Source organism: Lathamus discolor, chromosome 5 (assembly GCF_037157495.1).
Source record: "Lathamus discolor isolate bLatDis1 chromosome 5, bLatDis1.hap1, whole genome shotgun sequence".
Classification (NCBI taxonomy): Eukaryota; Metazoa; Chordata; class Aves; order Psittaciformes; family Psittacidae; genus Lathamus; species Lathamus discolor.
This window is the reverse complement of record NC_088888.1, coordinates 40111817-40255995: the sequence shown is the minus strand read 5'-3', so window position 1 is coordinate 40255995 and position 144179 is coordinate 40111817. Positions and strand designations below refer to the sequence as shown.

At 43.9% G+C, this 144179-nt stretch overlaps 3 protein-coding genes across 4 annotated transcripts in view; 2 read left to right on the top strand and 1 right to left on the bottom strand.

Moving 5' to 3' along the window:
• The window catches only part of STX11 (syntaxin 11), a 13748-nt gene extending 2269 nt beyond the window's left edge, over window positions 1–11479 (bottom strand). Inside the window, exons 1-4 of one of the 2 annotated variants that reach the window (XM_065679084.1) lie at window positions 11342–11479; window positions 4606–4809; window positions 4402–4493; window positions 1–1089 (exon numbers count right to left, since the gene is read on the bottom strand). The exon at window positions 1–1089 is cut by the window's left edge and continues 2269 nt beyond it. In XM_065679084.1, coding sequence (XP_065535156.1) covers window positions 218–1084 — 867 coding nt within the window. In that variant the 5' untranslated portion in view covers window positions 1085–1089; window positions 4402–4493; window positions 4606–4809; window positions 11342–11479 and the 3' untranslated portion in view covers window positions 1–217. The remainder of the gene's footprint in view (window positions 1090–4401; window positions 4494–4605; window positions 4810–11341) is intronic. The other variant, XM_065679083.1, reaches the window with a different exon arrangement.
• Window positions 11480–33734: 22255 nt separating this feature from the next.
• Window positions 33735–34415, top strand: SF3B5 (splicing factor 3b subunit 5). The gene has a single exon (XM_065680487.1). It carries the CDS (start codon window positions 33785–33787, stop codon window positions 34043–34045), a length of 261 nt encoding a protein of 86 aa, XP_065536559.1. The 5' UTR covers window positions 33735–33784; the 3' UTR covers window positions 34046–34415.
• A 20203-nt stretch (window positions 34416–54618) lies between these two features.
• On the top strand, window positions 54619–116074 carry FNDC1 (fibronectin type III domain containing 1). Its single transcript, XM_065680486.1, has 20 exons — window positions 54619–54736; window positions 76411–76623; window positions 78252–78350; window positions 79769–79883; window positions 80424–80611; window positions 81228–81335; window positions 84613–84801; window positions 85616–87982; window positions 89069–89184; window positions 90853–90964; window positions 91898–92278; window positions 96942–97007; window positions 97678–97839; window positions 99802–100032; window positions 101420–101528; window positions 108570–108649; window positions 111311–111340; window positions 112805–112966; window positions 114004–114126; window positions 115592–116074. Exons 1-20 carry the CDS (start codon window positions 54640–54642, stop codon window positions 115705–115707), a joined length of 5064 nt encoding a protein of 1687 aa, XP_065536558.1. The 5' UTR covers window positions 54619–54639; the 3' UTR covers window positions 115708–116074.
• The last annotated feature ends 28105 nt before the right edge of the window (window positions 116075–144179 follow it).

Below are 144179 nucleotides of genomic sequence, written 5' to 3'. Positions count from 1 at the left end.
TACACTTCAATTAAAAACAGATTAAAAATAGTTTTATCAACATTTCTAGAGGCCTCAAATCGAACAGCCTTCAGCACATTTAGTTAAAAAATGATGAACAAATTCAACGGCAAAATAGACCCCCATTTCTAGGGGTTGTCGTTAGAAAAAAGTCACTGGAATGAATGCCTGATTTTGAAGACATTCAGGTCAGTCTGTGATAGCTTAAGTGGGGCAGTCATCTTCTGCAGCAGGATAAGCAGCAGCAGAGGATTGTTCTGAGGGGGTGTTTTCTTCTGTATTCCAAAGCTTTTTTCACTTGCTCTTTAGCTTCTCCTACATAGTCCTCGACATTTTGCATATTTATCTCAATGACATCGAAGGTGTCCGACTGTTCCTCCACTAGTAGGGCCACCTGCAGAAAGAGCTCATGAACTTCCTTGATGCGACCTTCTAACTTCACAAGCTCCTTATGACGTGTCTCTATCTCATTCAAGGCTGAGCGAGCCCCCTTAACTTCTGACAAGAGATTCTCAGAGAAGACATCCCACTTGCCTTGCTCAATCATCTCCTCAATCTGGTTGCTAGAAACATCTTTGCCCATTATCTCTAGCTGCCGCTGAATTCGAATCTTGCAGTTCTCTCGTTGGTTCATCTCTGCTGCATTGTATTCAAACATGGCTCCCTGAAATGAGTGCATGAGGTCTACGTAGTGGTTCTTTGCTACCCTGGCAATAACAGACATAGCCCCATATTTTGTTACTGCATCTTCACAGAAATCTCTCATTATGTGAAGTTTCCTGTGGATGCTTTCTCCACGGGCCTTAATGTCTCTGGCAATGCAATTAGTATCTCGTTTGATGCTACTAAGACGGCGCATGGAAGTAAGAAAGCGGTTGTTTTGCTTTCTGAGCCGCTTCACATCCTCTTTTAGATAGTCATTTTCTGTCCGGATGTTCTGTATGTCGTTATGGAGAATTTCCAAGGCATAATCAGTCTCATAAAGCAGAACATCGTGGGGTGAATTTTCATCATCCTCACTTTCAGTAAACTGTTGGTTGTGTAACCTGGCTAACTCATGCAGCTCGTTTAGCCGGTCCTTCATCCTGCCTGTAAATAGAGGAAGAGAAGGAAAGAAGTTTAAAGTAAATAAAATATTGGTTTACAAGTGTTAAAAGTTCAAAACTAATAACAACATCATAGAATACTTTGAGCTGGAAAGGACCAGTAAGGATCACAGATAACATAAGTACATCAAAGGTAACCCAAAATATCTATTTTTAATTTGTTCATTGTATGTTTTACACTGATGGATCTCAGATACAAAACACTGGTGCTAGAACCCTCTTCAACGTTTGGTTGATACGCTGGAGGGAAGGGATGCCATCCAGAGGGACCTTGACATGCTTGTGAGGTGGGCTGATGCCAACCTTATGAAGTTCAACCATGACAAGTGCAAGGTCCTACACCTGGGTCAGGGCAATCCCAGGCACAGCTACAGACTGGGCAGAGAAGAGATTCAGAGCAGCCCTGCAGAGAAGGACTTGGGGGTGCTGGTCCATGAGAAAATGAACATGAGTCGGCAGTGTGCGCTCGCAGCCCAGAAAGCCAACCGTATCCTGGGCTGCATCAAAAGGAGCGTGACCAGCAGGTCGAAGGAGGTGATCCTGCCCCTCTGCTCTGCTCTTGTGAGACCTCACCTGGAGTATTGTGTGCAGTTCTGGTGTCCTCAACATAAAAAGGACATGGAACTGCTGGAACAAGTCCAGAGGAGGGCCACGAGGATGATCAGGGGACTGGAGCACCTCCCGTATGAAGATAGGTTGAGGAAGTTGGGGCTGTTCAGCCTGGAGAAGAGAAGGCTGCATGGAGACCTCATAGCAGCCTTCCAGTATCTGAAGGGGGTCTATAGGGATGCTGGGGAGGGACTCTTTATTAGGGACTGTAGTGACAGGACAAGGGGTAACGGGTTAAAACTTAAACAGGGGAAGTTTAAATTGGATATAAGGAGGAAATTCTTTCCTGTTAGGGTGGTGAGACACTGGAATGGGTTGCCCAGGGAGGTTGTGAGTGCTCCATCCCTGGCAGTGTTCAAGGCCAGGTTGGATGAATCTTTGTGTGGGATGGTTTAGTGTGAGGTGTCCCTGCCCATGGCAGGGGGGTTGGAACTAGATGATCTCCAGGTCCTTCCCAACCCTATTCTATGATTCTCTGATTCTATGATTCTAGGAGCTACAACACTTAGAATCAAAAAAAGTTCAAGAGATAAGACAACAAATCCTGACGACAAATCCAAAAGTTCGATTAGACAGTCCTCCCCCGCTGCAAATGCTAGTCTTTCACTTGGAGAGAAAAACAAACTCTTGAACAAATGATAGAAAGCCTTCAGCTGTCAGTACGTGTAGATGTGTTATTAACTGAATACTTCCCACCGCTCCTCATTAGAGAAGTCACCTCTAGATCTTGACCCTTCATTATATCAACTGCCCCAAATGTCACAGGTCCTCTGTCATTCTAAGCTTGCTTTTCCTGAGGAAAGACTAGGAAGCCTCTCAGAGCCAGAAATGGCATTTATGGGTAGCATTGGGAAAAAAGAAGTTTTGAGAAATGGTGTGAAAGTATTAAGGTAGGATAAATAAATAAATAAAATAAAATAGAATAAAAGAAAATAAATAAATAAATGAAGAAATAAAGCACAGGCACATTTAGGGCCTCCAGATGCAACCTCTGACCATAGCGTACCAAGCATCAGACAAAACAACACAGTGCTAGCAGCATTTTGTAAGCAAAACCATCCACCCAACCCTTATTTTTTGTATGATGGTAACATCCTACTGGAGGAATAAAGTAACACCATTGTTACAGATCAGGATCTGTTTTCTATGCATTTGCTTCACATCTACTTAACTACAAATTTCATTAAAAAAAACATAGAATAAGTAATCTGCACAGACCAGTTACGTAGTAACAAAGCATAAGTCTCATTTAAGTATGTTTAAGCTGGAAACTTCCCATCACAAAAGCTGTATCTCCCATGACCCGTTTAAATTAGTAAGAAAGAGAACCATGTTAAGAATCAACACCAAACAGGACATCTCTAGATCTCTGTGTCTGCAGGATTCATTTTTGTTTTTTACAGGAATTAAAGGATCTTCACAGCATTTACAAACATGCTACCGCAATGAACAACACATCCCTTCATCGAATCAGCAGTTATTCCCAGGTTCAGAAGAGCCACATGTCTACATGCCCGTGAGAATAGGCCTAGATCTAATGTGAATTAAAACTGCAAGTTTATAATCAGTTTCATAGGACTGTTCAATGTGTTAAAGATGTTAGGGAGGAGAGGGGAAAGATTCCATCACAGGTACAGCCCCCTGGGCTCATATAGTTCATTGTGGGGTATATGCTGGTCTTGAGAAGCATCCAGATTAGGATCACATTTACATTGAAGCAAACAAGTGAATTTCAACTTAAACCATTTCTTTTACAAGCAATGTTAATCAATAAAGTCCATTAATATCCTGACAGAATAGCCTTCATTCAGGAATCTACACATGTAATATAATTGAATTTAAAACATAAGCCGCATGGATTCAACTCACAATGCTCATCTGACTGCATTCATGACTCTTACTGGCTTCCCTAAAGCTGACAGTCCTACTTCTAGCCTCATCTTTGAACTGCCGTGTGCTGTGTTCAGCAATTTATTCTTTTTGTGTTTAGCATTTACATTTAACATCACACAATGTTTTTTATGACTTGAAAATGACAGTCCACAGCAGCAAGGTGCCATTTGTGTAAACTAACTCGTGTGTGCAGGACTGTGTTGCCTTTGTGCTTACCATTCCCTGAACTTGAGAAAAACTGTATTTCATCAGCCTTCCACAGAGAGCAGACTGACAGCTGGCTCAACAATAATTACATTTTATTGTTTGTGCTTGAAAAACACAAACAGAAAAACGCACTAGGAGCTGCCATGTAATAAACTCACGATTTTGTAGGAATAGGTCTACCCTTCCTTCTCTCTACCCTGAAAAGTATAAACTGCAACTTGCCTTTCTCACCCGCAATTATGTAAGGGTGATGGATTAAAAATATAGGAAGAAATGGAGAAGGAAACACATGGTAATTCACAAGAAGAAGATACTAATGCTGTAGTGTTCATGTGTATACTAATTCTGCAGTATCTTTATGAAAACAATGCTTTTTTTTTAATACAACATGAAAGGTTAAAAAGTCAAGCATTAAAAGAAAAGTAAGGAGCTGCGATGTGTGGCCTCAGACCATGGTGTTGCCTATACACAGGAAGATCATGCAGTTAAACACTGGCCTATGTCCTTTCACTTCCATCAAGTCTCTGCCTACAGTCTGTGTGTGCTGAGTAAAACTTGTACAACATAAAGGGATAATCTCACTTACTGTATTACTACTGTGAATTTCCTCAGGGATTTTTCCTGTGAAATCTCTGGAAAGCTCCATAAGCTCATAACAGTCTTTTGGGGGAGGCAGACCTAGGAACCCCATCCACAGACACAGGTTTCAGCCCAGAGTGATTAAGGACATTGTCACTTTTGATGAGTTATGATGCCCACTTGAGGCACCTGAAGCACAGCTTTTTCGTACCTGGTACTTTCAGAAGTCAGCTCCTTCTGACTTTGGTCACTGCTGCAACCCTTGGGGACTTCACTGAGTAAGATGGTAAAGTAACAAGCTGGACATCAGTGAATGAACACATGGATCGAGGCCACGTGTGAGAAGCTTGTCTCCAATGATATGTACAGCATCACCCACAACTTCAGTGACCAGTAGATCCAGTAGAATCCAATTCTAAATGTGAATAGAAGAGTCAGATTATAGTTGCACTGAGAATCTTCCACTTGGAGTTTCCCGGTTTCTACGTGCTTAGCTCTAAAAGCTCCAGTATTTGGAACTACATACCAAAGCTCACATTCAAGGTAGTCAACATTAGGATTTTTTAACTCTGCACTGAGGACCTGTACCCATCAGGGTAATGGCTCCTAACCAAAGGATGCCACCTCCTCAAGCCTGACTTCAGAGTCCTGCAAAATCAGGGACTTTTGGACATCTTCTTTTATTCCCCCCAAGTCCTGTTGTTCTCTATTTCTAAAGTGCACCGCTTAGCCAGCTTCCCACTTCACCTTCACAGTTTCAAGATGCTTTTCCTTATCTGCATACATTTCCTGGACAGGATGAAGGACAAAAAAAAGACAACTTTCTGCCTGTACTTCAGCTTCATATTAGGCCACAAACACCACAAATTGCAGAGGACACAATTCAACAGGTATTGAGCTTTGTGCCATAGCATGCTCAATTACTCTGTGGGTTAGCATTTGCAATATTTAGCAAAAAAAATCTGTGAGGTTCAAGAAAATGTTTAGATTTCAACTTTCTTGAGCACCTTTAGCTCAAGGAACACAGTAAATTTATTTGGGACACTTGCAAACTGCTGCTTTGAGAAACTCATAATTTGGCGAAATTGTAGGAGTTTTACATAAGAAAAACAGCAGGCTCAAATGCAGTGCCACCACAGAGGTCTTTCCCCACTTGAAATTCCCATTTCAAACATAGGGGAACCAGAGTTTCCCAAGAGAGGACAGTAACTTCCAAGCATTCCTTTGATAGTTTCAGGGACAAAACTGACACTAAAGAGCTGAAACAAATGCACAAACAAGCATGGGAAAGGAGGGGGGAACAGATACCTGAAAAATTTCAGCTTAATGGATCAGCATTTATAAAGGCTGACCTCCTTTATCAGATGCTGTTGTTACTCAGGAAAGTTTACATCTGCTTACACGTTGATAGCATTGCTTGCCATTAAAACAGCAATGTATCAATATCTAGTGCATTACTAGTTGTTAAGGATAATCTCAGCACTAATTCTTTAAAATGAGCAACAATCTCCCTTTTCATATAGGGCCTGGCGCAGCAGTATAAATTGGGCTCCCAGGCTAGAAAGCAGCTCTGCAGAGAAGGACGTTGGTGTGCCGGTGGACATCGAGTTGAACATGAGTAAGCAATGCGCCCTTGTGGCAATGCAGGCCAACAGCATCCTGGGCTGGAGCAGCAAGAGTGATGGAGGGAAGTGACCCCTTCCATCTGACACCTGAGAGACCACATCTGGAGTGCTGTGTGGGTGCCGGGGCTCCCCAGCACAAGAGACATGGACGCACTGGGGTGAGCCCAGGGGAGGACACCAAGGTGGTCAGAGGTGCTGAAGCACTTGATGTATGAGGAGAGGCTGAGACAGCTGGGAACGTTCAGCCTGGAAAACAGGAAGCTTAAAGGAGATCTTGTTGCACCAATTGTCCGATGCAAGGGAAGACCCTTCATGGAGATGTACAGCGACATCACAAGAGGCAACAGACCCAAGTGAAAACAAGGGAAAAGCCAGCCACATAGTAGGGGAAAAAAAAGGAAGAAAAAAAACCCTCCTAAACTTTCAGAAACACTGGAAAAGGTGCCAGGAGAAGTTTTGGAATCTGCATACTTAAAGATACTCAAAACTCTACTGGACATGACCCTCACCAACCTGAACTACCTGTGTGTGTTTTGAGGGGGGCTGGATTATACAACATTCAAAAGTCAAGTCCAGATTGTTCTTGTACTCAGCTTTAAGTCAAAAGTTGGTGAATTTGACCATGAGTGCTAAATATTTAGCACTTACTTCTTTAACACAGGTTTATTTAAGATACAGCTAACACATTAGAATATCAAAACACCAACTACTCTGTATTTGGAATAACAGCCCCAAGAGTGTAAATACCTTAATGCTAAGAGTGTGTGTTTTAATAGATTAGCTGCTAGTTTGATTTTCTTCTAAAATACTGTGCATATTCAAACTGGAACATATCCTTCCATGTTTGTATTTTTGAGCTAGCTAAATTTATCCTTGTAAAAACCAGGTTCCTTCTGCAGTCCATCATGGTGTGTACACCCAAACACACACTCTCACACACAGGAAATACAGGCTAGGTAATGACTGTAGAGGTTACAACTTTAAAGCCAGACACGCACCAAGTACATACAGTCAGCTGAGGACGTGTTCAGTACTCTTCGTGTTGGCATGCTGCTTCTTGGTATCAATTACCATAATGACTAGCTTTCCCATGATGCATGAGAAAGACATGAGCTGTCCTGTTGCAGTAAGACTGCAGCCCATACAACTCTGTGTGATACAGGATTTCAGATGGGAAAGGAAAATCTGGCTCTGAAAATCTGTACCTGTGCATATACATAAAACCCCTTTCTGTTAGCCCAACACACATACCAATAGGAGTCCTGCAGAGCATACTTGCATTGCTGTGCTAATCAACATAGAAATAACATAAAGATGAAGAGTTATTTCTATAGAAACAAAAGAGTTGCACCTCTTTATTTCAGCTTTAACATTTGTATATCTTATCCACACCTCAGTTTGGGGACAAACGGTGAGATAAAGCTGCAGTTTCAGCATGTCATCCAAATTTCATTACTGGAAAGGAAGTCAGTTTATGTCTTTTCTATTTACAGCACTCATAAAAGGCAGCTGCTAGTTAACACCAGCTTGTGGATTACCAGAAGTCTAGTCAGTAATCATTCTGATCCTTGAGTAGGGCTTTACAAGATGAAGCTTTCACTTCAGTTGAAGTGGCCTATCTGAGGAACAACAGATACTTCAAAAGAAGCCAGCTAAAAATAATTTATCATCTCAGTAATTCTCTTGCTCAGAAGGAAGAAGTTCTTTTGTGCTCCACTACAAACCCACATGGCTCATCCTGTCTCTGAATGACATGTGCCCTTGGTTGGATAACACACAATAGATGTGACCCAAGAAACAAGTGGTGAACAACTGGGAAATAACCAGCTCCTAAGCAGAATTACTTCATTGCCGAGTGTGCATCAGCACATTCCAGTAACTTCCCATACTGCCTGCAGAGGATGCAGTATTGACGGAAATCCATTCAGATGGACTAGCTAAGTCAAACACACTCCATTACAAAGAAATAGTGTGCTGCTGTGGCAGCAAAAATTCAAATCATATATAGGTAAAAGAAGTGTTAAATGCAGCTGGAACCATTAATTTAAGAGTTGGAATCTCAGATTTAATCATAATTTTCTAGTATCTTTCTGTTTTGGAAACAGTGCTTAGACCAGATTTAATTATTTCGCCTGCTCTCTGTTGTCCAGTAACAGATTTGGTAATATTAATTAACGTGGAAAACAGACTATTGTTTAAAATAGGTTTTCCTCTTTCTACAAGAGCTTCTAATTGGCTCACAGCAGAATTCTAGTCATCTCTTCATACTAAATTCCCTGATTTCCCAATCATGCCCATCATTGGTGGAACAGCAGGCTTGAATTTCTCAAATTTCTTTTTTCTTTTCATCTATAGGAGCTTAGGGAAACACCAAAAATGATAATCTAATTATTAGGACAGATTCCCTTCTGGAGCTGTTTTCAGCTCATATCTGTATATAAACTCCAACGTTTAGAACTATGACAGAGATCAGCATTTCAAAATCTTGTTGCAGCTACACTGAAAGGAACTTATCTTCTCTGGAGTTTCTTGGATTGGGCAATGTTTAAAAATAGACAAAATATATTCAGGACTGAAAATACATCAGTTAACACAAGGCACCAGTTACAAAGCTACAGAAATACAGCAAGAAGCTGCAAATGTATTTGAAGACTAATAGACACTACCCACTTCATGTTGTTGTCAAGGACTGCATACAGCAGGATACCTCCTCTATACTTTCAGTCACCCTAGTGAGAAATGTATGCAGTTGCAAATGCCTTACGGCAGGTTTCTTTTTCCAAAAGCTTACATGAAGTGTCCACTTCTCTATTTGTGCCGGAACAAGTTATTTATTCTTTGCAGGCTATTTCTGCAGTTGCCAGAATCTCCACTACTCCAGTGGTTCCTTTCCTACTTTAAAGGCTAGGAAAGGCCTAAAGGGAAAAAATTAGCATTCAAATAGTTTGTTGCCTCTAACTTAAAGTTATGAGGTAATAATTGCTTGAATATTGATAGCTTTGAAGGTTCTTCTTTGACTTCATTCAGTTTCTTTACCAGTACTCAATCTCTTCCATATAAAGCAACTCTCAATTTTTTGTATGACAGCATATTACAAATTCAAGGATCTAAGGTGCATCTTGTACTTCCCAGATGTATTCAATGCGGTTAACCATCTTGGTGCTTTCCATAGACTGGTCATCAGGTTTTGCAGACATCAGTATCAAAACTAGGCAGTACTAGGGCAGCAGACAAAAAACTTTCTCCACCTTCACTAGATGGCCCACTGAAAAGTGTTAAGTCTTCACTTGCGTTGTTTGAACCCTTCCCGAAACTGGGAACTCTCTCCAGCAGTCATCATACTTCTGTGTACAAACGGAAGTTAAGGACAGGAAAGGCTAACGCACACCCCAAAGTTAGCCACTTCCTTTTCATAAGGATGCTAAAACCAGAATATATAGTTATATATTCTGTTATGTTATATATATAACATACAGTTAGCAACTGCAGACATTGAAAACCTGCTAAATCCTTGGAATCCTTGAGACCTGTGAGCTGACTCCAATCAGCTTTAATGTGCACAGCTTGCCAAAAACCAGAACACCATTACAAAAAAGTATCTGAACGTACACGGGATTGTATTTTACTCAGAGGGGAGAAAACCAATCCCACATCACTCTTTATTCAGTGTTTTCCAGTACATGCAGTGTGCTTTAGGCTGAGTACTGCAGCATGCCCATCCTTCCTGACATAGGGAACACTAAGGTCTTCAGGTAAAAATGACCTGGAGGCTAGGGGAGCAAAAACTGTACCTCTATGGTTTGGCAAACGGTTAAGAGAGAACCATGCCACTAACATAAACAGTGAGACAGCCATCCATGTATTTCTTGGCAATTACTACAGCTTGGGATCATTACAAGTCACTGTGCAAGGAAATCACACGATGCACTCATAGGCAGTGCTGTCACTAGAGTGCTGTGAGTACATACATTATCTAATTAATTACCTCAGCTTCCCTGAAATACATTGGCTCAGCAAAATAGTTCAGTACATACCACACTTATGTAACTACTATTGCTACCACACAGTGGTATTTATAAGTGATTAAGACATTACGCTGGCATCCAGGTAGAAATATGAGGCTGCATGTGATCATCGGTCAGAAGCAACACGTTCTACAGACATTTTTAAATCAGTACAACAGCATTACTTTTCAAAATACACAAGCTTGTAATGCAGTGTTAATATCTGAGATTAAATGCTCTTTAAAAAATCCCTTTAACATTAAATAGAGGATGTTTTATTGGTATTTGTTCATGTGGGCCAGTACACATGAGGCTCAGTTCTGGATCCTGCTGCAAAATCTACACAACTGTAACTGGACCAAAATAGTTTCAGTCAGGAAATAACCCCACAGCCACACATTCATACCCACAGCTCAGCCCCAAGACATGTCAGGCGCTGGCAGGCTTTATGGCAATTACTTGACATACTTTGCAGCTCATGGGTGTTTATAGGCCTATTCAAGGTACCAGGCAATTTGAGACAATATATAGATTAGGGACACACCGGCCAGTGGTACTCAGAGAATGTGATCCTGACTGGGCATATACAAAGCTCAAGCAAGTTTTATTCTTGCTTTCAAAAATAAGTGATTTGACGCTAACACATCTATGGCACAGAGGGAAGGTGTAGCAGGAAAAGCTGCAGAGTTCAACACTGTCTGGGCTTCTGTAAATGTTTTCCAGGAATAGTCTTGGCAATTAACATGTTAACTGTCACAGCAGATAAAGCAAAAGCTGCACACATGATAAGCCTTCTGAAGTTAAGAGATGTGACATCTTTCCTTCTTGATAAACTACAGAAATATGGTCTAGATGAGAAGTGCTGAACACTTTGTGTGATAGGCCAGATGAGATACTAAGATGCTCGAACACAGTCAGCAGTAGCAATCAAAACAGATGAAGAAACTGCAGAACTGCAGTGCTCCCCTCACACAGAGTTCCCCCACTCCCCAAGAGAGGTTCCCAAGAGACAGCCCTAGGCAGGAGCAGTGCTGCTGCTCTCTGTGAATGATGCTTCTCACTGGAGATGGCTCACATGGAGAGCAAGTTTTGGGGGCAGCCCAAAATGCAAGTGGAACCAGAAATGGCTTCTCTGCAAAACTGCAAACAGGTGGTAACTCCACATTTGGTGCTGAGATGAGCTTATTTGCTCAAATTAACACTGCCTCAGTAATTTCTGAGCAGGCGCTGTTACCCCTGCACTACAGGGATGACCAAAGAGTCAAAGCAAATTGGGGGGACAAGTAAAAGATAATGGAAAATGTATCTATTCCAGCACCTTCATGTTTGACACAGCAGTTGTCTTCTCACTGTCAGAACTGCTTTTGCATATGCCAGCATTGTGATGGGTTTCTGTCACACTCAGAGGCTATCCGTATTTCCATTAGTAACTTGGAGAGTGGAACCAAACATGAGCCTTTACAGTCTCCACGTGACACTGGACTGGAAAGGAGCAGAATAGAGCATTTGCTGTCAGAGGGGAGGATAAATTATATTGGCAAGCAAGAAAAATACCAACAAAAAAATAAAAGGAAATTCAATAGAGATGAGCCTGGTACAGTTCATTTAGAAGAAATTATTCACATAGATTTATGTAGTAGGGAACACCTAGTTCCTGGTAGCAGGAAAGCATTGGTGGGGTTATAGCTGACTGCAAGCCAAAAAGCAAGTTCACAATACAGTGCCACTGTAAAAAATGAAACATGTCTTATATGAGAGATGGCATGGGAAGGACTGGTTTTACTGTGCTTGGCATAGGTAAGGCCTCAGTTGGAATACTACATCCTGTACCTGTTATCAGACTGGGAAAGTAGGAGGATAGTGGGCATTGTTCCCAAATGGTTTAGAAAATACAACCCTGGAGGAAAGGGAGTTGAAGGAATTATGTTCATTTCATGCAGAAGACCAGGGAGAGAGACACAGCACTCCAATGTATAAAGGATTTATCTTTTATAAAAAGAGAAGTGATCAGTTTGTTCTCTGTGTTGGCACTGGAAACATGAAGTCATCCATTTGTTTCACCCAAGATCTATGTTGAGCTAGCTGCTCCCAGTCTCACTGTGTCCAGCACAGTGTATGTGTGAGCACAGGTGAGCACAGGCCCACTGCCTATGCTGGGGAGCAATGTGGATGACTCTTTTCACCCAGCAGATTCTCTTCCCTCTCTATTAATATTATCTACATCACGACAGCTAACATTTTTCCTTTTGGAGCAGACCTTGGTTACTGTTATAATGGAAGGTGTCAGTCAGGAAGCCTAACCCCACAGCACCCAAAATCTCCATGACTGTGATATAATACGCAGTTGTGTGTTCCACAGCATCATGTTTATCTGCAATGCCCAGATGACAGTTATCACATTATCCCCATTTTAGTGTCTCAAGAGATATTATGCACCATGCTTCATGAAGATCTCTTAAGAGGACAGAGGCTCACTTGCAGCTTTAGTCTCAGCCAAAACACCAGATACATTTGCCATATGACCTATTGTGCAATTTCAGTTTCAGAGCAGTGACCATACAAGGCAGCCAATTTAAAAACCAAGATGAGAAAAAGGCAATCAGAAGTGTTGGGCATCTAAACCATCCTTTCTTAAGGATGATCTTTAGTCTGTTTGCCTGTTAAACCTTTGATTAATAAAACAAAAAGCTATGGTAATCTTGTAGTCTCGCCACTTGAATACAAAAAAATCATTTAAATAGCAAGTAATACCACTGGTAAGAAAGCAGAATCCTTCAAATTGCATTCTCCTCTTACAAAGTCATATATTGCCATTTTGACACCTGACAGCTTAAAAAAATGGTTCCTAAAATACCACCTAAAGAACAGGAACAAGAAGTGTGAATGTCCGTTTTAGGCCAGTGTTACTGTTCTAGTCATTTCCTTTCCTGGTATCACACAGTTACATACAGTTATCTCAGACATACACAAGTACGAATTCTTGGCAGGAAAGGAAATGAGTATCAGTTAATAGGAAGCAATCAAAGAATGGCTACTTTTGCACCCACTCGCAGGTCTGGCCATGATGATGCCCAAGAAGGGGTAAAAGCTATTATATTTTGCTTATAAACCCGAATTTCTTCAAAATCTGCTCCAGAGCTATTCATAACCATGTATGAGCGCTATTAATGAAACGTTAATACTCGCTAAGCCAGACAAACGAGGCAGATAGAAATGTAGATGCCTGTTGGGACTAGATGAGGAGACTCATATTTGAAGGTACCTCTGGTTTTCCCCCATCCTGCAAAACTCCAGCCACCGCTTTCGCCTCTTTGGAGGGACCAGAGCTACCCGACGGCACACAAAGTGCCTCTGGACCCAAAAGGGCGAGCCCCATCCCCTGCCGCCGGGCTTCAGGCTTCCCCTCTCGACTCATACGGGGCAGTTTCCTTTCCTCTTACGCAAAACCGAGGTGCAAGGCGCTCCGAAAGCCCCGCGGCTCCTCCCTCCTCGCCGGCTGCGCTGGGCCGGCTGCCGAGCCCTGGCCGCGGACCGGGAGTTGCCCCGACAGCAGGGGAACGGGTGGGCTGCCCACCACTGCCGGAGCCCGGCCCGGAGCTGCCCTCGCTCCGTCCCGCAGCAGCTGCGGGAGAGTCGGTGCCCGCGAACTCCAGGGACGCTGAGCGGCGCTCGGGGGCACGGCAGGGCTCCTGTCGCGGGAGACAACACCGGCGTGCCCGGGCGGAGGGAGCCCAGCACGACCCCGAGGAAAGCGCCATCTCGCCCTCCCCGGCCCCGCAGGTACTTACCCTGGGCAGGGCAGGGCAGTGCAGTGCAGTGAAGTGCAGCGCAGCGCAGCCCGGCCGCCCCGTCCCGGCTCCCCGCTCTACTCCTGGCACTCGGGGCAGAGCAGCGCCCGCGCCGTCGGGGCAAGCGCTAGTCCCCGCGCAAAGTCCTGCCCCCACCGCTCTGCTCGCCCTCCTATTGGCTGCGAGAGGAGGAGTTATTTGCATAGCGGAGCCCCGCCCCGGCCGTCGAGGAGGATGGAGGGGCTGTACACCGTGCCCCCTTCCTCCTCCTCTTCCTCCCTCGTCTCGTCGGGCGGCGCTCCGCTCGCACAGCTTCCTACCGGGGCGTAGGGGGGGAAGGTCCGCCCCGTGTGTGCTGGGAAGCGTGAGTGCAACGGGGTTGCCCCGTTTCTTTGACGCCGTCCCCACGGACGCCCCTGCCTTGTCTTGCCCCGCCTGGCTGCCAGGGGGTGAGAGGACGGCCTGGGGATGCAGTGAGACACGGGGCGGGCAAGGAGCTAAACCCGAGGGGGAGTGCAAGAGGAGGGGGCAGGGGCACATCCTGTCCCGTCCCGTTCTCCCGTCGTCCTGGTCCCCGGCCCGGCCCGGCGCCCCTAGCTGTTTGGTGCAGCAACGTCTGTCCAGTCCTGCTGGCTCCAGACGTGCGTGATGAAATAGGGCGTTAAAGGACGTCCTGGGAACGTAATTCAAACAAATCGCTGCGGTTCATTGTGGGCAAGAGAAGGTGTGCTCTTTGCACAGTACTTCAGGGTAGGGGTCAAATTTAGCCCATATTTGGGTGATAGCTTTGACCATTGCTGGAAAAAAACCACCTTACCCATCACAAACAAAACAACATAAAACAAAAACTTAAGCAATAAGTAAATACTTGCGTTAACAATCATCAGTTAAAAATATACCTAGAGAGTGGCTCTTTCTCCTTGAAAAATCCAAGACTGTACTGCAGGGTTCTTTCTTCCATGTGGAGTCTTTGCTGGGATTTTTCTCTTACACCTTGATGCTGGTGCTGAATTTAAAACTACCTGAAAGCATTGAATGATGGGTGGGTTTTGTCTTCACTTCCAAGCTGCTGCTTTGTGAGACCAGCTGTGGCATCTGCAGGTGGCCTCCTCTTTGCCAGTGAAGCACAGAAAGAAAATGGTCCTTTGGTGGTGGTAATGCAAGTGGAGCTGAAAATAAAGCTGCATGTTAATGTCACTTTGAAGGTAATCAAAGGTATAGGCTGCTTTGTATGGCATGGAACAATAATCACAAGTTAACCTGCTGTTGTTGCAGCACAGGCAGAACTATGGGTGCATCGATTAATATGTCTGACGATCCAGTAAAGAGCAAAGTGCTTGTATAGGAACATCTGGTATTGTCCCTATAGCTTGTGAGGAGGGTACAGAAGACCAAACTGATGAGCAGCAAGTCTTCTCCGCTTCAGGAGAGACTTTAGGTACAGTTTCATAGAATCATAGGGCAGTTTGGGTTGGAAGGGAGCTTCAAAGCTCATCTTGCCCAACGCCCCTGCAACGAGCAGGGACATCTTCAACTAGATCAGGTTGCCCAGAACCCAGCCTGGCCTTGAATGTCTCCAGAGATGGTGTGCATCCACCACCTCTCTGAGCACCCTGTGCCAGTATTTTACCACCCCCATTGTAAAAAGTTTCTTCCTCATGTCCAGACTGAATCTCCCCTCTTTCAGTTTAAAACCATCACCCCTTGTCCTATTGCAACAGGCCCTGCTAAAAAGTCTCTCCTCGTCTTTCTTACAGGCTTTCTTAAAAAGAACTGAAAGGCCACAATAAGGTGTCCCTGGAACAAGCCCAATCCTCTTCAGCTTTAGCAGCTGAGTAGCAAGCAAGGCAGCAATATTGTTAAGTTATAAACCTCCTAAGAGATGAAATAGAGAGTGAGAAGACTTTACTATTTCTATAAATGTTGTCACCTTAGATTAGACAGAGTTAAAGAAGATTGAAAACTTTCAGGGACAGGCAGCTAATCAAGCTGTATGAATGGGTAGCTAAAAATTGACACTTGGCAAACAAGACCCCTGAAGTGCTTGAGAATACTATGTTACCAGATCCTAAAAAGGGTGTCCATTTGCATAGTGTTATAAGAAACAGCCACTTTAGTCATATGAAAAGATTTTTGTGTCACCATACATACGAAAGACACTTGTTTTGGATTATTCTGCTCATTTCAGTCACTTTTGAAATAACGTGAACAGTGTAGATTGATAATGAAAACGCTTAGACAGAGAAAAGTGATTTGCCTGTAAAAGAGATTTAGATTTTTCAGCCTTGTCATTTCATCCTCCCCTGACTCCTGAGAAGCATTACATGCAAAGCTACACCAGTAACAAAGTCATTTTTTTGTTTCACTTTGTACTATCTCTCATTCTAAATGAGACATTTGTCATTTACCAGTGAAAGGAAATACTCCCTTTTTTTACCATAGATAATGGCAGAATTCATTAGTGTAGGGATCACACACGCCAATAATTTTTTTTAAAGGAGTTTAGGCAACATAATGGACAATACATCTGGAGACAGGAAACCTCCCATTTAGTTCCTTTCTTGTCTGAAGAGCTGAGGTTTTTTTTACCTTAAAGACTTCTAATCCTGACCTAGATGTGATGGCTGTCGATAAGCCACATTTTACTTCCAGTTTCCTCATCTCTAGGAAAAGGAAAGGCATAATTACTTTCAGTACTCATAAATGTGTAGTGAAAAATAATATATAAACAATTTGGAGTCTCGTATATGTTAAAATACTTTGAGGATGTGTAGTATTTCAAGGCAAATCCACAGAGCAGAGGGACTGTTCACGCCAGGGAAACCTCTCGTCCCTCTGCAATGGTGCATGATGCTTCTAACCACATTGCTTACCAGGATAATCACGATGTGAGAGTCAAAACAAGAAACTGAACTTGTCTCAAACACCGCTTGCATTCGGCCATGAAAGCTTTGCAAGAATAACTGTGAATGGAGCAAAGAACAAGGATGATAGCTTTTGATATCATGAAGGCAGGACCATTCTGAGCTCCCTGTTCGAGGCTGATAAGTTTCCACAGGACTGTGAAACACACTTAGCAGACTTGTATAACTTAAGCTGACCGAGTATGTGCAAAAGGTGCATGAGCAATAACGACCACCAGGAGGACCCTAGTGGGACTTCTTTGGAACTGTGCATGTGTTCACTAAACTACGCCAATCATCATTAGAGTACCGTCTCTCTACGGTTTGTATGTGAGTTATCAATAATGCCCCAAAGAACATGAGCATAAAAGGACAGGGCAGAGAGGTCAGAGCTGAGCTCCCACCACTGGCAGTACCCTGGGTGAAGAGGATCAATGGGACGTCACTGGATCCATAGGTGGTGACTATCTGCTTGCAACTCCTTTTATCGTTCTCTCTCTCTTTCTTTCCCTGCTTTTTCTCCAGGAAAAAACACTTGAGTTTATTAAAGAGTTTCAGCATCTGGCCTTGTCTGTGCCTTAATTGCAACTGGGTGACAAATATATTGCCTCTGACGAGGTCGAGTCACTTATGTCCTCTGACGATGTCGAGACATACAGGATAGCCTGACTGAGGTTCTTCCAAAGACCAAGAAATGAGAAATTACATAGAGGCAGATTTCTCTTTGCTGCTACCACTTACCAACATCTTAGGGCATCTGGGAGTTCTGGGGAAGAGCAGTTTCACCAGGACACTTACACTTGCACTTTTAATTCCACATGCTAATCTACTACACAGAAATACCCGTGTTTGTCTTGATTTTACCCATCTGTACAGCACAGTTTGCATCCATAACACCTGTACTAATTTCAAGTATGGAATTATAGTTTTGTCAGTGTATAATAACTGACACCTGTGAAACTTTCAGCTAAGAATAGAGCAAATTGCTACTAGCTCAGTTCTGTATCACACAGACACTTCTCAGACACATAGAAAATCCATGTACGCTTTTCCGTGTACAAACAAGCCTCTTTTAAGAGGGCTGATGTGATCTAGCTCATGTTGATTCAATTAAATTACCATTTCCTGGTCCTGGACAAATAACTTTTTTCTCTTTAACCTTATGGGTCAGCAAGTGCCCCTGATATTACATGATTTACCAATTTCCAAGTTGAGTGGAGAGACACACTGAGAGACTGATGCTAGGAAATTCTTTCACTATATTCATTTACCAGGGAAACTGAGTCTCCAGCTGCAGTACTTCCACCTTGAATAAGGTCCATCAAACACTCCTGCTCTGAGTTTTCACATTTCCTCGTAGCCTTTGACAAAAGCTACTGACATTACAAAACAGCTTTGTCACTAAATGTTGCTGATATAAAGAGATCCTCCTTGGTTGCATGAGGAACAGACTGCTGAAAAGGATTCAGAAGCCAAGTGTCTCCACAGCTAGCTAAATCCACCTTAATTCTTTGCTGAAGCCTGCACAGTTATGTGGATTTACAAGGGATAACATAGAGCTCTACATATTGAGCCTTGCAAATGTTTGTCTTCTTGCTTTCCTATTCTCCCCCTCATTAGGAAGGAAGAAGGCTGTTGGAAAAGGATGGAGTGCTGAAAGCTGTACAGATGTAATTGCTATGGAGTTGGAGTATGCCTGTGCTAGGGCCCTCTCGCTTGCTTATTTGGGAAAGGATTCTTCTCCAATTATGCCTGAAAGGCATGCGAAGCCAGCCCTGGGTGTAATGCCCATGAATTCCTTGTGAACCACAACTTGGCACCCATATGCAGCTTTGAAGGTTCATTACCCATTCATGAGTTCTTAAAGAGCTGCAAATCTAGTTACAGTCATAATAGATGCCAGATTGGATGTACAGGAAATAGCCCTGGGACTTCTGTTGACTCAGGAGATGGCAGCAGGTGCCAGCATGTTTTATTAAGCTTAAGTTCCTGATAAATGAACAAATTGAAAATATTTTCACATGGCTTCCCATGGATGTAAACAAGCATAGTTAGCTGGAGCCAGTGCAACAATACCGGGAGATGAAGGCTTGGTTGATTATCAAGCAAGCCACTGGATTTCTCTGCTGCTGTCACAGCTTGTGAATGCAAAAGTACAGCCCATATGCATAACATGACAAGGATCCTGTCACATTAGCTGGCCTAATGAAAAGTATTGTCTACTTCTATACTTCAGTAAGGATGTATATTCTAACTCCTGTTATCAGAGAGGAGTGAGGCAGCTCTTTGTACATTTGCATGCCCATCAATTAAGAGCAGTTAGCCTTTACACTATAGGGAGCACTTTGTAACCCAGCAGTCAAGAAGGATCAAAAAGCCAGGCAAGGAAGACACATAGCAGGTGCTCAGATTTGGGTATAGTCCTAGTAACAGTAGATTCTAGGGACAGGTACATATTGCCAAAAACTGCATGCCTTGTTTTTGCCTAATTGCTACTCTCTGAGCGGAAAATGGCCAGGCTGTACATCAGGTGTGAAGAGAGAAGTACCTTCCCTGGGGGGTTAGTACATCAAGGCAATTAAAAGCCTTAGAAGGCTTAGAACGGTGTGGTAAAGAATAAACAGACCTTCACAAAAAGAGTTACTGGAAAATGAGATAATTTCCATATCTTTTTGGAGCATCCTTTTCAAATTACTAGCCATTCAGAGAAAAGGTATTGTTTTCTAAAACCCACCGAGTTTTGATGAAATGGAACAACTCCATCTTAGAATCACATGAACATAAATTTTACACAGCCATGTTGATGGATCACCTTATTCATGCTGCCAGGGCTTTTCAACAATATAACATTATTCATCCAGAAAGGAGTGGGGATCCTGCACAAGCTGCACAGCATCTTTCTGTGCCACAGGGACTACCTTCCTCTGAAGGCATGCTGCACAAGTGAAAACCTTTCAGGTGGCTTTGTGGCTAGATCTAAATCCTTTGTAGTAGGCTTACCCAAGGGTAGCATGGGAGTGATGTGTTACAAACCTAAGAAGAAAAAGAGGAGCTTTTTTGTTAGCTGAAGGTGAGGGAAGAATTATTTGGGGTCATTAAGCTGGGAATACACAGCCAGGGAGCAATACATTTCACAGCATGACCAATTGCTGCTTCAAGTCCTCTGTGAATGGCAAGGCAGATGGTATATAGGCAAGTGACACATTAACAGCATGGCAGATTTCCATGTAATGAAACAAAGTCATTATTAATGTTTGCATTTTAAAGGGCAGTACTTTAGCTAGAAATAAAGCTAAAAATTAATGGTATATGTCAAAGTAGAGGAGTATTTGTCAAACAACTTTCAAAACTTATATGAGAAAAGTGAAGGCTTATATTTTATCTTTAAAACCTGCTGTCAACTATGGCAAGTATCCCAGGATTCTGGCAGGCAGCTTCAAAACTCATAGTTAAGAAGTGCAAAAGTAGAAAGTACCAGGGCCACTGAATTGCCACACAGTAGTGCCATAGCGGCCCACAGGTCTCCTCTCATCTACCACATCCAGGGAGTATCTCTGTTACATGAAGCATCTATACATGCAAGTGAGTAAGGGAGAAGGGCAACTTAATACCTTCACCATTTTCATACAGCTACCAGCTTTTGAGGGATGCAGCTGCCTTGGTGGTTGGTTACCCCAAGATCAAACCTGACCGTATTTTCATGTGAAGCTACTGTTAACTTCCAGTTTATTGACTGTGCATTAGTCAGGATGGAACTGGACATGGGCACTGTTACACAGATCCCTTCTGGATCTTTGAAAGCATCGGATGCTGGCCTTTTCATTAGCTCAGTTCATAGCCAAGTGAGCAAACTGATGGGGAAGTCCCAATAGATAAAACAAAAGCAGAGCACACAGCCTTTATGCCAGTGTATCAACCTAGAGAATTATTTGGTCTAAAAAATGTGGGGTTTTTTTTTATTTTTATACAGAGATATATATACACACACATGTTTATAAACACACATGTACTTTACAAGTAGCATCTTTGTGCATGTTGTGTGTTACTATGGCAGATAAGAAAGACTGCAATATGCATATATACTCAGTTCTTATTTCTCCCTTGTACTTTAAGCTTCAGCAGTGCAACCTGTCCTGGCTGTGCCTCTATGTTAAGCTGGATAAGTATCTGCTAGGAATAATTCAGGTACGTCCAATTTTAAATTGAGGTGGGTAATGGATTAGATGACTTCCCAAACCTTATAGCCTCATTTTCTAAATCTTATTAAAACATGTTAAGATGTACTTCAGTATTTATAAAAATACAAAATATTAAAATGCACTAAAGTGTAAGGCTACAGCTTCAGATGGGGTAAGTCAGTTCTCTGAAATGCAAGTCAAATGTTGAAAGTTTGTATTTCTTATTAAGCTAATAAGCAGTTACTATGTTAGGGTGAGATTTTGAGAGATTGTGGAAAATCTATTATCAATATATTTTGAGAATACTGAAAGGAAAATCAGGTTGCTGTGCTTTTAACCCTGAGAAGTGAATTCACATATCTTTTTACTGAAAGACAACTGTTTCTGGGAAGATACATCATCAAATACAAGAGCAGAAAACAGTGTTACACACTCTAAAGCTACATGGCTTTGAACTGTTGGTTTTTCTGCAAACCTGGTCCTGATAATGGCAGTGTTACACATGTATTGGTAAGAAGGATATTAAATACAGTTTCTGTCTTGCAGAAGAAATTTTTACAACACGATAAATAAAAGAAAACCCAACTAGCATATAATTATGCAAGAGAAGACTTTACATAAATAATAATTTAAAATACACTTCACATTTAATATTAACTCTACAGCATATACAATCACGGCAAATACCAACTTAGTGTGAGTTTAAAATCAAGTATAACTTAACAAAATAATTCAACAACAGGTAAGCAAAATTAATCACCTGAAATATTCAACAGCAAGATTGTCTGAAGTTCACCAATAATCAGTACTTAGGATGCATCCAGAGAAGTGAATCTATGCCTCATTTCCATTCCAAATAACACACCAAATACCTGCATATCAAATTTCATATGCTCACTACCTGAAGATGACAGGAGATTGACACATCAATTTGCGATGAAAAGTATTTCTATTATATGACATGGCAAGAAAATTTTCCAAGTGATGTTTGAAATCTTGACACATTTGCAGCTTCAGTGACAGTTAAATTAATTACGTGTAAGATAACCCTTCTTTGATGAGACTTGCTCACCCTTCATTCCCCAAGGCAGTCAGGTCACCTGCTCAATTGATGCTGTGCAGTCCCATCCTTTAAACCCTATAGACAACAGATTCCCACCATCTCCATCTCCACACACCTTGGAATATACATTTTTCTAAAGATTATTCCATTACCTATATGGCTGTATTCCTCTGTCTCCCTTTGACTGGATTCTTCACATAGGATTTAGCTCCTTATTGGTCACACGTCATAATTATTCTTGAAATTCAAAATCACAGCCAATTTGTGGGACTACTGTGGGTTGGGAGAAGATATGGATGTGAGGTTTGGAAACCTTACTAATGTTCTTTCTGCTGCCTTACACTTTTTCACTCATGGGAAAGAACAAGCAGATAAATAATGCTCCTTATTGCTGTAGAGCTGTATGACCCAGAAAGTAAGTTATAGGTATAGGAAGAGTTCTTGCTCCTTTTCCTTTCCTTTTGTAAACAATGTTGACAGTTTGGGGATTCCCAGTGTAAGGAGGATGTAGATGAACTTGAGAAGTCAAGCACAGAGTCACCAAGATGGTCAGAGGGTTTGAGTGTGTGTGAGGACCTGTGAGGAGAGGCTGAAGGAACTGGGCTTGTTTATCCCAGAGAAGAAAAGATTTAGGAGACTTAACAGACTGCAGGAGATGAGTGAGACAACCCAGGTGTATGGCAGGAGAATGAGAAATGGTGCTCATAAATTGAAGTTCCAGTAGGATATAAAGGAAAATTCACCGCTATGAGGGAAATGAAGCATTGGAACAGAAGATTGCCGGAAGTTGTGGAATCTCTATTCTTTGAGATTTTGAAGACCTGGCTGGACAAAGCCCAGACATAGCTGGTCAGAAGTCTGCTTTGAGCAGAAGGTTAGACAAAACAACTCCCTTCAGCCTCTTCCAATCTATGATTCTGATGTAATCCAAAATCAGCAGGTGGAGAGGACAGATCTTTGTGTTAAAAAGTATCTCTGTATAGACAGCCCTTAAATCCCACACCGCACCTCAGTGCAAGAGCCACCAGACTCACCATCTAGTGCCCATTACTGCGTGAACAGAGTCTAAGATAGATTTGTTAGCTGCTATGGAAAAGGCAGCTCTTCATTAGTCAACATTCTTATTGCAACACACCTACATTTCATTTTAATCTTGGCTACCAAGCTAATGAATTTATCTTCCAAAGGTTTGTTGTTTCTAATGATACATATCTGCAGTTCGACTTTCTTGTAGCTTTCTTTGAGAACAACTCTGTCTTTGTTCAGGTGTCTGGGTAGAGCAATCTACCTTCTCTGACTGTCAGTGCAAGACAAAACACACTTTCCTGGCACCAGCTTATGGTCTGACAGTGTATATTGCCAAACTGATCCAGGATTAGTAGGTGCTGAGATGTATCCAGGCTGTTATGACTTGGTCAAAGAATTTTATCAGGCAGTTTAACAGTTTAACAAGTGTTTGCAATGTATTACAAGTCATAAGACAGATTGATTAGATGCAAACAAGCATTCTCCAAATTCTCTTACACACCCAACAATATGTCCATCAGCCTTCAAACCTTCAAATCTTTCTACATGGAAATATTCAGTTTTATTCCCTGAAGATGAAAGGAGATAGACATGCAGTTGTTGAACGACAGCATTTCACTTGCAAGATGATTATCCGAGTAATGTTAGAAACCCTGTCATACTCATGGCTTTGGTAACAAATTAAGCTGATGGACTAAGCTAGGTTTTTAATTTATGTGACAACAGTGATAATACTGCATTACATTTATAATCTCTGTTCCACTTCAGGCTCTCTAAACCAATTTGCGAGCAATTACTTTAAAAATACTGCTATGTGTATTGTTACCCATGTATTATAGATGGGAAAGAAATCACAGCAAGTGTCAAAATGCCTACAGGTGTACAGGAAGCCTTGATCTAACTGGAAGTTGCATCCAAATCCCCTGAGTGCTAGTCCTCTCCTTTCCTGAAAAGATTACATGCCTTTTCATGTCTCTGCCTTCTTCTCACAGATATTTTGTTTCTCTTAAGGCTTATGCCTCTAGACAGCCATCTTTCTACTTCATTTCCTTAAATAATTTCTTAGGTGTGAATGCTATATAGTTGGCATAGAAAATATTGTATGCTACTTAATAAGAATTCCTATGCCAGTTAAATTTAATTGCCAAATTGAGTGAAGTCAATAGAAGTTTGACCATGGCATCAAGTGAGACAGGCCAGTATTTAAAATACAGGAAGCGTGAAATGGAGGACAGGCAATAGGCTCTTTCGGTACTGGTATAGAGGAGAGTCAAAACATAATGAGCATGTGTCCAGCTGAGTGAATAGAACGTGTCTGTGTGCCCTTTAGCCAATGCCCTTAAAGCAAGAACCAGAAAGCAAAATGAGATTAATTATACAAATGCTCTGGCTGCTGGCTTTGGCAGTTACAACGTGTTTTTGATGAAAGGCTTCCCAGATCCTAGAGACAAGCCCACACTAGTGCCCGGAATTCAGATACTCACACAACTGCAAATCACAACCAGACTTGTGATTGCCCCAGCTTCCCAATGAGCCGATCCCAAAATCCCAACTCTGATGTCCCAAACCTGAGAGAAGTAAAGGTTTACATCCAGATACTGGTGTAGCAATCCAAACCCAGTACTACCACACATCTGTAAGACATGCTTTACATCAGCATACCTTCATTAAAGTGCCTTTCTTAGAAAAAACCCGACTACCAAAGGTCTATGACCAAATTTTGTTTCTATCACAAACCATTGATAATATTCATAAGAAAAGTGTAAAAAAGAGGTTGAAGGTGACCCTTGTCTTGAGACAGCTGCCTAATACCCAGTAGCTGTGGGATTTCTGAGATGAAGTTTGCATTCAAGCATCCAAGCAAGCTGAAAAGATACTGTCAGAGCCAACGTACAAGCTGTTGTTTGTAGGGAGCATATTGGTAGAAGTAGTTTAAAAGTGTATTTAGATGTGTCCCCCACCCCACAGCTCTGGATCATCCTGGGCAAACAGTTTCACTTTGATTTGGGTAAGAAAGTGAAAATTTCCAGATTTACTATAAAAGTGGTAGAACTCATTGGAGATAAACACATGACTATTTCTGCATACAAATAAAAATGCAGGTCTCAGAGGAGCTCCACTGTGCACTGTGTGAGAAGGGCAAGAAATGTGTCAGCACGAGTGTGGGCTCAGCTCAGACTCTGCTCAATGACGTAGGAGGACACAGAAACTTAGCTGGCAACAACATTTTCCAAAGGGTTAATTTACCAAAGCAAACCATTCTGGTCATAAACAAGTCGCACCTAGAGATGATGTACTGAGCTGAGTCAGTGGAAAATCTCTGGGGAGGCCCAGCTGGGCAATGGGAACAGTGCAGCCCCAGAAAGGAGCCTGCTCTACCACCAGCTAAGAACAGTGTTCTGGCAGGGGATTTCACTGCTGCCTGTGCCAGTGTACCCATCTATTGGATTAGGCTGGTATTTTCCTTTCTTAGTACAGCCATCAAGAGTTAGTGCTTGTAAGATGGTATACAGTTCTCAGAAGAAAGACTATTGCACTTCCTAATATGGTTTATAAAGGAAACAGTGACATCCATAAAGTAGACAACTGCCATTAACACTATTTTCCTCTAGATTTATAGACACCTTTTTCTTAAAGCACAGTTACATTCTTCTGTTTCTTTGGCTGACAGAGCACCAGACAAATTACTCTCTCTCAGTGCAAAGTTTTTTCTACTTCCTCTTGAGCATCAGCTCTTCCAAGTTAAAAGGACATTTTTTTTCCTACCACAAACATCAGTCAAATCAATGCACCTACATCTGCATGAAAATGTTTGATTATGATTTCTATGCCACTGTTTTGGGATTCTACATGTACACAAAAGATCCACCTTCTTTCCTGACCCTAACCTACCATTTAAATTAGTTTATTGTGAAGTTCTTTAAATAGGGTAATAATAATGTCTTAAAAAAGGTGTCCCTGCCCATTGTAGGAAGGGTTGTAACTAGATGATCTTAAGGTCCTTTCCGACCCTAACGATTCTATGATTCTGTGGTTCTAAAAGCACAGATGCTGTTTTTTTGACTTAAGCTCCATGCGAGGGTCTCTTAGGATAGTAATGATGACTGGTTTTACTAGTGAAGGAGAGCACAAATTTTATTTGTTTATTTTTCTACTGTGTGAAGGAAGAAACACTTGGCCAGAACTGAACACCAGAGTGCTGCAGAAGGGGAGATTCCATAGGTACCACTGAAATGATTCAAACTGTAATTAACTATCCCTGCTATCCCAAAATACAGGTGCATATGCATTTGGGAATGAGATGAGTATCAAATTGCAAATTGAGTCACTTGACAAGCTTGTTTTACCCTTCCAATTATGCAAGCAAGTTTGTGACTCAGGATCTATACAAGTCTGTTCTCTGACAAGACAAATCAGTTCTGCAGCTGGGCCAGTCAGAGCAGCCCTTTTCACAGTGATAAATTCAGCAGGCAGCCATGGTATGGAAAAGATTGTGAAGCCTTTATTCCGTGTGCAGCTACCTATATGAGACAGAGTAAATACATTTTAAAGAAAAATAATCTTCAGGTCATCATTACACAAGGAACTAATTAAATGGGGGAGAGAAGAGGTGTCATGGGATTACAGTGATTGGTGTTCATGGTTCTTTAACTAAAAGAGATTATTTTCTTTCCCATAGCATTTTCTGTTACTACTGTTGTTCCTTGCTCATAAAAATCGTCCAGCAACTCGCTGTAATTGCAATTGTAGTTCATAATTAATTTCTTTAATTGTCTCTGATTTTATTTTTTTTTATGGTTGCAAAGAATTTCTTACATGTTAGAGTGTGACAAGGTTGGAGGTGCTATGCCAGTTACAGGCAGTCACAGACTCATGCACACATTGGCATGGGAATCTCTGCCCCAGCCTGTTCCGGAAACAGACATATTTTGCTGGCACATCTTGAACTAACTATAATCTTTCCTTACCCTTCAGGCTTGATTCTCTTGAAGTGCCAAGTATGAATGACTGTTGCAAATAGTCTTGGCACTTGAAATACCTAACCCTTAACACCTACTGGCAGAATGTCTAGCCTGCATTCACAATGAAAGTGAAGAACCCACTGGATAGATTGCACTTCCCTCTCTCGACCTGTAAGAAATATATCCATTAGTCCTGGATATATATATAAAAATAAATATTCAATATATATATTTTTATATATATATTTTAAAAAAATATATATATAAATATATATTATAATATAATATATATATTATATATATATATATTCAAAACCAGGTACCTTTACACTCATGCCCAGGGGTGAATCTTACAAACAGCCACCTTAGTTGATATTATAATAATCCTATCGTGAGGCCATAAATGAGGCCCCACTCTGTGAACTGCAGCGCAAGCGCTGTAAGAGAATGCCTTAACCAAGAAGAGCTCATCATTAAGTTATACAAGTCTGAAAAAGGTATGGAAAATGGAACAGAGAATTATGGTTCGCAAATGTTTTTATTTGGTTTTTCCAAAACATCAAAAATGGGTTTCAGTACACAGCTATATGTGAATACTGAATTGCATGTTCTTTACAACAGCTATTCTGAGAGATCCATAACCATCTTCTACGTGATTTACGCACATCCTGTTGGGGCTCTAGGTCACAACCCCAGCACCAGCGGTTTTCACAATGACTGATGCTTTTCTTAAAGCCTCTGTCCCTGCAACCATTTGAGCATGTGAACATTTCAGCTTTAGTTTTCTAAAACTAAATGCCTTCAAACATCATAGAATACTTTCAATCATTTATGGAGAAAAGCAAATATGAACTACCTGAAATATAGAATCTCAAAATGAAAGAAAAAAAAGAAAGAAAAAAAGAAAAAAAACTCCACCATTTTAAAAGCTTCCAGGTTTGGGTGATTTCTGAGAGCTCAGCCTTGACTTTGTCCAGCCGGTTTTTGGATTTTGTGCAGTTCAATGCCTCTTAATCTTTGAAGGTTGATGAGGAGGTGGGAAGAAATATTACAACCTAAACCAGATAACATGTTTCTGCTGTACTCCTTGCATAAGTTTGCTTTCCAAAATCAACAATTCTTTTTCAAGCTCTCAAATCCCATGCCAGAATGCAGAGATGGGGTGGCTATTACCATATATTACTGACATTGCCCAATCCTGACTATAAATACCTTGCTTCCAGTGACTTATTCCTTGCCAAGTCACCACACTCTGGGTTTACTTTTTATTTTGAGGATCTGTTAAATTAAACAATTTTCAGCTTTTAACAAACAAGATATTCCCAAGAATGAAACCATCAATCAAGAAGACATTTATCATAAGTTATCAAGAGCTGTGCCTTGAACATATGAAATTCTCTATGGTGCTTGGTGTTGTTAAAAATTATGTTCTCTCTGCCTCAAACATAATAAACAACAATACTTTGATAAAGCTGAAAGTGAGATACATTGCATAGCCCTATTATTGAAAGCTTTGCTTTTACAGTAAATGCAAGAGGCTTATGTACATTTCTTATTTCAAATGAGGAATTTTTGTAATGCAAGTTGAGAAAGAAGTGGTTAACTGACAGTTACTGGTCTGCCTTTTCCTAGAGATGCATGGAAGGGACAGTTTTATTCTTCTTTTTGCAGTTATGCTAATTTCCTAAATATCTGTTGCTGCCCCTTCTCTCCTCTGCTGTCTGCCCCATGAGCAACCCACAGCCTGAAATTTCATAACATGAATTAGTACAACATGCACCAAATAGATGGGTTGATGACCCCTTGATATCAGTGGCTTCATGCTTCTCCTGCTTTTATTTTTTACTTTTGCATTAACAGATGAGCTTTGCCCTTGTGCAGAATACAGACAATAGATTTTTGTCGAGATAAGGATGATGTCCTCCGTGCTTACTGCAGAGCAGGAGGTGAAATGATGGATACTTGTGCACGTGTGTGTAGGGAGGAAGCTGGAGGGGAAAGGCTGGTTACAAATAGGCTTCCTTGTACAGAATGTTTTTGAGTACTGTTCTGAAGAAATCAGTATTTTTAAAACATGATATTTACGTGGCAGATAAAAAAAGAAACAGCTGCATTAAGCAGCTACAAGAGTCACACTTAAAAAAAGGAAAGTCACCTCCTCTGTTCTTAACTTTTCCTGCACACAGAAAGAAGACAGTAATATGATATACTGAGCTACTCAGTGGTCAAATCAATTTCTTCTAATTTAAGCTCATGTACATTTCTGATATCTTCTCTGGAGCCTATTTAAAGATGTATCTTTCATCATTGCTACTTTTGTATATCTTACTGAACATAATTAATAGCTGTATTAGCTGTGTCAGTTTATCTGGGGTGGATGAAGGAAAGACACCCAAAGAAAAGTGTGGGTAGAGTACAGCTGCATCTTGGATAGTCCTGTAGTCTTTCCAAGTTTTGTGGTGTTTACTATTATGACTTAATTTTATTTCAAAATGCATTAAAAGAACAAACCCTTCCCACTGCAAAAAAAAAAAAAAAAATGCGTGTAGACACAAGCAATTTTAATTCACCTGGCAGACTATTATTAGCTGCATTTTTAGCCTGAAGCAGTAACTCACCCCATTAGTGGAGGGGGTTTTGAAGTTATGGCTTAGGAATAGCCCTCTAAACAGCAAGCAAGACCTGCCTTTCCCAGACCTCCACTGTGCTCTCAGTAAAGGTGCTCCATTTTCTCCATCTGCACCACATTTCTCAGATCATCACATTATTTTGAGTCTTATCTGTAAATGCTGTGCTAGTGACCCCTACTGTGGCTCTACTTTTAAGGCACTCTTACACCACACTACAAGATTGTCAATGGCATGTAAATTAAGCTAATTAAATTGTGCTGCATACCTAAGGCACATAGCTGTTATTCAAATGTATACAGAAGAAGTAATGTGTCATGCTAATATTCACAAGCAAGTGATGGAGTGTGAAGTTACTAGACTGAAGCTTTGGGCTACAAGAGGTGTTCCTCTTGTAGCAGGGGACCATTAGGTCACAGATCTACTAGGGTATAACACATGGTCAATTAACCTTATCAGTACCTTTATGTTTTCACTCTGCCATAATGCAACAATGGTGTACTACAGGATACATTATTTTAGAAGTACTTTAGGGAGTTTCAATAAAGCTTAGTGCATAACCCTGGTGTCATACCATGCAGCAAAACCAAAACAAAAATATCCTAAAACCGCTGAAACTGACATTAAAAATGCAACCTTTTATTTTTCATGAACTGCAAATCACTTATCACAACAGACCCCTATCCTAAGTTGTGACACACCATAACACATCTAAGCCTAAGCATGGCACTGTCCCATACTAAACTGATTCCTGCCTTGAACCTCAGGCCAAGATAATTTTTCAGCAGTGAATATATCCAGTTGCAGTCTTACCATAAAATAATATGATTCCCTTTGCCTGATAGGAACACTGATGAAAACAGCTTGAAGTGTATGCTTTCAATGGTATGATACACAGTATTGTTTCTTTTCCTATTTTTTATTCCATGTTCTTATCTGATAGCTTTGGCAAGAATTAGCCACACAACCCTAAAAGAAGATTTCAGATGTTTGAGTATTTACACATTATAAAAACAAAGCAACAGCAAAACCTAGTTTCTAGTAGTGGAAGAGAGTTTAAACCATGCTTGCTGGGAATGTTTTTCCTCTATCTCAGAAGCAGCCCCAAAGGCTGCAAGTGGTTGCAGTCCAAAGGCATATTCTTATACTGGAGCAGAATCACAGTTCTGACTGCAAGGAAAATGAACTAGTGTAGCTTATGCAAAACCAAGTGGAGAAAGAGACCTGCTTATGAAAAAAGTTTTTCACAAGAGTTTTATTTGCGCTCTGATTCTGTATTGGTGGGAGAAATCAGTATAGTGAAGAATAGAGGAATTTCTAAAAAAAAACCCGAAAACCAAACCCAAACAAAAAAAACCTCTTTTATCATCTCTTTGGGTGTGTGCTGGATTTGTCTATTAAAATCTTTGCATCGCCTTGTCTGTGGGGTATTTATGTCTTCACTCTTTCACCCGAAGGGTCAGCAGGAAATTTACAAACTCTGTTATATGTTGCCGTGGACAGCCACCGTCACTCCGCCTTTGTTGGCCCAGCGGCCGCCTCTACCCTCTTTCTCTACATTTTGGAGAAGCCACCAACTACTCCCGTTTTACGGAAGCCTACTACTCCCGTTTTAGGGAAGAATTTACGCAGGTCCAACACTGACATCCAGTGGCCACTGCTGTTCAGGACACGCTCCCGGAGTCTGAACTATTTAAAACTTGGCTTGGAGGGAAGTGGTACGTACGGCATTACTCTTCAAATGTATTAATTCAGCACTTAAATCAATGCATTTAAGTGATTTCCATAAGTAAGAGTCGGTTGTTCCAGACAGTAATTATCAACATGACTTCAGAGACAAATAAAAAGTATTCTGATAATGATATTTAATGGTACTCAGTACAAAGATTTTGAAATATCCTTAAATGCTAAATTATTCAGGAATCCTAACTGCACAAGCATATTACCACTAAGTGATAATTCTCTCTATATATACCTACATCTGTGCATAATGCATACTTACTTACACTCTGCCTCTCCCCAGTCACTTAACATTCCTGAACTTGAAATGCAAGTGCCCAAGTGCAGGCATCCATTTTGCACTGATCTAACAAGAAAAACAAAGACCAGAAATAGATTTTATTTTTGTGTGGAAGGAGAGATGAAGATAAAGTGAACATAACTGAATATAATTCTTCAGAGCTAGTAGCTGAAACTTTGTATTTTTCAAGTGAAACCTGAAGTCAGGTAATTACTCGCAAATGTTCGCTGGTTGCCTGTTGGCTGGTAATTTTACTACCTATTTTTTCTTCCTATTATTGGTCAGTTTGTCTGGTACTCTGAACATCCGTCAAAAGTTATCATACTTCAAACCATCCCACTCTTTATAAAGATATCATTTAAAAAAGAAATTAAACCCTTCCCATGTTCAGATTATGCCTTTTTTTTTTTTTGTCTTTCTATATACCAGCATATACAGGAACTCCTGAGGAGTTGTGTGCATTGGTTTGGTTGGTTGTTTTTTGTCTCTTGGTCTCTCTGGAAGCAACCACAGAATGCAATTGCTTTATCCAGCTGTGTAAACTGCTTCCTGCTGAGTAAGCCTTGATAGCAATGACTCAACAGATCTTCTTAAACATAATAATAACAATAATAATAAATCATAGTTCTCGTTTAATTCTTTGCACTAACGGGTGAGGACAATTCAGGACATTGTTTTGACTTTGTTTTCTGTGGCCTTGGTTTTATAAGACCCTTTTAAACAAGGGGCTTAAAATCATCTGGGTTTTCACAGAAAATTTACGTGGGTTTCTTTTGACTACAGGGTGTTTACAAGGACAGGAAGAAACAGCTCAGTGTCCCGTTGGAAAATTTATGGCAATGTTTGTTTCCTATTTTAAAAGAAGTAGTTAAAAACATTACTATCATATGAAAGCGTGAATCATTTCATGCATTTTAAACTTAACATTATGTAAGCTCTGGAATAGAGCTGGAGAAGAAACACTATTCATTTAATGGATGATAAAATTTATTTCAAGCTCCACTTTCACCAAAGAAGATAGGCAACGCAATTTATAATTTCTGTGGGGTTCTTATCTGCTTATGAGTTTAACATTCACGTAAAATACTACCTGCCCTGACCAAAAATCTTTTTTAAGAGAAATACTTAATTGTGGCTTAAATCCCTTGACCCTGCTCAGTTGCAAAGCCTGCCTGGGGGAAAAGTAACTAAGAGCTCTGCACCACAAAGGAACAGAGATGGGAACTACAGTACTTTCCTCAGCTACATTTGGCAGAAGTAACCTTACCAAAGTACAAATGCTAAGCACCTCTTTGGCCTTTCTCTACATGGTCTTTTTGCACAAGAGCTACCATAGAAAGTGCTGCATTGCCTTCCAACCAAGCAAAGGGGAGACAAAAGTGAGTGTTGGGATGCTCTTGGCACCTCCCGGCTGTTTTCCTGGTTTTTCTTTCTTTAGGGCCAGACTTCCTGCCTCCCTTTGTTTATGAGTCAGACTGAGATCAGTTTGTGCAGAGGCAGTGTCAGGAGCTGGGGTAAGCTGTGCCCTGAAGCGTGAGCCGTGGGGTTTTGCTTCCCTGTTTTCTGGAGACTCTCTGATGCTGCCCCCCATGACCCATTACCTAGGTGTTCTGTAGCCAGGTTTAACAGCGCATGCCCCTTTGATTCTCAGGTGAATTAAGCAGCACGTACCACACCAAATCCATATGGCGCTGCCTTGGCAGGGGAGTTGGCCTAGATGATCTCCAGAGGTCCCTTCCAACCCCAACCATTCTGTGATATCTTTGCTTTACAAAATAACTTGAGGCTTTAACTTGAGGCTTGAGCCTGATGCTTAACTGAGCCTTGTACTGTCCTGAGAAGACAAGATCATGAACTAGCCGCTAATCGTCAAGTACATGCTTTAAAATAACTGTGTGTCACAGATACCGACCTGGGGTTACAACTGCCATTCGTCTTGCTACTGAATGAGTCTATTCATACAATGAAACTAGCAGTAAATGGTTTTATTACAGAGCGCATAAACATCTAACCGCGCCACGGCCCACCTCCGGCGGAGAAGGCTCGCGGGAAGCCTACAACTCCCATCATGCTCTGCGGGGCGCCATGTCCCGCCCAGCGGCCTGGCGCGGCGGCCGGAAAAGGTCCGTGGGCGCCGCTTCCGCTCGCCATTTCGCGGCGCGGCTTTGTTGAGCCCCTTGCAGCCGCCGCCGCCATGACGGACCGGTACACTATCCACAGCCAGCTGGAGCACCTGCAGTCCAAGTACATCGGGACGGGCCACGCCGACACCACCAAGTGGGAGTGGCTGGTGAACCAGCACCGGGACTCGTACTGCTCCTACATGGGCCACTTCGACCTGCTCAACTACTTCGCCATCGCCGAGAACGAGAGCAAGGCGCGCGTCCGCTTCAACCTCATGGAGAAGATGCTGCAGCCCTGCGGGCCGCCCGCCGACAAGCCCGACGAGTCGTAGCCCGCCCCGGGCCGCCTCCCGGCTCCAGCCCCCGGGCGCTGTGCCTTAGGGACGGGTGGGCCGGAGCGAGCGGCGGCATCGGGACTGCGCTGAGCTCGCCTGCCCGCCCGCTGAGACCGAGCCCGGCAACGCGAGGCTGCCGTTACGCCCGCCGGAAGGACCCAGGAGCCGCCCCAGGGAGCAAAAGGGAGCTCTGGAGACTGACTCCTAGGCCTCGTGGTCCCTCTGCTCCAGTGCGGTGTGCTCTCGGAGGCCTCTCACGGGAGAGGCCTCGCAGAACGCGGGCTTCTGGACAGCTTCAGCTCTTACGTGTACCATTGTTCGGATCTTTTAGGAATGGAAAATAATAAATCTTACTGGGCATTTCTAATGTTTTGTTTGATAATCGGCTAATAAGAGGTACTTGTTCTGTAAGGAGCGCTGGTTAAGCGGCATTAAGCGTTTATAAAACCATCCGAGGTGCCAAGCTCAGATAACGGGTGGCATTTTCCCAGCGGGACTGGCCGGTGCTTGCTTGCCGGAGCTGTGTTTTGAGGATCCCTGCTGACGAGGGAAGAGTTTGATTTGTTGTTTATTTTGCGTGGTGATTTGTGGTACAGCACAAGTCAGTCACTCTAGTGCTTCAAAACGCCAAAATGGCTTCTCTTTAAATACCTTTTTCTTGCCTCATCTTCCTCTTTCCTGTACTTGTGTTTTCCAAACTTTGATTCTCTGTGATCCAACTTAGCTACCTTTTTTTTTTTTTTTTTTACTAGTGTTTTGTAGTCATGTAGTGGTTTGTTTTTTGGTTTTTTTTTCCTACATTAAACAAGTGTATTAATGGGTTAGGCACTGTTAATATGGAACAGGAACATAATGGTTACTCCCTGTTACTTCACAGTAAAATGGTTACTGCTACTTCAAAGTAAAATGCTTTAAGGTGAAAGAGTCTTAGACTGCACAATGAACTGTGTTGACTTTTGTCACTTAAAATAGGCTTATTCACTTCAAAATCTCAGTTCTAATGAATGGGAAGAGTAAAGCGTAGAGATCTGTTGCTTGGAGAAACTTAAGTACTCTGATTTCTTACATGGATCGTTGTAGCTCTGGGTGGCTGTGGTTTTGGTGTGGATTCTTTTTCTCACATGAGAGTTCAGTGTTTTCTGATCCTGTTAAGACTGAACGCAACCTTACCGATGATTTTTTTTTTTTTTTTTCCTCGTCTCAAAGCACTGTTGTGTCTTACAAAACCCAGCTATTTGTGATAATATGATAAAGTAATAAAAAGTGCACAGGCTCCTAGTGCCACGTTAAAGTCAGTACATCTGTATTCTGAAGAATTCAGAGATAGCATTTTTCCAGTTTTGTTGCACATATTAAGGTGGGGGGACGGTGTGTGTGTGAAGTGGTCCTAAATAAATGTTACCTGCAAGTTTTGTGAGGAACTACTGCAATTTTCACTAAATGAAGGCAATTTGTTTGGTTTTCACTTCTCATGCAAGCTCACGCAGGTGATTTGGAGCTCATCGGTTCCTCACGTACTGAGGAACGTGGCTGAAAGTTTTTCCCTAACTTGAGTTCAGGCACTTACTAGGAGGTGTGCAATGCATGCCTGCAAAAATTGAGTAAATTCTTTGTAAATCAAGAATGTTTCCTATTACAGTTAGTAGAAGTCTGCTTCAGGATCAAATCTTAGAAACTTGTCTTTTTTCTGGTAGGAATAGGCAACATGCTCAGTGAAAAAGGGTGGCATGGGGGAGTCCCACCGGGAAAGCTGCTAGTCCAGCTGCTTGCCTTACACATACCATAGCTATTCTGTCTTTGAAAAAGAACAGAAGCATCAATTACTCTTTCCTTGCCCAAAAGTAGTTCTGGAAGGTATCTTGCTTGCTGGCAGCCAACAGGCAGTTGGTATGTGGAACGGACATCAATGTCAGGGTTGCTTCACTGGTGGCAAAAGAGCTTGAGCCTCAGTGCTGGAACTCGGGAACTGGAAGAGCTGGGGTGAGGGTACAGATGCTTCTGTAACAGGTTGGAAACTGAGTTTGCAAAGTTCTGTGAAGATGAGTCTTGAATCTCTTAACACGAAAGGGAGAAACTGCAACTTAATCCACTCCTGTGTAAGTTAGAACTTAAAAACATTTTAAGTAAGATTTCTTTGAGACTAAGCTGCTACAGTTAACTCTTATCAATGGGTGTTCTCGATACATTTTAGAATGTGAGCAACAAATGTATGACACAAAAGTAAAGATGTCCCCTTGCAGGCCATTATATAGCGCAAACAGCATTCAGAGGTGGGTCGGTTACATGCTGAGTAAACTTGCTGGTTCTATCACATGTACTCACTTGAATCCTGGTTAAGTGTACGCCTCTGTTTTAGTGTGGCTGAAAAAGGTTTTTAGAAGTGCCTGTACTAAGTAATATTTGTGAGATATTGCAAACACTTCCTTAAGAAATGTAGAAAACCAGAGCAAAGTTAGAATTCCTGAGAGTTCAAGATAAACTTGAAGACAAATGGGAGACACTGAAGAGTGTGTTTCTGGGCTATGGTATTTTTCTTAAATCCCAAAGCATTTTTAAAACCAGTGAAGGCAGTGGGCTCTTCTTGGTATTGGGGAGAGTAAAGCATCGTAAGAATAGGGTTACCTGTCCTACTGGGATACATCTTTTTTACCTCCATCCTGATTAAAAGATGAAGGGTACTGTTTGTTTAAAAATTTGCTGTATATCTGCATGATGTTCTTTCACATCCAAGCAGTATGGCTTTAATTGGGCTTCCCACTGTGATCTCTGGCTCATTTTCCTGAGTTTCTGTAGCTTAATTTCTCATAGTGTGAAGTATGAGAAATACGAGCTATTTCCAATGTGATGTGCATTGTATTTGGTAAGAAGGAATTTCACCTGCTTGTGTTCTGGTAGTTAACATGTCTTTGTAAATTCTCTGTAGAGTAGAACATACATGCATTTTTAATTAAAAAGTTTCTAATGGATATTATATATATATTATTTAATGACTGTTTAGCTAAAAATAGGATACTGAACCGATGCTAGGTTGTCTAGGATTTATGAATGCAGTGAGAAGTAAGTGGATGGCAGGTGGAAGGAGAAAGGTTTGCTTCTGGTGCCTTAATTATACATGATTGAAGAGAAGAAGAACCAAGCTTGACTCTTTCAAAAAAAACCCATGCAAAGCTTCATGCTAAGATGGCTTATTTTACTTATAAATGGGCTATGCTTAAGCCAGAAAATATTACTGGAGAAGTGCACTGCCACCTTTAATTATGTTTGTTACCGTTCTCTTAGTAATGGCTATCTTTTACAACACGTAGCATAAGTGTGAGGTTTGCTAATTGTTTAATATATTAAGAAATCTCCGCAGCTTGCTTGTTTTCTATATTCTAGTTACTTTTCATTCTAAGTGTTTTTTTCTTCTTGTGCTACACCAGAGGGCAGCAAATGCAGCTGCTGTTCAACTGGAGGCGCAGATCATGAATAGAATTGCATTCTGTCATGCAAGTTTTCTCTGAAAAAAAAAAAAAATAGATGGATACTTCTAAAAATGAAAACTTCCCAATAGCCAGAAATACTTACTTTTTCCAGTGTAAGGTTCAAGACATGCATTATAGCTTTTATGCACCATGGGTGAATAGAGTAGTATGGGAGCCTCAGCACAGTTGGAAAAAAAATATCCATTTTTGAGGTGGAATCAGAATTATTGAACAGGTCAATTACAACAGCATTTACTTAGGTTCATGCAGGGCATAATTAAACCCATGTTTTCTTCTGTGGCACAGCTAGCTTAGAAGTACTTCATAGTCTGATGCCTCTTGGGTAATGGTGCTTGTGGGGCTGCAGTGTAATAAATCATGTTGCTGAAAGAGTGTTAAGATTAAACTTGCAAAGTTAGAGTTTGTAACCATCCTACCAAGCCCTGAGGTGACATTTTATGTCTGATTTCTCTCATCACATTTATAGCTTGACCACACATGGCACTGGCACAACTGAATGGTGAACTGCTGGGGACAGACTGAGAATAACCAGGCTGATGCAGGATTGTCTGAACTCTGGAGCATTTGTATTGTATGTCCTATCTGGTATAAATATTGAAAAAAACAAATGTATGATGCTGATGAATGGAGAATAGTAAATTATTGTGCTTTATGATTACTGCTGATGGGGTACTACTGTTATAAATCACTTCCCACTTGGACATCTTGAGTGACATGCTATGCAGCTTCATTACTTCATGTATTAAAAAGCTTGAGGGTGTCTTTGGCATTATTGGACCGGTGTTGACATTGGTTTAAGGGATGCCTGTAACAAGAACAGCTAAACTCACTGTGTCACCTACAACTACTCAACTGTATCTTTGAGGCACCTTTCAAAGCATGCAGCTGGACATTGCAAGGTTTCACTGGGTCAGACTTGGTTGAGCACGGCCTCCATGGGCTGCCCTGAAAGTGTACAGACCCATCCAGAGGCTGGGAAAATGGCTTGCACCCACACCAGGGCTTTGGGACTTTGCCAAGGAGCTGCAATAGGCCTTCATACAAATGTTTAAGGAGCTATATGCTTCTTTTTGTTGCTTATTAAAATGTTTTCCTTCCAAGATACTGGTTCTGAAGCAGCTATTTACAAGACAAATCTGTGAGCAGTTTAACTTGTTGCACTACGGAGCTAACTGCAGCTGTCCTGGGATGACCCTGGGAAGCTGGAGTGAGCGAGCGCTTTGGCAGACATCTTTCCCAATGCTCTGCTTTGTGATTTTATTCCCAGTATTTTGACTGTTTGTTTATGATGAGGCTTTAAGGGAAAGAGATGATGCATATGCTCATCAAGAAGGCAACTAGGCCTGTGGGACCTCAGCAGCTGCATAGGATGACTGTCTTGGTGGAAGGTCAAGACTAGGGGCAGTACAGGGCCACAGGCTAGCCCTACAAGGCTTTGCTCTCTTGCAGACTAGGATTTACCAACACAAACAGGGCACATGGAATTTCAGTCTGTTAGTCATGCAGACCTGGGTTTTATCCAGCTTTTGCCATCTTAGCTGGAGCTAAGATCTTGTGGTTGAGAGCTCCAGAACATGGGCCTCATCGTGCCAAAGGTATCACTCTGAGCTGCTCTTCCCTTTAAAATATGAAGCATAGTGCAGATGAGACAATGAAAAGCTAAACTTAAAACTCTGAAAACAAATTGAAGCATCGCTCCCTGAACACATGCACCTCACCAGGGACACTACCAGCACCAGCAGAGGGAAATTGAACTGGGGTCAGCAATGTATGAGGACTGTGTTATGGCATTATCTTTTGGACATGATGTATGTTTACTAGGAAATTAGGAGGTGAAGGGCTGTAGGGTTGAGCGATTACAGTGTTTAAGAATTCTTAGAGGAAGAGATTTCTTTCCTTTTGCTGCCCGTATGGCAGTTAGCCATAATCCTTTTGCAGAAAGCTTATCTTTTTCCTACCACTCCTCCAAGGACACTACCAAAAAAGCTAACGTCATGAACCAGGAACAGCATTTTTCTTGGCAAAGCTGAGCAGACAACTTCAGGCCTTTTCTACACAAAGAAAATAAATGTAAAATGCCTTTTCCTGGCTATCACTCTCTGCAGATGCTCTTTTCATGCAATAAATAAACTGAAGACAAGGATTTGAGAGCAAGTTACTTGCGGTAAATTTAACTGTGAGAACGCATCTGCTGCTATGTAGCTCGTGCCTGTTGCAAGTCCCTACTTCAGTGTCAAAATCAAGGCCTTCTGCCTCTTTGCTTGGAGGCACTTCCCTTGCATCACTGGACTGTCGCAGCCAGTGTTGCAGCACTGAATGTTGGCCTTGGTGTAGTCTCATTGTAGACCACTGTATCCCCCCCCTTACTCAGTCTTCTGTCTCTGCTTTCCCCTCTAAGCAGTCACTGTGTGACACACCACCCACAGCAACAGCAGTGTTTTGCTACTGCTTGACTTACAGGCCATGCAGCAGTTCTTCCTGGTGCCAATACCTCAGTTTCCTTCTCCAGTGATGCTTGAGGAGAAGATTAATCTTACTTTGGTAAAGCCCATTAGCTTATGAATAATTGCTCTGTTTTAGGTTGTCAGTGAGCAACTGACTTGTGTCAGCTGCCCAGTGGAATAATGTGGGAAAGACTGCAGCTCCAAATTAGTTTGATATATACACATTTTGAGATACAAATCTGGACTGGAGAACTTCCAGACTGAATTCTCCCCCACAGTCACTGTGGCTAGAGTAAATAGCAAAGTGCCATACATGGCGTTTATAAAAGCAGTCCAGATGGGGAACAGTAACTCCAAGCAGCTTTCCCATGATACTGGAGTCTTTCCCATTCCAGGTGGTGTTAAATCCACATGACGTCGTTGTGAGGTTGGCTACTGGCACGATGCACTGCAGTTGGTAGTCACCTGCTGATGCATTGTATCACACCGGAACATGCCTCTCCTGCCCCAGCAGGTAGCTGGCAGCTGCCTCTCTGGTGGGGAACGTGGCTGTGAGAGGAGGAAGGCCAGGCACTTTGCCAGCTGTGGGTGCCCATGCTAGGATGCAGAGGGCTGGCTTCTTTTGGGGGACTTAGCTGGGTGAACAGTGGATAGCTGTAATTGCTTTTTGTGCTTGTGGTGCCCCTGGAGAGCATCCCAAATCCTGCAGTCAGGCTCCCAGCACAGTTCGTGCTCCATACGGGGCTTGGTATCTGTAGTATCATGCCACAGATGCATTTTCTAGGGGAAAGGTTGGACTTGATGATCTTAAAGGTCTTTTCCAGCGTAGCTGATACTATGATTCTATGCAGCATCTGCTTGGATGTAAACCAGTCCCATGGGGCTGTGTCATTTCCTGGAGCACAGGAGCATCTTTCAGCTCCTTGCAGCACCCTGACTCATTTGCTCACATCTTCCAGCTTCTCCAACGAGGGAGGTACAGTTTTAGAGAGTCACCTCCTTCCCCATGTACTGCTCGTAGGTGGGCTGCAGCATGGGAAAGATCACATATTTCTGGGAGTCAGAAGGTGTCAATGAGGAAATGACTGAAGCTGGTTAGCTGAAAGGAATTCTTTTACCTCAGCATGGGTTTTCATTTATGCTGAGGATGGGGAGAGGGAGCACTATGTCTTTGCAGAACAGCACCTAAGGGAGGAAGTTGGTGACACAGGCATTGTCAACAAGCTGGGGACCCCCACATTAGCCATATTTGATGGTTTCTGCACTTGCTGCAGTGTGCAGAAAAGGGAAGTGGTTGGCCATGAGCAACACAAAACTTCAAGGCTCTGGGGTGTTCCCTGGCGAGCATCCCCTGTCCTCAGAGAAGCTTTAGCATTTCAATGTGTGCTTTTGTTCACTTCAGTGAGACGAAAAAACAAAACAGTGAAAGGTTTTGTTGCAGAAAGGCATTCCAAATAGTTCTGATTAGGGATGGTTGAAACATAAAGTTAATTTTACACAGTTTATACCAAGAGGAGAATGTTATTGCAGTTTATACCAATAGAAGAAAATGGAATCCAACATCAGTAGCCCTAAGGGGAAAGACTTGGAGGTGTTGGTTGATGAGAAGCTCAACAGGAGCCAGCAATGTGTGACTGCATCCCAGAAAGCCAACTGTATGCTGGGCTGCATCAAAAGAAGCGTGTCCAGCAGGTCGACAGAGGTGATTCTCTCACTCTGCTCTGATGGGACTCCACCTGGAGTACTGTGTCCAGCTGTGGAGCCCCCAGCACAGAGATGACAAGAGTGCTGGAGCACCTCTCCTATGAAAGCAGGCTGAAAGGGTTGGGAGTTCTCAGCTTGGAGAAGAAAAGGCTCCAGGGAGACCTTGCAGCAGCCTTCCAGTGCCTAAAGGGACCTACAGGAGATCTGAAGTGGGACTTTTTAGATGGGCATGCGGCGATAGGACAAGTGGTATGGCTTTAAGCTGACAGAAGGTAGATTTAAATTAGACATTAGGAAAAAAATCTTCACTATGAGAGTGGTGACGCTGGAACAGGTTGACAAGAGAAGCTGTGGCTGCCACATCCTTGGCAGTGTTCAAGGCCAGGTTCGGCAGGGCTTGAAGCAGTCTGGTCTAGTGGAAGGTGACCTTGCCCATAGCAGGGGGGTTGGAACTAGGTGAGTTTTAAGGTCCCTTCTGACCCAACAGATTTTCTGTCTATGATAATAAAACCACTTGATATAAAACACTACGATGCCTTTTAAAAATGTTCTGTCGACACTTTGAGGAAGATCAGTGCATTTTTATGAGATATTTGAAGTGTAGTTAAGGTACTTTCCTACTCGAATTCTATTGGCTTGAAAACTTTCCACTGGTTTTTAACCGAGAGCGGTGTCTCTTCCTGCAGTGTAGCCATTCACCAGAAGGTGGAGCTTAATGTCTTGTGAGTGAGCTAGAACTGGCAGAATTTTCACTAAATCCTTTGGATTTCAGGGCTTGAATGAAATATCTTTTTTCCTGCCGTTTTGCAGAGGAAATCCTTCTGGATCAGCATGACAGCTCCCCAGGCCATAAAACCTCAATCTCTGGAGTCTTAATGGTCCCAGCCTGTCTGGTCCCTGTCGCAATCTAATTAAGCCAAAATATCATCACCTGAAACACATCAAAGTCCAGAACCCTTGTATCAAGAGCAAGAATCATTGTGTCCCTGGAGATGTTGCTTTCTTCGGGATTACTGGAAAGCTAAGGAATAGGATAGAAGGGAGCATTTGTCTCATGTTTCTGCCCTGGTCCCAGCAGGCACGGAGCACAGTCCTTGCATACCTGCGCACCAGGAGACGGTCAACCTGATTCCTGCATGCTGGATCATGATCCTGGGCTCTGTGCACCTCTTGGTAATCTTGGGGTCATGCAAGCTCTCAAAAAGGTTTTCTCTGGCACCCAAACCACTGCTGCCTTGTAGTGGAGAGTGCAGGGGGATTGGAACTTGATCTTAATGTCCTTTCCAACCCTAACCATCCTATGAGTCTATGAGGTGTTAAATTGTCAACTGCAATCATTATGCTGCAGTAGAAAGAAGCCTTTTGGGTAGCACTGACCCAAATCCCACAGTACCTCAGGACAAGTGTCTCAGATATTGATCCTGAATCAATTCTCTGTGAGGCTATCACAGAGCAACAAGAACGGCTGATGTTGTCTTCAGTGTTACTAGAGTGCTGCACAGCAATGGGCTGCAAAAAAAGAAGCTTTCTCATGGCTTTCTGCTTAGATGCACAATGTTGCTTAAGTCCATCCACTCCAGTGTTTAGGTAGATAACTGGAAGCTGGCTAGCTGTGTCCAGCTGCCTTATGGATGTGCTCAGGACAAGACTTCTTACTGAACAGTACTTGACTAAAATCAACATCTCCCTCAGCTTTCCTTAGCTGTAGTTTGGGAGGACAAATAAGCTGCCTTCCTTCACGATGCGGGAGTGTTTGACTCAGAACATCCCTTGTTCATGGTCCTCTTTTACAGGATAGAAGTTTGGGTTCAGATATCTTTGGAGCAAATTCATGTAGATCCTGTTCCTGGAGGTTGCAGAGGGAATGAGGTGTTGGCACCTTCCCCATGTGTGAACCTTCTACTGAAACTGGGTGACCAGAGCAGCTGCTCTGTGGTGGTAACTCTCATCACAGCCACAAAAGTGTCTTTTATGGGTCACACCAAAGTTTCACCTCGATCGGTGTGCTGCTTGGGCAATGTCCAAAGGCTGACGTCTAGGGAAGAGGATAAGAATAGAGCAAATGTATAGCGATTCCTACAGTACTCCTCTGACTAGCTGGGGGATTCATGGAACCAGAGAAGATGATGCCTTTATGTTAGACTGCCTTTTTAGAGACTTGGATCAGTTCTAGTGTGCAGTAGCTCCTGTTTGTCTGTTTGTCCTGTTTTGTCCCACCACCTCAATTTAGAGACCCTTTGGAAAATGTTTAGCAGTAATGGACCCATTGGAAATCACTTTGGTGTTGAATGTAACAGGTTCCTTTGGTTAGCCATCTAGATGCTGGCGCTATTGATTAGTGAAGATCCAGCTTTTGATGGCTGGTACAAACCCATTTGCTCAGTATAGCAAAACCCAAGACGGGTGGCCAAAAATTTTACCTATTGAATCAGAATTCAGTGTCCTCTCATGAAAAAGAAATGAGAAATCATTTTCTGCCTGTTTTATTTCAAAACAATAGTCTTATCTCTATTTCAGTAAGTGTGTGGTTTATTAACAGTGAAGATAAGTCCCACTGTGCATTCAAAACATTCCTCTCTTCTGCACCCTGAAAAGCAATCAATAGGCTCATAGCAATATTGGCACTTAGCAGAAGTTAGCCACAACTAAGAGTGAGGTTAACACGGCAAACCCATTTGCTCAGGAAGTTCTTGAGACAAAGCTGAAATACAGTGCTCCTGTCTGGCAGCAGAGAACAAATTGAGCATTTTTCTTAGCTCTTAAAATGCTTTTAAATACCAGCATTCTGATGGGGAAAATTGGTTTCTGAAAAAAATTTGCATCAAAATCATCTTTGTACCCACTTCTCTAGAAAAGAGTTGCTTGTCCTTTATTTTCATAAACTCTGTGCCAAGTATCCCAAGTATGAGGAAATACGGAGTTCTGTATCCTACTTTCAGCAGCAGTTTCCCTTCAGGCAGCCTTTTCTACTGCCAGAAAACTGATGCCAGTACCCCTTGCAGTACAGTTTGGATGGGGCAGTGCCAACCAGTGCAGCCGTGACTCTGAGGCTGTTAATTCTGGTGCCGCCAGAGCCCAGTGGAGGTTTGAGGTCTTGTTATTCTGGGTGTTACACAGCAGGAGAAAAAGAGGAACCCTGCCAAGAAGTGCCTACAAGCAGGAAAAGGAAAGGCATACAACAGCTGGAATCTGTTGAATCAGAGACTGCTGAGAAATGACCAAGATGTGGGGAAGGCCAGGTTGGACAGAGCCCTGTGCAACATGGTCTAGTGTGAGGTGTCCCTGCCCATGGCAGGGGGTTGGAACTTAATGATCTTAAGGTCCTTTCCAACCCAAAACATTTTATCACTCTGTGATTCTGTAAGGGCTTTTCAAAGGTGGAAGCAAACTAGATTACATAGATGTATAAATGTGAAGGGAATTAAAGAAACCTCATCTTCATCCTTCTGGTTGGGTGTTCTCATTCGAAGTAAAAATGACTCAGTTGATGATATTAAGCCACCTTCACTTCACAATTTTAATAAATTCCAGTGAGTTTTTGTTACTGTCCCAGTGTGATACAACTCCCTTTTCCAAGCTGGGGCTAGAGGAAGGAAGGATAGAAGGAGCAGGAGACATTCCGCTTACACAGGGTCAGAAACAAGACAGCAGAGTGCCTTGTTAAAAATATGAGGCTTGAGCAGATACCAGCTCTTTACAGCAATTTCTCACATGCAGAAAGTCTATAGGGAAGAAAATAAAGCACTGTCAAAGGCTGAAGTGTGATAGAAGCTGAGAATGGTCACCCAGGGGAGGTCTGAAAGGTGAGAAGATAAGCCCTTGGTGAGGTGGAGCCAGTAGGTGCTAGGAAGCAAGAGGGCAAAAATAGGGAGTGAAGAAAATCAGAGTAATGCTTGGAAGGGAGTGAGTGCAAGAGCATGCAAAACTGGAAAGGATGACAGCTGTGAAATGATGCAAGAAATGACAAGATTTTAGAGAGGCTGAGGAAGATCAGGAAAACTGAGATATAGAAATAGTCATATCCAGTGGAAGGAGCAAGCGAAAGATGTTATCCAGGAAAGAGACTGAGGAGACAGAGGAAGCTGGTATTGACTTGGCAGACACAGAGCAGTGCTAAAGCAGCTGTCAACATCACAGTCCAGCAGACCAACAAAGGAGCAGTCCATAGCAAAGGTGAGATCTGTTTCAGCGAGTATGAAACATAGACCACGGCTGCAGGACAAATCAAGGGAAAAGAGGAAAGATGCCAGGTAATCAAATGGACGCCAGTGTGGAGGTGAGAGTTGGTGGGGGTGTGATTGGGAGGTAATGATGTAAGGGGAAGTTAAAGTCCAGGGGAGGTTATCCAACAGTTACCATGGGACAGCAATACCAGCATGGGGCAGGAAGAAGAGTTGGACGAAGTGGTGATGATGGGAAGAGGGTGAGTAAGAGCAGGGAAGTGCTAGAATTAGTAATAATGAGAAGAAAAGCCCAGCAGCTTCCCTCCACTTTCTCTGCCTGGAACAGAGGGCTGGGCCTGGTTGCTAAGGACGGTGTGCGAGAGAAAAGGAAGGAGTAAGAGGCCCATAGGAGCAAGAAATGGTGAGATGCTATCTGAGGATGAGGGATGAAAGTTAAAAAGGGAGGAGATATGAGTAGGTGAAGGAAAACTGAAGGAAGACAAAGCAACAGTGCTGGAGAGGACAGAGAGGTGGGTGCAGCTCGAGAAGACCTTTTAACAATGCTGCGTGGACTCCAGGCTGCTTTCAGTTCCTAACAGAAAGAGAGGAAAATGCAGGTCTCTGAGATTCAGAGGTGCTTCCTGCAGCCGCAGCATGCTCAAACCATCACTAGCTCTTCCTCTGCCGGACTGAGCTCCCATCTCCCTTTGGCACCTGGATCCTCACAGTCCATTATCCACAGTCACAGGACAGGTGCCTCAAAGTACCTTGTCCCTGCAACAGAGGAAAAGCTTCATCAGTGCAAAGCTGAAAGATAAAACACCCTGAATGGCACAAATACCAGAGAAGAGCTTTGCCAAGGTTGCCTTATGCTGTGTTTCCAAACCAGCGCTTCAAGTATGCAGAGCCATTATGCATTGGAAAAATCTTTGTCCTGAGGCAGCAGTGCTGTATTCCTCACAGTGCAGTGATCTAATGTCCAGTGAAGCATCCTCCTTGTTCCTGGGTTGCAGGCAGAGCTGGAGAGTGTCTGTAGCATCTTGTCCGAGAGCAACCTGGTCTAGTGTGAGGTGTCCCTGCCCATAGCAGGGGGTTGGAACTTGATCTTAAGGTCCTTTCCAACCCTAACCATTCGAAGATTCTATGATTCTATGATTCTCCCTTCCAGCTGCATCGGCAGCCCCAGCTGTGCCTGGGGAGCAGGCTGCCCTCCGAGCTCCCCCTGTGAGATAAGGCAGGCAATGCTGTGCCACTTTGGGGCCACCCTACTGAGCCCACAGGTCCAATGGAGATGTAACTGCACGTTCAGGGGAACCTCCTCCTGGCTGGCAAATACAGCAGTGCCTGCAGCTGAGCACTGTAGCAGAAATAGCCGGCTCTTGTAGGTTGGCAGCCAGGGCTTGGGGTGGGAATCTGGCCTTCCTCACAGCCCTGGTGACAGGAAGACCATTCATGAAGAAATCAGGCACAACTCTCCAATGTTTTGGGGGTCGGCTTGTGCAACAGCAGTATTGTTTCCAGTCGCCAGGCTGACATGAAGATTTAGGCAATCGGGCTGCTTGGCAGGAGGCTCTTTCTGAAGAGGAAGGGGAAGCACAAATATCTCAGTGCTGCAGGAGGCTTGCTTGGAGCGTGAGAGGAACCAGGGGGGCTCTGGTTAATTCCTGTATGCGAAATGAGATGGAGGGAGGAGGCCTTGGCCAGGATCCCCCTTTAATGCTAGCTTAAAATAGCCTGTGCTGTGCATGGGTCAGAATGTTTAATAGGTCTGAGTTGTACTTTGTCTTTATGCTCATCATGTAGCATTTTGGAAAGCTCTTTGGGAAACCTCGACTTGAAAATATGCATAATATCACTTTTGGGGAGGAGAGAGAGGGGGAGTGGGAATCACAGTTCTGGGAAGAGCTCTTGACCTCAGAGAAGTTCATTTGTTCTTCTTGTCTATCTAATTAATGAAAAGTCATGTCTGGTCAACACCTTTTCAGTTATCTGTTTAAGATCTGCAACCACAAACAACTGCAAACATTTGAAGTCTTTGTGAATCACCCTAAAGGTTGAAAATCTTTTGTCTTTCTTCCAAATGCCAGCAGATACACCCACAGTTAATTCCAGGCATTAAATACCACAGGTTCAAAGTCTCCCAACTCTGCAGATCACCATCTGCACTTTACCGTGTTTTCGGGGTACTGTTACTGTAGGATAACATGAGCTCAGTGATATGACTGGCAGGAAATTCATGGGGTCGTGCTGTGTAGCAACTGGAAGAATTAGTCTTGACTAGCGAGATGCCTCTCTGCTTTGTTGCTGACAAAATCAAACACTAGTTTGAAATTCATTGCACTGGATGTCTGCCAGAAAACGCAATGCAAACCAGTTTATTTGAATTCCAAGCGTCCTGAGTAGGGCTGAAACTGGAGTAAACAATATCCCTAAAAAAAACATTGTGAGAGGAAAGCAGTTGCAGTCATTAAGGAAAATGTAACCCCAAGCCATTGATCAATCTTGCTTTTTTCCTTGCCAAACAGAGACATAACAATAGCCTGCTCTTTAACAGAAGGACCTCAGTGAAGGAATATGCTCTACTGGTGTAAAAAAATAGAGTTCCTGTCTTACTCTTGAGCTTCCAGGAGCGTGAGTTTCTTGGAAGTGCCTATTGGGAATGGGCTGTCTCTTGCTCCCTGGTGGAGGACCAGGAGGAGCATTAGGGAAATGAGCTTGGATAGATCTCTAACTCAGTGGAGTCTATGTGGGTCCAGAAGATACTTGTTAGAGTTGGGAGATGAGTTCTCTGAGGCTCTCATCTTCACAAAGTATTCCTAATCCTCTCACAACCCTTGCAAATTCCAAGCCTGGTGAGAGCCCTTACCTTGCAGAACCAGAGCTCCCTGTCCCCATCTCTGTTCCCATCCCTATCTCAGCCACTATCCCTGGGCCAGCAGTATGGGAGCTTCCCTGCAATCGCAGTGCTGAGCTGTTGGCCATGGTGTCACCAGGCATAGAGGAAAAGTGAGTAAGGGTAGCCCAGCCTGCATCCTTAGCACTCCTAATTTCTGGCAGGGGGCTTAGCTCCTACTGTAGGAGTTAATGGGAGAAGAGTGAAAATAGAGGTCTAGAAGTCCTAAATTCTCCACTACATAGCCAGCCCGTGCTGCAGGGCCCATCCATGCAGCTCAGATGCCCTCTACCCCTTGGAGCTGTGATGAAAATCCATTTATTCTGACAAAGTGGCATAGGTCAGGCTTTTGTGTACAGCCCAAGTATCTGTCTCCACCAGAGGCTTTTCCCAGTGCTGTCTTGGACCCGCCACTGGGCAAGGTCAAACGCATCAGTGTTGGGCTCTGGGATAATGTATTTAAGAAGGCAGGGGGAAAACATGCCACAGAACAGCATCCAGAGAGAGGAGTGAGAATATGTGAGAGAAAGAGCTCTGCAGGCACCAGGGACAGTGCAGGAGGAGGGGTGGAGGTGTGTCAGGTGCTGCAGCAGAGATTACCCTACAGCCTGTGGTGCAGTCATGGTAGAGCAGATCTCCACCTGTGGCCCATAGAGAGCCCCACACTGGAGCAGGGGGGATGCCCGCCCTGGAGCAGGCTCCTGGCAGGACCTGTGGCTCCATGGGGAGAGGAGCCCACGCTAGAGCAGGGTTGCGGCAGTGCTTGTGATCCTTAGGAGACCCACACTGGAGGAGCCTGTTACTGAAGGACTGCATGCCATGGAAGGGACCCATGCTGGAGCAGTTTGTTACTGGAGGACTGCACAGGTCGAAAGAACTCACATTGGAGAAGTCTGTGGAGGACTGTGTCCCATGGGAAGGACCCCATGCTGGAGCAGGGAAGAGTGTGAAGAGCCCTCCTGCTGAGGAGGAAGGAGTGGCAAACAGCATGTGGCGAATTGTCCTTAATCCCATTTGTCATCACCCTGTGCTGTTTTGGGGGAGGAAGTAAAGAAAATCATGAGTAAAGTTGAGCCCAGGAAGAAGGGAGGGGTGGGGAGAATGTGTTTTTAAGGTTTGTTTTCATTTCTCATCGTCTTACTCTGATTTGATTGGCATGAAATTAAACCGATTTCCCCAGGTCAAGTCTGTTTTGCCCATGGTGGTAACTGGTGAATGATCTGTCCCTGTCCTTATCTCGACCCATTATCGTTTTGTTACATTTCCTCTCCCCTGTCCAGCTGAGGAGGCAGTGATAGAGAGCTTTGGTGGGCACCTAGCATCCAGCCAAAGTCAGCTCACTACACTGACTCTCACCATGTCACATAACTGGTGTCTACATACACAGAGCACTGGAAACAGAAGATGGAGAATCAGGATTTGGAGGTGGATGCTGCCATCATAGCAATAAATGACACACTCCTCCTGAGGCAGGCTGATAGAAAAAGCAGGAAAAATTACCAAATCAAAGAATCTTAGAGTAAGTACACCAATACAACAAACTTCTGAGGGCAGCAGGCTGGGTGCTGTGCCTTCCTAAGGCTGCAGCCCCACAGATCCCCAGCTCCCATCAAACTCTTGCCATAAAACCATTGACCTGAATGAAGCCACAGTGCTTCCGAATTGGTCTGCTCGTGCTGCTCTGCTTCCTGTGCTCAGCTCAGCCTTCACCAAAGCCCTCCTGGCTGGGTTGCCTGAGCAGCTGTCTCAACAGCCATTTTCATGGGGCTTGCTGCCTGGACCAAGGTGTGTTTCCATGGCACATGCAGGCAGAACAGTGTCTGCGTGGCAGAGAAAGTGTCATTTGGTAACACAGGGCTGGAAACCAAACCACCTCTGTGGGAAGGAAGAGATGCTAAAATGGAGCCCAATGGAATTAGTGCTGGGCATTTTGCCCCTAAAAGTCATAGAAGCATTTAGTTTGGAAAAGACTCTTAAGACCATTGAGTCCAACTGAAGTCAAAACACTGGCATTTCTGTAGGAGAATGGCATGGAAAAGATATGGTTTCAGACATAAACGACTCAAGCAAGGCATGCCAGCTCTACAGCTGCCTGAAAAAACTTAGTTGCTCCTTGTTTGTGTGCAGGCATTCTTTAATGACATAATCTCCCCTGGCTTAGCTTTTCTTTGAATGAGCCTACCAGATGGGCACACAAGAATTCAGACTGCATTGACATTTGTCTGGTAATTTCATTTAACTTAAACTTTTCAGTTTCTTCTGACAGGTTTTTTTGACCCTGTTCCTAGAAGCTGAATTGGGAAAATACCCCAAATGCCTTCAAGAACATGGGCCTGAACCATTTTTATTATTAAAACAATGGAAATCTTTATTTTAATTTCAGTTGGAGTTACCAAAGCATGTAAATGGAAGTAATTAACAGGTACATTAAAGAAACTGTTTGCAAGCAAGTGATTGCAGAAGATGAAGCCAATTTCAGCAAATAAATTATCAGCTACTGGTGATTTGCCAGTAACAAGTATATATTCTACACTGTAGAATAAATAAGCATTTATTCTACAGTATAAACCAGGCATTCGTTTTATGTGACACAGCTGTCTGTGCTTCTACCAACTTGTGCATATGCCCATGCTGAAACAGGACAACCTGCAAGGAAGAGGAGTAGTTACCAGGTGCTTGTAGTAGTTTTACATGGCTGAAAGGTATTTCCTGGCTCTCTTTTAGCCTCTTTTCTCTCTGTTAGTGGCCTTCAACAGAACTATACTCTTCAACTAAAAAACATTATATGATTACCGTGCTTTAAACTGTTTCAGTTAATCTTGAAGTAAAATACCTACTCAGGCTTACACATCTAAATGATCCTTGAACTCTATGCAGGTTTAATGTTAAACAAATGCAAAATGTTGGGTCTCAAATTGTTAGAACAAAGTTGTGCTGAGCAATGATCTCCATTAGAGTAAGTGGTCAGAAACTCCTTTAGCAGTGTTTAATGCAGCATTCCTACTTTCTCATGCATAAACAAAGCAAATGTCACTGTGTCCTGAGTTCAGCAGTAGCAGTCAGTTTTTCTCCTTCTTAGCAGCTGGTGCAGCGCTGTGTTTTGACTTTCAGCCTGGGAACAGAGCTGATAACACCGATGTTTTTAGTTACTGATCAGTAATGTTTATTCTGGCCAAGGACTTTGTGAGTCTCATGCTCTGCCGGGGACGAGGGGAGGCCAGGAGGAAGCAGAGACAGGACACCTGACCCAAACTGACCAAAGAGGTATTCCATACCACAGCACATCATGCCCAGGGAGGTAACTGGGAGTTACCCGGAAGGGCACGGGCTCTCTTCGGGGCGGTTGAACTCATTCGGCGGTGGTATCGTATTCTCTTCCCTTGTTATTTTCTCTTATCATTATCATCATTGGTGGTAGCAGCAGTGATTTGTGTTATACCTTAGTTACTGGGCTGTTCTTATCTCAACCTGTGGGAGTTACATCCTCTCGATTCTCCTCCCCATCCCTCCGGGAGCAGGGTGGGGGGAAGGAAAGAAAGAGGGAGAAGGGGGGGGAGTGAGTGGACGAGCTGTGTGGCTCGGTTTAAACCACGACACACTGGAACACAGTGAAATGCTGCTGTGTTTTCACTCGGATCCAAAAGAGCAGTTGCAGCTTGTGTGGAAGCTAACTTGCTTAGACACAGCACAGCAGGTGTGGCTTTACCATGTGGTGCTGAACCATGCCTGTATCGTAGCATGTGCTGCCACATCCGTACCTGTACTGATGCTGGGGCTGAATCCTGTTTGCTTATGTCTAAGTGAGCTGTCACCAGTACTCCCTATTGCAGAGGAGAGAAGCTCTCTGTACATAACCCTTGAGATTCCCTATAAATATCTGGTCAATTTGGCTCACTAAAATTCTTCTTTTGCATGTCTCTGTGTGTTTGTCTCTTCTATTTGTAAACCTGCCTCTACAAACTGGTGGGACTGCCATTTCTACTCCAGAGGCTGGAGCTGTCTTTCTTTTGCATTAGTGACAAATATAAAGAATGAGTAAGTTTATTTACCAGAAACAAAAGGCTCTTTCATTAGCTGAAGTAATTAGCAGAGCTCAAAGGAAGATGAGAAGATGAGGCAAGGAGCTCTGCTAGATTGTGCCAGCTGAGGACCTGCTGCAATGAGTTTTTCAAGAACAGCTGATGCCCCACATGAGAACTGTGTATGTCATTACCTCATCAGTGTTCAAGCGAGCCCTTGATTCGTAAACCAGAAAAGGCGTTTCAAAGGTGCACTCGGGGCACAGGTGTCATTTAATGTAGAAGGCTAAATTCGATACCTCACTGCATGACTGCTGCTATTGCACTGTGGCCACATCCTGAACAAGGCCCCTCAAGAAGGGGAGAACTGAAGTCAAAAGGGGGATAGCAAAGCAATAATGTTCAAGCAACAGGGGCAGCATTTAGAACAGTGAGGGGAACAGTGAAAAGTGAAGAGAGGAGGAAGTTACCAATGTTTCTTGATTTGATGAGGAACTAGGAGGCTGCAACAGACAGTAATATATTGAAAGTGTGTTATTACATGTGTGCCTGATTTCAAGCTGTCTGAAAGCCTGTCCTTTAAAGATTCCTTCTCTTTGGTATGCTGCTTTGTTTTTAAAAGCCTCTCTCAGGCTGTAGCAGTCAGGTTCTAGACAGAAATATTCCAGGAGTGATGATCGATAGTCTTCTGGAGACCCCCACAGCTACAGGCTGGGACCCTTTGCTATCATGGTGTGCCTATGCCATCACATAATTTGTCTCCCTACCTCAGTTCTGGACTACAGTCCCCACCTTGCAAATGGCTGCTTGAATGGGTGCAGGTATGTTCGACAGCAGATGTGTAGCCTGAGATTTTGGTGCCAACTCTGTGCTGGTCCACCATGTACTCAGCAATGGTGCTGTACAGCAGCGTGCTGGGATGGGTGTCTGGGCAGAAGTTGGTGTGGAGCCGGCACCTGCCACATTGCTGAGCAAAGCCTGCCCATGTTATTTGCCTTTCTTTGAATCATGCTTTTACTTGCTTGGTCTGTTTGTTTGGGGGTTTTGTTTGTTTTGTTTTCAGAAAATGTAGTGTTTATTTTTCCCAGTGCCTGCAGAATCATAGGATCAGACAGGTTGGAAAAGACCTTTAAGATCATCAAGGCCAACCATTACCCCAGGGCTGCCAAGACCACCACTGAACCATGTCACTAAAGACTTCATCTACATGGTTTTTGAACAGTTCCAGGGACAGTCATTCCATCACTTCCCTGGGAAGCCTCTTCCATGGCTTAGGGTTCCTAACCCCAGGAACCCTAACCAAGCATGTTCCTGTTCCAAGAAACTCTTGTATCTCCCCAGTGCAAGACAACTGAAGCAAAAGCCCCGTCCAGAAGTGGGGTAAAAGTTCAGCGAGGACAAAAGGTACGAAGAAGGAATGACAACCCTGTATAAAAGGTTCTGTCTAGTCGTTCATATGCTGTGCCCAGCCAGGGCTGAATACCCATGCTAGCTCCGAGGCCACAGTGACACGGGCGATGAGACAAAAGGGAGCACGGTGCGTGAGTAACACGCGTGGGCCAGTTGAGGCTCCGCTGGGTGCCGGGGGCAGGCTCAGGGCTCGGGATCAACCTGGGGACAAGTTTTCTGAAGGAGCCAGGTGAGCGGCAGAGGATGCTGCTGGGGCCGACAGACGGGGCGGGCCGGGGCCGGGGCGGCGGGGCGGCGGGGGGCGGAGGGCCGGCGCTCGGCTCGGCGGGGCCGCCCCGCTGCAGTGTCCCGGCAGCCCGGGAGGAGGAGACGCCGGGGCGCGCAGGAAGCAGCGGGGCAGCCCCGCGGAGACGGACGCCGGGCGGGCGGCAGCTCCGCGCCCCGCCGCTCCCGCCGCCCGCGTCCCCGGCCCCATGGCGGAGCCCGCCGCGCTCCGAGCCGCGCCGCGGCCCTGGGCCGCCCTGCTGCTGCTGCTGCTGCTGGCCGCGCTCCTGCCCGCCGCCGCCACAGGTAGGCACCGGGGGTGAGCTCCGGCAGCCCCACGCGGGGCCGGGGCCGGGGCCGGGGCTGGGGCTGGCCGGGGCGCCGCAGTGAAGGGTGAACGGGTGCTTCGGGGCAGCCCCGCGCTCTGTCCTCGCCTGGCCCGGAGAAAAGAGCCGCGGCGGCATCGCGGGGCGGGGAGCCCCCTGCTCGATCCGGGCAGAGCACCTGCCGCTGCCCCGCGGCTGTGCCGTCCCTCCGCCGGTGCCGGCAGCGCTGCCCGCCCGTAGCCAGGGGAGGGAGACCCGAGCTGTGACGGTGGGGGTCTGCAAAGGTGGGCAAACCCCGAGGGCTCCCCGCGGCTCCCAGAGACCGGGACCCTCCGGTCAGCCCGCTGCGGCTCGCCTGCTCTTGGGGCAGCTCCGGGCAGCGGGGCTGCAGCCTGCAGGGACGCTCCCGGCCAGACCTGAGCTGAGGGCAACGGAAAGCTGCCGTCCTCTTGCCTTTAGCCCCCGGATGCCTTATTCCCGCTGGCACCGGGTGCGGGTCCCCTCGGCACGCCTGGGCTCTGCTGAAAAGCCCCGCTGGCAAGGTTAGCGGCGGTGACGCCGGGCAGCCCCAGCGCCGAGCAGCCCACTTCTCTCCATTCCCGCCGCCGGAGCCCTGTGGATCGGACTCTGGAGCAGCCTGGGCGAGGCAGCGCTGCTGTCAGGATCCCAGGGGCTGTCAGCCTCCGGGTTAACCTGCTCTGAAGGTGGCACATCTTCCCGTCCTTTCCTGGCTGCACTCTAACGGCAGCCCTCGCGGCACTGTTTGAACCGCAGGCAACGCTGAGCCCCGAAGCTGCCTCAGCTTGTGCCCACAAGGTCTTAGACCCAGAGGCAGCTAGAAGCAGGGGATAGAGGGACATACGGACGCGTTTCAGCCCCTGGTTTTAACTGCTGGGGTTACAGTGGCCGGGCAGTTGGGTACACCTGCTCCCTGGCTCTGACTGTCCCATCTCCAGCACGGAGCTGCAGCTTGCAGAGGAGGCAGCCAAGCCTGGTAGTATCTCCCCCCCGTCAGCCCTGGGATTAGGCAGGAGAGCCTGGGACCTGATGTCACCTGTAGCTCCTGGGGAGTTCTAGTGTACAGCTAAACAGAGCGGAAAGGTCTGCTTAACCTGGAGCAAGGAAAAGATCTTTGGGTGTGGTTTGAAGACCCTGTGCACCCTGCGCTCTCCTCTGTGACTGTCGCAGGGTAGCAGCAGTGTGTTTACAGGAGGCTGAGCGCAGAGCAGCTTTGCTGGCATGTGCTCATGTACCCACTGCTGTCTCTTTTTCTGTGACGTGCTGTGCCCATACAGGTTAAACCTGGTAGTCTCCTGGAAGTGGATTTGCAGTAGTGCTGCTCTGTGGCGATGGGAAATGGAGGGGAATGGGATCTGCTGTCTGTGGGGCTGCCTGCTGGCAAGTGAGAGGAAGAGAAGGGAAGGGAGCAGGGGAGTTTGTGTGCTGACAGCATGGGTAACATCCATGGGAAATGTCATAGCCCCTGAGGAAAAGTGTTAGCTGTTGAGTGCAGGCAGGCTCTTGCTCCTCTGGCTGTGTAATGTCCACAGTGATTCTAGGGGTGTCTGAAACTTCACTGAAAATTTTGGATGTAACATCCGTACAGCCTTTCCTAGCTTGCAGTCCCGCTCCAGTGTGCTGTAAACCCAGGCCAATTTCTGAACAAACCCAAATGTCTTGGCATAGCACTGTGCGAGAGCTCTGCGTGCTTCCCAGCTACAGACCTCTGGAGCACACCAAAACCTGCTGCAGTGGGAGCACTGCGTGGTTAACCCCAGAGCGGCTGTGCAGGGCTAGGGGTGGGCTGCACGTGTGCTTCTTGTCCCTGGGGGTGTGCTGGCCATGCTGAGCCATCATCGCTTTCTTTCTCCAGTCTAGAGAGTACTTTATAAGCCACTAACCCAGGCCGGGCTCTGAACAAGTGCAGTCTCAGGCAGGAGGGCTGGGGGGTGCTGAAGTCCTTTCTCAGGGGGTAAAAGCTTTTGCTGAGTGCCTTTGCTTTCTCATCTTCTAGCTGTGTTTGAAATGGTCCCTTCCTGTCCTCCTTTCCTGGCCTTTCCAGCACACACTCTGTCTAGGTGACCTGTTCCAAACTTACTCGGCACTTAGGAGCCTTTGCCCAAGTGCTGTGTCTGGGAGACAGGGAGACTGCCTTGGCTTAGCGGAGGGGCTCTGACAAAGGAAGTGAAAGAACCCTTCACTTTTTGTCCGTGGAAAGAAAAGATTTCCCCCCAGTGAGGGGAGGGTCTGGCGCTGGGCTGGTGCTGTCATTCATTGACAGTGCTTCTGCTTATCAAAAAGGAAAGTCAGAGTGGGGCCTGTGCCCGGGATTGTGTGGGCAGTCTCTTGGGCCAAGGAAACATAAGGGAGGGGTGTTGTGCCAGAGCCAGCTTAGGGGGCAGATCCCACTTGTGTATTGCCAAGAGAGATTTTGTTGCTTGCTGCCAGAGCCTGTGCATGGGAGGATGGATACTGAGGGCAGAAAGCAGTCCTGTAGGACCCTCCTTGGCTGCTTTTAGACAATGTTCGAGCACCACCTGTGGCCGGTGGGAGAAGTTTTGGAGGAACGCTAAGATGAGGCTGTGCCCGTAGCAAGAGCCTTTCTGACCAACTCTCCTTTTCCCTCCTTGTCTAGACTGTGTGACATAAACAGAGAAAACAGAAGGGTCTCCAAGGGAATTTTCCAATTCATTTAGCTCTAAGGAATGCATCTTCTCAGTTATTTAGGACAATGCTGTAATGGTATTAACTGTATAGCTCTGTACCAGCGTCTCCATGTGTCAGAGGTATGAAAGCCCTTGTGCTGTCCAAGTCTAATTCCAGCTCTTCAGACAGCACATGGATTGAGGCTAGCTGGACAACTGGTTAAGGAGATGCTTTCAGAAGCTGATCTATCCAGAAGGAAAATGGGAGGGTATGAGGGTGAGTAAATCATGCAGCAAAACAAAGACATCCTTTCTCTCTGCTTGCAGAGGGAATGGGATCTTGTGTGTATCAATCCAGTGCCCCAAAAATACAGTTTCCTCCTCAGACACGTTCAGTGCTGAAGTGACATTGCTGTTTTTCAATGCATCTCACTAAAATGGTAAATGTGGCTTCTGAGTTTCAAGGATAGCTGAGGTCAGACTTCATGTCTGCTCCAAGTTGTGTGTATCTGTCTGCAGGTGGCCTATTGTCTCCAGATCAATGCAGCAAAGAAGTGTTTTCACCAGGCTCAGTTTCTGGTGCATGTCTAGGACCCACGGTTTCTCCAGCTGGCAGCTGTGTCACCCAGCTCTCTCCATCACTGGGGAAAAGATCAGGTTTGTGGCTAAGATGGCACTGGGATCTGCTGGCATTAGGCATTGGGTCTCTTAAATTTACACTGCTGCCAGCTGAGGTACAACGAGGACTTGGACCTTTTTCTGACCAAAGACCTTTAGAGTGAGCCTGTGTTTAGTGGCCTTAACGTGATCCCAAATACTCAAAAACCTCCAGCCAAACCAGCACCTGTGGTTTTGGGTTGGTTTTGGGTTTTTTTGTTTCTAGTTTTGCAATGTCAGGATCTGCTTATCTTTTTTAACTTGAGCTACCTATCTTCATAAAACAGTATTCCTTAACTCCCCACTCACCTACCCAAGCAAACCATCCATATCTAGGTGCATGCGTGTGTCATGGGAGCAATACCCACTTGTGTGTGTAATTTCTGCTGGGGGGAAGAGGGAGGGCAGATGTTTAGCTAAGCCTCCCCCAGGCTGATAACGCACTAGGCAGATGAAGCACTCACTTCTCCAGAGGGAGTGGCGTAGGCATTGATGTGCCTTCCTGCCTGGAAGCTCCTTGCTGCCATTTTTGTTCCCCAGGCTGAGGTGTACTGTGTTCTTGTGCAGCCCTGAGAGGGCACCAGCAGCCCTCCTTGCTCTGCGCTGATCCCTCGGGCACAGGGGGTGAACCAGGCAGTGAAATCCAGAGGGCAGCAGCAGATCTTGAAGCTGGGAAGATCCTTTCCCTCTGGCTGTGAACTCGCATTTTGGCTGTGTTTGCACTGACACCATAGCAGCTGAGGAGTGGTGGGGCTTACATTTTCAGGGCAATAGAAGAGTGATGGGTCTCTCAAAGAAGTGCGAGGTTGTCTAGAAGATCCTCTGCTCTGCATGACCCATTATAAAGCCTTTGAAATCATGTTTACATTTTCTTATATGTGTTTGCTATACTGCCGCTTATTCTGCTGCACTCTTGGCTACAAAACATAGTGTTGAATGTTCACAAAGTGCAGTGCCAAAATAAGCACTGCCAAGATCAAGACAGTGGCTTAGAAAGCACAAGATTTAAAAAACAAGAACTGCTGAGATGTTTTGCTTTGCTGTCTGTGCTCTGTGTCTCGTGACACACGTTTCTGAGCTTTCCTCCACACCCTGGATGTCTAGGGATTTGGAGAGACAGCATGGTTTAGTCTGCATCTCTGCTGCCTGTCTCTTACCAAAGAAGCACTTAGATGAGCAAGGGGATTTTGTACTGACTGTACCTGGCTAGATGGACATCTGATGCTCTGATCCCAGCTCTCACATTCGTTCTTACTTGCAGGCATCAGCAGCATTTGCCTGCAGCACCTCCATAGTTGTATTGATTTCCTTTGGGGACATACAGGCACCTGGAAAGTGTCAGGTTTCCCTGGTTTCTCTTTAAGATTTAGACAAGCTTGTAATGAAAAGGAGCTCTTTCTATAGCAGACCGCATGGCTGAGTGCTTAAGTACTATACTGGTAGCAGCGTTAACATGAGCAACATCAAACAGTGTTTACATGATGACTCCTTCATTGCTCAGCCTTGGCTTGCCTGGGGAGATGGGAGGTTGTGCTCACAGCTCTTGTGCCTCTGATCACTTGCAAGACCTGTGCTGACCTCCGATACACCATTAGCTCTTCATAAATTGCATCTATGCCATGAGATGCAGGAGCATTTTGGGGTGCATACCCTGGCTGTGTCAGACTCCCATGCTATGGTAAGAGCTGACTACGCTTCAGTGCCTCTGAAATCCATCTGCATGTGTGGCTCCATTGCAGTGTAGGTGCTTGCATTTGTGAGAGTTGGTCTATATTTAAAGCAGGTAGCCCCAAGGGGTGGAGAAGCAAGGAAAGGTGGAAAAAGGACCCAAGTCATGTAGCAATTGTGTGCTGTAAAGAGAGAGCTTTTCCTAAACAAAGAGAAATTGTTAGTTACATCAGATGAAATACTGAAATCCTGTAGTAAGGAAGGCAGTCCATGCTTCTCCTTGCCCTGGAAGAAGACCTGGAAGGTACATCCAAATTTCACTATGTACATTATTAGAAAGTGGTCTGGAGAAGTATGTGGTTTAAATCACCCCTCTTCAGTGGGTAACTTGATCATCAAATCAGCTCTTCATTAAATAGAGCAAATTACCCTTTGAGGACTGTGGACTGTGTTCATATTTCATTGTTCTGGTACAGCTATTTTTCTATTACGCAGTCATCAAGTCCTCTTGGGCATCTTGCAATGGTCCCGGTTCCAGCGAATCTTTATGTTTGTATTCTTCTGGTGTTAAACTCATTATTTTTCCACTGGAGGACTCTGTTTCTTAATGTATACATCTGCTGTAAAATAAGAGGCAATTCTTCAAATGGTTATTTGTCATCATGTTTACTGCATAGTTGGCTGCAATATATTGGCTGAAACTGTTTTTGGGGAAAAGTGCAGAACTGCTGGAGGTGGAATGTGATCTTTTCCCTGTCTCTAAAAATACAACTGAAATAAGAGAAATTGAATAATTAACATAATTTGGTTTGGTATTCTGTAACAAAGTGCTTTATCTCTCCTTTCAGAGTGGCATTGTTGGAAGGATGTAGGCAGTGGGAAAGGGTTTAGCTGGTAACAGGGAACAACTACTGAGTTTGCCCTAAAACTCCCGCAATAGAAAGTGGCAGATGTGACTGGTGAATCATGCTGCTGTGGCTGGCAGCTTGTGATGCCCAGTGCCCAGACCAAGCCCTGCCACCTTCCTGGCCAGCCCTCTCAGAGCTCCTGCATGCTTCTGCTGCCAAGGGAGGGGAGCATGGGAGCAGAACCCTGTGCCTACCCCTGCCACCCCTCTGGCAGCCTGGGAAGTAACCAGGCCTCGTGTTTTCAGCCTTGGGAAGCCAGCCTTTAGTTTTACCTGTGCTGCTAAGGTCACTGGCCAGCTCCACAGGCTGTGGCCAGATAGATGGAGGGCTGGATTTAGATGCTGTTATTCCAGCCGGGTAGAGTCTTGCTTCACGTGGCAGTCCTGCTGAAATACCTATCGGCATCAGAATTGTGGCCCTGCATGAGCAATTGTGCTGCACTTTTGCATAGTCTGAATGTCTTTCCCTTTTGTCACCTTTTGAAGCCATGCCTGGTTCGGTGACATAATTGTGTGTTCTTTAGTGTCAGATGCTTTGCAGATGTCCCCGCAGCTCACGCACAGAGAGGCTGTAGCATTGTGAAGCTGATGGTGATCCAGGGACTTGGCAAAAGGCTTGCTCTGCTTTGCAGGAGTGGGTGCTCTGGGTTATGTGTTTGCAGCCTTACTGTCAGCTGGGCTTCACTTTGGCTTCTCTCCTAGGCATGCTATTGGTTTGATGTTTCTGGTCTCCCAAAGTAAATGTATTATAAACAGTTTAAGAGTGAATGGCAGTGGTGGAAAGGGTCCATCTGGCTGGACTGAGACTTAAGCCTGCTTTAAGGTTGCATGTATTTTTAATATACATATTTGGTAAGTGTCTGAGGACTTACTCCTGGGGAGGTGGGATGGGGATCACAGGACCTGGTTTCATTCATAGTTCTCAGACCGACTTCCAAAGCGACGTCTGCCTTTCCTGGGCTCCACTGGCCCTGTTTGAAAAACTATCTGCTTTCTCGGTGCTGTGGTGCCAGAGCGCTGCCCAACCTCGGCCACTGCTCCCTGCTACTCGGAACTTTCCAAACCAGAAGTAATGACTGAAAACTTCTGTGAGATGCTCAGTAGTATTTGCATGGGGGTTTATGAAACCTCAGTGAGAGGTACTGTCATCCCACATAGCACCCCTGACAGGCAGTGAGCTGATTGTCCCTGGGGTCGAGAGTGGTTTCCCTCTACAACCCAGGACACAGGTTCTGATGTTGTCCTACTGTAGACTCCCTCTTCTCTACTGTGTATTGGGCCATGATTTGTGATATGCTTACACACATACTTACCTGCTGTGTGAAATCAGTGGACACAGCTGAAGGAAGTACATGCATGTTATTTTACTGGATCAAATCTGCAGACTGATGTAGCTTGGTGTCTGCCTTTCCAATTTGAAGACGTTAATCCAGCTGCACCACAGAGAAGTGCTTGAGGGTCAATCAGCTTGATGATCAGTTCATGTTTCTCTGGTGAAAGAGACTGTGAGCACAGGGATGGAGAGCCTGAAAATGTAGGGTATCATTTATTCCAAGTTAGAACTGCACTTGGAATGCGTGGCATTAAAGACGTGAAAATTTTCCCACCAAGAAGGCTCTGAATTGCATCCATCTCTTGGAGTGTCTGGTGCTAGCAGGCACAGAAGAAATGGCTATATTCCTAAAGAAACAAAGCCAACACAAAAATAAGCTCTTCTGTGATGGCACAGCAACAGTATTGAAAACCTAGGAAGTCTAAACTGTAAACAGCAACACTAGCAAGCCACATTCTTGTTAGATGTTTATAGTGATGTACCTTTTTGTTTGCAATGCGATAATTGCTCTGCTAGGGGGCTGAGTTCCTGTTCTTCACTCTGAATGGCTACTGTAAATCAAGCTGGTCCTCTGAAAGCGTGGGTGCATGCTTAAGGGCACTGACAGCTTAGTGGGCCCAGCATGTTGTCTTCATGAAAGCCGTTCCGTGAGGGTCAGGGTTGATGAGTACAAGGTAATACCCGTTTATTGCCACGAGATGTCTCAGACCATAGGGGATCCTCAGGTGCCCTCCAAGCAGCTCAGCCCCGGAGCCGGATGTGCCATGCCCCTGGAAGTGCCGATTGCTGAGGGTCAGACACCTCTGCAAACACACTCATTTTCCTCTACAAAACCAGCTGTTTCAGTTACCCTCGGGGAGAGATGACGAGTGGTATGAGACACTGTGGGGTTCCGCTCATGTTTGGTACCACGCTGTGCAGGTCAGGCTGGAAACCTGCAGCTGATGGTGTGACATGGGAATAGGAATGACTGTGATACCTTGGACGGGTGGAAATAAGATTTCAGACTGCCATTTTAGTAAAGTTAGAAGAGAAATGGCTTTGTATTGGCTCAAGTCCGTCCCTGTGGTGGTGACAAGTGAGCTGTCCCGTGTGTTCTTGTAGCTATACAAGAAGGCTGGTGTGGGCATGGCTGTGCCTGCACAGTGGTGCAGTGGGAGCATGTCTAGGAGAGGATGGCTTCCACACTCCCCATTGGGAATCGAGGGGAGGAGCCATCCATGTATGTGTTGGCTGAGGGGAGGAAGAGGGAAATACGAGATAAATGTGGGATTTTTTTCTAGCACCAGCAGATTGAGAGGAAGGATGGCAGCCCAGTGGAGAGAGATGAAGGGAGAGATGAGATAACTGATGGACCTCAGGATCTTGGTGGGGGTACGCATCAGAGTAGCTGATGAGTTAGTATGGATGTTCCTGAAAGAAGGTGGTGTGCCTGGAGAGAGAGGGGGTTAATTAGGTAGAATGGGTCCCCACCATTCTACCTGTTGCTTTCCTTGGGGAGAAGCAAGTTTTTTCCTAAGACCAGAGCCTTGCAGAGCAAGCGGTTAATAGTTGCAGTAAGGGTGGCAGAAGCAGACCCTATGTATCCAAACATAAGAGCCTCCATAAAGTTAGCTATAGGGTTTGCAAGATTGTTGGCAATGAAAAAGGAGCCATTTGGCTTTTTCAGCAAGAGGGGCCTCTTGCGAATATATATCTTAAGCTGCTTGTGCTGCAAGTAAAATACATATATATTTTAAAAACCCCACTTTTGTTACGGTTACAAGCAGTCCCTGTAAAAACCGACAAGGCAAATACTAAAACTTTTAGACGTCTGTAGCAGCTTTTCAGTAATTTGGGGCCCCTTTGTATGGAAGGAAATCACTGTGTTTCAGGAAGCTTTGCTGCTTTAACAAAATGTTTGTGCTACTGAACGGTAGCAGATGGCCACCCCAGAAGGTGTTAGTGAGTTGCTTAAGCTACTTGTAAAGCAATGCAAATTTCTTTGCTTTCCTTCCCTTGGTTTGACGGATCTGAGTTGGGGTTTTGCCTCTGCTGTCACTGCAGGGCTGCTTCCTCAGTGTTGGCCGCGCAGGACATCCAGATCCAGGCTGCATATCTCCGTTGAGAAGCATCTCCTTGCATGCCATGTAGTGGAAGCTCTGACTGTAGAAGATATTACTGTCGTAAAAGTAAGGGTTGGTTTTCAGCAGGAGCACATAGGGACTGTGCAAAATTGGTTCAGAACTCACAAAGTGGGTGGTGCCGAATGGGTGTTTTGGTATTCGAAAACTTCATTCCTTGTCAGAGAGTCACCTAGCAGCAGTCAGAGAGTGTACCATATCAGTACACTCTTCCACTCCACCACTTCTTCCAATCTCCCACTTTGGGTGTTCAAACTACAGTACGTGAATAACACGAGGTAGGAGTCCATGCACATTGGTAATGTATGGCCCTGGCAGACTGCTAGCTATGGCATATTAAGGACTCCGGAAGTCTAGCATGGTCCTTCCTGAGACTTGCTCTCCTGATTTTTGCAGAGACTTTTTTGAGCTGAAGGGTTGATTTGCTTCCCCAGACATTCCTCTTGCCATATCTCAAACTGGTCAGGGATGCTCTGTGCTGTGTGGGGAGAAGCTGCAAGTTTTGCACCTCAACATTGGAGGCAAAGCCATCAGTTGTTTTGTAGATACTTGTATTTCTAGTCGTAGATATCCCTGGGCTAAAGCAAGGAAGATGGCATGGGTTCTCTTTTACAAACCTGTACGGCTGTGAGTGCATCTTTTCAATATATTGAGCTGCTTTTCAAGGGTATTAGTTAGGTAAAAGCTTTGCTGACCATCCCAGCTAGCACTTGACAGACCACAGTGTGCAAACTGATACGGTGATTGCAAGTGGCTGCTGCCATTTGCCTTTGTCATGTTTGCTCAGCTATGGCAGGACTAATGTAGTGTGTAATACAGCCCAGGGCTTTGCTTGAAGACATTGTTTTGAATATGACTGCAGAGGTTTGCTTTTTGAACATGAAATAAGAAAGTAATTTACCAGTAATGGAGATCTGTGCCTATCCATTTCTTACCTGAGCCCATAATAGTGCAGAGCTCCTAAGAATAGTGATAATATTACTCTGACCATTTCCTTGGCCTGTGTTTTGTCTAGTATCTATGAGCTTTGTGCTTTCGGAGACTTGGGAATGTATGCCACTAGCTTCCATTTTTTTAGGGACGCTTTGTAAAGCGTTTGGAACTAGGTGATCTTATGGTCCTTTCCAACCCAAACTATTCTATGATTCTGTGATTCTATGTACTTTTTGAAAGATCTTTTACCATAAATAATGCGGCATAAAGTTATTTAGAAGGATCAAGGCTGGTATTGTTTCAAGACATGAATTGTGAACAGTTTTATAGGTAGTGGGTTTTATTTGCATTTTGCATGAAGAGGAAGAAGCAAAGACTGTGTTATTTTAGGATGTATTTTTTCCAGTTCCTGTGAAGAAACTTAATTTCTGAGAGCTGCTAATGAAAGAGCAAAGACCAAAAGAGTGTTTTGTTCCTAGCAAACCTGTACCTTGAGCAACTGACAAATGTTTCTGATATATGAAAGGTTTGCAAAGTGCAATAAAAATTGAGAGTTTAAACTTTTTTCTTTCCTTCACACATGATCAAGCTTGAATTCCTACTCCCTGACTTAGTGAGTCTGAGGCATTTTTGGCAGTTTCTAGTGGAAAGTTGAACGTGCACTTCAACTAGAGATGGAATGGAAAGACTTTACGTAAACATGTGAATCTCCAATAGATTAAAAAATCTGTGTTACCGTACAGGGCAAGGGAGCAGGTTTAGATATATTGAGGTGGTTTTGGAGAGAGGTGTAAACCACCCTCACCCCATACAAGTAATCCAGAGCCCTTAAGAAGGATGATTTAGTAAATCCTTCTTAAGGATGCATAAAGGAATGAACCAACAGCAGAGCCACAGCATCCAGATTTCCCACACTGTGGATCCAGAGCTAATCTTTGCTTCAGAAATGTCTCGCTGACTCTCTTTTAGTGTATGTGTGTGAAAATCACAGTTTTCTGGGATTTTCAAAATCTCGGGTATCTAAAGAACCGTTGAAGCCATGAGTTTCTGGCTAGTTGTGGCTTGGTTAGCACTCGTCGCTGTTTCCGCAAATGACTGATGTACTCCCTTTGGTGGGTGTTAACGTGCCCAAGGTGAATAGGATTATCAGAGGCTCTGTGGAGTGGGAGCGTGAGGGTGAAGGTGGCTGAGAGCTTTTGGTTCCCCCACCACAACCTGACACCTCTGACTAATACAGAGGAGGTTAGCTTTGAGGATCTGCCATAAAACACCCCAGCAGCCCAGAGCTGAGTGAGGTTTGGACAGAAATCAGATATTTGGAGTATTTCATTAAAAATACAATTCAGATAAAAAGTGAATAATATGAACTAAGCATACAAAGCTTTGTGCTTTATGGATGTGGGTAACCGCTGCTTGATATGGTTGGAGTAAAAGCTGGTGCAGAAAGAGAACTGTGCTGCCTGCTGTGACTTTCCATAAACCTAGTCCATATCTCCCATCAGGATAATTATGCCCAATGTTTTCTTCAGCCTTTGAATAAGCAGGGCCTCATTCTTCACTTGACCGCCTCTGTAATATGCCACTGATTTAAGTAAGATTGCACTAACATGAAAGCAGAGCAATGGAGTGAAGATTTAGGTTCATAAGAAGTAATCCAGGCATGCAGCATACAGATGCTGCCACGGTTTAGGTAGCCTCCTAATGAGTAGTACAGTTTTAGTAGGTGTGTTTTCCTTCCTGGAGATCTGTGGCCATACCTGCAGGAAGCAGGACATAGGTTGGCTCACAGGAACACATGCTCTGCCTCTGACTTGTGTTCCCTGCCAACCCACTTCAAAGCTAGCTCAAGCTGCTGGGTTATGAATGAGGGAGCAGCAGTATAGGGGATGCATGACAACCTAGAAACAATACTGTTTTTTTCACTGCCTCTCCTGTGGGCATCTTTTGAGGCCCACCTACAGGGGAATAGGCTGGCTCACCTGCAAGCCATCTTTATGGGTGGTAAGAATAAATGTGGGTAGGCTGCAGTGCAGTCCCATGTCCAGACTGGGCAGAGTGGCATTGTGCAAGCTCCATGCTGGTGTCTATGCTGGAGAGAAAGGCATCTGTGGGCTTGTGATCCTGTGCATCTGGGTCACCCTTCTTGGCTAGCCATATCTGTGTGGGCATCAGCTGTGGGTGGAGAAGTACCAGCTTCAGCCTATAGAAAGCTCTGCGTATGTTCCTTCATGTGGAAATCTCTAAAGAAAGCTTTCCCTTGGTGGCAACTTCACAAAGTATGGGAAAACTGAGTATGAGGTGATCCTGCCCCTCTGCTCTGCTCTTGTGAGACCTCACCTGGAGTATTGTGTGCAGTTCTGGTGTCCTCAACATAAAAAGGACATGGAACTGCTGGAACAAGTCCAGAAGAGGGCCACGAGGATGATCAGGGGACTGGAGCACCTCCCGTATGAAGATAGGCTGAGGAAGTTGGGGCTGTTGAGCCTGGAGAAGAGAGGGCTACGTAGAGACCTCATAGCAGCCTTCCAGTATCTGAAGGGGGCCTATAGGGATGCTGGGGAGGGACTCTTCGTCAGGGACTGTAGTGACAGGGCAAGGGGTAATGGGTTAAATCGTAAACAGGGGAAGTTTAGATTGGATATAAGGAGGAAATTCTTTCCTGTTAGGGTGGTGAGGCACTGGAATGGGTTGCCCAGGGAGGTTGTGAGTGCTCCATCCCTGGCGGTGCTCAAGGCCAGGTTGGACAAAGCCTTGGGTGAGATGGTTTAGTGTGAGATGTGCATGGCAGGGGGGTTGGAACTAGATGATTGTAAGGTCCTTTCCAACCCTAGCTATTCCATGATTCTATGATTCCAAAACCACTGAGATTAAGTCAGTCTGAGTCATGTTTCCATGAAACCATCAGAAATTTTCAAATAAAAAGAGCAGTGCTGGCAGGTGATGTAATTCTTTCCTACTGCCATGGTGGATTTTACCATGTGCATTTGTACTGGGGTCAATTCTTTCTCGTAGAAACACGTGTAGATATTATGGCTCAGAAATGGTAGCTCTCCGTATGGGAGTCAGTATATTTTACAAGAGGAGTAATATCCATCTTAGTGCAAGCTTTGTGTTATCTTTGTGCCTCCTTCTGCTGTTGTCATAGGCAAAATTGCCAAGTTGTTAGAGGAGAATGGGAGTGTTGCCGCTCATTACAGGTTGCGCAGCCAAAATCCTGCCTGGGTTCCAAGGGACACTTCCAGTAGCCCCACACCCCTGACAGCCTTTGTTCTGGGGACAAGCAGCAGACTGGGGCAGCCAAAATTGTAGGTCTGTTAGCTTTATGGCAATGATTTTTGCTGGTAGATACTATCATAGTAGAAGTATGTACATCTTTCATGCTGGATGTGTCAGGAAAGGCGGGATGAAGCTGTTGTCTCTACAGATGCTGTGGCATACAGAGCCGTACCTGTCGCAGGTCTTCTGCCTTGTCCTCCAATGTTGAGCCATTAGGAAAACATCTTGGTTTAGGGCATGTGTTTGACAATGGAGATGTGAAACTTGCAGAGGAGGACACAGACTAGTTTTGACTTGGAACTTGATTACCCTACCATACATGGTATGAATGGAGGTAATGACCAGCATTGTGGTGTGAAAAGGGGATTTGCAGTGGAAAGCATTTTGACATAAACTGGTTGTGGCCCCTTTGCCCTCCTGCCCCTATAGCAGAAGTGCTTCCTAATCTCCTAGCTCAGCCCTGCGGAGAGGCTGGCCATGAACAGGGCAGCCCTGCACCTTTGCCGGCTGGTTTTGCCTGCTCTGCTCTTTCCAAGGAGCCCCTAGAAGTGATGCCATTCCAGTACCACCTTTCCTCCAAGTCAGTGGATGGACAGCACCCCGGATGAACAGTTGCAGACTAGAATGAACATTTGCAGACTAGGGCCACAGCTGCAGTGTGCTCTCACTTCCCCTTTGGGGTTGCTGGGGGTTTTTATCACCATGGGGCTTTGGTCACTGGAGAAACCTGAATGGGAAGTGTCCAGAGGCAGCTGGAGTGATTGAGGAGGCTCAGTGGGCTCCCTTCAAAGGATTCTGATGTAGAAGGAAACCTGCGTGTGGATGTTAGTGGGAAAATGTGAAACCTTCAGTACTTCACTGTTGGTTGTTCTCAAGTCATGATATATATATAAATCATGTAGAAATATGTTGTTGAGTTTGGAAAATGCCCTAGTCCTACTGTGCTTAGCATTCACAAAGCTCTTCAAAGGGAGCACTGGAAACTTCTGTTGATGCTGTCAATTTAAAGAATGTCCTCTGGATGCCAGGTAACTCTTCTACAGATGTATAATGAATTGCTTTGCTTAAATCAGACATTACAGTTGGATACTGGTCCTCTGCCCAAAACTCCTGGCCAGAGCCTGGTGAATTATGGCACACTTTCCATTGTGCTTTGCAGGAACTAAAGCGTTCCAGTCCCCACTTTCTGTGCCAAGCAGAAGTGTGTGGAAATGTGCTGAGCGATTATTCTTTATTTTTTTCTGAGAGAAACAAAGGATTTATGTGTCACTTGTCTCCACTGCTTAAACTGATTGGCTCTCTTCCAGGACATCTGATGCTGAGTGGCATTAAAAAAGTTGATCAGCCCATACAGGGACAAGGGTGATGGAGCTTTTCAAAGTGCTGGGGCACCGACCAACCCAGTAAGCCTGAGTCTGGGTTTGCTCTCCCATTTCAGTCCTACTTGCTCTGATCATATGCTCATGCTTTTACATGTTAACTGCTGCAACGCTACAAAGATCCTCACTAGACCTAGTGCTATGCTCTGTGCCATGGCTGGTCTGAAGTAACTCACTGCGTCTTCTGGAGTTAGAGCAATCAGCACATCTTGGTTCAGAGGGCCACATCAGCACTGTGTCTGATGTCTGAGCTGGCTTGCCAACTGCAGGAAATATCTTTGTAGAGTGAACTCTTCTGGGGATGGCCCTTATCCAGCCCTCATTGAAGCTGGTGGAATTGCTCTCACTTTCTCAGCAGAACTTGGATCAAACCACCAACTTAAGGGAAAAAAATACCAGTAATACTTTGCCAAAGTGACACGGAGCGTTAATTTTTGGGTGGAAAACAAGTATCTTCCTGTGGTATTTTGTCTGTTCTCTTTGTTATTTTTTTGCTGATGTGGCTTTGGGGTAGCTGAATGGAGATAGGTAGCAGTGACAGTATGTGAAGGCAAGGACCTTCCACACAGCAGCCCCTGTGTGGGTTGCTGGGTGAGAAAGGTGAGATGTTCTCTGTCCCTTGCGCCTCTCAGTTATGGTAAAATGCCATTTTTCTTTTCCTGTTCATAAATAACACCGAGATTGAAAGCCCTGAGTTGCGCAAAGGACTACAGAGCTTTAGATGTGTGGCTCTACTAGTAAAGCTCTGCTTTCTCCTTTTTCAAGTACACTCTGTTTTGAAATCTATTTCAAATTAGGTGAGAAAACCAAAGTGGTATATCAGAATTGTCCCAGCCCTTCAAGCCAACACACAGAGTGATTTACCTGCTGGAAGCTGGTAGGGCAGTATGTGGAAAACAACACCTATTGTGGGCATGAAGAAGGGATGGGTGATCATGTTGTAAAGCATTTTTGAACACAATAAACTGTTTTTCCTGATGAAGGGCTGGCCATGATGCAGCCAGTACATGAACCTGAGTGTGGGTTTTCTCCCCCTGCTTCTTTGGTGCCTCTGGCCAGGCTGGCATCCCTCAGTCTTTCTGCACCCTGGGGCAGATGCCTGTCTTGGTTTCACAAGTTGCCTACCAAGAGGGCAGTTGTAAAGGTGCCCTTGAATGTATCTACCACATGTGCTATGAACTTGAGTGTCGCCACTCAAGCAGTTGCATTTAGGAGAGGCTGACACAGTAGGTTTTAGGAGTGTGGATGTTTTACAAAGGGTCTTACCTCACAAATGGAATGAATTTTAGAGTTGCCAGCTGAAGAATCAAAATACAGTACTTTCTTTTGTTTGTCTACTTATTCGCTGTCATTTTTTGCCACAAGAACAGCTGAGATCCTCATGGTGGTAGGGCTTGGACACGTGTGAGAGTGCATGGTATACACAAGTGTTATATCTCAAAGAAATAGCTCAGAGATCTAAGATCTGGCTGAGGTACTTTTCTAGTCCTGGTGGTGGGGTTTGGGAGGGACGCTGCGGGGTGTTTGTAAACTGAATGTCTCAGCTCTGGAACTGTATTGAAGATTGGCAGTGGTGCGAGGTTATTATCTCAGAGGACAATTGATTGTGCTCAGGGAGCCGTTAAGGACTTCCTAAGAGAGGGGTCTACTCTTCGTGGAGGGTGAATGAACTGAGCAGTTTGGCACGCTTTATTCAATCTTCACATTTTATTTAATCTGTTTAGTCTGGTAAAGCAGCAGTAGTCTAAAACCGAGGGTACAGAGCCAGTCAGTCTCATTCGACGCTTAGAACTTCATTTTTTAAATTAAAACTAATAATAAAAAACAAAACACCGACACCCCTCCCCAAAAACAAACCCAAACCAAACCCAAGCAACATAATAAGTAACAAATCCCACCAGTTTGCTATTGCAGTGTAGACTGTGATGATTTTTGGTCAAGTTGCTCATGACAGGATTTCATTTGCCAGCTGGCACTTTTGGCCTTTACTAATGAAGGCAGTTGATCACTTTGTGGTGATTTTGTTTTCTCTAAGCAGCTACAACTTCTCCCTTCAAGCTGTTACTGTGCCTGTGGTTGGGTCACTGTGCTTAGCCTCCCAAGCTTCTAGCTGAAGTGAAAAGAGGGGTTGGTGGATGTTTATAGACTGTGTGGATGTTGTCTACCGACTGTGCCAAACGTGTCCTCTCCGCAGCAGAACCCATTTTGTAGATCCAGTTTTCCAGTCCTGAAGCAATGGCACATAGAAGGAAAATGTAGAAAAGTTTTTGCTGACTAGGAAAGGCAAACCCAAGCATTTTGTACCTAGCCTTGTGGTGCTAAATTGGATTGCCTGATTTTTTGTGACCTCATATTTCAACTACTTATTTTTTCTCTTCTATTTTAATAGGTTTGAGTTGCTTGAGATATTTTTACCCACAGTTATAGATTGGTTACTAGGGGTCAGTACTTGCCTTTTCTTCTGGAGCTCTTTCATGCTTTCCTTTGCTAGATAATTGATGAAGCTCTCTGAAGAATGTGTGATTTGGCAAGTGCAAGCTGCCTCTTTGTGTGGTTGTTTAGAGGATGTTTTACCCTCAGCTTTGACCTCATGATCTGGGCTTACCTCATTTGTAAAATGTTATCCCACAGTCCTGACACGCACAGAAACTTTGGCAATAATAGTGGATGTTTCAACTGGAAAAAGTCAATACTGAGGCTTTAATGAGCCCTGCATTTTGGGGGCCAAGATACTATAAACAAATTCCTGCAGCTGTAGGTAATGTTGGATTTCTACACTGAAGAGAGCACAAGGGAGTGACTCTTTCTCATTCTTCGGAACATAGAAAAGGATTTGATTTTAGTTGAAGGTATCTCTTTAGATGAAATAACTGCTGTCGTTGGCCATTTCTGGATGCCCATTTATCTGGGTTGGACTCAGCTGGCCAGGATGGAGCTGTGGTATTGATGCTGGGTATGGGCAGCAGTGAAATGTATCAATCTTGTGACATGAGGATGTGTTATACCATGGTATATATTGGGGTTTCTGTTTGCCCTTGGTCCTTCTTCTGGTAAATCTATTACCACTTCCTGCATCACAAGGAGTGCAAATTCACAGATATAATCTGATGTGTCTTTTCTCCCTCTGGGAGGATGATTTACAGACCTCTGCACCACGATTGCTGAGGCTGTTGTCCTTGTATACCTAGTGGATATTTAAGTGAAGCAATTTTAATGCCATATTGATCTGTTTGGAGGTGGCTAGAAGACTTGTGCGAGGTCCTCTTAAGGGTGGATGAAGCCCAGCAGCAAGTGGCTACAGCTCTGTCTAGTCCTTCCTTCGTTTCCACCATGCTACTTCACTCATCCCTTTCTCAGTTTCAGCACTACATTTATTCCCTGTCTGCTTTAGATTCCTATGTGTCCCATATTCCAATATATTATTATAGTACTTCTTTCAGTGACTTTGGTGTCCCCTGTTTTAACTCTTCCTCTCTATACCCCTCTATACCCCTTTTCTTGGACCTGTCCTTGTCTCCCTTGGTCCAGTATTGAAATGATGCCTTGATTTTTCAAGTGGTTTCGCTTTCTTTAGCTTCAGCATGGCAAAAAATATCCACTGTGTAGCCTCTGGAGCAGGTTCAGATCTTGCCATCTCTAGGTTCACATCCAACACCCAGATGTGCACTGAATGGGATCCTACTGAAGCAGAAAGGTGATGGGATGTGACCTCATCTTGCTTGACCTGTGGTGACAGCATCTTCTAATTCTTTTTTTCATTAGCTGTGAGCTGTTCAAGACTATTGCTCCTGGGATATTCACTTTGGGAATAACTGAAACGTTAGAAAGCCCTGGTATTGAAATCTCAGTTGATCTCCTGCATTCAGCATTAGGATCAATAAACTTTTCTTTACCTAAAGCCACCTTTGTTTTATATTGAATACTTTCCATATGGCTTTCTGGCTGGGCTGGTTTCTTTTGTATCCGTTGTCCCTTATGGCTTTCTATTTTAATTCTAGTTGGACACTGCAGCTTTGACTGGGGGAGCAGAGCTGATGGGCAGCAGCCAGCTCGGGCCAGTGGGCATGTAAGGCCACCAAGAGGAAACCCAGATGGTGTGCTTGAGCAAGTCCTATGAGGAGCAGATGAAGGAACTGGGGTTGTTCAGTCTGGAGAGAAAAAAGCTCAGGGAAGACTCTACAAATACCTGAAAGGAGGTTGTAGTGAGGTGGGAGTCAGTCTCTTCTCCCCAGCAACAAGTGAGAGGACAAGAAGAAATGGCCTCAAGCTGCACCAGGGGAGGTTTAGATTGGATATTAGGAACAATTTCTTCACTGAAAGGGTTGTCAAGCACTGGAACAGGCTGCCCAGGGAAGTGGTGGAGTCACCATCCCTGGAAGTATTTAAAAGACATGTAGATGTGGTGCTTAGGGACATGGTTTAGTGGTGGACTTGGCAGTGACAGATTAACGGCTGGATTTTATGATCTGAAAGGTCTTTTCCAACATAAACGCTCTATGATTCTTTGATTCCATTATTCTATGGTGAAAGCTTTCACCTAAGGCAGCTGGTGCAGCACTAGAGTGGGCCCCAGGGAGGCTGTGCCATCTCCATCCTGGGAGGTTTTGAAGACTGAGTTAGGGAAGACCAGGGCTGGTCTCACATGATGCTGGAGACGAATTGTCTTTGAGCAAGACCTCCGGGGATCCCTTCCACCTTGAATTTTGCCCTCTTTCAGTTCCCCATGGTGGAGCTGTGAATGAAGGCTGTGTGCCTACATGATCAGTGACTACCAGGCTTTTGGAATTTGTGTGGAGAAACCACTCAGGAGAGCAAGAAAAAGAAACCACACGGGAGCAGGTGGGGTTTTCTAATACAGCGTGTGACTGAGAACGTTTCTTGAGAAGCAGTCAGGGAGCCTTGTGAAAGCAGCCGTATTTATTGTACAGCAAAAAGCACTTACTGTTTGTTAAACACTTAAGAGCAGATCCATTGCTGTGATCCAGCTGGGACACACTGCTCTGGCAACACAAAGTGTTTGTAAAACCAGCTTAATTGGCTCATTAATCTGGGTTTATACGTGCTTCATTTCGCTGGGGTGGTGAGGAGCGGCCAGCAGAGAGAAGCTGCTGAAGCCCGTGTATGGACTTCATGTATGACATGTATGAAGTCATGTATGGACTGACGATCTGTCCTCCTGTAGGCAAAATAAAAAGGCAAGGTTTACCATGCTGAATTGCACCCCAGGGTTTCAGCAGAAAAGTGGCATTCCTGGGGAGTGTGTGGTTCTCTGCATATTTTATACACCTCATCAGCACTGAAACCTTGCGTTTCTCACAGTGATTTCAAGAGGAACTCTGCAAACAGCTTTCAGAGTTGCTATGATCCCTTCCAAGGGGTAATTTAATAGGAGAACGTTTGTTGGGAGTGTGTAAGAAGATGCAACCTTGTCAGCAGATCAGGACCAGTGGGGAGTTTGTCTATAGAAGGTGTCACTGAGCAGAAATATTGGAAAAGGACATGCTTTTGGTGTGGATAGGGACATGCAGACATCAATACATACTTAAAGCAGCATGTTTAAGTGCTGTCACAAATAAATACGAGCTCCTGAACTGGTGCTGGAAAGAGGTTCTCAGCTATTGCTTGGGGATACTTTGGTTCATTGTCTTTCAATGTCTGTCCAGATCTCTGGCAGCTGTTGCTTTCCAGTGTCTTGTTCTCTTGACATTGGTGTGAATGCAGTGACTGGCTTAGTCAGCAAGTGAGAGGATCTGAAAACAGAGCAACCTCTATGCTGGCAGCTCACACAACCTTGAGCTTGATGGAATGACGTTGCTACAGAAGACTGAGAGACACCTGCTTCGAGTGTGAAATGTAGATGATGAGGCAAAACCTCCCTACAAGTGTGAGAGATCTCAGTCCTGGCTGGTGGTGCCAGCACCTTTCTTCCTGCTGCCTGCTCTGCTTGCAGCCTGTGCTGTAGAATGGTGCAGATCATATGCAATGGAGAATAACAAAAACTGAAGATGCTATTCAGAGCAGCCAAACTGGTTGCTCGAGTAATCCTTGCATCAGAATCACTTTGTAAAAGGATGCTGCCAACTTGCCATATAAAAATGAATGAGATAAAAATAAACAATATAAGAATAAAGGATATAAAAATAATAAGGTACCTGTTACAGTACTGGATGCTCAGGGTATCATATAATGGGAGTTTGGGAAGTCAAGAATTGAAGCATGTGCAGAACAGACACGTTGAATACGAGGCTGTCAGAAAGCAGAACCATTAGTGATGGGTTTAGAAGAGAACCTGCTTTTAATGGGGATTGCTTTCTAAACGTTTAAAAGGTTCTGTGCTTCGTTTTATGCTGAACTTTAGCGATTGACAAAAAAATAATGCGCTGATGTCCTGAACTAGGGTAAGGGGAAGATTAAACAGGAAAGCTACAAGACATCCCCAGTTTCTGGCAGGAGTCCTTGTATTACGGTATGTTTTCACTTTCAGTGTCTTGCACCAGTCTGTCTGAAGAGCCTGGGAAAAGATGCGCTTGAGTATAGCACATCCCACTTGGAAAACTTGTTGTTATTGCAGCTGGGTTTTATAGCAAAACTAAAAATCTATAAAATTATGCCTTTTGTTCTGATGTAATTTAATAGTTGTACTTGCAACAGACATGTTAGCTGCCATACATGCCATGTGCTCCATAATAACAGTGATGGATTTTCTTTGTGTGTGTTTGCTTATTTTTTGAAGAGAAGGACATGCCAAACAGACCTCTGAGAATGCGTGCCCAGTCTCCAGATGGCAAGTTACCTTTTCGGTGGAAGCCACCTTATGGTGGAGCAGGCTTGAGGAGTCCACGCAGCAGATCCCAAGGTTACCTCCGTGGATATGGAGAAAGCAGCCGAAGGATGAGCTATGCTCCACTGTTGCAAGAGCGACAAAACCAGGAAGCACGAAAACTAGGTGACTCTGATTTCCCTGGTAGCATATCTAGCTGAGCTAGCGCACTTCTGTTAGCCCCTGTGGCTGCTAGGTGATCACAGAGCACGTGCTGTTGTAACCGTCAGACAGCTTCCTCCTCTAAATGAAAATGCTCACTATTAATTGCATTATTTAACAGAAAAATGCAATGAGCAGTGTAGAAAGTGTTGCAGAACTTGATGCTGTGCTAAAGAGCAAGTTACTCCTATTAACAGCAGAGGGAAGGGCTGGGGAAAAGAGCTATAGCTCATATTCTCCTTGCATGTGGTGGGACTACTCTGAAATCCATTGTCTTCTGCTTATGCTCTGTGTCCCTCTGTGATTTCAGGCCAGTGGAGAAAAAAAAATAGCGCTTTAATTAAATGTATCCACACTTACCATTAAAACTGTTTTATGGGCTCAGTACTGGAGTGTTACACTTGTTTGTCCATGTTCTTTCCAGATGCTCCATGAGGTCCTGATCACTAAGGGCTCCTTAGACAGTCAGGCTGACCTCCTGTATTCCCCCTCCCCTGCTGTGCAGTGACCATGCCCTAGATCACCTGCCCTCAATTTAAAGGATTTCCCATTTAACTGTATCAATGGGGTTTGCAACTGTTCTGCTTCCGCAGAGGCTGAGCATTTTCCTTCGCGCTGTATTTGTCGCTTGCCTGTGTTGTGACTGACCTGTCTCTGTCCTGCTGCCTGAGTGCCTCTTGCCCCAGCAGGCACTAGGTCTGCGTTCACGAGTCTTGCTTTGATCCTATGCTGTTTGGGTGTGTTTGCTTCTTTCTTTCAACATCTCTCCTCTAGGCTGGAAGCCTGTCCTGCAGCTAATCTGGTCTTGGGTTACAAAATGAGGGATGGATCCAAAATCATACGTGGCTGCCAGAATTCCTGGCTTTGCAGTGTGAATGTCTATTTCCCCTTCTGCTTTGTGGGTTTTGTATTAAATGCATGTCTTTATCTCCATTTTCCAAAGAGAGAGAACTCCTCAGTCGCCTCTCTCTGTTCTTCTCCCTTTTCACTTCTCATCCCTTCTCTAGTATTCACCTTTAGATCTTTCTGTTCACCACTTGTGGAGAAGAGACTCTAGCATCTGTGCCAGGGTGACAGGGTTGAGACGCATACCTATGGAAGTTGCTCTCCTGTTTGATTCCCAGCACATACCACTGCTCTGCAGGCTGAGAGCCTGCTCAGGCAGTAGAGAAGTCAATAGAAACCTTGTTGTGGGCTTGGTGGGAGTGCAGTAACAAAGTTAATCTTGATGAGAAATAGTTTGTAACGTGGTTTGGAGCATCTACTTCTTGTTTTCATTATGTTTGTGCTATGCTTTTTTGAAGAGGGAGGACAAATGATGTTTAAATAATCAAATTATCAGGAGAAGAACTCAGTCCTAGAATACAGGACTTTTGTACTGGTCTTTTCATGTTAATAATTTGCTTTCCTGCTTCTAAAATACCAACTTTACTGTTCTTACTGCATGCATATTGAACCCTCTGATGTAAATGTGGCTCTAAATAAATTAACTTTCAAGTAAGCTTCTCCTTTTGTATCTCAGAAAAGAATAAACCAGAATTCTGTCTGAAAAGACTTACAGGAATACCACTGTTTTCTCCCTGCATGTACAGCCTCTGAGTCAGTTCATGTGGTTTCAGTGCCATCAAGGAGCTCCCAAGGACGGAGCCAACCTGTCTATAGGTCATCTTTAACTAAAAGAAAAGTCACAGGTATGATTCTTTCACATCTGCTGTCAATTCATGGGGACATTTGATCACAATGAGATAGCTTTGTGATTTTTGGACTGCAAGTCAATTGGTGCTGGTGCTGCTAAGTTCTTCTCTGTGTATGAAAAAGCTTGATGGATGTCTCTGATTGTTTCTCCAATTCAGTCAGGATTAATAAAATGATACAATTCCGCAACATGGTTGGGGTTTCTGTTGTTGGGGTTTTGCTTGTTTGTTTGTTTTACCTGGTCCTATCTAGCTATTGGCAAATGATCTGCACTGCAATAACTGCATGAGAAGACTCAAAAACTTTGTGAATAGGGCCCTAAGCCACTTTCCAGCCACTTTTGTGTTGTAGCTGTTTGGCTTGGAAAACGTGGACTTGTCTGAGAACCCTCTGCATTAAAAACCTGATTGGAAGAAGTGAAATTTGCTTCCCTACTGCCTGCCTTCTGTGTGGGCAGCGCTGGGATACCATGCCACCCTCTTAGGAGAAGGGCGATCTTTCCCTGAACTTCAGTCATACATGAGTGAGCTCCCTAGAGAATGAAATCATAGTCCGGAGTTTACTGGCTCCTGTCCTTTCGTGAGACATCAATATTTTTCCGTCTTCTATAAAAATTTGGCTGGAAAGCTGTACCTTGTGCATTCTGTGCCTCTGGGATATTTAGGAATAGTTGCTAATAGGAAGAGTAATAAAACTTTCATAGGGCATTAGGTGGAGTAGGCTAGACAAAGTGATGGGCAGATAGAAAACGGAGCCTCAGCAAAATTAAAAACGTCAAAAAAAGTCAAATTAATTTCACTGAATTTTAAAATTTTGTGAGTATTTGAGAGACTGATGTGCCAGAGCAGCCCACTCCAGGGAGCTGCTTCTTTTCTTTCTTCCTTTTTTAATTTTTGCCTTATCTACCATAAAAAAAAAAAAAAAAAGCAAAGCTGTTGAATCTGAGCAACCTGTTCAAAGCACTCAAAAATGTAAAAAATGAAGGGATTTTCCCTTGTGAAGAATTTTTTGCAGTCCCTGCTTTTATTGACCTTCAAAATGAAACCAGTTTTTAAAATCCCTGACGTTTTCATGAGGCAAAATTTCTGCTCTCCAGGCAGCTCTAGCAGTGAGTTTGCCAGAGATGGTGAATGTCAGTATGTTAATAACGCACTTGCTATAGGTAACAGTTTGGGGACTGATAGAATGTTGAAGGACTGTAGAGTATATTAGCACTCTGGTCTTGTAAGCAAACAGATGAAACAATGACAGCATGGGGTACCATTGGTAATCAACATACTTGGTTTTCTACTGCATCTGTATTTGTTATTCGTCTGTGCTGTGTGCGTATTATCATGTCAGTTAAAGACTGTTACTGTTTTTTATGAGGACTCCCAAGTTCTTATTGATACGCTGTTTTGTTTTGCCATTTCAGAGGAGGAAGAGGTGGAGGTGGCACAAGACATAACTGTTCGAGTTATGTCCTCTCAGTCTGTGCTCGTTGCTTGGACGGACCCACTGTACGAAAAACAGAAGGTTGCAGCAAATAGGTATCTAGTCCCATGTTTTCTTTTCTGGATGCGTACTAAAGGTGAACTGCTGAAGGTGAACACACTACTGATTGCTATTGCATTTATTTGATTACAGTTGGTTGTGAGAATAATTTAGCTCAGGACACAGGAATTTGCATATCTGTACCTGTGATAGTAGCTGGTAGGGGATGCTTCAGAGAAGCTGTTAGAAACCCGATGAGGGTGGATGTGAGGTGATGTATCCTCCTTGCCTCCCAGATTATGCCTGGCTTGGTTCAGAAAGCCCTGCAGCTTCCCCCCTCTTTGAGTAAGAGGCTGGAAAGAGCAGTTTGTCCCTTGGGATGAAAGCAGTCAGACTCCAGTAGAGGAAGGCCCAAAAATGTTTCCTTAAAAGATGCTGGCTCTCGGTGGTAGTGGTACTTTGTTGTTTGCAGTTTGGTAGCTCCGCAGTAAGCCCTAGCAGGCTAGCTAAGGGTAAAGCAGCCCCATCCCTCTCAGGTTCTGCTAACACTAGGTTTCAGTGTGTGAATTTTTATTTTCTTGTGTTTCTGATGCCAGGCAATACAACGTTCGCTATCGGGAAAAGGGGGAATCAGCAAGGTGGGATTACAAGCAAGTGTCCAACCGTCGGGCGCTGGTGGAGCATCTGCTGCCAGACACCATGTATGAGTTTGCAGTCCAAATCTTAGAGGGAGAAAAGGAAGGCAAATGGAGTGTGTCTGTTTACCAGCGGACCCCAGAGGCAGGTGTGTATTCAGAATGTCCTTGAGGTAACACAAGTCTTAGGGTTTGAGCAGTGAAATATGGCTGACTTGAGGGAAAGCCAGAGTAAGTGGTTGCCTGGGGTAGCAGAGACCATGGGAAAAGCCTTGCTGCTGCCCACATCCCTGCAGCAGTGCCCTGGAGAGCACACTGGCACAGCGAGAACAGAGGGAGATGGTGGAAGAGTCAGCACCTTGGAGCCCTGCAGCTGTGTGTGCCCCTTCCTCTTGGGGGCGGGGAGCAGCCCTGCTGCTGTCCCTGTCTGTGGGCAGCAGATTTAAATCCTGCTTCTACCATGAAGAAGCTGTGGGGCCCCTTTGGTAGAGGGACATGGTCCATGACAACCTACTTACAGCATCATTCCAGATAAGCTACAGTAGCAGTCTTATGGAGACAGACTGTAACTAAAAGCATGGAATACAATTTCATCACAGGAGCCTGGTAGAGAGATGTAATAGGGGCATGCGTGGACCTGGGCCATGTGTGCTTTTCATGTTTATCTCTGAAATGGTTGTATAGGAATTTCTGCTATGAGAAAAGGTGTGCCCTGTGTAGGTCAACTTTTCTTACTTGCCTCTTCTGCATGCGGCTGTTTCACAGCTCCTTCCAGTGCACCTGAAAATTTAGATGTTTGGCCACTAAAGGGGAAACCAACATCTGTAGCAGCATCCTGGGATGCTCTCCCAGAGAGCGAAGGAAAAGTTAAAGGTAAGTCATCGCTGTCTTTTTTTAACCCCCTCAAGGAGCTGGTCTTCTCAAAGCCAGACTGCCACTTTGCAGCGAGGTGGAACCACTGACTGTGCCAGGAGTTTTTCACTTCTCAATGGCTTATAGTCAACCAAGATTTCCTTGTTTCCAACATCTACGGACCATTACTGGGAAGCCATCATCACCCTGTGCCTGGGGCGTCACAGATATTTCTGGGGTGTCACGCGTGCATGCTTACCTCTTCTTCCATTAATAAGCAGGTCAAAATGGAGCTCAAGAATGAGGCTTCCCAAAGGATTTGTAACAGTTAGGTGCAGAAGGAAAAGCTGGGTAGTTGCTAAGAAAGTGAGTGGGTTTATGTTGTGTTTTATTTCTAGTTTGTCGTGGAAGAAAAACTTCAGCTTAAGAAGTAAGTGCAAATAGTGATTTCAACAGATGCCACACATAAGCCTTGTGTACTGTAGCATTATTGTACATGGTCATAAAGCTAACTTGTCAGTGGTTGTTTCCTTGCATAGAATTTAAAAACAAAACAGAAATTCTGTGTGTTTTCTTTCTTTTCCTCTCTGAAAACAACCAGGCTGATTTTTCAGCTGCCCCCATTCTCCAGTGGTTGATGCGATTGTGTTCTCAAGTGACTCAAGTTTCTGGAGGTACCTTATCAACACTGTAGCATCCCAGGATTTAAAAAATCTTTGGCCTGGAGGGAAGTACACCGTGCCTGCATACTAGACCTACTTTATGTGTTCTTCAGGGCAGTGGTGGAATTCCTTCCTCTTTGAAGTCAGTAGGAGTTTTGCCAATTGCTTCAGCGGAGCTGCAATTCTGTCCAAGAATTACTATTTTTTAAAGTAGGGTCATGCAAGGATATTATCTGAAATTTCAGATCTGCTCCTAATTTTGAGCAGTCTGTGGCCCTTTGTCCATTTTTTGTCTGCTGATCCGCAGATAATTCATCCAAAGCAATCATTTGAAAGATACCTGATATTCAAGGGCTAAACGCATTTACATTTCTAATATATCATTGTTTTTCTTGAGTACGAAGTATTACAGGAGAAGTCTTGTTTTTAAACTAAATAAATGACAAAAGTGATATTTATACTGGCTAAATGAAATCACTGAATTAGCACTTCATAGTGTGCTCAGTGATTTCATTGTTTTGATGGCACACAGTAATCATGGATTTTTGTCTTTTGGTCCTTTTGTTTTTTAACCCTGTCCTTTTATATATTTGTACCACATATTATTGGGAGAATATATCCTCCAGTAGCCATTTGAGAGTTGCCTGAAGTTACACCAGTGCCTCTGCAATTAAAGCAACTCCCGTGTATCTTAAAACAAAACAATCAAAAGCATTCAAATACATTGATTTTTTTTTTTCCAACTAAGCATTAAATGCATTTGCATATAAAATGTTGAGGACTTTTTTTCCTGGATTTTGATAACCTGTGCATGACTTATTTCTTAACACAATGAATATGGGCTTATTTTCAGAAAAAAAGTAAGTTCCCTGGTTCTAAAGGGGTTTTTTTATGTTCTAGAGTTTTCCCATCCGTGACTCCTCAGATGTTACTTTGTTTCTTTGCATAGAAAGAGAAAACTGGCAGCCTTTGGAATTTTCTTCCAAACCCCTATTTTTATCCTATACTAGTGCCTCTTACAGAGGATTGAAAAGAAAAGGAAGCCTGCACATGACTGAGATCTTACCTGCGCTTCTTGAGTGTAATTGGAAGACTCCTCTTCATGCCTGCAGTTATTTCTATAGGGGTGAAATTTCTCTGAATACAGAAAGCTAATACAGAGCACAGATACCACAGAACTGAAAAGTGAGAGTAGGGTGAGTTTCTTAAGTGGAAGCAAAAGCTTGCTTTGCTGTCTCTGCAGTGGTGTTTGGTCCCAGCTATAGTGAAGCACAATGTGTCAGGTTTAGGTTTTGTTGGACAGGAGTGCTATTGGTGCCGTTTGGCAATATGCAGTGCCGTTATTTACTGGTAAAAGTATCTTTTCTGAATAAGAACGTCCATCATGCAGGCATGAATTTTACCTGCTGGCCTGTGGATTACAGATAAAACCGCTCTAAGCAATGGCTCAGCTGGAAACACTTATATTTGTCTGCAGTAATATTGTTTCCAAATTTAATTTTTGGTGTTTTCATGGGGATGCCCCTCAGGCCCTAGCACCGCTGAGGAATGAGTACATGGCCTTTGGAGCTGGTAGAGTTTCACCACAATGGACTGGCAGAGCTGTTTTTGCATGACCAGGATCTTAAAGTACAGTGCAATTATAGCTGTGTCAAGGCGTGTTGTAAATGTGGAATAAGAAAGTAATTGATAGTAATGAATAATAATGAATAATGTCACCTGATTTTAATACTGATGTCTTGAATGATAATTATGTAAATACACCATGTATTTGTTCTTCCAAATAATTTCGGTGCGACAGAAAATTTTTTAGCATTCTTATTTGCTGTGTTCATAGTGAGCAACACAATTTGTGTGTTGTCCACCATTGTGAGCAAGTCATGTTTTGGAATAATGTTTTCTGGATCATGTGTTGTTGATTGCAGATATTTTGGTAGCTAGTCAGTAAGTACAGAATTCCTCTTGGAAAGTCCAAAATCTGCTCTTGGTTCTTCAGGGTATTCTGATTGCAGCAATCCACACTACCTAACGTTTGCAGTCTTTCAGACTACATTTCTACAGTGCATATTTTCCTGGCAATGTTCATACATGTCTTCTTCCTCCAGTGGCTTTTCTCTTTGTAGGTTCCCTCTGTTGTTTCTGATTTAGGGCATTACTTTTTTTTTTCCAGTTGACTCATATTTTTCCATTTATTGGTTGACGTCCAGAAACAAAAAAAGTCTCCTGATGCAGCTCACCAAACCACACAGCAGTTGCTGCTGCAACTTCCTTATGTCCCCCTACCTTCTCTAGAAGAGTGTACAGCTGCTGTCTGATTCCTCTTGGTGACACTTCACTGTGATGGGCATTGTTTCTTATGTATTTTTACAAAGGTATAGCTAACGTATTCCTTCTCTGTCATTAGGTCATTGATGTGGTTTGGTTTTGTCTGTTAAGGTGAACAAAAGTTTAACTTACCTACATATATGTGTCTCTCTCTCTCATGTCTTTGTACTCCAGCTGTTGACTCAACGTGCATTGCTAGTGTATTAATTTTAGTAATGCACGTTCTAATTCATCCTACCCATACAGTCTGTCCGCTGGAAACAGGACTGTTTTCAGTTTCCTCCTTCCAACCGTCTGCCAAATCATTTCAGAATACATTCTTTCATACGCCCCGGCTCTCAAGCCGTTTGGAGCCAAGTCCATCACCTACTCTGGAGCTACAACATCAGCCATAATAGATGGTCTGCAGGCCGGGGAACGCTATATATTCAAAATCCGTGCAGCAAACAGGAGGGGACCAGGTCCTCAGTCTAAAGCCTTCAGTGTCGCCATCCCAGCAGGTGAGCACCAAGCCGTAGACCAACTGTATAGTCCACTCATTCTTGCCTCGGTCCCAGTTGTGTTAATTATTGCTGACTTTGCTTCCTCTGCACTTCATCTAACCTACGTAATTCTACTTCTTAATACTGTTTATGTTAGCTCTTTTCATCACTATATTGTCCAAATAGGTGCTTCTAGATAAACATTTGTCACTCTGCAGCATGTAAAAGAACATTTTATACTCATTTTAACATCTTAAATAAATGCATGCCATGCTCTATTTCTTGCATGAAAACTCTGTGTGCTCTTGTTATCCAGAGGTCAATGAATACAATGCTTTGGGTCTTTGTACTATTCCTGACAACTCCCACTCCTGAAAGTCACTCAGTGGCTTACTTAGATACAACTCCTCGTCTTTGCTTCTTGCCAAAAAGATGCTCTTTTGGGGACAGAAGATTTGCTGAGTTAACAAAAAATGTGGTCCTCAGCTTCAGATGGGATAATGCAGCACCCTGCCACTAACATGACTAAGCTCTGCTGAAGATTTAGTTCCACTGCTGTTTGCAGTTCCTGTTTTTAGACACTTGATTTTATTTGCTATAATTTTTACTCAAGCAGCAATGATTCCACATAGATGCCTTCCTACAAACGAAATCTTTCTCAGCCAGACTCCACAGACTGGTTAATGCAGAAATAGCTGTTGTCTCATATTCTCTTAAGCTGTTCTTGCTACCTGGTTTCTCTCTTGATCAGTTTTTTTGTGCTGCTTCTCTTGATCAGTTTTTTTGTGCTGCTTCTATTGTTGTGAATAAGCACTCTTTTTTTTTTTCCCAGCTGCTCATGAAGATTCCATTGCTAAGCAACAAACAAATATTCCAGACAATTCAGAAGCTAAAAAAAACAGGAATGCTGGCTCATCTCCTTCTCAGACTTTGTCCGTTCCTTCAAAAGTCCAGCCATCGCTTTCCTCTAAGCAATCTTCTGTTCGTTCACCTAATGTTAGTGATAAGAAGAGTCTTCTTTCTGAATATAAGAATAAAATCTTGACTCGGGGTGTCCTAAATAAATCTCAGTTACCTTCCAGAAAGACAGAAGAGCTGGAACCTGATCTCCAGTCCACTGAGGTGACAGACAATCGAGATTCCTCCCAAGAAGCTTCAACGACACCACCAAAAGCCCAGGATCAGAGGAGAAATGTTAGACCCTTATCCTCTAGTCGGCCAGTGCACCCTGTCCTTGCCTCAGGGAGGACCTCTGTTCAAACCCACATATCAGAAGTGTCACGGCAGACAAGTACAGACAGACGTGAGTCACCAGCACTGTTACCATCATCAGCACAATCTTCTGCCTCATCTGTTCCTAAATACACAGATAATGAAACAAAGCAACTGAGGCAAAGCAACACCAATGTGCCTTCTAAAACCTCTTCCCATCTTCTGCCAGCCAAAAATAATGATCTTGCAGATAATGTGGAAGGAAAGCCAGACCCCATGCTGGTGAAAGTGTCTTCTAAAACTTCAGAGCCTAGTCGCATGGCTTTGCCATCAAATCGGCAGTCTGCTATCTCTCATGAGGTTGTCCCAGGCCATCCCAGCAGGTCTGGCTCTCTAGGTCATTCACTTCAGCCATCTTCCAAATCAGCAGATTCTCACGCTCGTGATAGCCATAATGAGTTTGACAGTGAAGAAGCAGCAGACAAAGCAGTACAGCCCAGTTCCAGATCGCAGCAAACAAGGCTTCCCTCAGGCTCCAGTTCTCGCACGTGGAAGGATTCTAAATTAGCTGCAGCGGCAGTCCAGCAGAAGTCTGCTGTTTCTGGTCAAAATTCACCTCAGTCTCGCTCCTCTACTAGCGCCAAATCCAATGGAAAAGATATTGATAAGAATTATAGGGAGGACTCACAAGATGCAAGCCCCTTATCTCGTTCTCTACCCTCCTCCAGGCAGTCTTCTTCAGCAATCTATTCCAAGAGAAGAAATCCTCAAGTCGATTCTGGTTCTCACCTCAGAGAGACACATGGTGAAAAGTCACTGCGCTCTGACTCAGAAGAACAACAAAGTCGAGCAGCTGCTCCAGAAAAGCATTCTTCTTTGCAGTCTTCTTTTTCCAAGCATAAGCCTGAAGAGGAGGACAGTCGAGAAGTAAAAGAAACGCTTGCTCGATCAAAACCAAGTATATCTTTGCCTAAAAAGGCGTTCTCCTCTCATCTTCCATTGGAGAAGACCTCCCACTCCGAGCCTCCACAGAGGGCACAAACCAGTCCTTCCTTACTGCATTCAAGGGGCCGGCGCCTCCCGTCTCATGCCTCCTCCCAGAGTAATGAAGAATTGCAGGAAGATGATGATGAGGATGTAACAGAAGTCAGTGACAGAGCAAGCAGCCTCTCTGTGTTTCCTAAAGAGGTGTCCTCTTCTAGAGGATTACCTGCATCTTTCTCTCAGGGAAGCTCAAGTTCATCTCTATCAAAGCAACAGCAGCCAGGTTCTCAGGTACCTTCCTATAAACCAAAACTCACTCAGTCGCACTCCAGTTCTGCCACTGATACAGCAAAAGACAACCAGTATAATCCAAGGTTGTCATCCACGTCTTCGAAACAAGCTCATCCTTCATTACCTACTCACTCAAGGGTTGCTACAAGAACAGTGTCCCAAACAGAGAAAAAGTATGGCTTGTTGCCCTCAAAAATGTCCAAAGCTGAACTTCCTCGAAAAGGTCCTTCCTCCTCTTCATCTAAATCTCGTCAGTCAGTTTCTAATGAAGAGGACGATTATTACAATGAATATGATCAGAAAGAAGTGGAAGAGAAACCCACATCTTTGTCAGCAAAATTGTCCCCTTCTATTTCTAGAGGTAACAAAAACATGTATGAAGACACTACAAGCAATCAGAGGAAATCTATGGACACTCTTCTACCTCACAAAGTAAGCTCTGAAGAGGAAGAGAAGGAAGAAACTCCAACATTAAAAATGTCTTCTCCTGAATCACCAGGAAGCTCTGCCATCGCATCGCGGATTGCTCAGTCCTCTAACAAGCATACCCCATCTAAACCAAGCTTTGTCTGGCCACATTCTTCTGCATCTACTACCACACACACTGTTTCTACCACAGTTTCTTCCACTTTGTCCCCTCGCCAGCGACTACTGAACTCCAGGCTATGGAATCCTTCCCAACGGCAATTTGTTAGACCTTCTCATAGACAAGGTATCATGTCTTTGTTGTAGTGGTATCATTGAATGGTGTTTTGCCTAAGATCAGCGGTTAGATGAGAAGTCTTCCATCAAAATGCAGGTTCAATTATTTAGTGTAATGTATTACTTTTTATTTTGGTGGTTCTCAGGGAGCCCAGTTCTTGAGGACGTTGCCTAATTGGTGTAATGTAGTGCCCCCCGAGCTTTGATCCTGTGTTCTGATCTGCACAGGATCCCATGATCCACAGAGTTAGGTACTAAATTGGAAAGGGGCTTCTGTTCCTTATTGAGCAATGACTTCACTGAATGCTGCCTGAAAGCACGTGTGTACTCGGAATATGACATCCTCTCAGGTATATTGCTCTTCATCTTATGGATTACTAAAAGGCTTTTGTAGGTTATATAGTGCTACCTTGCCCATACGTAGGCAGTAAGGTGTTTCCTCATGGTGTCCTGCTAGTCTGTTTTCCATAATCAGATTTTAAGCCACTCTGATCTTTTTTTTCTAAGCGACAGCTCAGGGTTGCACGTTCCTCTTGAAGCCAGCTTGTGTGACAGTCAGGACTTTTATGTCTGGGGTTCGCACCAAATGTTATTAGGCAGAATATCTTCTGACCTGGGTAGTGGAATGGAGAGTCCATTACACATCAAGTGTTCCCCCTGTCACCTATGGAGAATCACATATTGCTAGGTAGAAATATTCTCTCTTCCTCCAGTGCATGGACATCCATTTTAGTGTTGAGTAACCTGTAGTAAATACCCTCTATGCTGTGTGTAGATATCTGTGTTTTTTTCAATGTGTCCTCACTGTTACAGAGTGAGAATCATGCAGCTGGACTATTGCATTTGCTATACTTTAGTCAGATTCAGTGTTGTGTTGAGGTCCACCGGCTTGCAAATCTTTAAGACGGGCTCTAACAGGGTCACAACAGTTGCTCAAAGCAGAAAGGAAATGCCAGTTTTGCCAAGTGTGGTGACGGCTCTTTCTGCTCTTGTGTATGTCCAGATCAGTCAGAAAATGCATTTCTTTGCATTTTAAAATGTGGTTTGTAGGTTGCACAGATTCCTTCACAATAGGGTGTTTTCTTTTCTGTTTCAGGTTACAATGGCAGACCTAATCTTACAACAAAAAATGGAAATGGAAAAATAATACCTGGTAATAACGGAAAACCAAGTGGACAGAGAGTAATCAATGGCCCTCAAGGAACAAAGTGGGTAGGGTGACCTTCTCTCCAAATTCAAGATGCTTTGGCCTTTTATTGTACTTTCATTTTTACTAAGAAAAGAGAGAACAGTGAATGCCCTCAGTCAGCGAAGCTGTGAAGTGAGGTTATTCTTAGTGATCTAGTTTCTACTGTTCAATTGAAATCTAATGACAAATTCTCCATTTCCATTTTTTGAATATTTTACATGTGTGATTTAAAACCCAGTGGCTTGAATTTTCAACTATAGCATTACTCCCATAAAGTCAGTGAAACATTTTTCCCTCAGTCAGTTGGACTTACACTCTCCAGTGTCTTTGAGCTTGTCTGCCACGCGGTGTGAATGGGGACTGCCTGGAACTGCTACTGGGAAAGACGTGTTCAGCACTGCTTTTCCCAGACTCGCACTCGAGGGAGAAGCTTGTGAGCAAGAGTATCAAAATACTAAGTTACTCCATAAGTATCATAGTGCTTTAAAATGCACATATGTACGTATCTTTAGGCATTTTGCCATTTGTACAGACATGTTCCCAGCTGTATTTTCAGAATGCACCTAGGAAAGCCCCACTAGGTGCCTACATGCCTAGACCTTGTCTTTTAAAATCCTTTCCAGTGGCTTTATGACCAACCAGTTGGGGGAAGGAACTGGTGTCAGTAGAGCTGCTCACACATAACAACAGTCATTTTATGGCCACTTCAATCTTACTGTTTGCATTAGAGGAACATAAAAAAGTGCATCAGATATGTCACATTCTAAGGAGGCATTTTGAAAAGCATGCCCAAAGCCCTTTCAGTAGATTCCAGAAAGTGGGTTAGAAAGGTCCTTGGGAGGCCATGTGGCTTCTCTCTCTGCCCTGTGAGACAAAGGCATTGCTGAAAGCAGGACAAACACCTTGTAAAGCAAGAGGATCTGTGTCAACATCTAGGGCCTGGACAGCTTCAGAGACTGATCTCATGATGTAGTCCCTCTGCTACAGTCATTTCCCCAGCACCAAATGTAAGTCTGTCTTGCCAGCCTGGAACTGCTGCTCACATCCTCTTCCCAGTTTCCTCCCAGCACTTAACACTTCTCATTTGTGTGTTCTGTGGCTCAGAATCTGTTGCCTCAGGTAAAACCAGCATACAGTTCAGCTATTTTGTGTTGAAATAGAGATGAGCTCTGGGTTTTAACTGCAGTTACCTCTTGAATTCAATCCAAACTCTCTGACAGATTTGTTTTATGAGGCAGAAGCTTTTCCTCAGTCTCCTATCCCTATTAAAATCTTAGCTACTTTGTTTTCAGTGCCATTTCAATCTAAATTAACTAGTTTAGTTTTTCTTTTTGTTTTAAAAGGGATTCCTTTAAATCCCATCTTCATACTCTAATCAGTGTTAAAGGAATCTACCTTGGGAGTTGCACAGCCCAAGAAAATCAAGGGAGTTGCTCCTTTGCACATGAGAGCTACAGTAGACAGTATAATCATGGTTGTGCAACTCTGGAGCCCAGGTCCTGGGGATCTGCTTTCTTCAGCAGTGGTTTATCAGTGATTACTATACAATTAATGACTCACTTTTAAAAGTGTTGTAGCTATTCCTGAACATTGCACCTAGCACCTGAATTTCCCTGGGATTTCTGTTGCTTTGAAAGCTCATTTCAGCTCCTCTTGTGTTAGCTAAACTTGAGTCTGTCTGTTGCTTTTAGATTGTAGATCTTGACCGTGGGCTTGTGTTAAATGTTGAAGGAAAATACCTCCAGGATTCCCAAGGCAACCCTCTCCGAGTGAAATTAGGAGGGGATGGACGTACAATTGTTGGTAAGTGATAGCTTCCTTCTTACAGCAAAAACATCTGCACTTTTTGTACACATGATACAAGCCTTTGACTGTTGAATGCTTCAGGCCTCCCCAGGATCCACGCAAGCAGTTTGGAGTTGCTTGTAGCTCAGGTCTCCATCAGGCAGTCAGTACACTGCAGGACCTGGGGAGGCTTTGGAGCATCCTGTGGGACTCCAGACTATGAGGCACTAAGAATCACGCAAGTCCTCCTCGCTTTTATCAGCATTAGAAAGGACTACAGAACTGAGACAGAATAAATATTGACGCTTTGTATACATAGAAATGATTCCCCACAGCTAAAACTGTACCAGTATGTGATGATTTAATTTTTTCTTCTGAAACTGACCACAAATAGTAAAAAAAACCCTGTGTGTGATCTGCAAAAAACACTGCTGTTTGCATATCACTACGCCTGTGTTGATCTCTTGAATGCAAATTCAGTGCCTGCTGTTAAACTGGTTGCCATGAATATTTGTGGTACACAGAATTTGGGACAAAATTTTCCTGGAGTGACAGCATGTCACCAGCTCATCCCGGTTTTCCCTAGCACATGTTTAACATCAGGGAGCAGGATATGGATTCATCATACCTTTCATCAACAGTTGCAAGACTGACTTAGATTAAATGCAGGCACTGTCTGCATGTGATACTGAAGTGAAGCCTCCCTGCAATTTTCCCAAGTGTTTATCAAAGAGCTAATTAAAGCGAATACCACTGTGGTTTATCTGACGTTCTTCTGAACCATTTTCCAGCTTCCTCTGTCCCAGATAACAACCTTCTTTGTCAACTTAGTTACAAGAGCCTGTAAATCACACTCTTAGTGTTCTTGTGGTATCTGCTGTTGATAAATACCATGCTATAATCCTGAAATGGGTTAATGGTGAGATTTTTGGTTTTGTTCTTCTCTCCTAGACGAAAAGGGTGCCCCAGTGGTGAGTCCGGATGGATTACCTTTGTTTGGACACAGCAGATTTAGTAAACCTGTAGCAAGTGCACAAGATAAGCCAATAATAAGCCTTGGAGGGAAACCTTTGATTGGTCTTGAAATGATTAAGAAAACAACCACTCCCTCCACTACTACTACAACAATACCCCCAACAACTACCACAACAACTACTACAACCACTACAACAACTGTTGCTACAACTACCACCACAACTCCTGAACCGACCACCACTGAACCACCCACTGAGAAACCACTCCCAACGTGTCCTCCAGGCACCTATGGACAGTATGATGATGAGGGCAACTTGCTGTTGGGGTTTGATGGCCTGCCAGAGTGCAATGCAGAAGGTAACTTTCCTTTGTGCTGTTTGAACTTCTTTGGTTGTGCTGTTTGTACAGCAGAGATACACAAATGTAAAGCAAGAAGGAATCTGCCTCTGAAGACTTTGGACCTTGTGATAAGGTAGGAGCTGAGATTAGAGCAACTGATGAGGGGTTGGGGCATTAAATGGCTTTTCACTGGAAAATGTTAAGTTTCCCCAAAGCTGAAGTTTTCTGTGGGAATACTTTGATTTCAGCAAAACTTGGGTCTTAAGTTGGATCCAGTCTTGTCACATACGTTCATGCACACGAGCAGAACTACAGGCAGTAGTTCTGTGGTCAAAGCACTCACATGTAAGGGAGTCCTCACTCCATTCAGGCCAGAGAAGGACCTGAAGACACGATATGGTTTCTCTATTTTGTGTTCATTTCTCACAATAAATTCTGAAGGGTCTCTCGCTTGAGCTGTGGTGAAACCAGCTTTTGCAAACTGAGATTCTTGTTCTTGCGCCAGCCCTTGCAGGTGTAGATTGTCTAGCAGGAATGTAGCTCATCATGGATGAAGCTGGGGAAGGACAACTCTGGCTATACATAGATAAGGCTGACAGTTGTACTCTAATTTCTTTCTCATCTGAAAATACGGAACAGTGTGGGTGCATGTCATTATTTCTCTGTTGCAGCTATACAAGCTTAGGATGTGGTGCCAAACTGAAATCCAAAGTACACAAATAAAAATGCACTAGTCTTTGGGCATTGAGCCTGCTCCATCACGTTTTACCCTTTCATAAGCTGAATGTTGCATTGCAAACCAGTTAGCTGCTTGTTTTGCAAATCCAGATCAGGCAGCACCAAAGTTGTTCTTATCCTTTCCATTTGTAGGTAATAACCAACTCAGTCTACAAATGGGCAGCAGCAGCATGGTCATAACTTAAACAACAGCTTGGTAGTCAGAAATCTGCCAACTGCAGTAGCCAGTTTTAATGGTTCATGAAATCCCTTTACCTTTCCCAGTACACCTGTATCTCTGATGCTAAAGTAGATTTACAAGTAGGTCGTGTAACCATGGCCTAGGGAGCTGACCTATCACTTTGAAGACTGCAGAGATGTGGAAAAATGTGGCTTCGGCAGCTCACACTGAGTCTGAAGATGGTTTCTTTGAAAGGGATCTCAGAAACAGAAGACTGAAAATTCCCTTACCAGCTACCCTAGGTAAGTAATGACTCAGAGATGTTGGTGCCTTACACAATGGAATAGCAACGTTTTATAGTGTTCATATTTATCTAACAATTAGTCGTATATCTAACGATGTTTGACAGTGTGATTTTATGGAAGCGTGCTTGTGTATGTGCATGGATGTGTAGACACACAAACAAACATATGTATATATCTAAAAATTGCCATCATTGCTAAATATTTCTTTCAAGATTTTTGTGTTTGCCTTTGGAGCTTTCATTGTTCTTAATCGTATTTACAAAAGTGTTACAAATATTATCATACAGAGTAACCCTGGTATTTTCAAAGTTGCCTAAAGCGGACCATGATTTTTATTAGAGTCTTTCCCACTCCCACTCGCTCCTTTTGCTTACCTTAAATATTGGTTAAACCCCACAATGTTTCCTCTCCTTGTCCTGTGCTATTTGATAGCTGAAGGACCTCTTCTGAGAATACATATTGTAAGAACAGTAAGAGTTCATGTAATATGGCCGGCGTTAATCTGATCATACACTCCAGAAGCTGAGGAACAAAAAGCTGTGCAGTATTATTTTTAGCAGAGTTGTGGGGTGGGGACTTTTCATGTGATTTTGTGAACATTTCAAAATATTCTGCTTGGTAAGCATTTCAAAGCATTTTTATTTTTTTTTTTTTCCTTCTAGCAGATGGGCTTGAATGAAAACCAGTGTTTTACACAGGCTGCGTGTTCAGTGAGAATGGCCTTTAAGACTCCTAAAACGTCTGCTGCCATTTTGACAGTATATCTGCAAGCACATCACAACGGAAGACTGGAAGGACAAGATAGTGCTGGATTACCTGCTATACAGCTCAAACAATGTTAGTCCCTACACAGCAATTAAGAAAGTTTCTCTGACGATTTTCTCCTTTTTTTTCATCCTGATGAAAAAAACATTTGACAAATGCAGCAAACCCAACCTTCCACAGAGGAGCTCGCTTGAAAAGAGTGCGTCTTTGTGGTATTTCTTTAATGATGGCTAGTTTTGTTTATCAAGTGCACTATTTCAAGAGGGATAAACAACTACTATGTGAGCTATCAAAATATATCGTGCAGTTTTCCCTTGACCATTTCCAAATCGTATTTTTATGTTGTCTTTGCCTTTAATCTGAGTCTGGAAAATCCTCCAGATCATTTGATGAAACACTTTTTCTGCCAAAGCTTGATAGTCTTTTCTAAGTGCTTTACTCACAAACATCCAGAGGCTACAAGTGCCAGAATCCATCGCCAAACATTCTAAAGCTTTGGCAAATTTGCTTACTCTCTGGCAGGATTTTTGCTTGACCCGGCAGAATTTATTGTCAACATTTCAGTAGATTCTGCATTCTTTAACTTTCAGGAAGGAGTCTGGCCACACAAGTGTGATTTGTCAGAGAAATCAGCTAATTTTTTACATGAACTCACAAGGAAAGAAAAGTGTAGACAACCACATTATGTGTAATAAAATCAAGTGATGGTTGCACAGTCCATTGTCCTTACAGATGCCAAAAGCTTGTGGCAAGTGGTCATAGCAAGACCTAGCCTCATCTGGTACAGGCAGGTTCACTGAAGCGCTGCAGCAAAAGGTGTGTGTGTACAGAAGATTATAATGTGAGAAAAAGTCTTTTGGGAAGTACCCTTATCATCGCCATGCCACAGCTCATGCCAAAGAAGCACAGACAGTAAAGTGGAAGAGACTGAACACCTACAAAAACAGAAAATAGTATTTATTTGTGCTGGATCATCAGCAAAGGCTGACCAGCTAATAGGTGTGAGTGAGTTGAAATCTGCCCATGAAGGACTTCACACTTTTGCACATCTAAACTTCTTGATTACTTGGATATAGTCAAAGGTAAGCGCATACATTATAGACATTGGTTAATGATGGCCAACTCTGATGAGAAGATCTGCAGAATTCAGCAAAGGATCTACTTTGCTCACTGCTGCCTACACTGACTACCCTCAGAGAAGTCAAGTGGCTTCCAAGTGGATCTTCTCCTGAAAAGTGGCTGCAGAAGTCTATGAGAAAATGTCAGATTTTCTATATGAAATTTTTACAAGAATTAACCTTTTTCTGTATTTTCAAAGCTTATTTTGTCATTAAAAGCGCTACTGTTTATTTAAAAGAAAGTTACTGTAGTAACAAAAAATTAGTTTTGTACAATAATTGTTGGTTCTAAATAAAAAAAACAAACCTGAAAAATGAAAATGCATCATTGAAATTATGTTTGTGAGCTATTTGACACTGGCAATTGAAATTTTACATTGTTTGTAGTACTGGCTTAGTAAAAATAACATTACCGATTCCCGTGTAGTATCCTGAGGTCAAAGTTGTCTTTCTTGTTGTCTTTGTTCATACTCTGGCCATTCCCTAGTCCCAGCATTTCATTGAAGACTTCTCATGGTACCTGCAGTGGGCACAGTGCTTTTGCTTTGTTTGCATTGCATGGCTAATATGCAATCTTAGCCATGTATTTCGTAGCTAATCTGAGGTTTGTCTACTCTTTGACTCCACTGCATAGCATGCAGAGAAATGCATTTCTCAGAGCATGCAGCGAGGCCTCCAGGATTCACAGGATCAGGTGCGTGATGGTTGATGTATCTGGTGATGGATACATGACCTGCACAGATATTGAGATAAGATGTGGAGGGATAGTCAACTGGGAAGTCTGTGGGTGCATTTGTGTTGTTTTGTGGGGTGGTTTGGGAGAATGTTTGGGGTGTGCACCTCACATTAACCTCCTCTTGCTATGCTTTCATATGCACCATAGAGCAATCTCGATGTGTACAACCTGAATTCCTGTTGGAAGAAACTAAAGCAGAAACAGTACTTCGGAATGCCACATCTGTGCCCCAACCTGTAATGGGCATTCAGTCCCCAGGATCAGAGTCCAAAATACAGCTCTGGAAAGTCCAGCACCAGTTACTTCGTTCTACAAGTCCATTCCTTTTAGGCTCCATTACTTGCTAAGCCAGTCTCTAAATGTCATGGCTCAGTGGTTGTTTGATTTTTATTCCCCCAAAAAAGTATTTAAATACAAGTTTTCAGTTTAATTTATTGGTTGGTTTATTTGCATCTAAGTTTCTCACATTTGCTGCTCCAGAGACTATAAAACATTGTCAGACCCTGACCTGAGCATTATACGGTTGCTGGCAGCCTGTCTTTGCTCCAGAGCATCTGGGGCCCAGAGCATTGCTCCTGGAGGGTGCATTACTTTTGATTTTAAGTAGCAATTTAAAATCAAACCCTGAACCCGTTTTCTCTCAGCAAAACTCTAGGCTCCTGCAGTTAGCTGCTCGGCTGTTATTCTCAGTACGCAGAGTGGGCTGTCGCTGTGTTACCTGGAAACTAGGCAGCTGTCTTGTTTCTTTACAAATCAACTGCCTAAAGATTTTCATTTTAAACTTCAGAAGTATTTTACTAGGAGGCTGGGGACGAGACCATTGAATCCTCATGGAATTTTTTTCTTTCTCTTCCCATAGATACCTTCTCAGGACTGGATTCAGATGTGACAGCAACTCCAGAGGCATATGTGATATATGATGATGGTACTGTTTAATTGTAAAAGTCTATTGCAAGTGGCATGCTTGGGGTTGGTTTTTTCCCTGTCTTCCTTTTTTTGGAGTTAGGTTTGAGGAGGCAGGTTGGTGAATGGGAGCTTAAGCAGGCAGTAGTGAGCTGGGAAAGTTTTCCAGAGCACTACATCACATGTGAAGAGCAAGGGTCCAAAGGCAACTGTTTCTGGACGTGAAGGTCCTTTTGAACCAGCTCTAGCATTTTAGAATAATAACACAGAGTTTTCTCAAAAAGCTATTTTTTCACTCCCTTATCTCATTCCATCTGCATCTGAGGGCTGTGGCCAGGGATTCAATCACTGTGCTGTCTTCTCTTGAGGATTGTAGTGGGAAATAGCAGATGAAGCACATGAATACATTAATTTGTTGTTATGCTTTTTACCTGTGTGAGTGAGGTCTAAGTCAGCAACAGCACTGGTATCCTAGGGCAAAGGCTCACTGTCATCAGTTGGGTAGAAACACTTGCAAGTCTGAGACACGAGCAACCCTGCCTTAGAGGCCCATAAGAAGCATGTGGCAGCTAGGGCAGGGTGTGTGGCACTGCTCTGGGACTGTGGCGGGTGACAGGAATGTTTCCCTTCTCGTGGTTAAACCGTAATAACATGAAACAAGCTAACATTTTCATCTCATGTTTCCTCTGAAGACTACGAGTTTTTTGAGAGCACTGTGCCACCAACCACCACCACTGCCACCACCACCACTGCTTCTACAACAACAGAACTGGAAGTTGTCTATCCAGAGACGAGTGTTGTTGGCACCAGCCCTGTGTCAGAATATGATATCGCTGGGAAGAAACGGTTCACTGGTAAGGTTGTCCTGCGGTTTACATCGCTTACTACTTGTTCTGCAAAGAATTCTTTTTCTAGCAAGGTCAGCCCTTGAGGCTGAGGCCGTTGCACAGATGCATCCAACAGACTAGTGTGTGGTCCATTGTAAGGACTGCCAACTAGGAAACCCAAACAGTAGTACTTTGTTCCTAGCTTTGATGCTTGCTTGTCTAAGTGTGGACCCACACTGCTTTTGTTGAACCAGTGCAAGCCTCCTTGTACTCTTTCAGTGTAAATGCTGTGCTTTGTATTCTGCATTGTGTTCAATAAGAGAGCAAGTGTCGACTCTGGTGCTCAGTTCAGCTCAGCTGCATCATTTTAGGTTCACACCAGTAGTTCAGTCAATGAAGGTCTCCATGTCGGTGTGTCTTTCTCTGAGGGACCAGGTTCTTTTCACTGACCCATGCAACCCCAGTGAACTCACCAGCCTTGCATAAGCAAGTATGTCAAAGGTGTGCTTCAAAGTCAAAGCATAAATGGTATTTTGGATATAAACGTTCCAAAAAGTAAAATGAATAGAGATAAATTTCACTTTGCTGTTTGTATCTTTGCTGCACAGAAGGAATTTGGTGAAGGAACCCTCAATACATTGATAGGAGCTGTGATGCTAGCTCCTATCTCTGTTAGCTGTTAAGTGTATTCCAGATCTGACTTCAGAGCTGTTCTGCTGCTTTGTCAGGGAAGCATCTGAGGGCCAGACCAGAGGGATTTGGAGGTGGTAGGGCACAGCATTCCAGCCTCCATCCCAGACTGGTGACCCCTCTGCAGCCCTTTACAAACCTCTGGCATCTGAACTGAGGTCAGGTCAGCTGCTGGCTCACCTGGCATTTTAGCTGGGAGTTCAGGGCATGGAGAGTCAGCTTTGATTGATGTCTTGCCTTCCTTTCCAATATCCACAAGCTTCGTATGGCTTAAAGTGGAGCTCTGCTGCTGGAGTAAAAGGTTTGTTTTTATATATGCTGAGACTCTTTCCAGTGCATCTTCAGTTTTCCCTGTCCAAATAATTTCATGATGTTTCTGTTCGGTTCTCTTGCTGACACTGCTTCTTGATTCATTTAGCTGGAGAGGCTAAAATTAACTTCATTGCAAGATCTGGAAAAAATCCCTTTAGGGCATGAAATGCAATAAGATAAACCAAGAAATGTTGGTTTATGAACATTTCAAGGCACTAGGGAAATAAAATTACCATTTCAATGAATTGTATTATTGCCTCTGAATAAACATTTCCAAAGCAAGTTTTATAGTCTTTACTTTGAATGTTACAGTGACTTTTAAGTGACTTTAAAAAGATGGCTTGATCTTTTCCTGAACTGAAGTGCAATTCCAGTCAGTACAAAGCTTTTAAATAGAAGTTACAGGTTGGGATCACATGCCTGAAGGTAGGAATTCATGACTCCTAGTCCCTTAGTACCCAGGGGATAACAGCAATAATCCCTTTGTTTGACCTGGTTGGACTTTACCTTGGAATTAATCTTCTTCCCTCTGCTGTTTCACTCCGGCTTCAGGATGTTTGTGTAAAAACCAGCCACTTAGACACGTGAAGTCTTGGGTGATCTTAAGTCCTGGCAGGGATCTGTTCCCACATGTGGAAAGGCAGAGTTTGGGTGACGTTTTCACCCCTGCTTCCAGGTTGGCTAGAAGTAGCATGAGGAGGGTCCTGCAGTCAGACTGCTCTCTTCTGCCTCTCATAGCAAAGATGATCCTTCTGTCTTTGCCTAATTGGGTATGGTCGTGTGTCTGAGGTAGACCTGCATATTAACATTCCCCCTGCTCATCAATCAAACTGAGCACAAGCCATACTTTGTTGGCAGTAGTGAACATCTGGAAGGTGAGGAATTTTAAAATGCATCACAAAACTTGACTCTCTTCTTTTCAGGAAGTTGCCAGCCTGTGGTACCTACAAACTGCCAACTAAGCCCACCCTTTCCTGTGTCTTCCAGCTCCTTATGTGACCTATCTCAATAAAGATCCAGCAGCTCCCTGCTCCTTGACAGAGGCCTTGGAGCACTTCCAAGTGGAGAGCCTCGATGAAATCATCCCTAATGACCTCAGAGAGAAAGATCTGCGTCCCCTGAAAGCCCCTCACAACATCACTGTTGTGGCAGTTGAAGGCTGTCATTCCTTTGTCATTGTGGACTGGGCCAAACCTGCTCGAGGAGACATGGTAACAGGTACCCTCCTGAGGGTTGCTCTCCTGATGGGGTAGTGAGGAAGGTTTCCTTAAATGACCATTTTTTACCTTGAACTGAGCCAACGGCTCATGAAGTTCTCACTGTTCTACAGCTTTCTGAGGGAGATGAGCTACTTTCTGAGAAGTGAGAAAGGTCACTCTTGTCACCCCTCAGTCTTAGATTTTGGCACTGATTTTGTGCCAATGGTTCTGAAGGCACTACTTCTTGCCCGGGTGGTATCTGTGATAGCGCTTTGCTCACCTGAGCGCTTCTACCCCCCAGGTAGTGCACTCAGCTCCACTGCAGGTAGCTCCCAAGCCTGCCTTTGGAGCATCCTTCACATTTGGCTTCAGTCCACTCCCAGCAAAGGTAACTGCGTGGCTGGAGCTGATCTGGGTCCTGCCTGGCTGTAAGTGTGGCTGCAGGAATGGTCTGCCTGTAGAGGGGCTTCTGGCTTGCTTGGTGGTCTTCTAGCATGCTTATTTTGTAGGGAAAGAGTGTATCAGAGTCAATTATCTCCAGTGGCGTCTGAGGCCCAGGCTATGCTTTGCTTTACTTTTTAATTCCTTTACAGAAATTTTGCTCAAGTAGTCTGACAAGCAAGATTCAGGGATGGGGAATGTGTTAAACAAATGTATTCAATTAGATCTCCTTTAATGTCTTTAGACCTTTTGAGAGCCAGAACGAAGCCCAACTGACTTGAAGAATTAATCTCAAACATTGCTGGAAAAACACCAGTGTAAATAACCAAAATACTTTAGAAATTAATCAACCCTTGCTTGCCAGCAGACCCAAAAGGTCTGAAGTCAGCACTAGAAAAGGCATTACTTTGGTGCTAACATCCAGCTTTCAAGGAGCCTCTCCCAGCTCTGCAGCTGACAACCATGGCCAAAGGGTGGAAACTTCTGAATGATTGGGAAGGGAGAAAGTGGCACTTGAACAGGCTATGTGGTGTCTGTCCCGCAGCTTTTCCTTCTTCAAGGCTGTTGATCCAGTACCTTACGGAGTGCAGTCTGTATAACATGGGGTTTTTTTTTCCCAAAAAATCCCCTTGGTGTTTCTAACTATATTAGTTTATGCACAGACAATGTATCGCTTCAAGCGGTGAATGTGTTGCTTCTGACATCTCTTTGTCTTCACTGTGTTTTAAGTCAGAATATGCAGCTCTGATGTACCATTCTCTGATGTAATGCTCCATCATTATTAGCTAATGACAGGAAATTCTCGTAGCCTGGGATTTTCCAGAAGAGTTAGGCATCAAATCACTTTCATATTCAAAGATGCTTCTATTCCTTGTAACCCATAAAATCTACCATGGCATCTAAGGGTATCATTTACTTAAAATCTGTTTAGAATCCTCACAACCATTTGTCTTTCCCATTGACAGGTTATCTGGTTTACAGTGCATCTTATGATGACTTTTTAAAGAATAAGTGGTCAACCAGGACTGCAGGGTCTACTCATTTGCCAATTGAGAACCTGAAGCCCAACACACGGTAAGGATTTGATCCACTCTTTCTCAGTTGCATTAGGGAAGTAAAACAAATTCTGAGTATTGTCAATTGTTTTTCTTGGCCTTAGTATAAATGTTTACATCTCATCTACATTTTACTCATTCTGTTTGACAGCAAATCATTTTACAAACTGCACAGCTACTTAACATGGTATCTTTACCATAGTAAGCCTGGAGCAGATGACTGCATGTACATGTGTATGTGTATATAAAACCACATATCAGTAACAAAACAAATCTTATTAAGAATGCATTTCCTACTGTTACTCATAATTGAGCTGATTTTATTGGGGAGAGAATACTTAAGTATATCCTTGGCAAGATGTGATGTGGCCATTCCCACACACTGATGTGGCCAAGGTTTGATACCTAAGGGCTGGCGGGGAGAGGTGCCTTCCTCTGGTCTGTTTTTGCTGTCTGTTCACATGAGTTGTGCTGGTTTAGTGGTATGTAATGAGGCCATGGCAGTTGCTCCGAAGTCAGTTGGGCAGGAGCTTTAGGTTTTTATCTTGTAAAAAGTCTCACCGAAAAGGCAGAACAAGAATGCATGCTTGGCCTGATACTGAAATAATTCATGATGACTGGGTGGGAAGTAAACGGCCACAAAGGGACTACATTAAAATTACTTCTTTTGACAGATGCTTGGTGTCTCTCATACTTTTCTCTCTAATTCTGAGTCTGAAATACATCCCAGACTCCTGTACATCCCAGTTTAGTTTTCAGTCCTCCACTCTCACACTGTCCAGCACACAGGCCAAGTAGGCATTGCCTGTGTGCCCCAGCTTCCCCCAGCTGTGGTACTCTCTATCTTGCTTCTGTGCCATTTCCACCTTCACTGCAGCACCTCACGCTTTCACTGACTTTCAGTCAAGTCTCCTTCTGCTGCCCCAAGGGCAGTTTTGAAGGCCATTGATAGCTCTTGGCTTCTCATGTCCAACATCTCAATGGCTCCAAGTCACCAGAAAGAGCTGCTGCAGTGAAAACCCCTAGGAACCCTGCAGCAGCTGTCCTAGGCGTGTTCAGTTCATGGGAATTGGTGGGAATTGAGCTGCCAACCTGTGATATATCCGCTGAGATGTATGTCAGCGTTAGGCTTCAGAAGGTCACAGTTTGGCTGGTTTTGAGTGGAGTTCAAACAGCAAGGTTATAGGTTCATGTATCTCCCTGAGGCTGGTAACTTCCATGTCAAATATTAAGGCTCTGTTTCAAAGTAAAGTAGGGAGGTTCAAGCAAGTGCTGTTTGCTTTAAGCGTATTATTTTCCCAGCATCTTACTGAAGAGTGGTATGATCCATTGGCCTCTTGTACACTCTGTGGAGGCAGTAAAGGCTTCATGTGGGGTCTGTGGTGAAGAAGGAGAATTCTTTGCAACAGAGAAATTGTGTATATCAGCCAACCTCATTTACATTCTCCACATCAACAGACTGAATTGACTGCATACTTTCTGTCTTAAAAATAACTCTGAAACCACTGGGAAAAGACCCCCTGCTAACTAAGAAAATATGGTGTGAAATTTGAAGTTAGTCTAAAAATTGTGTTTTCATTGTTAGTAAATTTTATGAGAAATCTCCAATTAAGTTGAATTTACTGTATGCAGATGCTATGGACTGCTGGGTGTACCATGAGGGGCTACTAGTGGTGCATCACTGTGGTCTGTGCAGCATATCAGTAACAGGTTGGCATCTTGGCAGAAGTCAGCCCCAGAGAAGATTTGTAGCTGACAAAATACCCTGGAAAACATTTGCCTGGTTTTACAAAACCTAAACCTGGTTTAGGTTTCACAAAGAAAGTGAATGTTTAACCCTTGGCGTAAGTTGTCTTCTGAGGCCTGATCTAACCTCCATTGGAGAAGTGGAAGTTTTTCCATTAGCAAAACTCTGGTCAGCTTCAGTGGGCACAGGAGCTGTTTCCCTGTGACATGTGAATGTAAACACTAACATTACTTTAAACCTTATTAAATCTTAAAACCAGCAGTCTTGACAAAGCCTGTTCCCTAACATTAATTCTCAGCTGTCCAGAAGACTGATGCAAAGGGCTGGGCAGCATCCGCTCAACCAGTAAATCCAGTCTCCTGTAGTCACAAACACTATTATCCTTGTCATAAACATTTCAGTCCCTTCTTGAGCATGGTTAGGCTTTTTGCTGCCTCTTTGCAGGAAACCAAAGTCAGTGCCTGATGGGAGTGGCTAGATAGTCTTGTGATTTAAACTACTGCCCTTTACTACCATATCTCCATGTGTCGTCAGATCTTCTTCCCTGTCCGTTTGGGTTTTCTTCCCTCCAGGGACAATTTGATCCCACAGTGCCTGCTGCTACCGATTCCAGTGTTTTACAGAGCATTTCATAGGAAGCTCTTGAACATTTACTCGGGGCTCACAACTGCAAACAGAGCCTGGATCTTCTGGCTCTGGGGGCCAGATACACCAAAAATTTCTGTTTCCTTTCTGTATCTCCATTAAAGCAAAGCTGCAGCATGTGCAACAAGCGGCACCAGCCCCAGCTGGCTGCTGTGTATCACCAGAGCAGCTCAGAAGAGGTGAGATGTCAGTGAAACCCTTGTCCTACACAAGCAGTAGACCTGTGTCACACCAGCTGTGAAGGAAGCTCCTGTTCCACCTCTGCTTTAGTGTCTTATTAGAATGGTTTTTGTACATATTGATGACAGATGTAGTGCTAGGCCATTTCTGATGGATGGAGACACTTTGCACTAGCCTGTCATCCTGCAGGCATCTGATTTACATGTTTTTCTTCTGGAGGGATGGTGCAGTTGTAGAAGAAAGGATGCAGCCCTTGCTGCCCTCTCCATGTGCTCGTGAAAGGAAATCTGCCTTTCTTTCCTGACCCTCTCCCAGCCTCTTTTCCCTCTCAGCCACCAGTCCCGCTGGGCAGTGGGTCTGTGGGTTCTGTCACGTCAGCTCATCCCCTCCCCTTCACAGGCAGTGCATGTCTCTCCCTCCCAGACACCAGGTTAAGCAGGCTGCTTCCCATCTGTGAGGAGCAGCCACATGCTCTGCTTGTCCCCTCTGTGCATGTGCCCTGACTCTTGGCAAGTGCTGACGGAGGTCCCACAGCAGCCATCCCACCATCCTCGTGGCTGGCATGTGGTCGCTTTGCTATGGCTCCTGCCGTAGTGGACAGTGCTGCTGTGCGTCCCATGGTTGGTTGGCATCCCACCATCTCAGCCTGGCACTGGGCAGGGCATGGGGGCTGGGGATCCATGGAGGCATGCCTTTGGGGAGGATGGAGAAAGGGATTTTACAGCTAACTAATTTTCTGAAAACCAGCTGCTTCCCTAATTCGCTTGCTGAGTGATTATCTCACTTTGTGGCTGCAAGTGCCTGCTATTCAATTCCAGCAGAAGCGAGACACCTTGAATTAAATCATAAAATCATTTTGCTCCAAGTGACAGGTATGGTGATGCGATTAGTCATATAGTCTAAATGAATGAAAACATTACATATTCATTGCCCCATTAGCAGTTTACTCTGTCCTTTCTTGACATGTCAGTAGAAGTCATAAATAAAATCCCAAAGAAGGTTTATTCTTAGAAGGAACAAGTTCTTTTTTTGTTGCAGTTGTGACTCTTCTGTGCCTATTGGCAACAATTCTTTGCAATTCTGCTAAGTAAAGTGTAATCAAAGCACAATCAACTTGTATATTAAACATTTGGTTTCATACATTTATGTGATGAAGAACAGTTGAGTTGTACTGATCTGAGACTTCCTGGCAAATTCATCAGCTGAATGCTTCTGACTAATGAAAATGTCAGATGCCTGGACCTAGAAAGGCGTTGGCAATTTCTTTTTCATTTGTCATGTCTGAGAAAGAAATATCTCCTGACTGCATTATTTTATTGACATTCTTAGTACAGCAATCATAGCATTGTCTATGTTTAAATCACAGGTCAGCAAGGCACGAGGCCTGGCTCTCTTTCTGGCACGACTAGAGGCTTCTTGTGTGCATAAAGGCTTAGGAACCAATTTCCCAATTTAGCAAAGAGAAATGTACCCATAATTTCTTTGCTGTTTTTTCCAGTCAGGCAGGCAACTCGAACTATCATGTGACAGGCTTCTATGTATGCAGCAGGGCACCTGATTGCACAGTTTTGGTGATCATGTAGGTAATCAGTTCCTGTACTATGTGTTAGATACAAAACTGTGGTTTTCCCCGCTTAAAGAAGTGCATGAGGTTCTCGGGCTGCTTTCTCCTATTTCAGATGTGAATCATCGTGCTTATATATCTCATGGGAATGTTTTGAAGCTAGCATTAATACACACATATTAAGTGCATTGAAAGGGTTGCTCAGAAGGTGCCACTGAATTATAAAGGTGGTAGCCAATTGTAACTCTTTGGAAACAGTGGAAGTCAGGCACCCACACAGATGTTTCACTATGCATTGAAGCATTACAGAGAAGATGAGGGCTGGAAAACATTTACTTCTCCTCTTCTGAAGTAGTTACACCAAGTGTTGGGGTAAGTCATCATAGCCTGGCAGCTATTTTGGGAGCCAGTGTAAGGAATCGCTGCCCCGTGTCCCATCCCTGTGGTCAGGCTTGTGCCACCAGCCCATGCCCCAGTCTGGGTGGAGAAGGTGCAAGTGGGTGACGGAGGTGTGGATGGATGCAGGTGTCCCATGACAGCATTGGCAGCTCAGGACACTAAAGCAGTGCTCAGGCTGCCATGCTCTGCTTGGGTGGCCAAAAGTACAGCAGCACACGGGAGGCTTTTTGACTCCCCTCTGCTCTTCCTCCAGCCATGCTAAACACTCAGAAGTTGCAGTTAAGAAATCAAGGTCAATAGTTAAAACCACAGGCAAGCATCTCTGCCAGCAAGAGGATTGTGCTAGGCATGAGGAAAATGCACAGCCTTGCTAAATTTCACTATTTAATGTGGTTTCTTTTGGCTACAGTATATATGTCTTTTAAGGAAAGCTGTGAGTTGTTTGTGAACATCGTATAGTCATTAATTAGAGGCAGAACTGGCTGCAGAAAGCAGGAGTGGAGCTGGTTTCTGGTACCAGCTGTGGGACGCAGCAGGGACAGGGGGCACGTCCCCTCTGCAGGGGTGGAAACATGTCCCACAGAGGGTCTGGCCCAGATAAAAGGTAAAGCTTGTGCCACGGATGAAGTCCAGAATATTCCATTCCTGTAGCTTCCACACTGACTCACCTAGAAGACCCACCTGTGATTTTTATGGAGCAAACAGGAAGATGCCCTGGCACAAACCCTGTAAGTGACTGACTTGCTTCACAGCAAAACATGGTGTTCACATGACTACCACTCTTCTGCTGAAGAAGTGGATAGTGTTTGCACATCTTTTCAGCCTTTTCATAGAGATCAGTTTGATTCTGAGGTGAAGCAGTTCGCTTTGCATGGAAAAAGGTATTCCTTTTTAATGGAAAAAGATACCTTTGCCAAAGGGCTGGTTCAGCTGGGTCCCCTCTGGTTTATCATTTTGAATAGTTTTGTATGTACTTAGCTGGTGCTTAGGCCAGAGAGGATCCTTTCAGGAGCCACTTCCAGGCCCTGCTGTGTGGCTAAGTCTTTGAGGAACAGATACATCTGATGGTATAGGATTTTTTCACATGGTAAACATCAAATGGCACACTAAACACATCAAAGTTCTTCCAACAGGATTGTGTTGAATTTCCCGCTGCCTGGTAGGCTGTAGAGCATGGCATTAAATGACATGTTACACTCTTATGTTGCAAGGGCTACTGTCATCTCTTGTGGACAGAAGGGAAGAACAGGGAATGAAGCTTTCAATGCGGATGGTTGACCATGCTTGGTGAATAAACTGCACCAGATGGCAATAGCTTCCAGGGACATCAGATCGCCTTTGCTATGAACCACACTGTGTCCGCCCAACACGGGCCATGCAAGCAGAGCATCACTGGCAGGTTTCTGTGCAGGATGGAGAGAGCTCTACCACCAAGAGCAGCCTCATGTTTTCAATGGGCCAGGCTCACTTTCACCAGCTGAGAAGCATCAGGCCGGCTACTTGGGTGGGACATTGCCACAGGAGGTAATCCAGTACTCAGCGGCAAACCTCCCTGCAAATAAGCACTTGCCCTGTTTCTTGGGTCCTATGTGGAGCTTTTGGAGATGCTTCTGGATACAAAGCTAAATGAAGATCCAAGTCCTATGTTCATATTACAGAGGCACAGTAATTTTTTTTTTATTAATTTCTTTACAAGAATGAAATTGAGCAAACAAGAAAGGAAAACCTAACTCAGGCACTTTAAAAACACTGTGCTGGAATTTGTTACAGTAATCTTCCATTTTAATTGATTTCTGCTTGACTGGATACAAAGATAAAACAAGAAAACATTAATCTGAGGGAAAAAAAGTCAGGGTCGGCATCAAGTAATAATCATTGTATTTGGAAATGAACTAAAAATGTGCTTACACATGTTCATCTCTACGGGTGAGGATAATTTTGCTTCTATTGGGTAAAGAATAGAGTTCTAGTGGTGAGTCATGTGCTTCAAGTTAAGCATATGATTTAAATACTTTGGGGGAATCAATAAGGCAGTATGTGAAGCTTTCTCATATTACTCAAGTACTGTGATCCTAATGCTGCTGGAGTTTTTACAGAAAGGTCAAAAGCTGAGCTTCTGATCTCATGTAAATCTCACCCAGTTTTAGTCTGCAGTTTACACCACTGCTTTCATAGGAATTAATCTGGTTTGAAACTCTTCCTGAGACCAAGAATTCAATTGCCTTGCAATTTTTTTCTTTTAGTCTATTGCTAAGTATAAAGTGGATGTAGTTGTGTGTGGTTTTGGGAAGGGATGATATAAATAAATGATACAAAAACATGCGTGAGAGCAACTGCAAAAAAGGAGAAATTTGTCTTTAGCAGCCAGCTTGTACCCTGGCTCAGTATCCAACTTCATTTAATGCAAAGAGCACCTGAAATCAGTCGAATTCTGCTGGTTTAACTCTCATCCTGTTTTAGTATTATTTATATTCTAGCCATTGCAGTCAAATTGATGTTTTATTTTCCCTCTCTTTTTGTTTCAGGTATTATTTTAAAGTCCAAGCAAAGAACCCCTTTGGTTATGGACCTGTTAGCTCTTCAGTCTCATTTATCACAGAATCTGGTATGCTTTGCTTTTTCTTTTCATCTCAAAACTGAATTCCTGATAACAGCTGTGGCAGAGCAGTGGCTGAAACCAGCACAATAATAATGGCGATGCTTCTGAACTCACTGCTTTGAGATTTATTGTTTAAAAGGTACATTATTTGTTTTCAGTGAAGCTAGGGAAATAATACGCACTCCGAATGCCCCTATGAAGTTACAAGTGACATTAAAGTGAGCTTCAGGGAAATGGGAAGTTGAATTTGAAATACCAAAGACTGGTAATGTTCTACAATATAGAAGCAATGGGAAGTTTAATGTCTTTGATAGACTGACCAAACATTTAGTATAGTAACTTCCTAATTGTGAACAGCTGAACAGTTGGAAGCAGTTGTCTCTGGATGAAATATAGGAAACAATTGTTCCATCAGATGGGCAAAGTTCTCCGTTCTTTTTTGGACAAGGCATACTGCTCCTTCACAGGGCTAATAGCCCATTCAAGAGCAACACCCCTTTCTAAAAATAGCATGTTAAATGAACTATTTTTACCCATTTCTTCTTCCATTAAGCCAGAGGCCAATGACTCCACTGAATAATAAAGGGCAAATTTTTCAGTCTTTATTTGAGTGAAACATCTGTTGTCTCTTTCAAATTTTGCCCTTTTGATGACATGGGTCTTTTGCAGTCTGTGCCTTTTCTCATTTGACTCCACCCTGTAGCGCTTGCTTCAGAAGCTCTATTAAAGCCCATGGAAGTAAGTCTTCACAGAAACAAAAATGCAGATGAGTAAATGGTCCTCCATAACATACTTGGATATTTTAAGGAGTAAGAAGCTCAGGTATAAATCTGAGCATAACATTTAACATTGGACAAATACAATTCAGCAGAGTGCTCAGGTGGCCAAGAAGCATCCTGGCTAGTATCAGAAATCATGTGGCCAGCAGGACCAGGGAAGTGATTGCTCCCCTGTACTCAGCACTGGTGAGGCTGAATCTCAAATACTGTGTTCAGTTGTGGGCCCCTCACTGCAAGAGAGACATTGAGATGCTGGAGCATATCCAAAGAAGAGCAGTGAAGCTGGTGAAGGGTCTGCAGAGCAAGACCTGTGAGGAATGGCTGAGGAAACTGGGGTTGTTCAGCCTGCAGAAAAGGAGGCTCAGGGGAGACTCTCTACAGCTATCTGAGAGCGGCTGTAGTGAAGTTGGGGTTGCTCTCTTCTTCCAAGTAACAAGTGATAGGATGAGAGGAAATGGCCTCACGTTGCAGCAGAGGAGGTTTAGATTGCATATTAAGAACAATTTCTTCACCAAAAGGGTTGTCAAGAATTGGAACAGGCAGCTCAGGGAAGTGGTGGAGTCACCTGCATATGTGATGCTTAGGGACATGGTTTAGTGATGGACTTGACAGTGAGAGGTTAACACTCGGACTTGATCTAAAGGTCTATTCCAACCTTAATGATTCTGTGCTATACCTTGCAGGGAGTTTTGCTGATCAGCTGTGTTCCAGTATATGGGCCTGAATACCTAGATTTCCCATCCATAATCAGCTACATTTTTAGCTTTATTTAACAGGTTAAATCCACCAAATTTAAAGTTTTATTTGCAGCACTGATCTTTCTTTTGTCGTGTGGCCAAAGATGGCTTTACAGCTGGCACAAGTACAAAAGCATTTGCTAAATTTAAAGCCAGATAATATAGTTACAGTGATGGAATTGGTCAGAAGAGATAGAAATTGCTAGTTCCGAGTGCCCTTCTGGTACAACTGAAAGGTTTGAGGTGATGGGTATATTCAGTAAAGAATGCCATCATAGGATCAAACAGGTGTTTAAAATGCTCATTCTTATCCCTGTATTGAGTAAGACACTGAAGAGAACAGAAAACTGTTGTTCTTTTTCAGCAAACCAAAAACTTCCTGGAATTCTTCTTCCCCGTCAGTAGACAAGTGTCATGTTTTTTTTTCAGGTATTTTGTGTACAATAAGGGCTAGTTAAGAGATGACAGAAACTGCAATGTAATGAATAATGACAAGCTAATGCATTAGACCATGCTGTTTTGTTGTCCTTACTCCACGCCTATTCCATCCTTCTTCATTTAAAAAAGGGATTATATCAAGCATGCTGAAGTAGTGGACAGTGTTCCTCGCACTGTTCAGGGGGCCCCTGCAAAAATCCTGCCACTCTGACAAAAAGAGTTAAAATGATAAATTCCATATATTTATGAATAGCACTAAATAACTGTGCTAAACATGATGGTCTGAGACCAAGATTTGCATACAAGAGGTAGGTGCTGTTTCCCTTTGGAAGGTAGGCCTGCAGGTGTAACTTACAGTATATATTCAGAAGTGTACGGTGAAACTGTCCTCCTGCTCTGAGGACCTTCTGAGAAGAGGAAACGTGTTTCAAAGGTGGCTTTAAACTTTTGTATTAATCTCAGTAGAGTTTTTACTATATCAGAATAGATAGACTGTCCTCTGGCAAGTTTCATCAACTGAGAAGAACAGTGGAATAGCAAACACTCATTAGGTCTGCACGTTGGTGAGACATGCAAGTCCCATACACATCATGTAGCTAACAACAGTTACTCTGCAACTTACTCTGTTCTCTTGAGTGGCACTGAATATTTCATTATAAAATAATGTTTGGAGCAAAATATTGATTTTTTTTTTATTTGTTTCATTGTTCTAGACAATCCCCTCCTCATCGTCAGACCACCTGGTAAGTCTTCTCCTGCTGTTCCTTCATGAAGTGCGTAAAACATGTGCAAACCAGTTACAGTGCAGGTGTTAGAATCGCATTAACCCACAGATTGAGTTACGGTTTTAAGCAGGAACAGATAGTAATGCGTTGTGCTGATCCAAAAAACATTTTCCATCTTCAAACCCCTTATTCTGGTCTTTGAAAAGAAATCTCTTGAAGATATGTTAGAATAAGCTCTTAGTTATGGCCCGTCTTTTGCGTGGTACAACGGCTTTAATTGCTTAGTAATAAGCACTGAACTATATTGCTTCTGTATCTGTGTCCCTCAGTTGCCTGAGCATAGCTTGAACAGTGGGATCTGCTTTTCCTATCGAGCTGTTATGCTCATCTGTACTGATCATCATGCCCTTATAAATACTAAGAAATGCAAGGATGTGTTACTGACATGAATGATATGCCACGAAGCTGCTGAACTTGCTTTGCATTTCCAAATTTGCAATAAGCCAGTTCAGCCCCTAATCAGAAGAGCTGATTCCCTGGTGCTGAGTTTCAAGGATCGCTGATCGATAGCTTCTCACATGCAGTTTCTTGCAGGATTCAGTCCATGTGCCTAGTGAGAGGGAGGAAGAAATGACTAATAGAATAAACTTTCAGTCTCGTTTGTAAACCACCTCAAAATAGCACAGTAAAAACAGGGCTTCGTGCTGCGGCTGGAGAGAAAAATGCCAATTATCACATTGGAATCTGTGTAATTCTATATATATTACTACAACAGCAATTTCAAAATGAATTACATTGTCTTGGTTAGTATAAAGAAAATATTTAGGTAAGCCAGTAGGAATATTTTGTCTTTTGCAATACAATTAAATAGTCTCCTCTGCAGCAGTGCTCTAGATAGAGTTCCCCAGGAAAGTTCTCACTTCTCTGTTATTGGAAACTCATCTGTTTTAATGTAATGTGGGAAAACAAAACAGATGAGTACATTTTTGATTTGGTCTTTTTAACCAAATGGCAAAAAGGAACTTCACATCACAGGCTGTTAGTCACCACAGAATTCATAACATCTGTTTTTCAGCAAAAGGGTTAAGTTTTGTACTTAGTGTTATAACGCAAGTGACTGTATTTAGGCAGTGTCGCTGTCAGACCTAGAATCAGCCTCCTTAAGAAACTGAGTAACTAGCTAGAGATGTTTTAGTAAAACCAGTTGCCTTAAAACTGTGGCTTACTACATGAAATCATATTTTTAATGGTTTTAACAGTTATTATTGTCTTCTGCCTACAAGGGATTTAATCCAGTCCCTTGCTTTTTATTTTTTTTCTTAATGGTTCTTATTCTCAAAGTAGTATTTCTGGATACAGAAGAGCCATGCATTAATCTGCTGCAGCATGTCTTGTGAAACGTATTATCAGACGTTAATCTCAGCAAGATTCAAACCAAAATGTCTGTCCTTAATGTTGAGTTTTTATTCTTTTTTCTCCAAGGTGGTGAGCCTATCTGGATCCCATTCACTTTTAAATACGACCCCACTTATTCAGACTGCAGTGGCAAGCAGTATGTGAAACGAACTTGGTACCGCAAGTTTGTTGGGGTGGTTCTTTGCAACTCCTTAAGGTACAAGATTTACCTCAGTGATGACCTGAAAGGTAGGCATAAAGATTTATTTTCTGATATATGATTACTTGTCATTTTCATCTTCTTGCTTTCTTCACCTCATCTGTGAAAGAATTATGTGATGGCTATCTGGTAGTCCTTCCCTTGAGAAGGTCTGATGAGACAGCCGAGCTGCCCTGCTTTTGTGCTGTCCTCATGCCCTGGGCGTTACCTTTCAAGCAGACCTCAGAAGTTTTCCTTGAAAAGCCTGCATGTGTTTGTATCCTGAGAAAGCAGCGTTCTTTGTGCTGTGAAAACAAAGTGCTGCTCCCCACACATCTCCCTGGGAAGTCCCACTCTTGCTCCACGCGTGGGTGAATCACAGCTGAATGCAGACAGAGCAATACACCCTAGGGATCCCCAGGGCAGATCGGAGAACAGTGAAGGAAAGACTGGTATTAGGGTGACTGGGTGAGCAGTACTTTCAAGAGTTAGCAGTAGCTCTAGTACAGGTGTAGTTGCTGAGAGATAATGAAGAAGACTTTCATATGGTTGATCTGGGGTAGGGGGATTATCTCAATGGCTTTTCAGATTATGCTAATTATTAATATTCTCATTGCAGCACATTGGTATAGTTTAAAGACAGTGTTTGAATACGCAGTAAGAAACAAACAGGGTGTCAGGACCCATCCTGTCTGTTAGAGAAAGAGCTCCACAGTTTTTAGTTTCTGTTTGAGACTGCAGTCAAACTCACGGTATTGATATATAGAGGGGTTTTAATTTTCTCATGATGTATTGAAATGACTGATCCACTGCACTGCACCTGTGGTGCAGTGTCCGTGATTTTGCAATGTGGGGACTAGGACTATTCCTTACTGAGCTGGACTCATTTCCCTTTTCCCTAATTTCTACTTCCATACTGTGTAAGTAATATTTTTCCTATTTCCAGCTGCTGTTTGTTCATTTGTAATACTGTGTTTGTCACTGTAGTACTTCTCCTGCTTTCTCCCACATCTAGTTTCCTGGTCGAAACGAGCACCCCAAACAAAAGTAATTCTATGTCAAATAATCTATCTCTGTCACCCTTCAGACACCTTCTACAGCATTGGGGATAGCTGGGGAAGAGGCGAGGACCACTGCCAGTTTGTGGATTCACACCTGGATGGAAGAACAGGTCCTCAGTCGTATGTTGAAGCCCTGCCCACTATCCGAGGTATGGCAATGAGGGAGTGGGATGCTGGCCAGGTGCCTGTCATCCCATCATAGGATTAAAGGGTAGGGAGCAGAGCACAGAGGGACTCTTTGTCCATTGCTACTGGCAGCTCTTTGAGCGAGTCCAGCTGATGCAGTAGACGATGAGGTAATGTTGTACTCAGGCCCAGCAGAACAGGTTATGAGAGTCTCAGAAGGAGCAACTTGTACGTGTTGAGAGAGGGAGACAAAAAGAAAGAGAAGGACATATAACGCAAACAATTTACAGGAACAAAATGCAGAACTAGGAAGAAAAGAATTATAGAGATCTGAGAATCCTTTCCCTAATTACAACACAAGCCTCATAGCAAAAACTCTTCCACATGCCACAAGATACCAGCTACATCTTTGCAAATACGGCTTTTGCAAATGTTTTCTGACCAGTTCATTCAATGCAAAATACATAGGAGTATGTCTACTGACTTAAGGTTGGGCTGCAGTACTTTTGTATTGACCTGGTAGGTGAAAATTCTCACCTTGAAGGAATTTCTCTGAGTAAACTGTTTAGGTCACCCAGCCAAGAGGGTGATAGCTTGCTTCACGAAATAAACCCAGTCCTGAAAGTCAGTCAATCTTTTCAATAAGTCTGTTTATTTAACTTACTCAGTTGGCTTTAATGGTTTCCATGGTAACTTATTTGTTGATAGCCTTTTCATGGTGGCGTTACCAGGAAGAAACTGAAATAGTCACTGATATTTTTATATCACTGGGAAGTGCTGCATTTCATTTCTCAGTTCAAAAGAGGGATGATTAATCCAGATGTGTATTACTAGGTTTGGGAGACAAAGATAGAGAGCACATAGAAATTATATTGTTGGCACAAGACATGAGTATTTCAGATGTTCCAGTGCACGAGCTATGCGGAAAAGAATGCTGCACCTCTCCTAATGCTTTAAGCATTCACATTCTTTCTGCTAATGAAGAGAAAGAGGGAGAAAGGGCTTAACTCCATATTTGCTGCATGAAATGACACCTTTTTGCTTTGTGAAAAGCTGATGTTTGTTGAGAGTCTCTTGAGCCCTATGAGATAATACAATTTAGTGGTATTTTTGCCCCTTAGTCCTTCAAATATTTAAAATTACTTACAAACTTCATAAACACAACTGAAACATACTCACCTTTTGGAGGGAAATGCAGAAACTCTTTGGCAGACCACAGCGTTACACAATAGTTCAAGAGATTTTGAACAGTAAAAACAATCAAAATACAAGAAATAGAAAGGACCAGAGTTAAACCATTCAAGAAAGATCAAGGCCAAATACCAAGGGCTAGCAAATACCCTTTTGACAAAACTCTGTACCAGACAGCTTCTAAGTTTTCATGTGGGCTGTGGGAGCTGTGGGATTGACTCTTTCTGTGTTTGTTACCTTTGTTAAATTACCGTGTCTTTGTTTTGTAATGCAAACGGTCATTTTTCTCCCCCACAGGATATTACCGCCAGTACCGACAGGAGCCTGTATCATTTGGACGCATAGGGCACACAACACCTTACTACTATGTGGGCTGGTATGAGTGTGGTGTGCCCATCCCAGGGAAATGGTAGCAGTCTGCTTCCCTATCTTAGGCAGACCATGCTTTTCAAATGATTTCTACCCGAGAACTGTGAGCAACTGATTCAGAAAAGAAAAAAAACACCCAAGAGAAATGGTGCAAATGATGAAGACCAGCTACTCAAGATACCCTCATGAAGCCAAACATGGTCCCCCCTTTACCAGCCTAAATCTGTGGTGCTGCTTAATTTCTGCTTGGAAGCAGGGACATGACATAAGTTTGGTGTCCTGCCTTCCTCCTCTGGGTCTTTATGCACAGACAGGTGGTTGCAATGTGTGAGACCTGTGGAAAACTAGAACTGTATTAGCCTTGAAAATCTGGAAGTATCTTATATCTTGCAGGAATGACCTAAGCATGCTGTGCTTGCTTAATGGGATATTAAACTGTTCTTTGCTGCCCGCCAGGGCTCCCCTATGCAATTGTGCCATGTAACTGGCCACCCACCAAAGGCAATGTATTCTCCTGAAGACTTACCTTGTGGGTTCACCCACTGCTGGACTAATCACCAGGTCCCAGTGTAAATTCACTTTGAGGTATATGTGTATCTATATAAATACAGTACTGTACATCTGCAGAAGTACTGCTTAGAGATGCTGAGATTTTCTTGTTCACTAGATAAATATGTTTGGAATTTTTATGTAAAAGGTGCTGTTAATTCTTCAAGAAATTGCTATGCACAATGCAATAACCAAGGAAAGAGCTGTATTCTTCTTGTGAGTACTGTTGACCTAACATTTGAGTTATTGATCAAAGACCTGCGTCCTGTTTCCTTGGCAGCCTTTGGACTAGATGTTCAATAGGAATCTACTCTTCTGTCATTGTTAGAGTGGCACTGTATAGCCCAGCAGAAACACATATTCAGCAGTTTATCAGCATCAGTTAAACTTTCTATCCTTTACTATTTTAAAGTTTCAGGACAACTTTTCTTCATTCTCATCTTATTTGTTATGTTATTTATTCCTTGTCAGTATTTTTCACTTCACTGTGTGGAGGCATGGGATAAGTAACTTGCAAATTAGAAACTACTTTTAACTTATTTGCCCACCAAAAAGCCGAAGCCACCTATACAAGAGTCAGCTAGGAGGAAACTCATTTGACTTTGATCCGTCCTGGGGACAAATTGGGATATACTTCCTTTAAAATACTACCAAAATCTGATCCAGAACAGAAAGCAAAAGCTGACATGGATGAAAGCTATAATGATCATTTTTAAGCAGGCATTTGGAAGCTTGCAATAGCATAGAATTTTAGTAGTCCTTCTGGGAGATCTAGCATTTAACAGTTTACTCCGTAACTCATGGTCTTACTTTTTCATAGTAACATCTTAACAGCTTTTGCTTAATATTCCCCCATTAAGACTCCCCCATTCTGACAGCCTGGGAGAGCAGCAGTATACCTGAGGGATGGATCCAGTCTCTGCTCCATCTCTCACTCTCATCCCAACTTACACTTATGGTAGGTCTAGTACCTTTTCAGTTGCTTCCTGTAGTTACTGTAAATTGTATGGGGACAAAAAAGGAACTAAAGTGATTTAAAGAGCATTTTAATTTTTCATGGTGATTTGGGGTTTAACATTTTAATTGTTCTCACATACTTTTGCTTCACTACAGTGCCAAATATATGGTCTTGAAGTATAACTTTCTTCCCTAATAAACCTATGGTACATGGTTCTATTTCTGTTTCATCCTTTCTGGTCATCTGTGTCAAGTAATCTGACAAAGTGGCGAATTGTTAGCTTTCAAAAGATCTTCTTTGGGAAAGGAGTAGGTGTCAACTTTTTCTAAAGGACTGAAAGCATCTGAGTTCTCCCTTTCAAAGACTGTTAACAGCTAGCATGGAGTTACCAATGGCAAATCATGCCTGACCAGCCTGATCGTCTTCTTTGCCAAGGTGCCTGGCTTTGTGCACAAGGGGAGAAAAGTGAATGTTATTGACTTTGGCTTTTGTAAGTCACTTGGCTTCCGTGGCGAAACGGGTGGGATATGGCTTGGACAGTTGGACTTCAATTTGGGTGTAATATTAGCTGCAGTGTGAAGTTCAAAAGGTTCTGATCAAAACCAGTGCAAAGTCCAAGTGGCGGCTGGTTGCCAGTGCCATCCCCAGGGGCCAGTGCCAGGGCAAATACTCTCTAATGACTTGAACAGTGGGATGGAGTGCATGGATGGAATGCACTGTCAGGAAGCTTGCGGCTGATGCTAAACTGCTGCTGGGTGATGGATGATGCAATGGAGGGCAGAGTTCATCAGAGGGAGGCTGGAGAAATGAGCTGTTAGAAACCTCATGCAGTTCAGCAAAAGGAAATGAAAAATTCCATATGTGGCATGGAATAGCCCCTTCCAGCAATACAGGTTGTGGTGACTGCCCAGAGAGCAGCTTTGCAGAAGAGGACTTGGGAGTCGTTGTGATCAACAGATTGAATGTGAGCACTCCAAAGATCCATTCCAACCTAAATTATTCAGTGACTTTTTATGATTCTAGAGGAGGCATCCAGTAATAAAATATGTTTTTCTTTCATTGAATCAAAGTCATGCCTTGGTCCAGAGCCCAGTCTCCAACATGTGTGGGTAGGACTTGTGTCACTGACTCTAAAGAGCAGGACCTGTTTTCTCCAGGCTAGTGCTTAAAGATGTAGGTTCCCTCTCCACAGCCAATGCGTTCTGCATTTTCACCTGTGGAGATCAGAGAGGTGTTTTGTTTTGTTCATCTGCAGAGATGTGGTTCCTTCATTCTGTTCTGGAAATACCCTTGAGGTGGGGACAGTCCCATTCAAGGATGCTATAATGGGTGAAGAGCTGAAGCCATCATTTTTTCTGCAGCCTCAGCTGGGGAGGGGTGGAGGGCACTGTGCACTGTTGCCCTCCAGTATAAATCTTCTCTGAGGCTAAACCAGCCACGGCAGAGTCAGCAGCAGGATGCGACAGTGAAACACAGGAAATGAAATGCTGTGCAGTCTGCTGTGCTGTGTGAGGTGGTCTGGCACATTTGCGTACTTTGCCCCATGTGCAGGGTGACACATTATTGTGACAATAGGCAGTTTCTTGAAGAGATGACACTATTTTTGCTCTTTGTTCATCTAAGAGGTGGTGGGATTAAAGAGGCAGCTAAAGCCGTGCGGATCAGGAAATCCTCTATCTATGCAGATCCTCCCTCCACGGCCCTGGCAGTGCCCTGACCAGTTGGCCACGCTCTCCTTTCCTTCCCCCCTTCCCCACTGTCCCTGTGACACACTGGTCTGACTATGCCACCATGCGAGGAGCAGCATGCCTGCTTGGAGGTAAACACCATCCCCATTGAAATAGCTGTACAGCTTTGTTACTGCACTGCATACCAGGGGACATCATGTGGCTCTGGAGGCAAATGGGAGAGGGATGGGCCTTTCCCTCAATCAGCTCTCCTCCCATGGCCCCCTTGCTGGCAAAGCCACATCTGCGTCTGGTCCTCAAGCCCTTGGCGCCAGCTTGGAGAATGCTGTGTCCCTTCACAGGCTCTGAGAGTTGTTACAACCCTGCTCTTGTCAGATCGATCCTTGAGGGAATGGGATGGAGGAGAGGGAGGATCCTCCCCCCCCCCCCCCCCCCCCGGCAGAAATCCACACAGCTTGTGCCTGCATTACCTCTGGTCCAAGTCTTTCTGGGGCAGAGGGATGCCAGGACCCTGCCTGGTGGGGAATTGTACAGAGCTGGAAAAGAAAGGGAGAAAAACACAATGGGTGAAGGGGTGGGGAGGAAAAGACAGGCAAAGAAGTCTCCTGAAGCATTGTCTGGCCCTTGTCAGTTCCAGATGCTAATCTCTGATCACTGTGCCATATTTCTCTGGGAATTGGGATTTCTGCCTCAAAGGCAGCAGGAACAATCACCAATATGTGAGAAATGCCAAGGGCTCTTGGGGGCAGCCAAAGCCCAGCATGTGGACCCAGCAAACAGAAGAGCTCTTTGGTGATGAAGGAAGCATTGGGCGTTGGTTGGGAAAATAATTGGAGGCCTTTGCGGGAGGCAACCCAACCCACTGAACAATGTGAAATGCCCCTTGTGGTTCCCCCCCACAAGAAACTATACAGTTGTCTGTCCCCAAAACCCATGCCCTTTATTCTCACTAGGCAGAGAGATGTTATTGATGTGAAAAGCTGCCTTCCTCTGGCAGAAGAGAATGAGGTAAATGCAGAAAGGAATGAGGTCAATGTTACAGCAGCCCAGCTCTGCTGGCATCCATGGATATCTAAAAAATCCCACCCCTGGAGAGCTGCCAGCCTGCCTGAGGGTCCTTAGCTGCTAACATTTGAAAACAAAGCCGTGTTTTGTAGTGCTACTCCTTTTCTCATTGTGCTTCTGTGTCCCACAAAGCAGGAAGCATTCCCACAGGACTTGTGCCACATTACAGTGCCAGCTGCACCACAACAGTCAATAAAAAGCATGGCCCTGGTGGGAATGAGCACCTGAAGGAAAACAATGCCAGAATCACAGCTGAGTGTGATAATCATGGTATCATCAGGAAGTCAAGTGTCAAAGGCAACAGCCTGGGGGCCAGGTCCTTGGGTACTAGCAGTTGCCGTAAGTCCTCATTGCCAGTTGTGTTGCTCCTCAGTTGTGACGCTCCTCAGTTGTGACATCCAGCTCCAAACGCAACCTGACCAGCAGAAGAGCTGGGGGAACCTCCCCATCGCACATGCTGAGGAAGCACATACTTTCAGCAATGAAGTTCAGCCACAGACTGAGCTGCGTGAGCGAGGACACAATCAGTGGACTCAGTGACATACTTCTCTCATCAGCACAGTGAGCCTGCACATGGAGTACCGTTGGCGCTCCAGCAGAAGGTAAATCAGACCAAAGGAGAGTGTGACCACAACAGTTAGGGGACTGGTGCACAGGACGCACGAGAAGATGACAAGCACTGGGTTTGTTCAGCCATGGGGAGGGAAGGCTTGGCTGGCGGGGTGGATCTATTTGGCCTGATGGGATTGTAAAGAAGATGGAACCACATTTTTCTGAATCACATGCGGTGAAAGGAGGAAAGGAAATAGACATAAACAGGAACATGGGAAATCCTAATGAAGTTTTAGAATGTTTTTATCATGGGGGTGGTCAGGCACAGGACGGCAGCTCAGAGAGGTGGGGAAAACTCCATCCCTGCAGGTGCTCATAACTGGCCTGGAGCGAGCCATGAGTAACCTGATCAAGCTCTATGTTGGCTTTTATTTGAGCAGTGTGCTGGACCTGGCTCCCAGAGGTTCCTTCCTGCTGAATAAAGGGGAAGGATCACCTTTTTGGAAATGCACTTCTTCACTCCTTCGTTTGTTAAAAATGCTCTTTGTTGTTGCTGTTGTTACCTAAATGGAAGTTGCAAGCTGGCTTCCAGATAAAATTGTGACCATTTGTGAGGCAGTGAGGGAGACTGTGAGGGCAAGAGAGGGAAGGAGTGTGGTCTCCTAGACTCCCATAAAGTTTCTTGCAGTGAGTAGTTTCTGCACATGCCTTCCAAATGTGACTTGTTCAAGGTCACAGCTGCATCTGAGGACCAGATCACATATGGTGATACCCTCACGTTTGTGCAAAAAGCCTCTAAATGGCAAGAAGTGCTATTTGGCCAGGTCTTGCAGCAAGGGATGAGCGGCCAGAGCGCTTGTGGCATGTACATTCAGCATTGCACACCCGTAGCAAGAAAATTGCTTTAATGAGAGCGCAGTTCTGGTTCTGGAGCAACAAAGTCCATTCCCAGGTCTTAGAGATTCTCTGTAGGAAGGATTCCACCCCCCACAAAGCAAAATCACAATCTGTTATGTGTAAAGCTTTGGAAGATTGTAAGTAGAAACAAAGCACAAATACAAAACGCAATCCTGCTGGGCTTTCTCAGGAGATGTTCCTCCTAAAATTGCAGGCACAGTGATTTTCCCCAGAGTACTGTGGGCAGCAAGAAACCATTTATTTTGTAGTAGGAGTAAAATCATTATAGACTATATCCGGGACATTTTCAAACTCCTCTTGAATGTAATTGCAATGGTGTTTCTGCCCACCTAGCTGCTTTCCATTCTTCATCCTTCTGAAGGTCCTTGTTCTGCGAGCTGCAGCTCCTCTTCATCCATTAAAAATATGGGCTCTGTTTATTTAAACTGCTAATAAAATCCACATCAGCTTTTGCTGATTCTCCATCTCTAACCTCATTTTTTTCTCATCATTGACATTCTCCCTTCTGGAATTGGAGATTCTTTCTTGGAGCTATGTGAAGCACTGAGTCTGTCCTGAAAGTATGGTCTAAGGTATGCCAAAAAGTGCTTCACAATGGAGCACTCAGACATTGGTGTTCTTCCCTGGTACCCATGGGCATGTCATAAGGAAATGAAATGGAGGCAATAAAAGACAGGAGAGGACCTGGGATTGAATCTTCCCCACTCCTCCAGCTCACCCAGCATCTCTGTCTTCATGCTCATGGGTGTCCCTACCAAGCAGGAGTGCCGGCATTGAGTCTTTTGCTTGTGTCAGTTCATGGGCTGGACTCATGCACTAGCGAGTCATCTTCTTTCCCCAGGCTACACATGCCATCACACTGGGTGGTGAGGATCATTTTGGCCAGCCTTGGAAGTTCAATATTCACAGATCAGCCGAGGAGAGGAGGGAATGGGCTGTTCCAAATGGCTCCTCAAAGTGTTCTGGTTGTTCTTGTTTTGGGCTGGGACAGCCTTGAGAAAGGCAGAGGCCATCTGCAGACCCGCACCTCTCACCCCATCAGACTTCCCTGGGCAGATGATGGGAGTCACATTCCTCAGCGAAGGGCAGAGTGAGAGCCCAGACCTGTGTGACATAGTGACCCATATGGGCAAAGCTGCCTGAAGGCATGCGCATACAGATGAGAGGCTGCAAAGAGCACATATACTGTGCATTTTGTGTTCTCTACCAAAACAGCAGAGTACATAAATACAAGTCAGCTGAGGTTGCGTTTAGTTTATGCTGCTATCAGCAGTGAACCAGAGAAAACAGTTCCAAGCTGTGAATATGTTACCATTTCCTCTCCCTTGAGTGCGAGGACAAACAAGACCTACAAAATTAATCATGTTGCCAATACCAACTTTGAGCAAAGTAACCTAAACAAAACAGAGAAATGACTAACCAGAATGAGGACTATACCATTCATCTCAAGTAATACTATGGGTTATTATTATCTCTACTGTTAATTTTTTCTGTACTATCCTGCTCTGAATGCTTACCTTTCAAAACTGCACACTGGTGTACTTGTCCACTGTACTGCATCAATCGGGGCTCCTGCACAGAGCATCCATGGTCATGCTGCAGCCTATCAGCTCTCCTGCCAGATTCTCCACTAGTCTTCAGTCTGCAAATGCTCAAAACTGATCTTTCCAACAAACACATCCTATCTTTCAGGGTGATAGGAAATCTTCATCTGCTGGCAAAGTCAATGATTCTCAGATTTCCCACTCACTTTTTGCACAGAAGTGTTCTAGGTTAAGTTGGAGCTTCTTATAACTGACCAGGCAGTTGCCTGACCCAGTTGCCTTTACTACTGCTGCAGCTCTCATTTTGCATCTTAAGGCTATACTATTCTTTTTCTAAATTTTCAGCTCTCCTGCCCGAAATATTCTTTAGGACCTTTTGCTCATTCCAAAGAAAATTCTGCTTTGGTTTCTTCCTTTTGAAATTTTCTTCTGAGAATTATTCTGGAATTGTGTGCTAAGAAATCTTGGTCTGGTTTTCTTTAGAAGTCCAAAAGTTCAGAAACAAGGAAAAACATGTTTCTCAGGGTAACTGAAATGGCAGTTATTCATACAGTCAGTGAATTCTTATGTATATCTGGGGTATAATATAGTACACGTCAATCAATATATCACTTCACATGCGATTAACCTGTACTGAAAACGGGATTGCTTCAAAAAGCCATCATATTAGATATGGAAACAAAAAGCTTCATAAGGATTATCTGAGTTGCATCAGAGGAGAAAAATGTATAGCACTGACGTATATAGAGGATGAATAACACATGGTACTATATAGCAAATTCTTAGTCTTGGTGATATGTTGATTCTTCTAACAACTGGATTAAGTACATACTAGAGGAGATAGAGAGGATGCTTACACGTTTTGCCCAAGACTGATTTTGTGTCCCAGGACACAGTGAGGGCATGGGCTTGCTGTCATGCTGAAGATTCACCACAATACACTTCTGCAGATTTTGCAAGGTGATCGCACCTGCTTTGGAATCCCACCAGCAGGAGGAAAAATATCCTCCTTAGACAAGAGAAAGATACAGCAAGCATCAACAGTAGGAGAGCAACTTAGTGAATGTGAAACCTGAGTGCGAGCTGCAAGAGCTTGGAAAATTCTGAGGACATTTGGACATCTTTCACTCTTTAACCTGCCATAGCATTCTGAAGAGGCTGAATGTCCCTTGCTACTGCCAGTGCCCCCGAGCAGCCTGGGGCAAGTTCAGCTGAGTGATCAAAATGCAATGCTCTTGTTGTGATACTTCAAACTTCTGAGATTGGCTTCTTTTGCAAAAAAGGCTGAACCATGTCCTGCCAATGCAAGCCTGTTTGGCGCAGGGATCTTTGTTCTCTCATCAGTAGAAGTAAGCTGCTGAAGACAGGTGTCTAGTTTCTCCATGCTGATGGGTGTTCCTATCATCCTGGTGCCTGATTGCAGGTTTCCATTCTTGTAATCCAAATTTTCATTGATACAAGCATCCTGTTTGACTTCAGGAGTTGCAGCTCCGAAGAAGAGCTCCATGCTTGTGAAAAGTATTTTCTTCAAATAATCATGCAGTGCATAAGAAGGTAAAAAAGTTGTGATGTGAGTTAACCTCTGCAGCATATAGAACATTGGGAGTTTAATAGCTGTTGTGTAAAACAAGTGATAATACCTAATTTGCCTCTTTCCATTCCAGGATTTATTTGTTGGCTCTGTTATTGTGGAGCTCAGTGTGCTTCTGCAGAGTGTGTGATAATTTTCTGCAGCTACCGGCCACATCAAACTCAACACATTTGTTTCCCAAACATTAAAAGTGGCAAGAATTAGTTGGGCAAACCCACTTTTCTCTGGGTTTTTCTGACTTTGCCATGTCTCCATCATTCATCCCTTTACGATGTTAATGTATGCCTTTAACATGCAACTAAACCTGAGGTCTTCTTACATTCAACACCTGGTAGTTCATTTAACAGTAGTACACCAAACAAAGGCTGCTTTGGTCCTCTTGGATCTCACCCTTCCACAAAATAGCAGGAAAGGAGACTGCAAGAGTGTCAATGGAGCTATCTCTGAAGGTTTTCTTTTTTAAGAGAATCCCCTGATAAACATTACCCTTGTCTTAATGTTGCTGTGTCATTACAGAAGTATAAAAGGGACATTCCAGAATGTCCATTAACTCTTCAAAGGGCTGGACTCAGATATTGTGGAGATCTCTCAGCCTGGATCAAAGTCTGGCTATGTACTTTCCCAAGTTTCAGCGCTCCTAGAACACTTAGGAAGCCCAGTAATAGGGAAAGCTCTTCAGTATAGGGCCTTGTTTTCAATCTTGTGTCTTTTCCACTGATGTTATTTCTGTCATCGTCCCTGAGCCGGAAAAGCTTTGTAAAAAGCCACTTTAGTACAGGACCCACACATTTCACACACACAGGTCTGTAGTCCTTTTTCATGGCCTCAATTAACAGACAGAATTTCAGGTTCCTCCATCATTTGGATACCCAGGGCATGGTTTAGCCAGCTGCTAACAGCTGCAAGGAAAGAGGCTGAAGCTGGAGGCTCCAGATCAGCTGATAAATCCTCACCTCCCTCCTCAGACTGCAGCAGAAAACCTCTTCACTTCCTGAAAATGCAAAATCTGCCTTCAGAAAGCTGAAGTTTCCCAATAGAAAATGGCATTGTTAGCAGTAGCTGGTCACCTCAGTACTGGCTTGGGGACAAGTTATGGTTTCACTTCAGCTGCAAGCCTCAGGAGAAGAACATTTTTGATTTTGAGCTGAATAAAATTGGATGACTAACTGTTTACAGATGCAATAAACTAAATGCTTGCTCTGGGGCTCATGTTGCAGTTTCTGCCTCCATGTACTGCCAGGAGGGCAAGCAGCTGTGACAATATATCCACACGGTATGTCAGCAGAGTAGTCTCTGTTGTGCTGCACCCACGAGGCTCATTATTTTTAAGGCTGGAGGTGACTATAGAAAGCCTTATACTTTACAAGGTGTCATGTAAGGGCTTGTTTGCAATTTCCCTCATTTCTGACTGACTCAAGGAGTCTGTTCTAGCCACACAGCAAATGTAGCTTTCTTTACATGCATACTAGCACTGCGTTTCCCTATTTTATGAGAAATGTTTATTTGGCTACTGTTATGCTGCTTTGTGTTTTATGATGTTGAACTGGGAAATGGTTCTCCTCTAAGCTCTGAGTAGACCTAATGGGAAATTATACACTCCAGAACATGCAGACATGGTTGGACAGAGGCAGACAAATCTCAGATGGATTACAATCCTTCCACTTAGGTAGGAAATGGGGCTCTTAATATCTGGAATAACCACAGAGAAGCCAATAGAGCAGTGCCAGGTTTACATTTGGCTCCCTTGCTCTGTGCATGCTCCAGTTGCTGGCTGTGTCGACATGGACAGCTTAACCCATTCTTGAACTCCATAAAACATCTCAAGGAATGGTGCATCCACATCTGAACATGTCTTGATTGCTTAGACTTGTCTTCCAGAGCTTTTGGCTTTTTACATAGGGCTTAAACAGGCCACATTCAGAAACATGCATTTGCTTGTCCAGTTTGTCCCTGTGAAACTAGCAGAAGCTAGCCAGCTGTAGAGGGTCTGGAAGCCAGCTACAGAAGAGACTTTGTTGTTTCTGAAAACTGTCAGTCAATCAGTTACATACTTTTTGCAATGTCATACAATGAACACTTCTTATGAACTAGCTAGAGGGGGAACTCCGTGTACTAAATGTTGACACCATTACCAACATCAGGTATTTTGCTTTTGCAAATGGTCTTTAAAACAAACTGCGCTGTACTTCCAGAGTTTCTGAGCAAACAGGCTCGGACAGTTAAGTAATTATAATCTAGGGTTGCAGGAGAAGGAAATGGAGGGTAGAAGTGACTTCTCATCCCCCAGAAAATAAAAGGAAGAAAAAAAAATAATTTAAAAGGCTAATGTGGGTGTTCAAAGAGACCTTTAGTGGGTCTGCCTTTAACAGGGAAGGAGAGATGTGAGCTAAGACAGTGTCACAGGGAGACGCTGGAGGTACCCGAGACAATGGGCTTTGTTTTACTGTACCCTTTCTATGCTCCTGATGCAAGGTAAAAGAGCTGCCAAATGCCAAGACCTTCACCAGAACTTTGCTTCCAGGAGCCAGAGTGTTTCTTTCTAGGTCAGTACCATAAATGGTAGTAAGAGAGGTGAAGGCATATAGGTATCACTGAGAGATATTCCCATATGGGAAATGGTCAAAAGGAAGATTTGAGTATCCTTGAATGGCCAATAAAATTGCGACAGGCCCACAGCAGACTGCAGCTGTCCCAGGAGAGAACTGGAAATGGAAAGAACCCAGAAGAGCCTGAAGACAGGATGGTTAAAAATCCCTTCCCCTTCTCTTGAGGTTGGTGTGAAAGAAAAGTAGCGTTGGCATTCAGTGTGTGGGAAGTTGTTGTATGTAAGGGAGAGGAAGAAGAGTTAATTGCTGAGTGGGAGGGAGGCAGAACTTCACACTGGGAGGTTTTACTTATTTTATGGGGCTTGCTCTGGGCTGTAGAGCTTTTATGGGTCTCTGAGGAAACATCTGAGCTGGCTGAAAGTTCTGCTGAGCTGGAAAGAGGACAAAAGTACAGTGAGCTGAAGATAAGAAAAAATACTTAATCCAATTTACATTTACCCGTTTTATAATCCACACATTATTCATATGCCAATATTTGCTTTCACCCCCCACCCCCACCAATAAAGCTTTCAAAGCCCTGAAGTGTCAGAACAACTTTTTTCTAAACACTGCAAAAGTCTCTGGAAATCTTAAACTGAAAAAACCAAAGTTACATTCCTAAGCCCTGCCGTTTCCACGATGTTGGGACAGGGACAGAAACCCCTCCAGAAATGAGAAGTCATCAGCTTGGTTTGGTATTTTAGCCGTTTCACTGTTTGGCCTGTGCTGAGAAGGCATTCCAAAACACACAGCTCCTGTTAATGCCACTTCCAGAGCATTGATCCCTAACCCATGTTTTAAGAGTCTTCTCAAATATATGAAGTAGAAGAAAGGGCCAAGAGTGGAAAGCCAGAAGACCTAACAGAGCAAGAACATTTCTGAGGTGGGTACATACATATGGCATCCATACTGCCATGGCTGGTGAGGATGAGCTCGTGTCTGGTCTGTACTGCCAGTACAACATAGGCTGGTGTGCAGCAGTTCTAACCCTGTGCTTTTCAAGTCCAATCACTTTCCTTCGCAATTGAGACATCCTAGTACATGTCCAGGTCTCCCTCACTTCCTAGAGGCCACAGGTAAGCTTTCTGAAGTAAGCAGCTGGTTCAACTATAGCTCGTTTTCCACTTTATAAATACAGTGCAGAAACAAGAATGTCATTGAATTCACATTAAATACTATGCTTGGTACTCTGAGGTATTGTAACAGCTCTTTAGGGCTTCATGGAGCACAATGATCACTAGCAGAGCCCCAGCATTCCCATGACTGTCAAGTCTCACTGTAAAACCACTGGTTACCAAAGACGTGAGTTCAGCATCTTCTGACGAGGAAATGCTAACTGAAAACTTTTGAATGTGATGTTTCCTTCAGAGCCAGGGTAAGGAACATTTTCCTTGCTGACAGCAGAATAGGCTCAAGTGTTTTGGCAGGCCAGGTCCCTTAATGACATCCAGTAGTGTAATAACATGAGCATGAAGGGAAATCAGATGGCTGGGAATCATAACAATGACATCAGAGGCCATAGCTGTTCCTTGGCCAACCTGGCCACCCAAGCCCTCTTTCACAAATCAGACCAGAAGACTGCTGCCATTGTTCCCATAGTGATCAATATTATCCCTGCTTCCCAGCATCATACGGACCAGGCTAATTTTAAAAGTTTAGTGTATAAAGTATTTTCTCATAAGATGCAAATGGCTCATGGCACCTTCCCTTCCCCTTCCACTGAAGTTTAAGTGAAGTTGTACAGACATGAAATTGTAGACAGAGCAGGACAGTGTTTGCTTATTTATCCAGCTCATTAGAGGAAACTGGAAGAAGCTGGCTTTTCATAATAACTGCTTAATGATCCATCCTAATTCTGAGAATGACCCTCCAAAAAAAATTGTAATAACTAAAGCAGTGCTAATAAAGGTTTTGCTGTTCTGCTTGAGATGGGGATTGCCTCAGCATACAGGCACTGCACAGACGTGAAGGACTCCACACCTGTGGAGTGTCCAGTCCTTTAGCAATATGCCTGTCTGTCAGCTGATTGGTCTGTTGGTCAACGGAATGCACTCTGTCCTCAACTTGCGTTGGATTGGAGAGCATCTCTGGGCAACCTGTTTGCCTCCCAGACCTTCCTCAGGGTGAAAAAGCTTCTCCTTATATCCAAACTGAACCTATTTTGTTTCACCTTATGCCTCTCATCTCATCCTCCCACTCTGCATCACTGTGAAGAACCTGGATCCATCCTTGAGGGAGGATTCCCTTCCCACAGGTACCAGAGGCTGCAGTCAGGTCTCACCAAAATCATCTTTTCTCCAGGATAAGCAATCCCAGCTTCCTGAGCCTCTTCTCACAAGGCAAGTGCTTCAGCCCCAGTGATATTGGTGACCCCTCCACTGAAATATAGCCAGTTTATTGATGTCTTCCTAGTATAAGGGCACCCCAAAATTGACACAGTATGCTGGATGTGGTATGGGAGCAGTCACTTCCCTTGATCTGCTGACTGCGCTGCTCATGCAGCCCAGGTAGCTTCTGCTGCCTTTGGACAGAAAGAGCAGAGAGAACAGTCCCGAATTCGTTCACATGTAAATTAGTCACTAATGTTATCCTTGTGGACCTGAGAACAGAATTGAGACCAGACTATATAGCTTTCAGCCTCAGTACTTGAATTTTGTCTGCCGTCATGAGCTGAGGAAGAGAGCAACAGAGGAATGCAGAAGCCAGTTTAGCAAACACCTAGAATACATTGAATGAAAAACCCGGTGAATTTTTAAACTGCTAGTTACTAAAACCTCAAGGGATGAAAGTAGAGGAAGCTGCTCTTTATCTGATCCACACAGCTAAATCCAACTCTAAGCCATATATTGAGACCTTCCTGGACAAGTACCTCCTGTTGCCTAATACCAGACCAATGCTCATGGTGCTCGCAGCCTGAATCCTTAACTGCTCCTCTGTTTTCCTAAAGCCATTAGGCTAATGCACACATCAGCCATGAGTCTGCTAGGGCATAAGGGACCTATACCACCCCTCTAGGTTTCCTCAAAGAAACTGCCTGTGGGGCTCTCATGCTTCCTTGGAGTGGGTCATGTACCCAGTTACACGACTGTAGGGTCCCTGGTCATACTGGAGTTGTATTCACAATTGCCAAACCTGAAACTGATATGGAAATTTAGAGATGTGGTGACATGCTGGCTTTACAAAGTCAGTGAGAGCCAAAGGAAAGTGCCTGTGTTCCTTCATCAAGGTGAGCTGCCCATTTAGATCTGTAATTCCTTCTTCACATACTTTGTGCTTACAGTTATGATACTGCCTGTGAAACATCTGCACTAGTAGCTGCCTGCAGCATCCTGGGGGCCTGGGAGGACAGATGCCACCAGCCATCAGGAAACTGACAGCAGCACTACTGTGATCAGTGGCCTTGGAGCAGTGACATGCTGCATTTTAGAAAATATGAAGATTCAAGTTACAAATCCACGGAAAGGTTGGCTAGAATGGACCTGGAAAGTTAGCTGTTTCTGGAAATGTATCATATTCTTTCCATCTGCAACAAACTTTTATTGCCATTTCAGCAAAGTTTGGTTAATTTCATTTCCAGTGTTTTTTCTTCCCCGTGATGCTCTCTGCCCTTTGGGGGTCTGACTAATAAATAGTAGAAGTGCTACAATTCTTTCCACTGTCTTACTCCTTGTATTTGCCGCCAAGTGTAGCAGATCCAGAAGGTTTACATAAGCACAACAAGCATCCAAATTGCTGCCCTGGACCCCTAACCATCAGGGATTTTGCTGATCATTGCTAGAAAGATCCTTTTTGGGGACACAGTTCTGCAAACACTTGCGAGCATGAGCAACTTGCAGAGATTTATTGACTCTTGGGCATTTGCAGATCATGAAATATTTGTTTTGCATTCAAGAAATTTCCCAGTTAAACCCAGGAGTTATGTTTTTGTGGATCCAGGAAAAGGCCTTGGGTCATTCAAGATGAATATTTTGAACTCTTGTCAGGGATGAGAATCCATTCCTGGACAAGGAGGCAACAAGCACATGGGAAATACTGACTTAATTTAGAAGAGTTTGGAAAGATAGAAGAGTCCTTAGTCTTAAAGTGCGCTATTTACTTATTGCAGCTCACACAAAATCACCCAGTGCGACACTCTGCTTCTCACCCCAAAGACAGCTGTATCAACTAAGCATTTAAAAAAAAAAAAAGCAAATTTAGAATTCTCTTCATGTCCATCCTTGAGCAGGAGCACTTTACTTTCACAAGGTTTCTCTGAGATGGCAAAAGCTGAGCTCGGGAAATAGAATACCTCTGGTACGCCTCTGCTTCCTTGATCTTCATTGATGCAAGCAATTAACACCAAGCATTACAAGAATTGTCCTCAAAGAGGGCAAATCTACCCTTAAGAACTGACAGTGCCGCATCTGGGCAGCACTGTGCTCTTGCAGAGTAGTACAGCGTTTGCGCTGTGCTAACTGCATCTGTCACCCTTCTAGGGCTAATGGTGGGTCAGCAGTCACAGAGAGGAGGAGGTACCAATGCTTTCCTTCTTTGCTGCCTGCTCCTTCAAGCAGGAATAGTCATATAGATGACAACCAAAATGAGCCTGAACTTTGTGACTCCCTTCAAGCACAGTTCAGAGGTTAAGTGCTTTATGTTTTTACAGGCTGGATGAACTAAAGCAGCCTGGCAGGTGTTGCTCATATCCCAACAGGTAGCTGTCAGCACCTGAACTCAAGCTGAGCTGGTGCTTTTTAGCTCAGCTCGTTAGCACCAGTTAAGGAGAGGTGACTGAAAAGGAGCTTTCGCCCTCTCCCTTTCTGAATGCCAGCTTAGTGTTTAACTCCTTGTTAACTGCTTCCTACACATTGTGGTGAAAACAGTTGGAGCTGCCTACAGTTAATGTCTTGATAGCAGCCACATCTGATACTGCAGGCTCATTTCCCATCAGCACTTCCTAAATGGCATTGCTGTAGCTAGGAGCACTACGGTTCAGTCTGCTATGATGGAGGCAGAGGAACTATTCTGCTACCACTGCAATACAGCTACCTGGAACTGTGCTGACACCAACACTTGACTAGAGAAGGAGGATGCTTTTTGAGTGAGTATCTGCCTTTCCCATGCACAACTGCAAAGACTTGTACTGCCCACTGGCCTCAGGGAGCTCAAACTAGGCTTCATTGAGGTGAAACCAGGGTGAGAGTGGTGGTCCCTGGGAGTGCCTGTAGTGTGCGTTACCTCCTCATGTGCAGCTGGTCCAGCCTGGAGCTGGGCTGAGGAAAACCCCAAGGCAGGTCCTCAGTACAGACTACACTTCAGACCTGCTCCAGCTGTGCTGCATTGCTTGTTGGTGTAGATGAAGCTATGGTCTCCTCCAAAATCCACCTTGCTTATGAAATGCAGAGATTTGAAATAGTTAAACATTCCTCAGAGTGATTACATATAGCAACAGGAAAGCTAGCAAATAATAACTAAAAAATATCCTGCACAGAGTGAAGCTAGGAAATCTGGTTTGGATAAAGGCAGCACAGCCCTGAACTTTCACCCAGTTTCAAGCTGCACTTCCTTGCAGTTTGGAGAAAAGTCTTTACCTTGCCTTTCTCTGACATCCCCCAGAACCACTTGACCCCTGACAGCCTCCGTCAGCTCCTCATTGCCCTGCTGCTTTCAACCCCCTTGTAGAATCCCTGTGCAAGTGTGTGGTATTTGAGGATATTTTGCCCCACTTTGAGATCTCAGAGCTACTTGTCTGAATTTTCCATGTGGTGGCCTGATCTACCCCAGCTGGGGATCATTTGCTGGAGACTGAAGTCCATGGATGTACTTTGATCACAAAAATTAGGGGTGATGCCATTACTGAAGTTCATAGGAGACTTGTCATCATTTTTGGCTGGTCAAGATTCCACCCGGAGTGTTTGTTGCCATTTGCATCACTGTGAGGAATCAATGTGCACTCACAAAAGACTTCAAACCTGAAATAGGCAGGAAATGCATGCTAGTCAGTGTTGAAGAAATCTGTCAACCTTGTATTTATTGTAGAACAACTAAAACCATTTCCCTCCACCCCAAACAGTTACAACATTTCATTGTAAATAAGTCAATACTTCCAAAAGATTTATGTCACACAAACATGAAGAAGCTGTCAGTGCTCAGCTGGTGTGGTGGTGTTACAACATTCCTCTAGACAGGAGGTCTTCAGCATCTGCAACACAGCTGCTGACACCTGCCCAGCTGAGTGGGTTTAACCTACAGTCAAAGAAGAGAAATCAGCACTTTCATGGAAAGACTGAGTTCATCCTGAAACAAGGGGAGGGATCCAGCTCCAGGCAAACACCTGAGTGTTGGTGCCTATATTATTTCTAGGGATGGGACTTGGTTGCTCAAGCACGGGCCTCAAGTGTATCTTGTATGGTCCCTAGACAGGACCCTTAAAGGCTGTGCATCACCCGCAGGTCTTGTATTGTACCTGCCAGCTTCATGGAGTGCCTGCCCTTAGACATCAATATTTAGGCAAGGGACTGAAGGAGAGCTGCATGGCCCTGTAGGCTTGGCTGACTCCATGGGATAGCTCTTTACTCAAGGCTTTAAATGTTACCAAAGGCACTTAGTTCACAATCATTTAGGCGCCCATATCTGAAGATAAATACTACTGTAGGTGCCTAAATAGTTCAGATGGCTCTTATCCTCAGTTTTCCTACTGCTCCTATTGCTTGATGCAAGCAGGTCATGTGGCTCAAAATTACTTTGAGGCAGCAGTGTAGCAGATGGCTCAAGTTAGGTTTGACGAAAGCTTTTAGATGTCAGACTTTTTCTATACCAGGTCCTGATAAAGGCCTGGAGCAATGCAGACTACATGGAGAAGGTAGCTCTTCTGGGGCATCTTGCCTTCAGTCTCTTTCTACAGCTGGAGAAAGGTCCAGGATACAGCCTCAGGAATTGGGATCTAACCTGGGTATGTCCCGTCTTAGCAGATACTACCAGATCACTGCACAACCCACAGCTGCATAATCCTTCAGTCCATTCTTAGTCATAGCTGTCACCTCAGGACCATAGCCTTCATGCTTGTGGATCAGAGCTTGTCGATTTGAAGTGAATGGCTGGGGATGCCAGAAGCTGGCCACACAGAAAGATATTTGTGGTTATTATTTTATCAAGCCAATAGCTTGTACAGTCCTTAAAACTGTCAGGGCTGGGGACATGGGTTACCTGCCTCTGCACAGGGACACTGAGTGTTTGCCCTACAACATGCCGTGGTTCAGAAAGTGTCATAATACGAGCAGAAGTAACCAAGCAAGCGGTCTGAGAAGCCAAAGTCCTCCTGACAGCACTCAGGGGGCATCTCTGGGGATTCAGAAACCTGCACTGTAGTGGGAGCAAAGCATTTGTTGTGGCTTCATTGCAGTCAGGATATCAGATGCACAGTGAGAATAAAAGCAAGGCGAGCCTGTACTTACCAATAGCCTGCTGAGTGAAATCCAGAGATCCCAGCCATCTCAGGCTGCTGCCTTCACAGGGTCAGAGAGGGGGCACTGCCAATGCCTTAGAAATCCCCACTTGTCAGAAGATAACTTTAGAGATAGAGATGTTTTAAAAGTAATGCCAAGGACAACAAACAGGTTAAGGCTGAAGAACAAATTGCCAGATGACCGCAGACACAGGGTTTCTCATTCATTTCAGAGTCAAAATGCCATGAGGTTTGTTACCAGTATCAGACTTCAATTATTTCATTTTTTCCTGACTGGAGAACAATGACAAAAAACAAGAAGTTAGTAATAATGTTCTACATCTGTTTGGCAAAAAAACATCTTGATTCAAGAGTGTTCAGCAGCTCTACATCTCTACTGATCTGAGAATACTTAGTGAGCAGCAAGGGTGAAATATATTGACTTCCAAATAACTACATTAAAATTAAAATGAGGAAAACAGAGAGAGGGAAAACTTCAAAGTTCTAATTCTTGTATGGCTTGGCACATTCCTCTTTGTTTATTATCTATTCTGGTATAGTGACTGCATCAGAGAGCACTAGCTTGCTGTGCTTTGGAAAGTGGCTAACAAATGTAGCCCTGCCCAGTGGACCCGATAAGCAAAGTCAGGGAAACTGCAGGAAATCTAAAAGTGGTAGAATTCAAGTGATGCATAGCTGGAAGATAAGCTTTAGGTCAAGCCTGTGGAGGGTAAAGAGTAGAATCTTTGTTTCCAAATGACAAAGCTGTAGGAAATGGGATACAGTGGAAGCTGTTTTCAACACTGATTTTCTTTATCAAATTAAACAATAACTTTTGTTCTTGACATCTTTTTCTACTCTGGTGGTTTCGTTTTGGAAGCAAATTGCTCAACTGGTTTATGGTTCAAGGCCCCGTTTCTCATAGAATGATGCATGCACAGAAGGGCCGAGTGGGAGAGGCTTCTCCAGCCTCACAAGGACTGACAGGGTCTGACATTCTTTTCTGACCAGAAAAGAAGAAATATTGAAGCCCTGAAAAAATCAAAATCAAAATTAAGCACAGCAAATCCAAAGGAAATGAACATTTCAGACTGGGTGAGCTGATTCTCTAGTTTCCAAATGCTTATTTTGATTTTGACCTTTTAAAACTGTTTCCAAATGTTTTTTCTTCTCAAATAACTTACCAACCTTTCGAAAGGAAATGCTTTTTCAAATGTTAGAAAGTGAATCCTTGGGAGGACAGAGAATCCAAATATCCCAACTATCCCCAAACTTTCCTCTTTGCAACAGGGCATACATGGATGTGAGAGCTCTACTGGCAGCTCCTCAGATAGGCTTGAGGATGGCTAGAGGCAGGGTTTTGCCTATGGCATGGCTCCAGTGGCCAGGCTGGTGATGGGTGCTCCCACAGAAGCCAGCCCCAAAAGGACCCACACCCACTACCCAAGCTACTCCAGGCAGAAGGTATGTGTGAGTGAGGTTTTGACCTAAAGCCACATGCACTTGTCTTCCTTCCAGTGGCTGTGTGTCAGCAGTGACAGCTGGAAGTACTTACTGTTCTCAACAATCCCATTCTGTTCCAGTTTGCTTCTGACCACATTAACCCTTCTTAAAAGATGGGTGTTGACTCCTGTTCCTTTCAGCCATGACCCACATATTCAATCAGTGGAGAGAGGGCTTCCCTGCTCTCTGCTCATGCTGCTTGCCACTGTGTAACTTGAGAGCAAATTGGTAAGGCATGTTTCCAGCAGCTTGCAGGACCATGTGGAGCTCCTCTGGAAAAGGCTTCAGTTCCTGGGGAAAAGTAGCCACCTGATGCATTTTAATGATATCAAAGACTTTCTGAACTGATCCTAGGATAGGATCTCTTAGCTTTAGGATTGCATGTCAGATTGATATTTAAAACAATTTAATCAGTTTTATCCACCTGCCTATCAGAAACAATGATTCTTCAGCTCACCTCTTTGGAAGCACAGTTCATGACAGCTCGAAAGCACTCAGCTGAGTTGCATCATGTTCTCAGCACCTTCCAGGCATCCTAAATTTGAGTTCCCAGAAGCTCTCCCCTAAATCTTTCCAAGATGGGCTCCCTTACTCAGTGGTTTTGGCTGCCAGAGGGAATTTATGGCTTGAACCTTGATGGAGCCTGAATTCTGCTATCAATCAAAGGAATATTTTGGTGCCACCAGGAAAAGATTAAAAAGAAAAGAAAAAAGAGGGGGTAGCATGTAAAGTTTGGGAAGTTTTGTGACTGGGAAAGTGAGCATAAATATTTAAGGATACCCCGCCCAGTATCTATCACAATACCCCACCCTTCTGTCCTGTAAAGGACAGTCATGACAAAATGAACCTCAACAAAAGCTACTGGATCAGAGGTGTTTATTCCCATTTCATCAAATAACAGATCTTGGACCGGAGTAATTTCTGTGCCAGAAAAACTAAGCTTATCTCTGCAAGTTAATGGGAGAAACTTGAATTGGCCATCAGAGGATAAGACCTTATAGCAGCCAGCAGTTTTATAGCTCATTATCTCTTTCTTTCAACTCATAAGACTGTTTTCCCCATAAATATTTCAACATCCAAGAGAATGCGGTGGGAAGCCAGAAAGAAGCACAGCACGCAGTCAAACCTGCTCTCATAAATTTGTCTCACAATGAAGTTGTCCTGAAGCCTGACCCAGCTGTGGACATCGTCTTACACAAGCTGGAAGAAAAGAGAGGAGAGCTAGCCACCTTGCTCCTTCAGACTCCCAGTGTAACTGGTCTGCCTTAACCACACAGTCTGATACACAGAGGCGGAGGGTAAGCCTGGCTCACTTCCCTTCACCTGGTCATCAGAAGTGAAGCCAGGCATCAGCCTGCTGCTGCTGGTGGTTAAGTGGCAATAATATGACACAGTTTCACATTCTCTTGACACTGAGGAGAAACTGTCCTAGAACTGTTCAGATACTTAGAAGCAAGCTCTACAGGGAAATGGCCTGCACATTTTTGCATTAAAAGAAGAGCTGAGCTTGCTCTCTTTCCTTGTAGTGGCTACACTGCTCCTGATGATCCCTTATGGCTGTTAAATACAGAGGCTTAAGATTCATCAGGGGATGTCTGGTATGTTTTATAGCTCTTCAAAATGTTATTTCTGACGTTTACCTTTTGCTCAGGCATTCTTTGTTATGCTCATCGCTCTTTGCGCAAGTATCTGAGTTTCTTCTTTGACCCTGGGATTTGGTCCTGAGCTCCTATTATGTCTGTGTATTCCTCTAAACCTTTATACTCTGTGTTTATCCAGTCATTCCTGGCTCTTCCTGCTTTTCATCTTATGCAGTAAGTTTTTTATAGATGTGCAATAAGTCTTTCGTGTACGCTCAGTAAGTCTTTGAGGTATGCACGCACAAACTCAACCAATTGTCCTTGCTTTTTTTTTTTTTTTTTGGTGTAAGATTCAGCTTCAGTCTTTCAAAGCAGAAAAGCCTACACATAGAAAAGGTCTGATACTTCGGAGTACTGTGTTCGTTAGTTAGTTACTGTTGGTGTAGCTGGTGCAGTTAGTTACTATAGTGTTCAGTGGTAGGAGGCTGTCTAGATCTGGGAACTGTACACTGAAATTACCACCCTTCGGGGATGCCTTGCTTGACTTACTGGTAGTTTGGGATACCCTATCCTCTATGCACTATACACTGTGAGAGCCTGAAACACAGATCTACCTTGGGCCTCAGAGAGGACAGAGGTATGGTGTGCCTGTGCCCCATCACAAGCCTGCAGAATAGCCTGAAGGGCTACTAGCAAACACAGGTAAATGAGAGTGTCTGCAGGCTGACTTATTTTGACCAGCTTTAGATCAAGTCAGGCCAGCAATGGGAATGGGAAGGACACAAAACATCTCCTTTTAACCCTTTCCCACTCAATTTTATGGAGAGCCCAGTTTTGCTGGTTAGCAGGATGTCAGCACAGGGTACAGGGAACCATACCAACACGTGGTGGTTTCAAATGAGCTCATAACAGACTAGTCTGATCTCAGCCTGCAGCCTGTTGTCCAGTATCCTGGTTGGAAGACACACAGCACATTGGATGCCAAGTGCCAGATCCAGCATGGTTCCGTAGGCCAGACCAGGAGCTGGACCTAGTTTGCATCCGTCTTTGGCTGCTTCTATAGTATCTGAACTCATACACATCCATGTTTAAATTGTATTATGAGGCTGTTTGTTTGCTCCATGCCTCTCAAGATGCATATTTATAGATCAAAACCACATTATTTTCATATGAGAAATGATGTTTGGAAGACTGACCAAAGTAACAGAGAGCTGTGAGGCCACAGAGGGGAAGAGTATCTCCAGAAACAGCTGAAGAAAAGTGAAAGCCAAAAACCACTTCTCCTTCTAAAGGTGATTATAGTTAAGAGGGAGGCATTCTGTCCAGTCTTGGGCTGTTTATGACCATACCTAATCATAAAATCATAGAATAATTAGGGTTGGAAAGGACCTCAAGATCATCCAGTTCCAACCCCCCTGCCATGGGCAGGGACACCTCACACTAAACCATCCCACACAAGGCTTCATCCAACCTGGCCTTGAACACCGCCAGTGATGGAGCACTCACAACCTCCCTGGGCAACCGATTCCAGTGTCTCACCACCCTAACAGGAAAGAATTTCCTCCTTATATCCAATTTAAACTTCCCCTGTTTAAGTTTTAACCCATTACCCCTTGTCCTGTCACTACAGTCCCTGATGAAGAGTCCCTCCCCAGCATCCCTATGGGCCCCCTTCAGATACTGGAAGGCTGCTGTGAGGTCTCCACACAGCCTTCTCTTCTCCAGGCTGAACAGCCCCAACTTCCTCAGCCTGTCTTCATACGGGAGGTGCTCCAGTCCCCTGATCATCCTCGTGGCCCTCCTCTGGACTTGTTCCAACAGTTCCATGTCCTTTTTATGTTGAGGACACCAGAACTGCACACAATACTCCAGGTGAGGTCTCACAAGAGCAGAGTAGAGGGGCAGGATCACCTCCTTCGACCTGTTGGTCACGCTCCTTTTGATGCAGCCCAGGATACGGTTGGCTTTCTGGGCTGCGAGTGCACACTGAAGCTGGCTCATATTCGTTTTCTCATCGACCAGCACCCCCAAGTCCTTCTCTGCAGGGCTGCTCAGAATCTCTTCTCTGCCCAACCTGTAGCTGTGCCTGGGATTGCTCTGACCCAGGTGTAGGACCTTGCACTTGGCATGGTTGAACTTCATAAGGTTGGCATCAGCCCACTTCACAAGCGTGTCAAGGTCCCTCTGGATGGCATCCCTTCCCTCCAGCATATCAACCAATACACTCAATCATGACAATCTTCTTCACTGCTTTTGGACAGCTCTTGTAACACCCCTGAGCATTTTTCCATTCCTCTTCCATTTATAACTATCAGCCAAGAGCTTCATATTTGCATATATAGGACCTGAAAATGTCATGGATTTGGTGGTCACATGCCAGTTACCATTACATTTTCTTCTTCTGGATATTTTATTCTAACCTCCAGCACTAGCAAGTGTTTCCCAAGGTCTGGAGGAGACAACGCAGCAACTGTGTTACCTGTTGGCACAAAACTGGTAACAAGAATTACAGTGGATGTGGTAGGATGAGGTGGTGTGGTGGCAATTGATGTGGATTTCTGCATGCTCAGTCCAGTATATGGAGAATGAGCTCTCAAGGTTACTCTGGAAGTCTATTTAAGCTGTTAATCATTAAGACCAGTGTTGCATTTTATTCTCTTTTTCTATGCTCTCTTTTCTACATTGCAAAATCCTTTCATGTCAGGATTTCTCTCTCATAGGAACTTAATGCCTAGAAAGAGTGCGCTGGGGTTGTATATAATGAGGCCACGAATGGTGGGTCAGGACTTAAAGTCACAGCTTAATTTACAGACAAATTTGAGCCAGGCCTTGGCTTCAGCCAACAGCATCCGGCAAAGGAATTACGCAGGGATATTACAGGAGAGGAACCAAGGGCTTCTTGGGCAAGGGAAAAGAAGAGGATGGTCATACTATCCAACTTTGGGCATCTGAACCACAAATAAGACATGAGTCTCTTGACAGAGTTTCCGGAAGACAGTCAAGACCACCTTAATGCCTCACTTAATATCGCCGTTTGTTCTCACAGAACACATCCTTAAAACTAAGTCACTGTTATAAGAATTACCTGTGCAATAAATGATCAGAGCAAGTGAAGAAAATCCTGGATACCAGTAGTATTATTTACTTTTGCCACCACTTTTTACCTACAAGAAGGCAGAGCATGATGAGTTCAGTGTGGCTTGCGACTTGGGGAACTTAAAACCCTTTATCCAAGAGTTGTCATCTTTTCTGTCAAGTATGGAGTAGCTCTATGGTGACCAGCCATGCATGGATTTGGGAGACAGTGTAAAAAGCTGCTGCGCTGGACTGGCTAGACCCTGCACAGGGTATTAGGGACTAGGGTGCAAGTGGAAATGCCCAGGAGAGTGCAGGGGTGCTGGAAGGGTGAGAGCCAGAGCCCAGGGGCAAGACGGCAGTGTTATATAGTGGGGACGTATTTGCTGTTCACTCCATTTTATAGCATTCTATCAGCAGGCAATTAACCACTGTGCTCCAGGACTCACAAAGCAGATGCGTGTTGATCTTTGCACACATTACAGGATCAGTTCTGGCATACTTGTTCACTACGAGCAATGTGCTCATGCCTGTGCTTGAAGGGATAGTCTGCAGAGAATAGTACTGCTTGAGATGAACCAGGCAGAGAAGCCTCCTTGTGTGTCAACTGCTTGGTGCAGAAGGGCACAAACAATACTGTTGCCTTAGACAGAGCCTCACTCTTATTCTCCTCCTTTCCAAATTTTGATTTTTCACAAATCCGTACAACTGTGTTAGTCCTCACATATGCACCAACAGGGCAACAAGAAAAGGAACTTCGGTTATGACAGGGAAGCCTGCCAGGGAAGAAGGAAATGAACCACTGCGTCTGCAAAAGCTGGGAGGGCTGTGTCAAACAGATGGCTGTGGTAAACAGAAATTTCCAAACCTTGGTAAAACACCTTCCTTCTTATAACACAGATGGAATTACAGGGAACTTATTGTGCTTGGTAATTGATCAAGCTTTTTAAAGAGAAGACAGTTGCCATGTTAGTGAAAAACACTTGCAAAAGTGCTGATGAATATGATTTTAATCCCATATAAAATTGTGGTGAGAAAAAGAAAATTTCTATTGGATGCTCTCCATGGTAAACTTCACTTTTGGTTGGTATTAATCCTCCCTGGATAGCTTCTGGTCTGATTGTGTTTTACAATAATGCGGAAAGGCATGCCAGGCCAGTCCTGTGCTGTGCTTTGTTCAGGTAGCTTTCACATGAAGGCAGAACACAAAATTAATGCTGGGGGGAAATAACAAAAAATTCTTGACATTGATTGCACTTTTCCAATCCTTTAAAGCCTTCCACAGTCCTACCGGAGAAGGTAGTAACGAGTGAGCTGTCTCTCACTGGAACGCTATTACATTTCACAAGCAAGACTTAGCCTGCCAAATGCTTGAAGGGGACAGAAATTTTGAAGGATAGGTTAGGGCTCCAGTTTGGTTTCTTTTCCTTAGAGATGCTGGGCTGTATTTGAGGTTTCAACAGAGTTTTGCAAAGCTGATGCAGAAATACATATAACCAGGGAGTAAATCTAAAAAGGTTTAGTCTGGCTTCCGTTTTTGTTCTCCTATGTCAGGAAATTACATTTCAAGGGGAACATCTACATGGACCACACTGTGTTGTAGAGATACATATTCTTGCCTTGAACAAGGTGGCCTGAGTACTGGAAATAGTACAGCCATTGCAGCACAATATTTCCCATCTACTGCTTTGAAGATGCCTGGCTCAGCTGAGGTGAAACTAGCTGAGATGTTCCCACTTCCCCATAGGCTGTGGATAAAACATGCTTCACTTCAGTCCCATCAGCCTGTTCCACAAAAAAGAGGCCAGTATGTGGACATCAGTCCTTTCTGTGCAAAGGCCACTGGGGACCTCACACTGAAGTCTGCAGCTCCTGGTCAGTGTTGTAATTACATGATGCAAAGACACAGCAGGCAAGTTCCTGATTGCTAGGTACTGCTCTTTTGACCACCTCATCTGCAGTAAACTTTAGCTACCCTGAACTGTTTATTTCCCTTCTAAGTGCTGTATTATTTAGGGGCTTTTCATTGGCCAGGCTGGATCATGCTGAAGGCTCACTTGATGTCAAAGTGGGGTCCTGATATAACTGTAAAATTCATGCCAATACCAAGGAAGTAATACCAGAAATAGAACAATAGCTGCGAGCTGTGATTTTGTTATCATTTGGTGAATCTTGGGGGAAAACTCATCCCTGATGAAATATGGTGTCTTCTCACTAAGGCCATGCCCATACTCTATAGACATCTAATTTGAAGATCTGCCAGTTGACTACAGAAAACCTGTTGTAAGACAGGCCAGCGATATAAGTCAAGTTTAGTTAAATCCATCCAGTGTTTTGCATGAATATTTTATTGCATAGTTGCCAGGAATTTTGCTGGATTCAAACTGACACAAGCCAGGTTTAGTCTCATGTTAGAGACTGAGCTGGGAACTACAGTCTTGGTCCCATTTAGTCTAAATGGAGCACTTCAGTGCGCAGATCAAGCCTATGGAGCAGACTGCAACATTTCCTCCAAACACCTGTGGCTTAACCTCTCTCCAAGATGGTTAGTAGTCAAAGCCATTGACAAATTAGGTAGCTACTCCTAGAATATTAAGCACAAGCTGCTGGGTTTGTGCAGTACATTACTTATATCTGCCCCTTACTTTTAAGTGCAGAGCAGGGAAAGCTCTTGCTCAAACTTACACTATGGTGATACCCATCAAAAGTGTTTTCTGCCATAAGAAACATTTGTCAGCAGTGACTTAAAGCTTTTTCCTGTGATGCTGACATCAGTATGTCTGTTACTTAAGCACTCCTGAACATTGGTCATCTCCTCTCACTTCTTGTTGCATTCACATTAGAAACAGAGTTCAACTCACTAAGCTATGGATCCCACTTATTTTAATGATGCAAGAAGCTCCATTTGCAAAGCACTTGGGATTTGGGTCTCTAAAGCAAAGATAAGAAAGTCAAATACACACACAAAAAAAAAAAAAAAAAAGCAAACTTCAGCTTTCCCAGACTTAAATTATTTTCATTTTATTCTTTGGATGTGGAAAGAAAACTTGGAGAAGACTGAATTGGAAATGACATTGCTCTTTTGAATTACAAATTGCATTTACTTACAGGGCACTGGAAAGATGTTATCAGCAGGGTGTCTATAATTTGTTGACACGTACACCAATTTGAAATTATGTACATTTTTATACAGATAGCACACTGTGATCAAAGTGAGTATCAAGGGTTTTCATCCTAGTATCCGACCTCTTCTGTGTCAGAGTTCTGTGTTCTCTAGTACCGAAATGGGTTGCAAACCCTTTTAGCTGCTCTCATGGGTGGAGCTGATGATTCTGAGCATTGGTGGGTTGAAGATGTATGAAAAGCCACGAAGCCCTGTAGCTCTTTGACTCCAGGCACCAGTTTCCCTTAGATTTGTTTCTTCACCTATTTGTGCAAAGTTTCGTTTTAACTTTGTTTCCCATTTGCAATGGCTTTCCTGGGGG

Excerpts from the sequence above, each read along its gene's own strand:
- FNDC1 (XM_065680486.1), top strand. The coding sequence starts at position 54,640 with ATGGCGGAGCCCGCCGCGCTCCGAGCCGCGCCGCGGCCCTGGGCCGCC. Across the intron at positions 54,737-76,410 it reads CCTGCCCGCCGCCGCCACAG|AGAAGGACATGCCAAACAGA; the intron begins GTAGGCACCGGG and ends TATTTTTTGAAG. Across the intron at positions 81,336-84,612 it reads GAGCGAAGGAAAAGTTAAAG|AATACATTCTTTCATACGCC; the intron begins GTAAGTCATCGC and ends AAATCATTTCAG.
- SF3B5 (XM_065680487.1), top strand. The coding sequence starts at position 33,785 with ATGACGGACCGGTACACTATCCACAGCCAGCTGGAGCACCTGCAGTCC.